This window comes from Melopsittacus undulatus, chromosome 5 (assembly GCF_012275295.1).
Source record: "Melopsittacus undulatus isolate bMelUnd1 chromosome 5, bMelUnd1.mat.Z, whole genome shotgun sequence".
NCBI classification, from domain to species: Eukaryota; Metazoa; Chordata; class Aves; order Psittaciformes; family Psittaculidae; genus Melopsittacus; species Melopsittacus undulatus.
In genome coordinates, this window is record NC_047531.1 from 52052059 (window position 1) to 52167342 (window position 115284).

The window sequence follows — 115284 nt, forward strand, 5'->3', positions numbered from 1 at the left end:
GCACAGGTAACAGGGAGCAGTACCTTGTGGAGAGACTGCAAACCCTCCAGCCAGAAGGAAAACAGGGCTACACTCAGCCCTGTCACACGTACAGGGCCCCTCTCTAGCCCATGTGTGGTATAGGCTGTGCTGGCAGCTGCCAGACAAGAGCCTTTGTGGGGCAGAGGAGTGGGAAAAGGTTTAGTTTATGGTGTCCTTATCAGAGCAGAGCATGTTCTGTGCTGGGGGAAGCTTGGACACAGTTTTTACCCCTGGTCTTAGAGGAGCATCTCCCGTTGTGCACACAAAGCCCTCAGAGGTGCTGCTTTGGGCCTGTGGTAAAGCACAAACACATTATTACATCTCATGGCTCAGAAGAGGTGAGGGAATGAACATCTGGCACTGGACTCCCTGAGCCCTCACCAGCTGCAGGAGAAGCTCAAGTGCAAATGCATAGCAGAAATGCACACTGAAAGGCCTAACAAGGAGGAGTCTTATTCCTATAACTGCCTCTATAGAGCTTGCTGTGGGGTGGCATTTGGTACCATGTCATCAACAAGGATGAGTGCAGCCATTGCCAGCTTTCCCAGAACCTGAAGGGTGGCATCAGCAACTAACCAAAACCACAACTCACATGCATGTTTTTTAAGGTAACATACCAGGCCACCTCCTGTTTTCAGTGAGAATCAGATTCTGGGAACAAGCATGTCAACAAAACCAGATCAACACGCTCACCGGGAAGGTTAAGTCAACACAAGGGCATATTTATTTAATTTTAATGTAAGTGCAGTCATAGAGATATCTGCGGGGAAGCACTTCTGCATGCCTCTGGGCCTGCCTCCCATAACAAGCAGGACTGTTGCCAACAACAGCTCAGGTCAACCACGGCTTCGCCTACCCAAGTCTTAAGACACCTCAAGGCCAGAGTCCCTGACCTCTCCAGGTAACCTGTTCCAGAAGCTTCTCCCCTGAATGTCCCAATCCACAGCTGATGGCTGTCACCCACAGCCATATCATCTACCACTCCTGAGACCCACCTCATGTCTACCTGCACAGATAACCTTGTACTTGTCTTTGGGGATGGCCCTTGCCACCCCTCCCTCTCCAGTAACTGGGGCTCCACCAGCCCCAAGGCTCATTTCACCGCAGGTTTCCCTGGAGAAAGTGGACCCAGCACAGCTGTGGGTTGTAATGCCTTAAGCACAGATAGCTACTGACAAGTGAAAGGCACCACATGGATATTCCCCTCGAACCTGAAGGCTCCAGCGTGTCTGTCATGGCCCCTCAGCCCCACACCCAAAGGATCTCCAGCTTCAGAAACTCAGGTTCGGGTTTGGTTTTTTGTTTTTTTTTTTTTGTTTGTTTGTTTTTTTTCCTTTCTCTCCCTTCCTCCTTTTCCCATCTTGAACTTGGAACATCCCTGTGGTCTCTTCTGGTCTGCGTGATTGCATCATGGCAGGTAAAGTCAGCACCAATGGAAGGAAATACAAACATCACTTCACACAGCATGCCGGCAGCTGGGAGAACCTGCAGCCAGCTGAGGTTACAGACCCCAGTCAGGTCTAATAAAGTCCTGCATCACTGGAGGGGCAGGAACTACAATTGTGATTATCCATGTTGAAATAGAGGTCACTGCATCTCCTGCTTCCAAGGCAAATCTGAGCGCTGCAGGGTGTCTCAGAGGGAGCTTTCCTTTGTGCCAGGGCAGCCCAGCAAGGGTCTGCTGCCATTTGCTCAAAAACACCATGTGTTTTTTTTCCTTGTCATTGTGGCTCAGCAGGGACACAGCACACACATGGAGAGAGAAAAGAAGGACCTGCCATTGCAGGGTGAGGCCGTAGCTATGTGAGACACTGGGATTTGAAGTCACTGTGGCCAGAACCAAGAAGCCACCATCCTGAGCATGAAATACCTGACCTCAGATCCCCTTCTGGGTGCTTTAAATGATGCCAGCCAGAATATCTCAAGCCCCCATCCTCTCCACACAGCCCTGTCCTGAGGGTATTTGCGGGGCAGGCACCAGCAATTCAAACCTATACTTGTTTCTGTCCCCAGACTTGCCACAAAGGACAAAGAAACCAAGGAGGCTGTGCAGAGCAAGTATCACCCACCCAGCAGAGACTGGAGGAGAAACTGGTTACCTGAGGAAGATCATCACTCCAGCAGGGGCTGCAGTACAGCAATGCTGGCTGGCTTCAAGGATTCTCTCCATGGAGGAAACAGTTTGTGAGAGGTGCCCCATGTGAGTGAGAACATTGCAAAACCCAGGACACATGTACAAATTCCAGATTGATGCAGCTGCTCGAATATAGTTATGAGAAATGTTAACAATTGAATTTGGAAGTCATTGTAAAACAGCTAAGGAGACAGAAAAGAAGCTAGCATGCTGTGCTCAATCTGTGTGTAACAGTCTGCACATGTCACTGGGACCAGCACGATCTGCACCAGCTGAGACACTGCTTCCAGACACGGAAAAACACTTCCAAAGGGAGCAACTGCACAGCCAAGGCTAAGCCTTGTTCCCTGTCACAGTGCTGGTGAACCCTGCAGGCCTCCCCTGTCATGCAAAGATGGGTTTTCCAGACACGAGGCCTCTGCCACATTCTGGGCTTCTGTGCTTGTCAAAGCTTGGGACTGAAGCATGGTCTGCTGGGATGAGTTAACTGGTTCTATGATCTTATGATTCCAAGAACTAGACATCAGGAATACTCCTCAGCTCTGTTCAGAACTGAAACTCTGTGCCACCACAAGCACTAGATCTCACCAGCACAAGCCAGCCAAGCTTACCACCCAGGCATGGTCCTTGCTTACAGCTTACCTGGCCCATCAGTGCTGAGCCCTGGAGAGGCACAGGGACAAACAAGGAGGGAGGTGATGGCCAGTGTTGCTCACTGGACTCACCCGTCATGACCAAGGCTGTCAAATACCCTCTCCTTTCCTGATGTCACTTTGGCTACCCCTTGCCAGGCATCCTACCACAAGTTTGGTGAAAAAATCTGGGAAAGTTTCCATTCCAGATCAAATAGAGTGTGCCATTCAGCTCCCAGCTGTGAGCTATCCACTGTGTGGTTGTGTAGATATGCAAAATGCATCTGGGCTCTTGCTGTACATCTATAAACCATATGCAGAAAGAAGATGAAACATATCATAGAATGGTTTGGGTTGGAAGGGAACTTAAAGCTCATCCAATTCCAACCTCCCTGCCACAGGCAGGGACACCTTCCACTGGACCAGGTTGCTCAAAACCCCCATCCAGCCTGGCCTTGAACACTGCCAGGGATGGGACAGCCACAGCTTCTCTGGGCAACCTGTGCCAATGCTTTACCACCCTCACAGTGAAGAACTTCTTCCTAATGTCTAATCTAAATCTCCCCTCTGTCAGTTTAAAGCCATTCCCACTTGTCCTGTCACTACCTGCCCTTGCAAGAAGCCCCTGTCCAGATTTCTTGTATCCCCCCATTTAGGTACTGGAAGCTGCTCTAAGGTCTCCCTGGAGCTTTCCCTTCTCCAGGCTGAACAAACTCAGCTCTCTCAGCCTATCTCCATAGGGGAGGTGCTCCAGCTGTCAGATCATCTTAGTGGCCTCTGAACTTGCTCGAGCTGCTGCACATCCCTCTTATGTTGGGTACCCCAGACCTGAACACAGGACTGCAGGTGGAGTGGAGCGACCTGCTGGACATGCTCCCTTTGATGCAGCCCAGGACACAGTTGGTTTTCTGGCTGCGAGAGCACACTGCAGGATCATGTTGAGCTTCTCATTGACCAATACCAAGTCCTTCTCCACAGGAATCCTCTGGATCGAGTCTCTGCCCAGCCTGTATTTGTGCTTGGGATTGCCCCGATGCAGATGCAGGACTTTGCATACTGATATCCTGTATATCAACAGAGAAGACAATAGAAGCAGTGTTAAGAGTTTATCCCAGATGTATTTAACTGGTTCTACTTAACATGTGGCTGCTCACCAGCAGGTAGAGGACAGCAGACCACTGCATTCAGGCAGTTCCTGTAACTATCCCTCCTCAGCCAACTACTGCTGTTTTAGACGAAAGGGTTGTTATGGGATCTTTCCCCACACACACACACACTCCTGCCTTATATTCTTTTTGTTTTACCTTAGGAAATCTAATTTTAAAAGGCACTAGGAGAACACCACAGGTGTGCTGCTGATGGAGAAGTAAGCAGCAATTTCAACCCCAAGACACAGAAGGAAGTCTTTTCCACAGGTTTTAGCAGGCTTCGGGTTAGACCTTCAGGGTAAGGAAGGAAAGAACAGCACAAAGCCTTGGACTTTGTTCGTGCTGTCAAGCAGAAAGCCCAGGATGCTCAAGCTGAAGGCTTTGGAGGCTGCCCATCCATGGGGAGCAGGACACCATGCAGCAGACAAGGCAAGGTGGTAGGCTCATCTGGCACTGGATGTTCCCACCCAAGCGGGATGCCTGGATGGTTTTTCCAGGAGGGTTTGGAGGCATCTCGGGGATCTTGATGCTGAATCAGGCATTGTATGGCACAGGCAGAGGCCTCACCACTGGCACAGAGCCCTGCAGCTGCACGACCCATGGCACACGCCATTGTGGCCACCGAGACAACACAAACAAGCTTGGGAAGGTGCAGACTCACAGCAGCTGCTTTATTCCAGCTGATGGCATCACTGAAGGCTTGTGAACCCTCAGCGGGAAAAGCTGACAAATAGGCACCAGAGACAAACCACAGGAAACACGTCCCTATCTGGGGGGGAAAGGACTTGCTGTACAGCACATGCTAAAGACATCGGAGTACAGAGGGAGGGCACAAAAAACTATGTCCCTGCCATACCACGTCACTGGCCTTCTTAGGCATAAGTATTTAGGTTATTAGTATAAGGGTAGATGTCCCACAGTACGTAATTGTCAAGCTTTTCCAGGAGCTCTTCAAATGCAATATGCCTCAGTCCTTTCTCCCAGACAGCTTCTGCCTGTAGGGAAAGATGGCCTTGTCACCAAGGCCTTTGGTTTTAGCTGCAACCAACTATTTCTCTCTGCAAAACAAGCAGACAGGGCCATTTTCTTCCTGCTTTGCTGTAGGTTTTTCAGAGCAAGAACCTATTGAGCATGCAGACAGCAGGGACCTTGACCAAGATCTGTGCATGGAACACCAGCACAAATACACATTCTTTGTTTATTTCTTTTTGATGTGTGTTGTCTTGCCCAGGTCTCAGGGCAAGCACAGACACAATGCACCCCCACCTCCCACCCCAGTTTTCATGTCACCTGGAAATTCAGAGGCACAGAAGCACTGTGGAAAGGGCAGGACCTGTGCAATCCTGTGTGAGCATTTTCATTGCAGTGTTTACAGGGCATCTCCTCTCTTCCAGCAACTGCAACACCATGGAAGTGTCTCACTCCAGCTGGCAAGGGCAGAAGAGGCAAAATTAAGAGCAGCAGCTCTGGAAAGGGAAATGAGAGGTACAAAGACCAGGGAATGAGAGATTAAAACATCAGCTTGAAAAGGAACAATAAATCCCTGGTGAGGAATATAACTTGGGGGGTAGAGAAGGAACAGATTGCAGCTCAGTAATGAGGCAGACGGTGTTTTCTTTGTGATCTGCAAATTCATTTGGGCTGACAGAAAAAGACCCCATGCTATCCAGAAATCTGCTTGATACATGACCTGCCTTCCTCTGCCTTCAGCAGCTATAGCTGCTGAAGCAGGCAGGTCTGGCAAAGCCTACCTGGCTTGGCAGCACAGGTTAAGGTCAGGAGAAGGCAGCAGAAAGCAGGCAGGACATCAATAGGGCCAGACCTTCTTTGTGCCTGCTGAAAGGCAACCTTCTGTGTTGCCCAGGCCTGCCAAAATGGTCAGGATGCTCTGCTTGGGCCACAAAGCAGAGGTGACAGCCAAGCTCAGTATCATAGGCAGACATGAAGTGCTGCCTAAGACCACTAAAGGATGGCTGAGGGCATATGGTAAAACACTGTCTTGCTATAAGGGATCCTGGAGTATTAAGAACATAGCTCCTCTGCCAGGCAGAAAGGCTCCAGCTGTGCAGTTTCAGTCAGTAAGGGCTGCAGAGAGCAGCTCAGAGCATTTCAGGATTCGACACACTTGGAGCGAGGATGTTGCTACCAGCCATCAGGACTGGTGTTCTGGCACTGCTGAGGCATTCTTGCAAAACTCTTCCAGGGAAAGAGAGGGAGGAAAGACAGCTAGCTGGAGATCCTCATATCTAGCTCTCACCCCTCAGTTCCCTGTATTTCATTAGGCAAATAACAGTTTAGGGTCAATAGCATCAGCCTCTTTCCTAGAAATGAAACAAACACAGCCAAATAACAGGTTGCCAAGCTAGGACCTGGGGATGCAGGCAGAGGGCCCTGCTCTGCAGTCAGCTGCTTTTGGAGTTTTTAGCACAGTCCTGAGACACTAGGCAATAGCACATCTCTCCTTTGCTTTGGTTTGGGCAACGCAAGTGTACGAGAGATGGGGCAAGAGCCACATCTTTCCACCTCATGCTTGGTTTTCTCATTGAGGCTTTTGCAGAAGTACTCAGGAATAAATGAGCAGAGGGGGCCCATTTGTTTTGTTTCCTATGTGATAATGACATTACAGTTCTCAGAGTTATCAGACTGATACTTGCCTTTAGTATCAAAGTCTCCCAAACAAAAGAACAAAGCCAAATTCAGCATAATCAGTAGCTCTGTGGGCAGTGTGCCTGATGGCCCAACACAGAGTTCAGCTCTATGAAGATACAATCATTGCTAATGTGCATGGGGAGATGTCCTCTCTCTTACCATTTGCAGGGAGGAAGAGCAGAGAGATGCAAAATGCCCCTTGCAATATTTGGTTAAAACAAGATGCAAAAGCTTGTTTTTCTTCCACCAAGTCACACACACACATACTTGCACCCAGAAGCTGGGGACTGCCAGGCCCCTGGCCCGTCTCTCTGCTTCGAGCTAATGTGTACTGCTACCCCTCGTGCAGCCAACAACAATCCCAGCCCTGGGACCTGCACAGAGAAGACAAGCTGATGAAAGGAGCCTGGCTAAAGAGGAATTCACCAAGTGACAGGTCAACCCTCTGAGTGCCAGCCTTCCCATCAGCTGCCATGGGCTCTCCTCTACATGCACACAAACTTAGGTCACAGCCAAAAAAGTCACCAGAGCCTACTTTTACTCTGGAAACAGAGCAAACAGCAAAGCACCAGCACATAGACCAGGTTACCACCAGCAGGCATCAGCCACCTGCAGGCAGAAGTCTAAAGACAAGGTACTCTGGCTCTTGATTTATAAAATATATCTGTTCTGATGTGGCACTACAATACACTGCTTGAAATGTTCTCCCTGCTATTGGAAAGAAAGTTTCTGTAAAGCACTTAACTAACAAATACCCCTATTTTTGTCCTTCTTACAGTCTAATTACTCAAATTTGCCAAGATTATCAGTATGACTTTTTCTGCTTTACATAGAAAATCTCTGTAACCAGCTCCAGTTGTTTTCCCCTGTCTTATTTACACCAGTAAGCACCTATGCACACTTACAGCTACACAGACCCAGCCTGTAGGTCAGAACCCAACACCCCACACCAATCCCGAATCAGTGAAAGTGTTTCACTGAAAGATTACCAATTGTTATGGGGCATTCTCAGCAGTAAATGACTTTAAATGAAGATGCCTCCTCAGGGGATTGCTATAGGCTCGTGTAACATGTAGGGGAACAGCTACAGGGCTTACCTAACAGCATTTTACAACATGCAACTCAAAACACGAGGCTACGCAGTCTTCCTTCTGACACAAAGAGTCAAGACCCTGCCATATAGAAGCATTGTAGACCAGTTTTCTGTTACCACTGTAGCTGCAAAAAGACAGGAATTCGGTTGCATCCTTCTTGTATCCATTCTGGTGTTATCACCAGTTTCTCAGGTGATAATATCATATTTAGTTCTTGTGTTTTCCTCTCCTATGAAAGTTTTGTCATACTTTGGACTCAAGCTCACTGACTCTTTACAAGCCACCTCTGGCCTTTTATTTCAGGGCATTTGCTTCCAGAGGGCAACACATTTCTTGCTGGTACTGACATTGCACATACTGTTAAAAAAAGCCTGACTTTAAGTCTGCAAAGTCAGGATATTTCTGAAGAGTAACAACAAAAAGGCAGACATCCTTTAAAATGGATCTCAGATCATCAGTCACTAAGGTACTCTGCTTTGTGTCTGGCATGATACTCAGTCCTTTGTATGCCTCATACTTTGTCAAAGCAATGCTCCTGCCTTGTATGAAGAGACATTTCAAAAGGCATCTTTGCCCCAGTTTACTTAAAGCAAACAAAAAAAACAAACTAAAAAAAAAAAACACAAACAAAAACAAACCTAAAGTTTTGTGTTCCAGCCATAGAAAAACCATGAAAATCCCTGGGTGCTGTTTTTTTCCAGGGAGGCTCCTTACACTGCTGATAGAAAGTCAATATTTAACAGAACCGATGCCACAGAGATACACCTCAGTTTCTGGAAATAAACACAAACGCAGTATTCAACATGCCCACACATATCCCCAACAAGGCATAAACTCCCTGCATGGCCCTAAGGATGGCTGAAGTCTGAATCTATCTGCTGACTGGTAAGGAGACAGAGGGGAGAACAACCTAACCACTTGCAGTCCTGAAAAGCAGTATTCATTCCAGATTTTATACAAATGTTCTTCCAAAAGACACTGCAAAGTCCAAGGGACAAGTATATCATCTTTCTCACCTTCTATTAGGAAAACAAGTTGCGGAGGAGAGGCTTTTCCTAAGTTGAATAGTAGATAAAGTAGCAATAAAGTGCCTTCAATGGCAACAACTCCTCAGAGCAACTGAAGAAGTGGCTTTCTAGAGTGGTTGAGGCATGATCATGTAGCTTCCATGTACATGTGTAGCTTCCACTGGATCCATCTCTTCACTTTCCTCCAGTCTCATCATTTTAATGGCAGACAGATTCCAAGTCGATCTGAATAAAGAGACATTTGAAGTTTTCCTTTGCTGTGCCACTGAAATAAAGCCTTTAACCAATAAGCACAGGCTCACACAAAGTATCACATTGGATTTTCACCTGTTCTCCCTCAGCGAGTGAATGCCTAAAACTCAATGGAGCTAAAACCCTTGTGAATGTTTACTGCATGCACAAACACGTACAGAGACAAGTGCACTTTCAGGCTATGGAAACTCTGGCATTAGGCAACTTACATCAAAGCAGGGAAGATCTAAGCAACAACAGAAAAGAGAAAGCTTACAAGATATTACACAAGGAAACCCAGCAGCAAGGTGCATTCGCTTTACCTTCCTGCCCGTGTTTCCTCCGGGGTATCTTCAACCACATACAGTAAGAGTCAGGACTACAATGTTGGTTTCCCAATAGGACTACTAAAAACCTCTAAGCCTTCCAAGTAACACAGAACCCTCACAAATCCAAGCCACAGAATCTGTCACAAGTTGATATTTCCACTTCCCTCCTTTCTCCCACAGCCTTCCCCCAAAACAGCTATTGAGTCACCCAAAAGACATTTTGGTTTTATTTTAAGGCACTGGCTGTTTTGTTATTTAAGTCCAAGTTACTTTGAAATAAAAAAAGAATTGTTTGCATTTCCCCCTCCTCCCTTTGAAGAAAAGCTGTATCAAAACCTAATCTCCTTTCACATGCAACCTAGGTACAAGGAATCTGCATTTCCCCCACAGAAGAATGCTGTGGGAAAGATATCCCATACACATCTCCTGGGTTCATGGGAATTGGAGGTAAACTTGAGGAGCAGCTGAGAGATGCAATAAAAAGATGGGCTTTATTCTATTGTAGCAATATCCCTTTGACTGTGAAACTGCCATTTTAGTCATGGTTTCTCTGGGGTACATCATGACTAACATCTCCCACTGTACATCCCTGACTGCAGAGGAAGTGCTGGCCTCCAAAGCCGTAACTGTGGTGAGTGCAGCCCTTTGTTTTCACCGGATATTTTCAGGGTAGTATAGAAAAAGCAATCGCATCTGCGACCACCTCAAGGGGCCATTGGCAAAAATCCAGAGGTTCCATAGAAGAAGCAGCAGATTGTCAATATTGATGCCTTGGGCAGGATGTCTGTCTGCACAATGGCTGGGGAAGGAAGGAATATAAAGGGAGATGATCTGATAAGAACATATCCATGATAAAAAGACTCTGTTTAGCATTAATCTGTTTTGGCAAAAAGAAAGGTGCCCACAGTCACAGGGCTACAGACATTAGTCCCTTTGCCTCAGTGAAATGGGAACTGGTTAATCTCAAAGCAATGTTGAATACTGCACTTTAAAGTGAGAACAAAAACCAGACAACAGAACAGATGTGACTGACAGTGGGTCCTTCTCACTCGTCCTGCACTTCTGCAGAAAGTGGTTAAAATCATTTCCTCTGCTATTTCACTGCCACTAGCTCTGTCTCACTTTGCCCTGAACAGAGGAAACAGCAGCTGCAAGGTGAAGACCTGTGCTTTCAGAAATGAAGCAGTTCTTCCGCAATAAGAACTACCAGCCTTTTACTTACAAATTTGTTCTACTGCCCTTGGATAGCCTGGGAACATTCACATTAGCGAGCAGAGCAGATTTACTGACCCGGCTACAAAGAGCTTTAAAAAAGCACTGTACCCTGTGAATGCTCCCCCCTTCTGGCTGCCAGCTGGTCTTTATGCCACCTCAGCTTACTTCTTTACCAAAGGAAAAAACAGAGATTTCAGAAGTGAAGTTTGAGGCTGTGATTCCCTGTGCACATGAGGGCATATGCAGCATGACAGATTATCATATCCTCTAACCTCGCAGCATCTGCCCATGGCACGTTGGGTTACTTTGCCGTGTCCAGCTGTAGTTTTACTGCGTGCACTCCTGTGTCAAATGGCAACACTGACAGCTTTAAAGGGATGGGTGCCCGCGCCGTGATTTGACCTGAAGTTTCTTCTCTCGTGACATGCAGACAAGCTTCGAGGCAGGACGCGAACGCTGCAGGCTGTGTCATGAGCTCCTCCTGGTGGTCATTAAGATTGTATTAACCTGTGTTCAGAGCTTCAAACCAAAAACGGGCTTTCGGACATCCCTCTCTTCTATTCTCTAGAAACACGTTTTGAAATTGGAACTGAAAACAAACCTTATATTCTGAGTGTGACGTAAAGGGTTTCATTCCCCACTGCTTGCAGATGTGACTAAAAGGAATGAGCACATCCTTACCCCTCACATTTTTTTACCATAATAATCTAAATTTTCGTGTTTTCTGTCTAGCAGAAGTTTGCTGCACTTACCACGCTTTTGTATGACCCACAGCCAAAGAAATACATCCTTGCTGACTCTTTGTGTCTGTTGAAGACTGCTTTCTCCATGCTGAGTCTGCAAGGCAGGAAGAGGGAAAAGAGGAATTCCCATTTTCTGAGACTGGGATGCAATGGACAGAACGGGAAATGCTATTCTGCTCAAATAGCATAGCTAAAAATATTACAGGAAGCTAAACTATATAAATAATCCTGACTTTAAAGCATTAACCAAATCAGCTTGTTGGGCACTGCACAAGCATCTAGCTGCTGTCCCACAGAGGTTACACTACAAAGAACAGGCAGTAACACCAAAGTGAAACAAAAGGTGGGAAACAGTACAACAGCTTTTGCAAATACTGTCACTAGCAGTGATCTCCACTCCCCTTTCAGCTGGCTACTAGCATTAGGTATCGGGGCATTGAAGGATATCTTCTGATCTCTTTATAACATGAATTTATTTGAATACCTGAATATGTAAATAAATGCATTCATTTATATGAATTTGCACTCTGTCAGCCAGGTGGTAGAAACAAAATTTTGATGTTGGATGTGTCCCTGTTCAAAGCCCTGCTGACAAAAACTGATTTGATGTACTTGGAAATTTTCAGAAGAGGGCAATTAGAAACTTCCTTCAGGGTGGGCTAGCAGAAGTCTTTGTTAATCCTGCCCATTTTCAGTACATTGCCAAAATGCCTCATGTCAGAACTATTAAACCCAGCATCTTCCATTAGAAAAGTTCATTCTGGAAATGTTTTGTCCATGATATCCTTCTGATGAGTTGGCATGGAATTGTATAAAAGCTGATCTACAGAACAGCAGAGGCTCCATTTTTCCCACTATTTTCAGCATCCCTTCCTTTTTTTCCTTTGCTGCTTCTATGTGACCACTGTCTCTTATTCAGCACAAGAAGTGCAGACCATGGGCTTACAAAACCTAGTCTGCTCAGGTACTGTCACACCAGAAGTCAGAGGTCTGTGTCAGATTACATTCTTGCGTAGACAGTACTTGCCTCAGCAGTCAATCCCCACTTGCGGGAAAAGCATGGATTAAATGAGCTGCATACGGATCCACACAAATCCCTGCCTTTTCTTCCACACACTTCTAAGATACCATACAAACTAATAGTAATGCAGGTTCCTATATCTGAAAGTGATCTGCATGTGCTTTACCATAACATCTCCAAGACAGAAAAACTTATTTTTCTAAATTTTACTGCTACACCTTTTAACTCCCCAGCTACTGATATTACTGATGATGAACTTGATGGTATTGATATGAAAGCCCTTTGGCTGTTGAATTTTATCAGCTATTCACAGGTATGGCAACCCTTGGGCTCATGCTGCATCATTAATTAGCACCTTAAGATATCAGTAGCATTTGAGGAGACAGGAAAATACAGCTAAGTAACAGCTACAGGCAAAAATGCCCTCACAGGTTTGGAGAACTTGAAGAATGTCAAAACGGAAGGCCAGAGATGTAATTCTCACACGTAAGCTAAGACACCAGTGAAAAGGACTAAATATGTCAATGCTGCAATGTTTGAAACAGAATGAAATGCTGCAAAGCATAGCCAAAAAATTAAGTGGAGAAAAAAACAGAAATCAATACAGCTCCCTAAAATTCCCAGTCAGATTTTGTAGCCTTCAGCTAAGAAAATCTAAAAATCTATAGCAATAATCCATTTCTGGTTTTTCAGGCTTGTTATTTTTTAACTTGCATCAAACTTGGCTGCCACAAAACACAAGCTTAAACACAAGTGTTGTGAAATGGACTAAAGTTATAATAAAAATAATAAAGAGTTGCTAAATATTCTCCAGCTCGGACTCTCTTCAAAACCAGCCAGAATCTGGCTCCGTTATAGTCTAATCTTCCTGGCAGCTGACAAAAAAGTTCAAACGGAGAGATCCAAAGATCTTAAATGATTCCCAAAGAAGCCACGTAGTCTTAGGTTTTTTTTCATAGAAAAGGAAGTGTGTCTGTTTAACCTCATTCTGTCCTGTTATTACAGTGACCAAAACACAGATGATCCAGTGCTGCAATGATAACATGGCTTTGCAGGCTTAGCTGCTGCATCATTAAGTGACTAAAATACTGAACAGCACTACATTCCACCCAATTCCATTCCAAGTAACAACTCAGGAACAACACATAGCAAAATGGCAACGGTTTAGAAAAATCTTTTCCAAAAGTGCAATATGGAGAGGTTCACTTTGTATTATGCCAGCAGTGCAAGTGAAAGACTGATTTGGGAAACTAAGATTTAAATACTACTTCCAAAATACTCAAACTGAACTTACAGGGGTTGGACTTTCTTACGGAAGTTCTCACCGTTCCAGGCATAAGCCTGGATATACCTCCATATTATTTTCTGTCCTGTTCTCACACAGATAGGCCATCAATCCAGGAAAACACAGAATAACCTTTCACCTAGAAGCAGTCTCCAATAGGCAGTGGCTGCATGTGGGAACCTTTCTTTATGAGGGTCAGATCTTAATTCTGGCTACTGCTTCTTCCCATACACAGGGAAGGCAGTGATGCCCATCTTTTAATGTTCCATCAACTGCCATGTTCTTCACCACACAGGCTGCCAGGGTTTGAATCCATGAAGAAAGAGATGAAAATAACAGTCCCACAGGAACTGGCACATGAATGAGTTGCTGACTGGAGAAATCTGTTCTGCCTGTTGCAGGTGCTTGGGTGATTGTCTGCAGACTGCTGCTTCAGTCTCCTAGAGGGCACATGTTCCTCTGCTGAGTGACCAGTTACTCTGACCTTTGCTGCTCCTTCCCTCAGCAGCACACCCAGAGGCCCTCATCACATTAGCAAAACAAAGGTTCAAGATATAGGAGCACAATCCAAAGCCTTCCTTTTCATTGAATTCCTGCCTGGGAGAAAGCAGCTCCCAGGCAGCAGAGGCTGACCCTGCCTCCTTCCTGCAGTAGGCTGGACTGGGAAGCACCAAGACTTTTTTCCAGGAGAACATTGGGAGTTCTGAATCATCAGGAGTCTTGACCAAGGGGCCCCCAAAAAGCAAAACCCCTTAGAAGCACAGCTATATATATAAAGGCACATCACTCCATCAGCTGAGGCATTTAGACACCATTAAAATCAGTATATGCACATTCAGCCACTAAGCTGGTTAGAAATTAAGGGTAGGATTGTTGCCAAGGTGTGCAATTCTAAGCAGATTCTTCCCTAGAAAAAGAAAACTGTGGTGCTTCTAACTGGATATCATCCCCATTTTAGCCCTATTATTTGCAGGTATTTCTATCTCCTGACAGTCTTTCAGGTACTAAACCCATTCAGCGTGTGCAGGTGAAACAGTGAAAAACCTAGCTTTCTGCAGCCAACAAAGAAAAATTACCTCATTTTGTACACTATTTCCCTTCTATTCTCTACCACTATGTATATTTTGATCTGATCAGTCAACACAGCATCTTGGAAGATCTCAAGTTATAACTTGTGCTTTAGTGCTTCAAGCTAATGACTGGAGATACAGGCTCTACAGAATGTTTAACAGATCAGGGATTTTTGTGTTGTTCCCAGTCTTTTAAAGTCATTTTCAAGGAACCAGAACAGTCTGGCACAAAATAGTACTCCTTTTTTTCCTTACATCCCTGAACTGTAAAAGACAGTGAGTTAGCATCAGTGCAGAAAATATTCAGAACTCTCCCAGTGTCCAAACCAAGTGGAAACAAATTTATAGTATTTTAAGAGTGTTGACAGCACTATTTTGTTGCCAATTAACATGTTTAGTAAAAGGATTAATGAGCACACTCCTTTAATCATAGTTGCAACAAACGTTCAGGGGTTTAGACTGGATATAAGGAAAAATTCTTTACTGTTAGGGTGGTGAGGTACTGGAATGGGTTGCCCAGGGAGGTAGTGAATGCTCCATCCCTGGCAGTGTTCAAGACCAGGTTGGATGAAGCCTTGGGTGATATGGTTTAGTGTGAGGTGTCCCTGCCCATGGCAGGGGGTTGGAACTAGATGATCTTGAGGTCCTTTCCAATCCTAACTATTCTATGATTCTATGATTACTGGAGTTTGGTAGCTGATATCTCCTCTTAGACACTATCTCTATTAGGGATTCAATCTACCCAAATGACATTTTTTTTCCTCAATTACTATAGTAAAGTGCTATTTAAAATGCACTTTAAAATAAGAAAGTTACTAATGGCAACATGACTGAAAACAGTTTGTAAGCTATCAGCTCAGAGCAGTGGCCCTGTATTGGGACTACAGAAGCAAAGCAAGGTTTGCATGGAGAGAAAATGTCTTTCATTTAACCCACAAGAGTTAAATATTACACTAATTTCTCACTCTCCAAATATGTCAGTTGGTATAATGCCTATCCCTTCTCCCTACAAACCTCACTCACAGGGTAACTCGGATATAGGACATGAAATCTCTGCTCTCCATACAAACTGAACTCTGCCTTCAAGTTAAATCCTATTAATATTGAAGAAAATGGATCAGCAGAACCAGTGCCTAGAATCATTTAATGTAACCACAAAAAATGTATGTTATAGAGCAGGTTTTCCCAAAGCATCTCACCAACACCTTTCCTCTGGGCTGCTGCAGATGCCGTGTCCCATTTAATGCTTGGTCTCCCACCCAAGACTACAGCAATTCAGCATCACTTGTGGTGCTTAGTTTTATGACAGGCACAGCTGTCCAACAATGTCCAGAATATGATCAACTCATCTTGCGGGAACGCTCTGCACAGCCCACAGACTTCTCTTCTCCTCGCTCCCAGTGGACTTGGGCTGAATATGGATGCACTTAGAAGAAAAAGGTTTCACACAATGCTAACCTCAATCTGAGCCACCCTGTTCCGGCACCACTTTTAGGGCAGTTGGCATGGCAAATACAGTCTCTGAATGCTCTCATTTTTTAAGAGGTGTAACTCGGTGGGAACATAGAGGTCAGCTGCCTCTTGAGGAAAAGCACTTTAACCACATGGGAAGAGCTCTTTTCAGTAACCATCACATGATGGAATTCAAAACAATTTCTATGAGTGCTGGTCAAGCAGAGGAAAATCCTTACTGGGCCATACCTGTAATGGTTCCATTCAAAGATCTTTTGTAAAAAAGCAAAGCCTCTGAAATTAGAAATTAACAAGAATAAAAAACACGATATAGTATCTTTTTCAAATAAATACTAGCCTGAAAGAAGCTGCCTATTTGAACCACATTTCCACAGCCCAGATCCTATTTCAGGAGACCAGAGTAGCAGTTCCTTAAGTTTTGTTGGCTTTTAGTTTTACCAGAACAGAAAGCCAGCTTGCACCTTTATGACTTACCACCAAAGTGTATGATTCACTGGCAAATGTTTCTTCCAAATAAACCCAAATGGAAACTTTACTCACACTCCTTGAAGCAAATAAAACTTTTCTTACAAGAAACAAGCTTTGGGGCAAAGTATCACAAACAAGCAGACTCTTTGCATACTGGTTTTTAGTTGACTTGTATGTTTCAAAGAAGAGTACTTTTTCCAAGACCAAAGCAAATACAGCAGGAGCAGTACAGATAAATAGATCTATTAAGCCAAACACAATTCTTCAAAACTTGCAGTACTTATTCTAAAGACTGAATATAATTGGCTTCAGAGAAATCAGACCTTAGTCTAGACAAAGCAAACTGTCCTATCAGCTGGCTGCTAGGTGGAATATTATGAGCTCTGGCAATAACAGACTTGTATTTATTGTCTTGATCATCAGCTATTTCTTTCACAGGTAAAGACTTTAGTCATTGACCTCTGCAGAAACAAAGGCATTTAAAATCCCTGGTTGTATCAGAGTAACAACAACATTCTGGTTTTACAGCTTCAGTTCTCATTAACTTTTGGCTTGAGACAACTGACATTACTTACCAGCAGTAAAAGTGTAAATTCAAGGGCTCCCAGGAGAAATACTTCTATACAATGAAAAAAATGTTCCTACAGAAACCAACACTCAACATGTTTGACTTTGTCATATTCATTCTACTACTCAGGTTTCCATCATCAATCCAAAGTTGTATCTAAACAAAGTAAACAAGAAAACGCTTGGCTGAACTTGTTAACTAATGAGCCACCACAACAGCTTTACAAATTAAGCAGATCATGACAAGCCCTATGGAGAAACAGCTGAACTTCACGAAATGTACACAAAACCAAGTTTGTAGGCACTTTACAAGGGGTACTCTACCTCAAACACAGTAGAATACTATCCATTAAAAAGAAAAGAAAACCAAAACCAGTGTTAAGTCTTCAGATACCACGAAGAGCATCTTGCACACTCCCTGACTTTGGAAATTTTTTTTTGCCATATTTGGTAGCCTTGAACCCTTTAAAATCCATCTATCCATTACAGAAGAATAACCCAGGTTAGTATTCCCCCACTCTACACAAACAGAAAAGCAAAAACTAGAAACTCTGACTTCTAAAGGAAATACAGCTCCAGGTGCTGAAGGCTACCCAGTAGCATTTAAAGCAGCACTTAGAGACATTTCACATATTTACCAGTGGATTATCCTACCTATTATCCACCACACAACAGTCACAGAGAAAAGCTGCAGATGTAGTTGGCAAAAACAAAAGGACAAATAGTAAAGGTGCTTACACAGGTCTTTATGTGGGTATGAAACTTGTATTTGTGGCCCAGTGAGGCACTCTCTTAAGTCTATCACTTTATTTTAAGACCAAAGCATTATTATGAGCAGTGAGTTCAGTGTATCAAATCCAGATGAGTGTCTGATGGAAATGCATAGGTTACTGCATTGCTCTCAATCAGTGATCAAGACTTTCACAAAATGGGTGGTTGCTCTGGCAGACAAACAGGTCTTTCAGATCTTTGGCAAATCTTTGGCTTACCAAATTCAAAATCAGTTTTAACACATTAATTGAAAAGATGCAAATGCATGTCAAAATACAGCAGGAACTCCTTTCTGGACATACAAATATTTAAACTTCACCCTCTGCACTTACATCATAATTTTTCCTCACAATTTCTTATTACACTCAAATGAAATTTCTTTTTGAAACAGCACAGAAGTTTCAGCCCCCAAAATCTACACCACCACTGTGTTTTAAACTTCAGGCCACAGAACTTACTAGTTTGTAGTTTGTAAGTTCTGTGGGTTTAGACTGTTGGGTGTTTTTAGACTATTTTAATCTTATGCTTAAGCAGTTTGATGAGGTCAGCATTCTTGTTCTTTGTATGTAAAGCACATGGCACAATGAAGTCCTGGTCCATGAAAAGATTTCCTAGTCATTACAGTCAACCACATATTCTATGTAAGCTAAGAGCCAGGCTAAGAAGTAAACCTGAGCAGCCACAAAGGATGCTCAAATCAAACATTTTCTGCTACCTGGTTCTTCCACTGCAATTGCTGCATTATTTATCTAAGGCTCTCATAAAATGAACAGCACTGGAATCTAAGCATCTGCCCATCACAACACTGAAGCAGTTGAGTAGCATGGAGCAGTCTGCAGAAGAAAATGCATTGCACAAAGTCGGAGTGCAACACAATCATGCTTCCATTACCCCCAAGTACAGTACCCACATGCAAACAGTACTGTGTGTTGGCCATATGCAGCCGAAACAGGGAGCACTGACAACTGTAAACTAGAAGATGACATGTGCTGGGAGATATCAGCAGACAAGTCACCCAAGATAAAAGCAAGTATGACAAAATACATAGAAGTGTGAAAGAGAAATCTCTTCTTCCAGAAACTGTACACATGTAAAGTAACTGCACACATCAAAAGATGAGTCAGTCATCAGTAGCTTGAGAAAAACCTGAACAAAAGCCAAGAGCAAGAACATGAGAATACAATTTAACACCCTTGTTACAGTTCTAGATCTTCTAATATGACAGATAACAAACACTTCCACCTCCTTTTTATATTAGGATTCAAGAAGAATATACACATCTTCACAAAACGCATTTAGTTGCCACATAATAAACTTGCATCGAAATGAGATTTGCACTTTGAAAAAATAATTTAAAAAAATCCAAACAACAGTATCAGAATATTCCCTCTCACATTTCTCCAGAAAACTTCTTCTTTAAAATGCGACAAATAAAGGGCACAGAGGTTGGATCTAGAAAAGCGTTCTTCTCTTCAAGATATTCTGTACAGTTTTCTGTATTTACACTGAAGCAAATAAGCAGAAGCCTGAAGAAATTAAACACTTTAGAGTGCTAAAATCAAAACATAAGCAATACAGGTTTTTTAATTTCAGTATTTTAAAGTACAGAAAGTGGAAACTATGAATATCAAATACAAATTTAAACAAAGCCACTTGTCCTCCTCTAGAATAATCAATGTGAACTACTTATAGAAACTTACAAATTTAAAGTAAAATCGAAACAAAATAAATACTGTACATACACTTTCCCTGCCTGCAGGCAAAAGAGGATGGGAAATACTGTTATGAATTGAAAAAAATGCTCTTAAAGCTGCAGCATCCCATTTCCCAGCCAAATACTTAACACAGTAGTGCGTTTCTGTAAAAAGGAAGACACACATACACCGACCCCTAGTGACAGACAAGCTAGTATTTTCAGAGACATTAGAAGGAAAGATAGAAATCAGGCTACAAGAGTAGAAAAAGGAGAGGAAAAGACAAACAGGCCAGCAAAACCTTACTACAAAACTAGTAATATAGCCAAGAACTAGCCCCTTTTTTTTTCTCTTTTTTTTTTAAATTCCATGGGTTTTTTTAAAAACAAACAAAAAAAGGATTCACCGAAGCATTGGCAGCAATAGACATTTCCCAGCAGAAGTGACAATACATATCAATATAATCTCTTAAAGTGATCCCTTTCATTCCCTTCCCACAGCATGAAACTCTTATGGCTTAATTTATATTAAAAGTAGAAAAAGTCTTTTTTTCCAAACAGAAATGCAGCCTATGAAGAACATGCATTTCCTTATCAGTGCTACTTATATTTCTCATCCACTGCATGATTTCTCACTCATACTCTCCCACAAAGAGGGTTACTAGGGTGTTTTTTGTTGGGGTATATTTTTTTCTTTTTGGAAAAATGGATGTTGCAGCTTTTAATCTTGTTTAACCACAAACAGTAAGGCCCTTGGTTCCATTTACATTTCTTCTGTAGAAGAATAGCCCTGGGCTTGCTCAACCTCAGAGCTACAAACAGCTTTTAATGGTCTGGAAGTATCACGTGAATGAAACTCTGGAAAGACATTAAGATTTAGGGATCATGGTTGGGATGTGAAGGGATAGGTGGGCCTGTGGAGCCTAAACAGGGCAACAGTTATAGGCTTGTAGTACCAGGTTGTTCTAGCTTCGATTCTCTTAGTTTCCACAATTACTAAAGCAAGGTTCACATCAGCTCCAACTCTGAAACCCTGCAAAAACCTTCAACATTTACAACTTTATGGCCTTGTGAATGAAGGTAGCTTATGCCATATAGCAAAGCCTAGGGAAAGCTGAAGCTTCTAAAATGTGATCATGACACTGTGCTCTCTTCCATGTCTACTAAAGGTAACACAAGTGCTTCAACTACCAAAAAAAGAAAGGCCCCAAATCTTCCATGTGATCAGAAAGCAATAATTTAAACTCTCAACATCTAACACTTGCAAAATTGTCTTTAAGAATGGATTCATGTGGAGTATTACAGGTTGCATAGGTAATCTACCTCAGAGGTCAACAAAGGCTACCTTGTAGCCAGGGTTTATTAGCAAGTATACTAGAAGAAAAGGGAAAGTTGCTGGAAGAGTCTTTGATACAGTTTTTTTTCTAGGTGGTCTTTCCATTTTCCTGGTTCTATTTTGTTTTTTTTCTCCGATTGCAGGAACTTGAGAACTTAAGAGAATGGGAAAACCTCTATGATATTTCATGTCCCACTGTTCTGTCTACAAAATAAAGATATTAAGTTTTATGCCAAATCCAAGTTCTCTGACTTTTCAAAAAAGATTATCCTTGCAAATGAGTTACCACAGCAGGCTTAATTATCTTGGTTGTCCAGTCAGTGTTCCCTACTCCCTCCCTCTTCCACCCCAAGTGAGACAGCAAGTTAAAAAATAGGGCTTTTTCTCTCCACTACAACAACACAGGGTTCAGTCCATCTACAGAAAGCTTGGTGCAGTAGTGTTTTCATCTAGAACACAATAAAAATATCCCTACATACAAGTACACAAAACGAGTGAGGTCACCACATCCTCTTCATGAGCTACCAGGAGACTTCCCCCTGTCTCCTCCCCCCATTTTTTTTTTCTTTTTATTCCTCCCCCTCCCCCCAACATTTTTTTTTATACTGCTTATCACAGCAATTTCTTTTAAATTAGTTGTTCTGAGGTGGGACATCAGAATTAACTTCTACTGGAAGCACTGATATCTGAAGAAAACGGGAATGAACCTCTGCCTGTTGACAGCCTGTGAAGAGGCTATTACATAAAACTGATGACAGTGGAGAGCCACTTTGGAAAAAAAAGAAAAAACAAAAAAAAAACCCACTCTAAAACACAAAAGGTAGAAAGTAAAGAAAGAATAAACCTAAGAAGAAATGATATATATGGGTCCAGCCACATCTATGTTCCAATAAGTAAGATACAGATAAATAATGTGGATGGTTAGAGAAGAGACATTGTATAAGCCAGTCACATGTACAAGAAAGCATACTCCATATTTTACAGTTCCTTGCTCCAGATTCTATTCTGGCATACTTCTATTTAAGCATTCTCAAAAATCTGCCTTGAAAGAGAGAAAGCTCATTCTTCATTCTGCTCTGAATCTGACTGCAGCCTTAAACTGCAATTTTCTATTCTGAAAAATTATACAGCCAGCAAGAACGAAACAGTTTGGTTCAATACGCTAAAGCTAAAACAGTTCCCAAAGCCTGGCAGGCATTAATCCATTTGCTCAAGCTTCAGCACAGAGGGTATATACACAGTTTATTTCTTTGACTTGCTTTGGTGAGAACATATTAGCAGATAGTTAAAATATTCTCTTTTATATATTTCCATCTGGAAAACAGCACCTGAGAACAGCAAGTACTTAACAGTCACTTTCAGCCCCTGTGGAGTACCTCTTAGCTTATCTTCTACTTTTTAGAAGTCCTTTGCTACCTCTGTTCCCCATAGGCTAAAGAAGGCTGAGAGCTTGCATTAAATTAAGAAAAAAAAAACCAACAAAACAATAACAACAACAAAAACCCAATCAAACCCAAACCTGAAAACATGCTTGTGTGAACCCATAATTTGCAAACAAAAGGTTAAAAAAAGGTCACCCATACCTACACACACAGAACTACAAAGTCAGAGCAATGCTCCAGAGGAAGTAAAGCCATGAAAGCTACCTGACTTATTTGCAGTTGCATTACGTTTTGATGTTTCTCAATTTAGAAACATAGTGCAGTGGCCCTGCAACAAAACCACCTGACATTAAAACTATTTCCATATATTTGTAAAAGCATTCATAATCTAGCCCAGATTAAAAGCTGCACAAATATTCAGGAAAGTCCAACTGAATTTGTTTTTAAATTACAAGAAGAGAAAACTATTCCAGCATAGAATATGGAGGAAGGAAAAACTGGTAAGAAAAGTTAATCAATTCAATTACTTTGATAGCTATGCCTGAGTACTTTTACTCTTGGCAAGCAAAAAAACTCCAACCAACAATATTGTTGCTCCTACCACATTAATCTTTACGTTTTGGCTGGACCCCACAAAATGCCCTATTTCCAGAATCAAGTAAAAGTTCCCCTTTCCGCTTTCACCCCCATCCCCCAAAAGTTAAATATTTAATTTTATATTACAGAAAAATACAAATTTAAAATCAAAATTATTTACAATAATTCAGAATTGGCATTTGCTATCAGCTCTGTATGAAGCCTGACACAAATGATCATTCTGATACCAGTAAGCTACTTAATGCTCATATATGCACCAGTTAAGACTTTCAACTGGCTGTCTCACCCAGCTTTGAAAGGAACACATTTCCTGCCTTCCTGTCTCTTCAGTAAAATGTGTTTAAAGTACAATACTTTAATGCTTCTTCCATGCTACATTAAGTAATACGCAAATCTTAAGACTGCACTGTGTATCTTATGAGTTATTTCAGAGTAATTGTTCTGAAGAAACATTTATCTTAACTGATACTCCCATTCCTCCAAAAAGATGCATTAATTTTTCCTCCTTTCTACCAACTCCTAAATAACCTGTACAAATACAGTTTCAGGGAGCCTTTTTGCAAAAGACCATCATCACAGACAGATCATCAGGAAGAGAAGTACGAACTCCAATTTGGAGAAAAGGGGTGCAGTTTAACACAAGTTAGCTACTGGACTAACAGAAGAAGATTCTTCTGTCATTAGGAGTCTCTTCTAGTCCGTCAAATAAATAAATCTGCATTTAAGAGGACAGGTATAATCAAGCTGGCAGAGAATATGCAACTTGCAAGTCAACAGAAGCCCAGCCAATAGCTCACAAAAAGCAGGAAAAAAAAAAAAGATTCCATATGCCTTAATTTAAAAATAATTAATAATGAATCTCATCCCTATTTAAGACTACAACCTGAATATCAAATTTAGGAGTCCAGACTAATCACAATTAATGTGGCTCTCCACTGCACCAAACATACATTATCAAAACAATTAAAAACTTTCACATTCTTAAATCTAAATTAACAACCCCACAAAAAAAAGTCTTCCAAATAAATAGTTTCTTAAATGAATTTAAAGTTGTCAAAAATCTATCAGAAATAAATTATTGATAAACCACCTTCATCATCTTCCCCTCATTAATAGATCAGAAACTACCAGCAACAAATGATATTCAAGCCCTGATGAGAGACTATTTCTCACAGTCCATGTCTCTCTGAAGATTTCCCCATTCCCATATGGTTATTGCTGAGCAGGTGTGGCACAGTGAAAATGCAGCATTGGGTTGGTTTTTTTTTTTGTGTGTGTGTTTTGCTTTTTTTTCCTTTCTTATTTTTGTTCATCAGGCAGTGTTTTATATGGTACATGCAAGTCTGCTTCAAGCAGAGGAATAACAGCAGCTCCAGGCTCTGTTGACCTCAATACTGGTCTGTGTAGGAAAGACAGCAGTAGTAGAAGTAGCAGCTACATTAGACAAAGAAGCGTGCATGGCCATTCCGGTTCAGCTTCAAGATCTTCCCAAGGCGCTGTTTAGCAGTTGCCATTCCTTTCTTTGGACGTTTGCCTGAAAAAGGAAATCAAGTACTTCAATCAGGAATTCAATCAGAGCAAATTTTTATCACCTTAGAACAAAGATTAAACCCAGCTTTCAAGCTGAAACAAAATTTTCAGGAGCAAACAAACAGGGATTCAGAAATGTAACAAAACAGGAACTGTCTTCCTTAAACTCTACCTAAAGTTACATTATCACAATGTGTTTATATTATTCATGAACATTTCCAGTCTAGGGAAGGGCAGTAGATGTGGTAGGGAAGAATCTAAACAAATCTTTCTGAGTTTTGCTGAAGTTATTTCCCTTAATTAAATTATTGTAATTAATCTAGAAACTAAAAACTAAATAGCAAGATCAGACTATTTTTTGAAGTGTCAGGTCTTTTAAACTTTGATAAACAAACCTGAGGCCAGTGTTTCAAAGTACAGTTGTGATTTTGTTCCCTGTAATAAACACATAACAGGTACACCTGCTGAGGGACAATGGCAGTTACGAAAGTTTTAACTGGCCACACACCCAGTCAGATCTCTCTTAATTCCGCCTTACACATTCTATACCAAAATTTGTGTCCACAGGATGCCCATTTTGTGTCCTTCCTCAAGGTCTAAACCTGTCTTTTTTTCTAACAGCTCTTTTTGAGATCTACAAGCTCCTTTCCCTAGTCTGTTTTTCAGTCTGGCAACAGGACAGAGATAAAAATTACCTTTTGTCGCCTGGTTGCTGATAGGGGGTGGGTTTGATGCTGGCCTCTTTGTTGGATGAAGCGGTACAGACAAGGATGTTTCACCATACAGCCTGTCAGGGCTAAGGCTGCCATCACTCAGACGACATTCTTGAATTAGACTGGAGTCTCGTGTATACTTCCCATGCTGAAAACTCAAGCTGTTGTTGTGGACTATACTTCTGTTTTCCTGAACCTTATGATTAGCTTCTGATGTACCCTCTTTCTTGATATATTTTTGAGTTTTATTTGTATCCTAGTATGGAAATGAGGAGAAGAAAAAAGTGGAAGTTAAAACCTTCTGGCTACAACTTTACTCTTTTTTCTAATTATACTACTGTATCTTTGAAAAAGGTATTTTAGTTATACCACTGTCTGACCACTTTATTATTCCATTATTTCTTCTATATAGCTTTTAGATACCTCCTAAAGATAGATACAATCTAGGGTATCTCTGTGCTTTTCCATATGCACTTATGAGCAATGCTATAGATTAATTACACATACTAGTATACTCAGATTCTCTACTTTCTGGTTTTGATTTGCGGTCATCAAAACAAATGCAATTGCTCTTGATTAAACTGGCCACTACAGCAAGCCATACCATAACCACTGACTATGCAAATAGGAAAGTTGTTTCCAATATTCAGCTGATGAGAGAAGAGAAGCTAAACTGGGAAACGGGAAACAGAAACCGTAAGGGTATCATGTAGTTTGATATTCTTACCAAAAAACACTTCAAAGCACACAGTTAAAAAACAACTGTTATGTAGCAGTGTTATTTTGCAACTTTAATTGTTCTATTTAATTGTTCTAATACATATAAGAACTTTTAAAATACTAAAAATGTTCAGGGTAAGACACACAAACTTTCATTTATGTATTTCTTGCTGCATTTCACCTGGACATCAGAAAGCAAAAATATTCCTACCTGCTGGCTGTTGAAAGATTGTGTAAGTTTGGCAGTACCAATTTCCTAAACAAGTACCTATACTATCAACAGGTTCCACTTGTTCTGATGCTCTGGTTGGGAGCAACAATGAATAAACAATACAGTGCTCCCCCAGTTAAACTGAAGGTAAATTCACACTTTTTTTTTTATCAAGGAGAGAGGCTTTTTTTGGTTTTGTTGTTTGGGGGTTTTTCTCAAAAATAGTGCCCTGAGCATCTTAATATGAGCCATTATGGCAGAACAGAGTTTGAAGGAGGAGGGAAAAAAGAAATATAAACTAAATATAAACAGCAACAATGAAAAAGGCATGACAAAAACAATACTTGGTTACGAGACCAGAAGTATCTTTTTTCAGATATGCAATAAAGACTGGTCCACAATTTTTCTGCACTTACAACTTCAGGATCTCCTTTACCTATAAAAAGTGGTTCAAAATGTTTAAAGTATTGCTTTACCTGAGGGGTAATCCTTGAAGTTTCATTCAGGTGTCTAGCCCATGCTGAAGTCCCCAAGTCTCCTTCCTCTTCCTTCACAGACCTACCTAAAAAGAAGTTCCAACAAGCTTAAATTTTAAAAATCAGTAACTAGGAATGCACAATTAACTATGTATTTGAATGACTTTACATTCAAAACAAGAAAGAAAGAAAATACAATGGAAAAGAGTTCCTAGATATAAAATAAGTTGTCAGAGCTGCTTGGTTCTACACCTTAAACTAAGAAAACAACCTTGCACAATAAATACACCTAATTAAAGATCCTTACAGCAACAGGAAGAAGGTCAGACAAATGTAATCATTCTAATTTAAAGTACTGATGTTGGATACAGCTTGCCCACTTTGTTACACGTTTTTCTGCATGAATTTGCATCACGAGTTCATGCAATGATGTACATTTAATTCTCAGGTATTACTGTGCTGTTTCTGATGTGCTTGCTATTCAGGTACAATATAGGAAAGATCTATGCTAACAGGCCTATAGAAGAAGTGTCCATGTTGAAAACTCATTTACAGTACAACTAACTTGTAAAATTAAACATACCCCAAGACACCAATTCAATCTGAATTTAGAGTCTGAAAGATTTTGCAAAACCTGCCAGCTAAGCAGCACAGTTTCATCTTTACACCCATGGTGTTTGACACATGTACTGGGCCTGTCTGGAAAGGAGTTCTTTTCCGAACAGTCCATATGGTGCTGTATTTGAGATTTGTGGGTAAAACAGTGTTGGTAACACACCAGAGTTTTGGCCGCTGTTGGAACAGTGCTTGCACAATGTCATAGCTTTTTCTTTTCCCACTCCACCTCCAGCAGTAAGCAGCCTAAGGACAGGCAAGAGATTAGGAAGGGACACTGCCAGGACAGCTGACCTGAACTGGGCAAAGGAATATTCCATACAATGTAAAGCCATGCCTGGCAATAAAAACTGGAGTAGAGAAAGAGGCTTGGGTGAAAGGCAATCTTTCAAGGTAGTCACTGTTCAGAGACTGACTGGGCATCCATCTGCTTGCAGGAGGTGGTAAGTGACAGCCTTTGCAACACTGTTTTCCTCCTTCCTTCACTTACTAAACTGTCTTTATGTCAATCCATGGATCCTCTCACTTCTGCTCTTTCTGTTCTCTCCATCACTGGGTGGTGGTGGGAGAACAAATGGCTGCATGGGTGCTTAGCTGCTGGCCTGAGTCAACCCACCACAATTTAGAAACCTGGATATTATGCTTTTCATAAAGTTACAAAGATGAAAGGACACTGTATGTGTTTGTTTGGGTTGCTTCTAAGTGGTGGTAGTTGTATTTATTTATTTGGTTGGTGGGTTTTAAGGACATACAGCCTCAATTACCAGAACACAGATCCTGACATCACATTAGGCTTTCCTGTTATCAAAACCCCATATAATATTAGTTCTTTGCATTAGCACCCTATTTGTTGGTGGGATTCTATTTGTTTTACATCAGCAAAGCTATAATCCTCTTCCATTTCCTTCTCCAGCAAAGAATTCTCAAACAGGCCTACTCTTTTCCTCTCTGTTCCAAGAAGTTATTTTGACTCTTCTGAGGGGATTAGCATTAATGTTCTGCTGTCTGTCATTCCCAAAATGCATTTAACAGATGTCCATTTTCCACAGACATCAAAAATGCCACTGTCAAAAAAATTACTACTGAATTCTCCTCTTCAACATTAGAGTCTCCTTTAATGTATTGCATTCATACCAGAATTTCAGGAGTAAAGCCAAATATGCCTTCCAAAAAGGCATGAAAAATCACCAGCAGATTCCTATGGATATCTAAGTAACACACATACCATGAAAGCTGCAACCATGAAGGCTGTGCCAATCTTTTCAGAAGGAATTACACTTTCAATAAGGAGACTACATTTTAAATTTAGTCATAACTTTGCCACTCTTGTACAGATGCCACAAAGCTTTTAGATAGCAAAATTTAGAAGACCTATTCTGATGACTGCTTAAGTTAAGTTAGTCCCAAGTTTTCAGAAGTAACATTTACTTTTTATTTAAAAGAAACGAGAAAAAAACCAAAACAAACCCAAGTGAAAATACCATTTATGTAAAAACTTCTCTACAGATCTAAAAAATGAAACTTTAAGTCCTTATTCTGATTCATTTCTCCAAGGTCAGAGAGCAGCAGTGTCATTAGTTCAGATACCTACCACATTCAATTGTTTTGTGGCTCTGAGATGGCTGTCTGTCTTTATGCCGACTCCTGGGGTAGCTTCTGTGTTCCTGAAGAGAGGTTCTTTTATCTGTGCAGTCTGTGCTTTGAGTATGACCTGGTAAACATGTAGTATAGTGCAATCCTGCCATAGAAAGCATGCCCTGAATAGCTTCTTCTTCTGTACTTGTCGAGGTAGGACATTCCCTAGAAAAATAAAGATGTATTAAGCAGTTAAAATTTCTCAGAAGGAATGATTTTTATACTGGTATGAAGCAGGACCATGAATGTGTGAAATGCTCTAACATTTTAAAAACAAATGCCCACAGTGTGCTTACTTTTTACTGGGAGTTTCATTTCTGGATGGCTTCTGGGTATTTTGATAGAGGTCTCTTGTGACCTTAGATTCCTCTTTGAAATTCGATGTTACTTCCTGTTTCTCTTCATCACCTGAGCTTTCTGACTCCTCTGTGGAGGAATCCTTCTGCTGAAACAAGAGGAAACAGTATCTAGAATGGTCCCATGCATGCTAAATAAAAACACTACCTTAATTTTTGCTAAGTAAAAAGTTCAAAAGCTTCCAGGTCCAACTTTTTTATATATACAGTATTCAGAATGAGTTAACTTGAATACAGCACTGAGGGACTGGACATCCCAATTTTGTAACACTGCTTGAGTACATGATCCAACAATATAAACACCACACACATTAAACCACACACAAATCACTGTATTCTCTTTAAAGATAGCATTGATTATTGTTATCTTTGATATTGAAAGTAGAGGGAAACATGTGGAATTATGGTTCCAAGCAGCAACCAGAACTGATGCCTATTACATATAATGGGATACATCCTTTCCCCACATAAATGTTTCTGACTCCTTCTCTCACAAAAATAATAACTTGCAGCAGCAGCATCTCTCTGATGAGTGACAGAAGCTCTCAGGTAAATCCAGAACACAGCAGGAACAGACACACAACAGCTGTTGCCTCTCTTACAGTGGCACAGCCTCTTTTCATGAATGAAAGGGCCTCTCAGCTCCTGCTGAGATTACAGATTGTATACGAAGGAGCTTCTCAAAAGTGGAATAACCATATGTGACTCAATATGCCTTTACATGAAGCAAGGGCTACGATGGATATGCTCAGTCTTGGTAATTCAGACTAATCTATTTTTAGCAAGGACAGAGAATGGCACAATTTTTTTATTTTTCATTTTTTCTCAAGCCAAGGAATATACATGACATTAAATCAAAGTGTTGAAAGTAGAAGATCAGAACACGGAGGAATCATAATCCTTCAAGAGGGACACCACTATCCCTATCACCAAAAATGGAACTAGAATGAATGAAGTGTCTCATATCACCAAGGGATGTTTGTATACAATAGCTTCATTTATAAGAGTAGCTTGTTAATCTTTGACACTCAGAAAGTGATACAAAGGGGCAATTAAATTATAACTATGACTCAATGTTAATAAAGCTATTATCTTGTTTTGTTAAGACCTTCTTTGGTGCAATACAAAAACATAAGGATTTACAGGAGCTACCAAGACAGTTAATTTTGGATATATCATTAGAAAAGACAAATTTAAACATGCTGAAAAATTATTCCATTAGATACTATTAGAAATTAAGAAGCAGAATAATATAAAAAGAACCAAGAGAGTAAATGGCATTAATATAAAACATTTAACTCTATGGTGACATCAACCAAAACTGGCTGCATTCCCCTGTGAAGATGAAATGTATCGATTTTGAACACTATTGATTCTGTGTGTTAAAAAAGGAAACCTGCTGACAACACAGTTTAGGAAACCAGAAGCCACACCATGAAGGTTCCTATCACTTATTCCAACATCTAGATAAGGTAATGATAGAAGACAACAAATACTAAAAATAAATTTTGACCACTGTGGAAACAGTATGAAGATTTCTTGTAATGTCTTGTAATAGGCAGATGATTGAAAGAAAGACCAAAGAATTCACTTTCCACAAGCACAGAACAAAAGTCTGAAGTAATCATTCCACACTATCAGCACTTTACTGTTAATAAAATTGAAAATATTAAGTCAGAGCACAATTTTGCAAGGGAAAAAATCATTAAAAAGTTCATATAGACACATAAGAAATCTCTAAATACTAAAAGTTGTAATAAAATGCATGGTGTAAATATATATACACATACATACATGTGTATTTATACTGCATTTACTTGTAAGGAAATCACTGGAATTTAGACCCTCAAATGGAGGATTCCGATTCATTTCAAGTATTCTAAAACAACCCAATAGGATTTACCACTTAAGCTTATTTAAGAAAACTGAAGGCCTATAGATTGTTTCCATTTAACCATGGTCTAAAATAAAACTATGTGGTAGTTACTCATAATTCTAATGATGAAATTTAGACTTGTTATGGAATAAATGAACAGAGCAACTAGGATCTTACTTTTTTCAGAGTTTACATGTTCCAGAGCATGGCTCATCCTCTGCCAGCCCTACTTTAATGCCAAAGATCACAAACTGTGACTCAAGACAGTATATCTTGTAATTTTTCTCAACATTAGAATAAATGAATATGGCAGAGCCGTGAGTCCGAGGTATTATCTTCAACCAGAATTAAATGCTTTGATGTTGCTGTTTTAAGATAAACTTTGACCAGATGAATTTGAAGTGAGTGAGCAAAATTATATTTAATTGCTTTGTTAATTTTTGTGACTTTTTCTAGCTGTACCTGTGTAGTGCAATCAGGCTCAGATTCTTCTGAATCAGAAATATCAGAGTACTCTGAGGATCCATTCCTGAGTTCTGATTTCACACTTTCAAAGAACACTGTGGGGAGAAAAATTGAAATGTAAGACCCAACATTTATTACATATAATATTTAACTGTTATTTTGGAAGTAAAGAACTAGAAACATATTTATAGTTTTTAACAGTCTGTAGACAAAAGGACTTCCAAACACTAATTCAGTTCACAAGCCAAGTTTGTTTAGAAGTCTAGTGACATCCTTACTTTTGACCAAAAAACTCCACAAGTTACTGACTGGATTATATTGCGTCCAGTTCTGGGCCCCCCAGTTCAAGAAGGACAGGGAATTGCTTGAAAGAGTCCAGCGCAGAGCCACAAAGATGATGAAGGGAGTGGAACACCTCCCTTACGAGGAGAGGCTGAGGGAGCTGGGTCTCTTTAGCTTGGAGGAGACTGAGGGGTGACCTCATCAGTGTTTACAAATATGTAAAGGGTGGGTGTCAGGATGATGGAGTGAGGATTTTTTCAGTGATATCCAGCGATAGGACAAGGGGCAATGGGTGTAAACTAGAGCATAGGAGGTTCCTCGTGAACATCAGGAAGAACTTCTTTACTGTAAGAGTGACAGAGCCCAGGGAGGTTGTGGAGTCTCCTACATTGGAGATATTCAAGGCCCGCCTGGACAATTTCCTGTGTGATGTACTCTAGGTTACCCTGCTCTTGCAGGGAGGTTGGACTAGATGATCTTTCGAGGTCCCTTCCAACCCTTGGAATTATGTGATTCTGGGATTCCTTAACTGGATGAAGCCAGAGGAAGAGAAATCAGGTGCGGCAGGAGCATGTATTTTTTCTCTCCCACAGAGTACATTCTCCATAGACGCTACCTTGTACAACTCTTGGATTTTTATCCAGGCTCGAGGCAGAGAAGTGGCTCTCGGAAAAAATTAATCAGAAGTAATCTCCAATATTACTTTGTTTTTGATCCTCTGAACCTGGAATTTCCTTGTTTAAAATAAAGGCAGTTCTACAGAAACACTAGAACATGGAAGTCAGAGGATATTAACTGATGTAAAGGTAAAAACTCATTTCATTACTTGCAGTTTTACTTTGCATTACAATTTACTGGCATATTCTGCCTGTTCTGTGCTACTACAGAGCTGCCAATCAGGGTTAAAATGCAGACCTCTTCAAAGATGAAAATATTACTGTGATAATACACAACATACTTGCATAAGTTTTTATCACAGAAACACCTGAAGAGGAGAAGAGGAAATACGAACCTTAGACATGCTTTTCGATAGCAGTAAGAAAAAGTACTACTCAGAGAATGAGGTGTCAAAATAGACATCAAGAACACTGGCATATGACAAAGCAATCAATCAAATCAATCACCTAGTCCACATGGTTTACTTTTTTAAGTGCTGAAAGAGCTCAAACATGAAGTAGCTGAGCCACTTAAAGAAGCATGTACTTTTAAAAGACAGCATATGTCCAAAACAACCACGAGTAGGAAACACATTTGTAAGCATTTGAAATCCAAGGCTCAAGATCAATGGCCTATATGTATACCTGTGTCAAGGCTGCTGTCAGAAAGCTTGATTAAGTACAAATCTGTGAAAGACTACAGCATGCAGTTTAACTAGGAAAAGATTTTTGGAGAAAAGCCAAGTAAAATAAATTTACGAATGTGGGTCAAGAAAGTAGTGGATAAAGAAGGCAACATAATTTTTTCATGTTTTTTTGAAGTAGTTATAGTTTCACATGAAGTTATGTTGAAAGCAAACCAACACAGATCAGACATTAGTTCTGGAATGAAGACCAGTAAGGTTAAAATGTTGGTTTGCTTTCAGCATAGTTTCATATGAAACAACATAAACAGAATGCAATTCTTCATCATGCACTAATTATGCAAGTATAAAAGATGTACCCGTAACTCTGTATATACACTGCAATTCTAGTAGGACTTTGTTCCTAATGTAGACTGTAGCAAAGCTCACAAATAGGCATCAAATACATTTCAAGGTGTATTATTAATTACTAAGAACTGCATAAGTGGTAATTATTTGTAGAGTCAGAAGTAAGCCAAGAATAAGACAGGTTCTCAGAAGGTGAATAAAATGAACAGTTGGGACCAAAATCTAACGAAGACTAATTAACCTTAAGATAGCATCAGAAAGAACTGTGAGGAACACGGTAAATTAGCAAGAGCACTGTATATGAAGTTAAGCTAAATAAAGCAATGCTCAACAGATGACAATGAAATTAATATTCTGAATTACTGTAGCTCAAAAAAAACCTTCAGGGTTTTCTGATGATCACTCAAGCCTTCAGCTCAGTTCAAAATGGCAAACAAGATTCTAAGATAAACAACAGCATGCATGATACAGAAAATACAGTTATATAGCTCTGATGAATTTTCCTTTGGATTACTGCCTCTTTCAGAAAAGTTATGACTCTGCATGCTTTCAGGGACTAGGAGAAATACTCCAGAAATGGGATGAATGAAAGCAGCTGTTATCTGCAAGATCAAGCTAAGCTACTGTGAATTCAAAATACACCTTTTCTTCATCCACACAAAGTATCTTGCTCTATTAAGCACAGCACTTATCTTTGTCTCTCTGATAACACTGGGTCACCATTGAGAACCAGGATATTGGCATGACATGCAAAGATACATAGAACTTAATCTGTTTAAAGGCATCTCTCTGTGGACTTTGCCTCTTGGCTTAAGTCCCAGTGAAAACAACGGAAGGTGGCAGCTGTTATAGAAACAGGTAGTTCCTTTTGTGGAATTCTTTGCTGAAGGGTATCTTCTCTTTCTTTTTTTCCTCTCTCTCATTCAGTATCAAATAAAAGCAACAAGAAAATCTACCATTTCTCTGTATGATTTAATCTTTAAGTGTAAAACTTACTTTAAAATTACTTTAGCTAAGTTTACTTAGTTTAATTTTGAAAGTTGAGAAACACCACATATTCCTAAGCCTTCAATCCACAAGCCATTTGCCTTGTTGGTTCATGAGCACACAAGAGACACCTCTTTCCCATGCAAATTTTTCATTACTGTCCTCTGTGACCTTTAGAACCAGTCAACAAAGATTAAAAATTGCTTTGTTAATGAAAATATTCAAATATTTTATCCAGGCTGACAATGGATTCAAATGTTGTTACACACTGTTGTATGGGAAAATAAGACAACTGTAAGTCTCTAGAGGAGTCTTATTATCTCCTAAGTGTTGAGCTGCTTCCTAATACATATTCTCCAAGCCCTTGTACACTCTACCATGAAAGGATGTGACTTTTATAATTAAACAGAGAGCTGAACAGCTATGTCAAGGACCAATTTGTCACTGTCCACGACAGTGCTATTGAAAATAGGCACTGAAAGCAGGCTTTCCATAGTGATACTTTGCTAATTCACTGCGTGATCAGTTTTGCTGAACATATGGCAAGATGGCTTGAGGCTACAGAAAGACCAAAAAAGATTAATTCTTAGTGAAAGAAAATTAAGAAGTATTGGAAAGTGGGGTTAAAGTATTTCACAGATAATCTAAATTCTTGCCCAACCTTCCAGACTACTGCAATGATTAAAAGTATAGGATTATAGTAATGATAATTTATGTTTGATCACCTGCATGGAATAAACCTATTTGCTAGCTAAACATACAAAATTGCATGACTAAGTATGTAATCACCAAATGGAGCAGAAAAGTTAAATATAAGATAGTTTTAAAAGTAGCTGCATCTTTTATTCTCCAGCGAATGATGTGATGAACTTTTCACACTGAAGTATATTTTGGTCAAGAAAAAACAGCATTCTTACATTATGAAACAGACCAAAAAGAAAAAATTATCATCCAGAACACCAATTAAACCTCCACTCTGAAAAATGATGTCCATAGTATTCAAGATGGAACTGACATAAAAAGGTGAGTTTTACTTTTCAGCTCTATCCTGTTACCTTCTTCAGTAGACATACAGTATTTGACAGATGTTTTGTTGTAACTTCTAACACCACTTCTCTGATCTATTAGTTAATCCCCTTCATACTTTGGTAAAATTCCAGTCAGATTTCCCAATAGTTCGACCCTCAAGATCATCAAAATGTTCAATTGATAGGACTTAGAGACAAGCTTACTGTTCAGTGGTTTCTGGGCATCTGCATTCCCTTCTCCCTCAAACCCTGAGGGCTGGTCTTCTACCTTAACAGTCGTCTTTTTTGATCTTGTCCTGTCATCTTCATCTTCACTATCTGCTGTGTAAAGACTTCGATCTGTAAATGGGCGTCTCTCATCTCTGTCTCACAAGAAAAAATCATGTTATTCTTACAAACCTGAAGAAATTGTTTTCCTTTCATTATTTACAACATGCTCTCAAGATACATGCTCATTTCCTCATTATGAATTGTACATACTCCTGTTTTACTCCCTGTACAACTGGCATTTCCATAAAGATGTGAAGCTTTGCAACAGAATATTGTTAATGAGAATCACCTTAATTAGATGGATACAAACGATTTCTACTTCGAAGCTCTCCCTCCAGTACAAACCCAACAGAGCTACTGAACGAAATGCTGTAACAAAGGAACATGCGTAGAATCTCCTACTCTTCACTTCATAACCCTGGCTCCACTAGGGGACAGCAGACACAACAGACAACAACACATTGCCTCTGTATTCCTAACACAAATCTTACCGGTAGAAAGGAATTTAGAGCTCTGCAAACAGAAACCTTATTAACAATAAGCATGCTCCAGACCAGAATAACTAGGAGGAAGTGATCCACAGTCAATCCTTTGTACCTTATTATTCTTCCGTTTGATAGCAGAAGGCGAAGATCATTGTCTTTTGTTCGCCATTCAGGTATTGTAGATGATGGCTGAAGTGGTTTGTTAAATCTCCCATTCAGTTTTGAGCTTGTGGTATCCTAAAGAAGTTAAAGTAGTGTTGCTTATTATTTTTTTCTACACTTTAAAAAAGTTTCAACTGCCATAAGCAGAACTTTGTTAGTTCAAAGCTATTACATTTGACATATACTCTGAAGCAATCAACAATACAATTAAATGCCAAACCAGGAACATGTAAATTTCCTTTTTTTAATTCTATACTGACATTGAAACATTGAACAATGTATTTCTATATTAAATGTAAATAACTAATATTCCTAAACATTTGGTTTTAGCAATGAACTGCACAGCTTAACTATTTATGATCAATTTTAGGTTCAGCTTCCCATCTTTGGGGTTAAATGAATGTCTCCTGCTCATGCCTTATGAAGATCAATATAAGGACCCAAGCCAGTATTTCTCCACTATGACGGTCCATCTTGTCCCAGCTAAATTTGCTGGGATTTCTTATTCTCAGGAATTTCCCAATTTCTATTTTCTCACTCCTTCCCCCATTTCTGTTGCTGTTTTTTGAAATAAGGTCATCAAACCTGAAAAAAAAAAGTATTTTTCCGAAAGACTACCTTTCATTCATTCACTACATGATACCTTTGTAATATGACTACAAAGTCCACAGCCCCACAGTGGAGACCAAAGGCAGCCTCAGGGTTATTGGCAGGGAAGCACAGCCATATAGGAAGTAGGAACATGACTGAAAAACAAGGCTAATCAAATTACAGTAGCTGAACTGTAAGAAGCAGCCATCTAAAAACACACAGATAAGCAGGCTGGCTCAGAGCCTCAAGGATTTACAAGCTCATTTTCTTCACATAACTGATTCAAAGTAGCACTTGATAGCTACAGCAGTCCTAATTCTCAGAGAAGCTGTGGCTGCCCCATTCCTGGCAGTGTCTCACCGTGTTGGACAGGGCTTTGAGCAGCCTGGTCTAATGGAAGGTGCCCCTGCCTGTGGCAGGGGGTTGAAACCAGATGATTTTTAAGACCCCTTCCAACCTCAACTATTATATGATTAAAAAACTATACTTGAAGTAGGTAGTGGATTCAGGGTACCTTCTGAACCAAAATGTTGAAGGAACCTCAAAACAAAACCAAACCACAAACCAAACACACCAACACAAACCAAGAAAACCATACTTATCAAGGAAGAAAGAGAAATCCCTATCAGGTAAACTCAAAGGAAGCCAAAACCAAATCTAACCATCTCTCATACGTATTCTTATGCATGTTAAAAGCTTTCCCCTTTCAAAAGAGGTTAAAAATGTACTCCAGTTTTGTTCTTCTTGCACCTACATTAATACTTGCCTCCTCCCATGGTGACATCTCCAGCCTTTTCAGTACCTCCCTAGTGTGGAGTTCCAGGATGTCCAGATTAGAAGGAGTTTTGGTAGCATGGTCTCTCAATTTCCTCACCCTTCGTCTGGAGTGGTGAGGGTAAGTTGTTTCATGCGAAGACCGTGAAGTTGGACATACACCAAGAATTCCCTGAGTTTTAACTAGTTTGCTGTTTTCCTCCTTTAATTAAAAACATGTATTTCACAATGGTTTCAGAGAAATCAATTCACATTTTTAAGTGATGCTTCTTATTCATCTACTTAAATGTAAATTATATAAATAAAATTGTTTGACCTTTTAAAGAAGTACTACATATTTCTTAAGGATCTGATGTACAAAGCTTTATATAATCTCACATAATAATAGTGCTTAACACCAAAAGTTACCACCAAAACATCAGGTTTTACTTGTGAAGGCAGCATATGTATTGTACCCAACAGATCACATTTCTCTTTAGTTCTCAGAACTGTTCTTTCCAAATGGAAATGTGAGAATATTTCAAGAATCAATATTCATTAAGGAATAAGGGAGCAAAACACCAGTATAAAGGAGAAATGTACTATGGAATTCCCTGATTCTAATTATTTTCTTGCTACAGGCTTATGTAAGGTTGCCTCTGTTCTTACCTCTACAGAACGAATCACTTTTGAGAGCTCTTTTATGAGATGCCCAGGCCTAATGTTGTCTGGAATTTCAAAGGCATGTTCTGTTACAAGCTGAATGCAAAAGGAGGAAGAAAAGATACTCAAATCATTTTTCAGATAAAAGCAGAAGTAATAAGAAATAAACAAATCTACAGGGGGAAAAAAAGGAAAAAGCCAGATTGATTTCTGATTAATTTCTGTAGTAATGACTGCAAACTGCCAGGCCAGATACACACATGCATACTGAAGCTTCTAGTCCAAGATTTAGAAAGCAGCAAACATTTAATATTTTGTAAGTACAGTTTAAGTGTGCCTCAAAACACTTTCAGTTAGAATTAAACAGACAAAACAGCACTCACACAGGATAACTGGCATGAATTCTGCTACTGCTTTAATCAACTATTTTAAATGGAAAAACATCACACAAACACTTTCAGCTACCCATGTTTCAAAAAATGAGATTCAGCAGCAGAATTATTGCTAGAAGCAATTTGATACTGTATGTGCATTTCATTGAACCTGGCTTCCTCTCAGTCATTAAAAGGAATGCTCTCTCCCCCATCCCCCAAAAGCCAGCATGGATATATAATCATGGTATAATGTTTCATTTCAGTGCCATTAATTTTACAGGAAAGATTAAATCAGCTGCTATTATTTACCACTGTTCATTCTTTGAATACACCACCTCTACACATTAACACTTGGGAACACAGCACCTCTGTCACTAAACTGTAATTTTCCCTGCAAGCTACTGGTTATTTTAGGACCATTCAGTACTTTCTACTTAAGAACTTCACGCTCCCAAAAGCCTTCCTGTCCATGAAGGCTTCAAGAGAAAGTGACTGATGCAATCCTCCAAAATACCAACTTCAAAGTTTCCTTGGTCTGAAAATACTGAAGCCATCCTAATGATAAAAACAGAGTTTTTATCAGAAGCACGGTGTTTTGCCAGTATGATTTATAGTAATACTTTGAACAAACCAAGCTTCACTGGCAAGCCCACTTGTTTGCTACTATAAAAGGTGTCTATTTCCATCAAACCTTTCAAGTTGTAGAGAGTCATTATAAATAAATAAATAAATCCATCCAAGCAACATAAATACGTGAACAAATTCAAATTTATATATAACTTAACAGTCTGACAGAAAGAAAGGATGGGCAGGAAATCAGGGATACCTACAAAGTCCATGTCTGAAAATATCGCTATTAAATAACTTGGTTTTAGGCTGTCTGTGTGTACTGGCTCTTGGAAAAGAAACAAGAAGGCTTTGGGACTGAGGAATTCTCTGGTACTACAGAGAACAGTAGCAACAAAAGGCCTAAGTATGGCAGATATAAACTGCAAGCGAAAAAAAAAATGGACGAAAGCTACAATTTAGTTCAAGAGCTTCAAGAAATTGTTCTGTCAATGTTGGACATACACAAAGGTAACAAACAAAAAAAAAACCCAAAAAACCAAACAAACAAAAACCCCAAACAAACAAAAAGAAAACATGTGCCTTAAATCAAGAGAAAAGACTTAAAAGTTCTGGTAGGCAAATGAAGCCACCCTTATTTGGAGACTATATCAGTACTCAAAAGCTCACACAAAAATAAAGATAAAATAAAATTAATCAAACCCACATCCCTCCCTCCTTACAAAAAAGGATAGTATTTCACAACAGCTATTAATATCTTTTTTAAAACACAGAAGAGTTGCCTAAAATAATCTTACTTGTACATGAATCAAACATCTGAAAAATTGCATCTGACGCTTCTTGCTTATGCAAGCTGGAGGGAAGCCAGAGCTAAAATCCAAGAGCTCAGATGACTGAGCAGGTCATCATCCTTACTGTGTACACTAAGACGCAGACCAATGACCTCCACCAGAGTAGTCAGAGGATACACATAGTGGTAAAAGCCTTATACAAACTGAATTCAAATGAAGTCATGAAAGCTAGAATAATTTTAGAAGCACTCAACCTCTATTATCAGCATCTTGTAATTTTTTGGCAGTTTTTAAATAAAGAAACCACTGCCCTGCTGAAGATGATTTTGAAATTCTCCAGTAAAAAATTTATTCATTAAAATAATTCACATATGTCTTGAAAAGATATACCCAATGATATAAATGTGAAACCTCGTGAGTAAGCTTCTCTTTTGAGGAGTATTTGTCACTTCTTTTTCAGAATTTGAAATCTCCAGCATGAGCAGATCATACAGCAGATCATACAAAGCTCCTGTCTGCAGCCGCACACAATCACAATCCTATCAGGCACATGACCTACTGCAAGGAAGACGTTAGCTCATTCATGAAGCAGCAGCTAGAAAACATGAATGCAAAGTACAAAACATGATAGCTGGTGGACAGCAGGCAACACTGCAATTCACCGCAGCTTCCTCACAGCTGAAGTGTCTGGTCAGAGACACTCACCCAGCAGCTTGGGAATACTCACATTAATAAGCATTTAGAATGCAGCATGTGCACTTATTTTTTTTCCACAGATAAGTAGGAAATACATCGCATTCTAGATGAAGTATTACTCAATCTACTCAATGAGCTACCAGACAGTACACAAATGCTACAATATTATCCTAACAGCAATCGAGAAAAGATGAATCGCGAGCCAATTTCAAATGAAAATAAGGATTTATAAAGGCTATGTTTGACCTCAATTATGAGCAGTCTGATTACTCAGCTTGCTTATTATCCATGCCATGGATGCAGAGATAGCTTGGATACACACATAGTTTAACAGCTTAGGCAAAACATCCTGTTTAGCTTACTAGCTAGCTTTGATCAAGAATGGGATATAGAAAGACACTGGAGAACCAACTCAGAAGTGTTACACAGGGCCAGCAAAGGTTCACCTGGAATCATTAACAAAACACAGGCTAAACCCTAGTGGATTACACACAGGGCAGCCACCTCTGCACTTGCACCTTATGTCCAGCTCCACACAGTTCATTACGTTGAATGCAGCATCGTGCAAATATCATACCTGTTGTATAAGGAGTTCTCTTACAAAGGAGAACTTGTGGACAGAAAGACCAAACAGATCTTCAAGAGCAGCTTCAATTCAGCATAGCCAGGAACAAACTAGAACTCATAAGCTCAGTCAAAACAAAACTGCCTGTCAGTGAACAGCACTTCTCGGAAGCACTGGCTCCAAGAGGGCGTATTAGCTCAGGCACATGAAAAACACATGGGGTTAGGCCAGATTCAGTGCTGTGTCAAAATAAATAAGATTTTCCAGAGAGCACAGCACCAGCAAAGCCACCAGAGAACATATTAATGACTTTATTAGAGTCAGCCAATGTTCACCAGAGTCAGTATTCAACTGAAGTCAAACTCATCTGAATCTAAACTGACCCTTCAGCAAAAGAGGTGTACCTGAAGTGTGCTCTCCAAAGCACTGACATGAATGGAAAATGTTAAATATCAGGGCATTCACTGCCTCTGACTAGGATGAATCAACTACATAAACAGATTTGTTAAAGAAAAAAACCACACTGTATCAGCTCATCGTCTAGCATTCTTATCCCATCCTGAGGTGAAGCAACCTTCTATCAGCTACAACACAAAAGTTTATTAACTAGCCTAAAAAAAAGACTTTGCTAGCATCACAGAATATAAAGTTATCATGATGATTCTTCCTCAGAGCAGCAGTACATGCTCTCCATAGAGTCCTTCATTACTCATTAACAGATAAAACCAATCCTCAACTTTAAAAGGGCACAGATCTTTGCTTACTTGTAAATCAAAAGACAGCTCACAGAATTAGCAAACAAAATCACTTATACTTACTTCTTTCTTCATCCACAATTTTAAAGCGGTAAGTAAAGCCTTCACTCCTTGCACTAAATAGCTTGGAGGCTGGAAACCATCTTCCCTCAGTTCTAAAAAGGATACAGATACCTATTTAGAAACACACTAACAGCAAGAACAATAGAATGATACCTACCCTTCAGCCAATGAAGTTCCCATTATACAACAGCATAAAAAAAAAGGAAATATGCAAGCAAAGCATCACATCCTGTATTTGTGTGCATACCGTAACAACAGCAACAAAAGACACCCAACCCTAAAGTGATTCTACATAAAAATCTTCCCTTTTTCATGAAAATTAAGGATAGTGTACAACACACTAATGGTCAATTAGAACAAATCGGATCTGAAAAACACAAGAGAACAACATATTTGAAGAAATCACTTCTATTTCATTCAGAAATATTTTAGTGAAAGGGGACCAGAAGGATGTGGGATGTATCTCCAAATTAGAATTCCTGTTGCTTATTTCCATACGTAGAGCAAATGGTTCACACTAGTACACTTCCACTCCCCATTTTTTGTCACCCTTCCAACTATCACAGTTCTCCCTCACACAGTTTACATCATTTTTCCTTCCAAAATCAAAGCGGGAGGGCTATGGTGGGGTGGAAACCATCCTGCTACAGAAGCTGCTCTTAAGAAAGCTGGTGGTCCCAAGTGATTACAATTCCTTCCCAATTTTCTCTTTTCCTTCAGGGGGGAAAAAGAAGGGAAAAGACCAATTCTCCATAAACAGTCAAAAGGAGGTTGCAACCTCTCTCCACGTTCCTAGCAAATATTTCAACAGCAAGTAGACTAACATTAGAACTACTGGGCTCATTTTATTCCCATAAAAGAATACACTAATAAAACACTACTCTGATGGATACTGTATTGGTCTGCTGGCAGAAAAAAAGGAAGTTCTGTTACTAAATGGCTGTTCTTCCCTCAGAGATGCCTCCAACTGGAGAAAGAACATCAGGCACTGAGCTGCAGTAGAAGTCTTCCTGCCCACTAGCTTACTCAGTTGACAGTTTTGAAGATACAATGCAGCACTGCAGACTGGATTTTTTTAGCTGCCATAGAAAAGACTGCATGACTTAAGAGTAAAGAAAATTACTGAGTATCAGACAGATGAAGTTATCTATTCAGAAGCCCCAAGAACTATGAAGAAAAATAGTTCGGGCAAAAGCTACCACATTTAAAATATAAAATACTTCTTGCCAATGAAAGACAAAATCACAACGTTTATGATCCTGTTATCATTTTATAAAAAGAATCAGAAAGATACATTGTACTGATTTTTCTTACTGGCCTGAATTTCACATAAGTACTGCTAACAACCACGCACTCAACATTTTACAAGTTGGTCACCACCACTACCTTCCACAACCAAGCGTGTATCATCCCTTTTTAATAAAACTATGGATTCTGACCAGCAAACATCTAATTCACATGAGTCTTGGTGCCAAACTCAACGTAATCTAGCCACGGAAACCTCTATCATTCTTTAAGGTAGTTTTATAGATCACAGCACTGTTCTGCAACAAAATGCTTTCTAATCCATATATTAAAAATAACTTGGGAATAAACTTCATCCCTAAAACACAAGTCACAAAAGGCTCCCAGTCTATGTACTCATGGAGTAATGGGATAAAAAGAGGAGGTGGAAGAAGAAGGGAGGGACACAGGACATGACTCATAACTAGCTGGATGATATAGAAACATATCCCACTGCTTTTCCAGCAGGAATACAGCTCCTATGTCTTCTGACAAGTTTGCAAATTTTAAATATATAGGAAACCAACCAAAGCAAAAAAAAAAACCTAATTTTTTTTAATTCTTTTTAAGTAAGAATTTTCTGCAAGTTTGTTCTATTTGGTAAGATTTCTAAGTTGCTTTAGGCTCATCCAGAAACTTCAAATGCCCATTTAGGAAACAAGGGTTGCTCAATGCCTTCATTTGCTGAAAGAAGAATAAATAATTTTCAGTAACTGTGACTATTATATTAAAAAAAAAGATTACATGAGATTCTGCTCTCTTCCAAAGCAGAAGCTGAATTTAGCAGGCTCTTCACCGAACTGATTTATCTCCTTTGAATTACATAATCTGGAATATGATGTTTATTAAGATTAACTAGAGAAGGCAGAGGGCAAGATATTTGACAAAAACAAGGTGGAATCAGACAGACACTCTCTCAAGCTGGATTATACACAGGTACAGATACAGGAATTACAGGACCAGAAAAGGAAGTTTGGAAGGACCATCAACTGTCAAGAACAAGAGGTTGTTGAGATGTCTATTGATAAACACTCATACCAATGATTTAACACAGCTTATAAGAACCAATTCATCTTTCCTACAAAAGCCCTAATAGATACCTTTCTCTTCCCTACAAAGGACAAGACAACAGGTAGTTTGACTGAAAAGGTCAAAGAAATTGTAGAAGTGCGAAAAAACGTCTTCATTCAGCTGCAAAGCCACCAAGAAGAAACCCACAAATATAAACTGGTCGGATCATTTAGAGAGTTCTTTGAAGAAAGGAGGCTATCAAAGGGGACTCAAAAATCTTAAAATATTACAGTAGCAGCCTGAGTGAAAAACTGATGTCATTGGAGTTTATCTTCTTTAACAAGGTCATTTCAAATAATGGCAAATTAATCCTGTTTGGCTGGTAGCATAACTGCACTGCGCCGGGACCTCAGATACTCAGTCTTGATAACCTAGAATATTTTCACTGATCAAATACATGATCAGCATTGGATGGCAAACACTAATAAAATAGTTCAAAGGTTCCGGCAGCATGCTACAAAGTGTTGGCTACACGCATCACCAAGCACACTAAGATTTCTGCACAGCGCAAGTTAGCCTAGAAACCTTTGATCACCAAAGTAGTTTTCAGAAAGATCATTAGCTAGAACCAAGAACTGCTGGATCTAAAGTAACCTGATTTTAAAAAAATAAATAATTTTAAAAAATAATAATCAAGTCTGGTTTTCCAGCTTAAAAAGTTTCAAAGTTTCCTCTGTTCACACAGCAGCAAGATGATCTTCTCCATTATCACCAAAGAGAAAGAGGAAAAAAAAAAAAGCAGATACATGTATATCTTTTGAAATAAAATAAGGATTACTTTACCTTTCAATGTTTCCAGCAAGTTTTTGGCCACAAACCAACAGATGGCTTCAAAGAAAGGAAATTTGAAAAGATCAGGGGTTTTTAGCCTCTTCTCCATTTCATAACACCTGAACAAGTAGAAATAGTACAAAACATTAACATTTTCTAGCTATCAAATTCATAATTCAATTATATAATCATTCAAAATGACGCAATGTCTAAAATAAAATAACCATGGCTGTGATAAATGAAAGAAGTCAAGTACCATATAGTTAAATCTCAACAAGACCACAGACAAGATTGAACTCTGGTCCCATCCAGGCTCTGACCTTATAAAGTTTGACTGCGGAACTCCTAAGAATAAAGTTGGACTTCATAAAGATAGGATACAAGCCCAATGTGTGATCTTTTAACAGATGGAATTTTATCAGGATTCCACTGTAATAAATAAAAATAATATGTTTAGAAGACAACTCCATATCTTGGATAAAATCTACATATACAGCTGCCCCCAGAGCAATGCTGACTTAAGTAGGCTCATTTCAACTCAATGTCACACATCTGGGCTTGCTCAGTTTTGTTTTACACTAGTTTCCAGAGTAGAGTTTTTTCTTTATTCTTTTATTTGCTTACATTCTTGCATACCCTTCATACTGATTTTGAAACAAACTTTGCAAAACTGAAAGAAGAGAATGTGCTTGATACATTCTAACTGAAAATGCCACTATTGTCTGTTTGAGAGCCTGTACCAATCTCATCCTGGTTAAAAGCATGAAGGAAAATATCTATTAAAAGAGTACCCTACTTATTGAGAAAAAGGTATAGAAGGAGCTGAGACTTACCTGAGCTGCATGCCAATGTTGAGGTTGTGCAAAAAGTTTCCTCCGAAAGCCATACAATCCTGAGACGTGAGCACAGCATGAATCCAGCCTGTAATGAGAGATTCTGAAACTTAATGCACACATATAAATTATTGTAAGATTGTCTTTAAATACATACATAAGTAAAAAACATTGTACCTGGGAACAAAAAGAAGGCAAACTTGTATTTCCTGCTATAAGTAAATTTTAATAGAATTTATATTCCAAGTTTCAGAAATCTAGTGGAACTGTGGTTTTCACAAAGTGTTAAGACATTTTTCACTGGAATGCAAGGCTGCCAGTGATTTTTTTAAAGTAAAAATTCCCCCCCAGTTTTACCTCCAATCAACAAAAATAAGCAAGTCAGGAGAGTTAAGTTATACTGAACAAAAGCTTCACTCACAAAATTATAAAATTATATTCCTTTAAATATTTACACATTGCTTACAGTAATGGAGCCGTTTGCTCAACATCAAGTAATCTAGCAGTACTGAAGTTCCTCAAACAGGAATTCAGACATGGTTCCATAAATTATTCTAAATACAGTCATCCTAATTCCAGTGATACTATGTTCAGTTTAAAACTCTGACTATATAAATTTGTCATGTAGTTGAAATACTGTCCCTATGAACGCTACAATTGAACATGGCAAAGTATGGCAAACATTACACTACCAATCTAGCTGATTACTACTGGATAATTTCAAGTATACAAAAGAACATACACAACGTTAGCTTCCTGGTTAAAAGTAGCTATTTCGAAAAACTATACTGTGCAGCTTTAAGGTAAATAAGCTAACGTTTATTCTTTCAAGATTTTTTCTGTTTTCTTATGCATACATAAGATCATTTGACAAAAGATGAGTTGGTCATACAATTGCAGATTACTTAATGGTCTGACTGAGTGTAGACAAGATGTACAAACACAGGAAGCTCCTCAACGTAAGTCAGTATCAGCACAAATCACAAGCAACTATATATTGCAAGCTACCATTAAATCCATGCCCCAATTCAGTTATGAACAACTAGTTCCAATTGTTGTGGCGTCATATGTAAAAATACCTGAAACCTAGCAACTACGCTGATTAAGCAACATGCTTACTATGAAGCCTGGGAAGGAAGTACATTACAGAACGGCATACGATAGAATGTAGAATACAATGATGGATGCAACCCAAGTTGGTTTTTTTTTATTAGTATTATACATTGTTCGGTTTTACTTATGTTCTTTGAGAAATGCAGTACAGTGAAGACTGCCTCGTATTACCAGCTGTATTTTGCATTTGTTAATATGGTTTCAATTTTCCACTCTTATCATCATCATTACAGTAGATTAATACCTCTGACTCTCCAAGGGAATATAGGTGTTTCAATCCTTTAAGCACACATCTCCCCAGACACTAATAAAACTGATAACAAAGTCTCATCACTGTTACATCAACACCAAGGATTTTATGGCATGCCTGTATCAACGAAATTATTTAATTTTTCTACATTCCTACTTTCTATTTTATGCTGTAGTTTGATCAAGTTCCATGTAACAATGCAAGAAAATTTGGTGTAGACCACACAGGGTATACTGAGTAATATTTAAATAACTCTCAAGAGCCTCACAGTAGGTGCTATGCATCTACATGCAAGACTGATTTTAAATCCGAAGACTGCTCCAAACACATTTCACTGATTATAAAATAATTATGACATCCACTAGCATAAGTGTGAGCAAGAACAGTAAAAGTGATTTTTCAGCAGACATCAGGGTGTTTTTTTTAAAGCCTTTCATCAGTCTTACAGAATATCCCACTTTTAAACACCTAAGCTTGAAACCTACGACAAGTCATTGGTTCTTATACTATACGCTATCATATGAATATGTATGTGTATATACACATACACGTGTGTCTACACACATTTACATTTAAAAGTACCATTTCATGTGTATACACACAAAAATTCAAGTATACATTAGAAATTATCATTTTGTGATACTTTCCTTTTTGGCCACATTATAGTGAGAGCTCAGATTCAGCTGATTACTTGGGAAACAGTAACTATTTTCAAAGACCTACACATCACAGTGAAGTTCTTCATTCTGTAATTTTGCATGTTTTGTTCACAGATGTATGACTTTACACTTAGATGAATGGAAAAATCAATGTAATCTCTTGTCAAAAACATATGGTTTTAAAACGACCTGGTGTTCACGAATGCGAAGTGCATATATAGCTTCTCACCATGTAGTACTTATTCTGCAGAAGCCATGAGCTAGAACAGTGAACACTAAACCTCACAGATAGAGAGCTGAGCTATGAGAAAAACGTCTGTCTAGGAAGTCCATGACAGTACTGAACATCATCTTCAAGGCTCATTACAGAAGTAGAAACATGCATCACTTTCCTTCTCCATATATTTAAAGCTTCCTCTCCTCAAAAAGTATGGTAGTACCCAGGATAAATCTTTAATAGTAAAATAATTAAAAGGTATTTATGTGGATGGACTGGATACATGAAAATATAAAAGCTTAGCTGGCACTCAGTTTGTTAGCAAAATATGGTTTGATTTACTAGACTTCTAAGTTCATGGTATTTGGGAGTTTGGGTGGGGTGGAAGTGGTGTGCTTTGTCTGGAGGATTGTTCTGTCAGGATTTTGTAAATAAAAAAGTTACATTGTTCTGGTATTTCTTTTTTCTTAAAAATGTCCTGTAATTTATTAGATACTATTAGGTGATGGCTATAAGAATTGGTAAATAAAATCCAAGACCATACCTATGCCTCATTTTTATAGAAATCTGCTGAAATAAATTTATGAACACTACACTTTCAAAAACTGTATTTACAAATATACCCTTTTATTTTCAACAAAAAGAATTAACACATGAATCCAATTATATATTTTTCAGTTTTATTTAGGGACACTTCCATTTTGATTCGGAGTCTTCACAGGCTCCACCACAGTTTAGATTCCCTGCTGACAGAAAAGAAAACCCCACCCATCTTTTAATTCTCTAGCCTACAGCATAAGTAGTTTATGTGATGTTTTAGTAATAATTTCACCTAGTAGTTCTTACAGTACTTAAAAGCTGTAAAAATAAAAATGTAACATAAAATTAAGGTAAGATTTTGGTCTGGATACCTATCAAATGGTGAACAATGTGTGCCCTATAGAATTGAAACTGTTTTCATGATATCAAACTTTGGCTTTCATTTGTTGTCTTATAAGTTGTTAATAAGCATCTTTTCTTTCCCTGACAACTGTTACTACTGTCAGGCAATCTAAAAAACTAATTACTTGTCTTGAAAATCTGAATTCCTGAATTTTTTATTATTCTCTTACCCAAAATTTTAGGGGAAAACAAATGTTGACAATACAATCATTTCAGGATACCCTCAATTCCTGGTGATTAAACATGCAAAGTCCTAGAAATAAGGGTAACATCTTACCTGTTGGAACAAATAAAGTGTGTCCTTGCTTCACAACACATTTGTAACATTTGTCAACCTTGTCTCCAAAATATACCTCACTCTGGGTGACAGAGGAACTCCAAGACTCATACAGAGCCAAATTTTCATCAGTGGGCTTAATCAAATAGAATATCTTCTCACCCTATTAACAGAAATGCCAAATAAATAAATGCATGTCCTCCTGGAGGCGTAACTACAACCTCTGTGTATTTCCTAATTAAGTAACAGATTGATCTAAATGATAGGTAAGCCATATTTCCACCACGGAACGCCAGGGTTTTCAAGGCGTTCAGGGTTTCAGAACTGTAACCCATCAAAAGCTGAGTCAATAAAATACTACCCCCAGTTGGTATCTTATGATGTAAAACCAGCAAACAAAACAAACAAAGCTTTTCATTGGCATATTAAAGATTCCAGCTTTTATAAACAGTTTATGGATCTGCGCACATATGTCAAATGACAAAATGTAAGATGAAACCACTTTTTCTCTTCTATGATGGTGGGGTGAAAGTTTGTGAGAAGAATAAACAGTTGAATATGGCAATAGTTTTTATTCAATTAATTTCTTCATACCAAAGCTCCACTATTCACCTACCAGTCTACTAAAATGATCAGCCAAACAGTTAACAGTCTAGAAGTCACCAGCAGCATAAAAATGCAACACCAACAATCAGTAATTCACTTTAAAGTTCCTCCCCTGGCTTTTTAAGCACAGGATTTCATACAGGAGATAATGCCATGGCAGAAGGCTTCACACTTAAAGCATGTTGTTTCACATAGTAATAAATCAAGAAGCCTTCATACCCAGAGAACATGGTACCAAACTGATGTTCCTCCAAAATCGATATGAAAATCAGTGTAGCTGTCCTGGACACCCATCAAGCAATACTTCTGAACAAAAGGCTTAGGGAAGACAGAGTCATCTGGCCAATAATTTTCCACCCATGAAAGCTTTCTGGCAATATCTGGTACTTCCACTAATTCAGACATCCTTTTAAAGAGAACAAAACAAAAACAAAAAAGAAACATAAATATAACTAAGAATAATCACACCTCTTTTAAAATGACAGCTTTAAATTCGTTTCCAATAAAATTATTACTTATAATTGTTTTATTCTCGCATTACATAATAATAGATATCTACATAAAACATGCAGCCTCCTATCTTTCCCACTACAGACATTATATTACTACACATACTGTTCAGCTTAGTGAAAACCACTTCCTGTGTTCAAGGAATTGAAGTCAATACTCACTTTGTGTCCGAGAATTCCAGGCTGATCACATTCAATACTTTTGGCCGGTCAGGATTTGTGAAATACTTAATATAATTATGGAGCTTCATTTTACTGTCTGCTTGTCTTGCTACATCTATTACATCTATCACTTTGTCACCACCTGTGAAAAATAGGATGACTTTCTTAAACCTATCACAGATAAACACAGCCAATTAAGGTGTTTAAGAGAAATTCAACGTTTTTTCCAGCCTTTTTCAAAACATTTCTGCACAAAACCTCCACTACCAGTATTCTCTTGGAAAAGGCAGATCAGTATAAACCAGCTCCTTATCAGGTCTAACTTTAATTGTTATAACACCAAGGACAGAACCAAAAACACTCTAAAAATAAGTCCTCTTTCCAGTGGCTAACAAAAAAGAAAGATCAGCACAGAATGACTACAACTGGTTTAAAAACAGGTTTGTGGCTGCACTGGAAAAACTAGTGTAGAGAAAGCTACCAAAGCAGAGCTATTTCGCACTCTTCCTATTAATCATCACCACAGCACTTGAATATTTAGCGCAAGGACTATTGAGAATTATTTACAATAATAAAATCCTTCTGTTCACGTTTGTAATTCTTAGCAAACTGAACTAAAGTTGTGCCATGGTTAATGTTATTAATGTTGAAAACTATGCAGGTACTCCTCTGCAGACATTCTACAACCCACCCCCACTATCCTTATACTGATGCCTAACTTGTAAGCACACAGTAATTTCACTAAGTAATTGCCATGACAGTGCTTCATTTTTGAAGACAAGTGCTGGTTTAAGTGCCATGTATTTTGAAGTGATACATCTGTAGAGCTAGACAAGCAAGAAGCCACTTTAGTCAAGAGAAAGCCAACAACATCATTATAGCAATTGTTTACAGCCATTTAGCTATACAACAGTCAAATTTGACAATTACTTTTGGAATCCTGGAATGTATCTAGATGTACATTATTAATAACTTTAAAATTGCAAGGTGATACTAACTCACTAAATTCCAGTTGGAATAACATTTATTCAGTTTTCTTATTTTTTATTTCAGTAACAGAAAGGTAAATCTGTGGCATTCCAACTTTTTTTCCCTAAACTGTAGAACCTAGCAGGTCAAAATATGAGAATAAAACTATCGAGTTTCTCTAAATCTGAAGAGGCAGTATTCCAAAGTATCAAAACTATAGAAACATTTTAAAGCAGAACATATAACTGTGTATAAGCATCATAAACATAAGAACTTCCCATATACTACACACTTTCTGTATTCTGGTGCCACTGTAAAATGTTGATAGACATGAAAACATGCTTTCAACTCACAAATTTAGATTATCACAAGAACACAGACAAGGCCATATACAAACTTCTCAACTGTACTTTATGTTACAGGAAATTACTGTCACCCTGCAGTTGGCTCAGTCTTTTTCTCTGTACTGCAGACTTACATGAGGTTGAAACAATTAGAGACTGTCAAGAGAGCTGATAAGGAAGAAATAGTCCTTGGGAAGCTCTAGCTCTCCTGCTAAGTGAAGCCAAGGTAGGAAGTTTTTTCCAGGAAGACAGATTTAATTCAGAAATGTCAATTTACTGAGCCCAAAACATTAAGTTTTGCAATATCCTAATCAATGATTGAACATTATTGATTATCACAAGAGTGGTTCATTCAACTCCCACAAAAAGAACAATCTTAAAAGTCACTATATTTTACAACATGAAGCAGAGAAGAAAACCATGTTTAGCTCGCATGAAAATTAACATGTTTGACAGCTGAAAAGATTTTACTCTCATCACATTTCTACCACACAAGAAAAAAGAAAACAAACAAGCAAACAAAGCAAAATTAACTCACATTTCATTTTAGTCTCTGATAGTCTTCAATTTAGATATATATTTGGCACCCTTATAATAAGTTCTTATAATCATGCAAATATTTATTTTAAATTTACAGATAGAATCATCTGTATATATTCCAGAGTGACTCTTACCTACATAGCGTTCCACATCTAAAACGGAGAAAGTTGGTGGAGGAAGTCTGAGCCCCAGACCATCTAATTTAGGAACCATAATGGGAACATCAAACCCATGTTTCTCCAAGTATCTTTGCGTCAGCTGGCTTCCATGCATTTTCAAAATTACTTCATCAGCACTGGTGGAAAGAAATAGTGAAACATTAGCAAAAAAAGCATCCTCCAAGCACTAATGAAAGAAATGAAAAAAAAATTAGTTTATATCATAATGGAATGGGTACATTTGAATCCAAGAGAAGTGGTCCTGTTATATTAAGCACATAACTGAAAGACAAAGAAAACTATGTAAACCAGCAAGGAAATGTTAACTGTCAAACATAGCCCGGGAACTCATGGTCTTTCTATATGACTGAGAACAGCAGTTTAAGAGGACACAGTAGTTTAAAAGGACAAGGAAAAGGAATTCTCAGAGAAGACATTATAGTATATTTTGGTAACAACAACAACAACCACCTCTTTTAAAGAGCTGTAAGTCACTGCGTTTCAGTGAGATAGCCAACCACAGCTCAGGATGAAAATACATCCATGAAGATACATCCCCACTTTCCTCCAAAGCAAGTGAGAACAGACAGACTACCAGTTCACATAAACATTCTATGTTTTTTGGAACAATAGTTGAGGAATAGACAGAAAATATTCTGACAGTTCAGGCACAAAAAAGAAAAGCAACCACTCATGCTACGACACTCACTCACCCACAAAAAAAAAAAAATCAAAACCCCCAAACCTCCAATCCTCTCAAACCACCATGCAGCAGTGCCAAAAGACAACATATCCAGGTGCAAAACAGGAAGCTACTGTATGAAAAGGCAAATGTATCCAGCTGAAACAGTGATGGGGGGGATGTTAAATTCTAAAGGAGGAGGAAGTCATCCTCAACCTTTCTTTTCTGAAGCAGAGAAAATGTCAGCTGTCTCCTCTAAAACACACTCAGCAACAACACATCTCTCTTTATTTTCACTGAAATATATAAGCAAGCTCTGGTACCTTGGGAAAGAGCGAGCCCGCAGCTGTTTAACGAAGGTCCGCGTTCCAGCCTGCACAGGCTTGGAACCATCATCCAACTCTGTGTAGTCATGTCTGTGCCAGTTCCTCCTCTTCTTCACTACAAATTTCAGAAGGATTAAACTTTTAATTAGTTAAATCAGATGGCTCAGCTTAGCAGTCATCCCATCAGTGAGCCTAACATGCCTCAATCATATTACTATGATTTTAGCAAACCTTATGGTTTATACAAGGGACACTACCTATCTGCAACACATTAAGTCTTCAGGACACCTGACAGTAAATATATAGAGATTTCCTTTATACATATATATATATATATATATATACACACACTTCTATGTCAGAACCTCAGTGCATGTTACACACAATTTAAGACTCCATATCCAGTGCAGCACAAGTAAACAGCAGCAGCCTGAAAGCTGTCCAAATCTAAAAGGTCATCAAGAAAACTAGGAAATTAAAGCTCTATTTCTAAACTTCAGACTTTTTTGTCTCTTCAAGATTCACAGACTTCATTTTATGCATTACCACAGAATTAACAGCACTTAACCCCATTGACCTATCTTACCATAGGAGCATATCCATGTCCAGTCTGATAGTGTTACTACTACTCAGTACCACATACTGTTTGAAACCAAACCACCTTCCTCATATCCACTGCTTGTGTCTCCATAAGAGTTTTGGGTGTAAAGGATTTTGGGCAGGTGTAATCTCCCCTGTGCAAGCACAATACATATAACACAAGCACTGCAACCCAAAGCACTCAACATCTAAGTGGTCTGACACTTTAATGCAGTGTTACAGCATATTAATAAAGAAAAATAAATTAATGTTCTATTATAATTTTGGGAGTCTAAACTGACAGTTCAATAGCAACTAAATTGCATTTTTAACAGCTCCTTACACTTAAAGGGCTGAGGAAAATAAACCAAAAAAAACCCAAACAAAAAACAAAACAACAACAACAAAAAAAAACAACCAAAAAAGACCCCTAGACATTCTCATAAAAGTCGTGTTGATTCCCCATGAGAAATGACAGATATGAAAATGAAGAAAACTAATATTGCGCATAGAATCACAGAACACTGCCAGGGATGAGGCAGCCACAGCTTCTCTGGGGAACCTGTTCCAGTGCCTCAACACCCTCATAGTGAAAAACTTCTAATAGCTAATCTAAATTTACCCTGTTTCAGTTTAAAAACCATTCCCCCTTGTCCTGTCACTACAGACCTTGGTAAGAAATTCCAGGTCATGTTTCAGTTTTCCCTAAAAAACCCAAAGAGTGCTACACAGTGTTAGATAGTTCCTACTGGAAGACTGTCCCAAGAACATTTACTGAGACAAGATCTATAACTTAACGACTAATATTAAACAAAAATTTAATAGAAGAAGGAAAAGCTACTGTTCCTTGTCAAAGCAAATGGTGTTCTACAGGCATATACAGTCTGCCGTGTAAATACAACACCCAGCTAAAGAAACTGTATTGACAGGAGTTGTAACTTTATGGAAGTGCTTATTCTTAAGTTTACCAAAATCACGATGCACCCATAATCTAAAAAACTACCAACAATACTGAAAACACAGCTAACAGTAACAGGAAGCTAAGGATTTCATGGAGAAAAGGTAGTTTCTAAACACAAAAATAAAATTCTGCTTCTCCAGAAAAAAAAAAGCAACAAAAACCTTCCAAAACCCCAAAAAAACCCAGTTCATTATATAGGAATAGCTGACATCTTATAGACATTAAACAGAAGAGGTAATTGTTCCTATTGATAAGCTGTTTCCTACAGACATGACAAAATGCACCATTTAGAAGACACTTAAGAGAATAAATTGACATTCATAGTTACTTGCTAACCTGCAAACCAGTGCTGAAGAGCCTGCTTAATGAGCCAACTACTCAAATACAGTAAAACATCATAAATAATGAAGCCAGGTTTATTAAGTTTTCAAAGCTATTTTCTCACTCATAAATAATGATACAAGAAATTAGTGGCTAACACTAGTTTGCAACAAAGTAGTTTCTCATAAATTCCCTGACATTGTAACACCTCATTAAAACTGTAAGATGATACAGCTGCTTCTGAGATTTTATAGCACAGATCCAACTTATAAAATCTACCTTTCTAATACTTAAAAAATATACATTAAAGTTATTCTTTTACTTAGTACTTGGCAACACACTTGCATAGAGTAAATCACAGAATACCACTTCTAAGGCCTGGTACATCATCTCAGATCGTCAGCTCAGACCAAACACTGGTCCAACAGTTGTAACACCCTGACAGTCAGTCTAGTCAACATTTACTGCACCTTGCGCTCCCTTAAAGCTCTGGATTCTAGAGTCTGGTGACAGACCTGATACCAAAATAGAATATGAATGCTCTAAATCAAATAAGCTAAGAAAATTCCACAGTGGATTACTATTTTTTTAAATTGCTCTTATTATTATAATTTAGGATTTTAGGATTAATTGCTTAGTATTTTATACACATAGCTGCTTACTAAAGGTCTTATAAAATTGTTGCTCTTCCGAATCAAGATGAGGATTTATTTTTGATTGAAATACAAGAAAAAATTGATTGGTTAATTTGACCTTTACACCTAACTATGCAATAGCTTTCTTTTCATTATTGGAACTTTTACATCATTAATTTTGTAGAATACTGAAAGTAACCATACACTTGATACTATGAAGTATGTGTTTCTTGTATACTTTTAGTAATTTTTTTGCACTATGTTGCTTGATTAGATGGGATTACATAGCTGATATCACAGGAATACTTGCCCTCCTAAATCAAACAGATGATCTTTTTCTCTTTCAAAACTCCTTTAGAAAAGGGATTTTAGAAGCTGTAAACAAAAATGTTTGGGTTTGGTTTTGGTTTTTTTTTTTTTTACTTACATAATTTCACACAATTTGAGCATTGTAGAGTGTTGCTGCAACAGTTGAAGTCATGAGACATCAGTCTCTCCAAACACTAGAGCAAGTAGAGCCCAAACCACAAACTCTCATAATTTGATTCTGACAGCTTAGCTAAGAACAGTTAATAAAACCCCAGGTGAAGACATATTTCAATATATCACCTCATGCTTGGGTTGTAAGTGACATGTCTGAACCACCAATGAAATCTAGATGATCTACTTAAGGCAATATGAAGTAATAAGGATAATTTTTACCACAGATTCTTGTCTTTTTAATAAGACTTCCAACACAAAAATCATTCTTATCTCACTGTCAAATTGCTGCAGGTGAGATACAGCTTACATTAGAGCTAGTAGCCTCTGCACTGTAAGAAAGGTTATTCACAGGCATCACAGTGAAAAATAATAGTTGTCCCAAATGAACAGAAAAACAGTTTTACATTTACTAGTTTATTAGCTTGCAAGTCTGATATGATCCCCCTTCTACTCCTCCTAGTCCCTCTATTCCATAGGGAACAATAGGAAGAAAGGTGAGGAAAGAAATGGTTGTTACTTGTTATTCTGATTTACAGGAGTGCCATGAAGATTTTTAACTGAAAATGACACTGGAATACTAAACACTACAAGCACATAAAACAATTACCTTACCTTTAGCCCCTAACCTGAAAACACCTAATCCTGAAGTCACGTGCTGTGTAAGATACGTATCATGCAACATACATCAATTCCATCAAAAAGTGATGCTTTATCACTTTGTTCATACTCCACAAAACTACTGCTGAGGGTACAATGGTTTTAAACTGATTTCTAAATGGTAAATTCAGCTTTGAAAAGATACTAGATCTTAAGTCATTGTTGACTATAAATCATTACATGGTCTTCAAAGGAAAACAAAACAACACTTTTTTAAAACAGTGATACCCTAATTTTCATTCTTTTTCTCTCTGCCAAGTACAGATTGTTTTCTTCTAGCTCTGTGCACTTTGCTTTCTCTAATCTATAGCAGTGGTTTATATTTTAGTTTATCTGCTTCTCCAGATCAAGGAACCTTTCAGGATGGTTTGTCTGTTTTGTGGAGGTTTTTTTTATCAGCTCAGAGTTAGTCATGTAGAACAAGTAACTTCTAAACAATCAAACCCATCTTGATCGTTCTTTTGAACAGTCTTTTTTTAATTGTACATGGATAAAGAACAGACTGAAAGTGTATAATAAAATCCGAATAACCCATACTTACTTAGAGAAGGTCCATGGAGAATTGCACAGTTGGGACAATGGTACAGATCAATGTCAACAGCATGGTGCTCCTCTACCCCAACACAGCTGGAATAGTATTTTTAAAATGTTAATGACTATACATGCAAGAGTTTATATATATATATCTTGGAAAACATTAAAGTTCTTATCAAAATACATTTAGTCTATAAAATCATAATGATACCAAATTATCTCAACTACTGAGTTGCCACATAAATTTTGAGTAATAATTTGTTTATTGCTGAATAAAAAATGCTATTAAAAAAAAGGAAACAAGAATCAGATTTCCTTAAAAATGAGTACACAGTATATACCATTACTCTCAACCCGCAAAAAAACTTTGATCCTAATTACAGGAAACAGTTTATGCAAAATCATTTGGGTGATTTTCCTTACGAAAGATATGATTTAAAAAAAAAATATGAAGTCTGTGCTGTCAATTTATAGAAGTGACCATGGATTTTTTTTCCTTGTTTTTGCCTCTTATCCCCTCTGCAAAAAAAAAAACAAAAAGGCACATAACTCCTAACCCCAAATCAATGAAGAATACTTTCATATTCTTCCTGTATTCTTTACACTACTTGTACTAGCTATGTAAGCTACAAAAGTAACCACACAAATCACTCTGTAGAAATGTTTTTGTTTTAAACAGCAACAAGTATTTCAAAGAGCACTTGAGAGATGTAGTGTTTTCCCAATGCACATTTTTTCCCGTATAAAACTATCAAAGTGGGATTGAAGTTGAAAATCTTTGTAACAGTCATGACAAAGCATCTACACAGCTGTACTATCTAAACAACATAAATTTAAAGTCAAAATTAAGTCCATTTTCTTAGAAGTTAAAACACTAGAGGTTAATTGGATAAGATGTGCTTTTGCACAAAGTCCTCAAGGGAAAAAAAAAGTAATCTCTACTTGGCTGGTAGGATTGAATTCTGGCAGACTTGTTTCTCTCAAAAGGTCATTGACACTTAAGAAATTGCTGACTTTATAATACAGAACCAAGAATACAACACTCAATATTTACACCAAAATTAGGTATTTTTATTCAATGCATTCCAGGAACATAAAAATTTGAACAGTGCTCTATTCACGCAACCCGTTTCATATCAGAAGTGTAATGACTGCTTAAACACTGAAGCTTTGAAATGATCCAGCTACATGAAGTCTTTTCCCTAGCAGTCTAGTGCCAAAACTGCTGACATGCTCCAGTCAAGTGTCAGGACATGCTGCCAAAACAATACACTAAACAGTCTAGCATTCAAAGAGCACCAAGGAGCAATTCAAATCTGAAACCGAAGAGCATCTTCCATGTAACTATCAATGAGAAGTTCACCATTCTGAATTCCCTGTCAACAGCTGGTTCTTCTACTTTTCCATTCACTACACAGCACATCAAATTTCAAAATTATACAGCTTCTTTATATACATGCTATTTTAAAATCTAAATTCAAAACTCAGCTGCCACAGTTCATCACAATTCTTGCAATATTTAGTATCTGTTTTAAGACCACAACTACAGGAATTGTTATTTCATGAAAATTCATTTGACATATAAACAAAAAGAAAGGCAGAAACAGTCTTCAAAAATGCATGTCGCATTTCCTTCTGCTTGTGTTCCCTCTCTTTTTATAGAATAGATGAGCAACTCAATCCTATGCATTGTAAGAAAAGCGTTTTAAAATATACACTCTAGAAGCCCTGCATGAGAAGGCTCAGTTTATACATCCTTCAGAATCCCAATATTTTAGCTGCATTTCTATTTTTGAACAGCTAAAGATATTTATGTTGGACTGTATCTTGATCAAGTTTGTGTAATTATTTAATGAAACAGTGGGAAAATTTCACTTACTCTCTTTCCTTCTTCTTGGTTTTTATCTATCTGATATATTCATCATCACCTCTATCAGATTACCTTGCTGACTAACATTAAGAACTTTGCATCAAAGTCCAGTAAAAATTCTTTGACAACTGTTGGTCACATTCTGTTTAAGAATGTTATTTTTATTGTCTCTTATAGAATGGTACAGAATCTGCTGAAAACAAACCAGAAATTCTATCAAGTACTAAACACTTTCTCTGACTTTATTAATTCCATAACCTTTCATGAAAGCACCTGGGGTTTTGTGGACAGAGACAGCAGATGATGCTGGAATAGTATTAGAACAGCTGGAATAGCCATTCAATAGAGAAAGCAAACATTTCCAGTCTACTAATTATGCTCTAAACTCAGAATTAGCTGGGAAAGCAAACTACTAACTGGGAGGTACTGGAAGTGAATCTAGTAGCAAACAACTGACTGCTTAGGGTAAATGAGGTACCAGCAGCACCTGCAAGAACAAGCATTACCAGGGATGTCACAAAGCACATCAATCACAATCAGCACATTACAAGTCGCTTTTCGAGTCCCCTTCTCCAACATACGCAGATGAATCTGACATTAATCATTTTGGCTACTAGCAAGCAATCAATTACTGTGGTAAGTGCAACTTCAGACCTCAAGCATCAAAGCAAGGTCACAAAGAGGGAGCAGAGAGCCTGGAAAGCATTAACACACTCAAACACAGTAACACTCCCAATCCACTCCTGTTTTCCTGAATGAAGTATCATTATTAACCTTCACCTCACCATCCATTTGGGTTGAAATGTCTTTATTATATATTACCTAGTTTCTGAATTGCTCATCTCCTGCAGGAAGGCTGTAGACTAATTGTCAGGCATGGTGAAACGTTTACAGTATTAATAAAAAAAAAAACCCACACAACAACAAAAAAAAACAGTAAGAGGAATTAAAAAAAACAAAAACACTGAAGGTGCCTGTGCAAAAATACATCTAACTTTGTGAAGATGGAAGGCCTGAACAGGCCCAGTTTTACTTGAAATGCTTCTAGAAGCAGTAGCAAGGTAAAAAAAAAGTAGTAAAAAATAAGAGTCAGACTTTCATAACTTCCCTAAGGTACCCAGTATCAAGGCATGGTCAGCAACAGGTACTAGAAGAATCAGGGAAGTGCTCCAGTTTTTTCACATACAAGAATATGCCCGTCCCTGGCAAGTGAAGAAAGCCCTTGCTACTCAAAGTTCAAGGAACCAATTCTCCAGACTTAAGTCTCACTAGAAGGTGAATGTTTTTGATTTAGTTTCAACTTGTCAGTTTTATTGTTTTTGTAGCTATGTAAAAGGAACCAGTTCCTTATGTAAAATGTGCAAGTGTAAATAAAAAAAACAATCAGAAAAGGACTAACATCTGATAGACCAATGGACCTCTGCTTTTCTGTAAAGGGGAAATAAGGTCTTTTTGAGGGGTCTGGGAGAGGTTATCCTGCAGAGGCTGTTCTCTACTGCAGTAGTACTGTTAATGTACAACTTAAGAGACAAATACACATAATTCAGTATGACGGGCTCAACAGCTTTTTCACAATTATGCTGGAACGTCTGTACAAGAAGCAGAAGTCCAAAACATTTACAGAAAGCATTATCCTGAAGACTGCGCAGTTCTACATAGTAAACCGCCCAAGGCACCTGACCCCTCTCCTACAACAGCATGACGTTGTGAACAAGTACTGGATCCTTGCCAGTCCCCACACAGGCTGCTGTACCTTCCAAATTTAATGCCTGCTTGCTCTTGATCCAGTCTGGCTTTTTTCCTCCCTACTTCTGATGTTAACAAGCACCACCACAACATTTTAGAGACTGCTTAACTGCTTCTGTTGGTATGACTGAAGGAATCCTGGTTTAAGAAAAAAATCCAAAGCGTTCTTGATTCAAGGCTCTATTTTCAGTGTCTTTAAAAGGACACTGCTACTTACAAAGCTATTTTATCTTATTAAAACAAGTAGTCTAAGTACCATTATATAAAATTCCAAGTATAAGAATGATTACACACAAATGCACTACAGAAGTCAAGATATGAGTAAAGTTTGGATGCCCATTTTCCAAATGGTCACAACTGAAAAGACTAACAGGCCAGATTATCAACTGGCAGCAAGATATTTCTGCTGGGAATTTTTTGAGAATTCCTATACAGAAGGCATACTGAAAACATACATCTTGAAAACAAAGAGAGGTAAGTGATTCTCAATGATCTAATAGAAAGACTGCCAAAAATAAACGGATCATCCTCAACGTGGAAAAATGAGTTAATTTGTCAGGAAGCTAGATTGTACACAGGACACCATTGTCTTGTAATCCATCTTCTGTTCCTTTCCCCCATATTCTCCATGAAGAAACATTATGGGTAATCTTCTCCTTTCTTTATGATCCTATTTCTGAAAAAGAACACGGCACATCCTCTTCTTCAAGTCCACCCTTGCATCAGCACCCACAACCTTTCTTGCTATGCTTCAGAGAGCACTGCAGGCTTTACCCGTAAAAGGAGAAAAAACACACGTCTTAACATCCAGTAGGGAAGAAAAAAAGAAATCAACAAAAAGCCTGGAACAGTGGAAAAATACTAGGAGCACTGAGCTACAGCATGTTACTAGGAATGCAGGGCTATAGACAGTTACTAGTGGTATAGAGATGTTTCCTATTACCTGACAAAGCAGATCCCCAAAAGGCTTTTTCAATTTCCAATTATTCACAGAACAGATGAGAAGATATATAGGTGGTGAGTCTCTACTGCATGTCAACAGGGATGAGGAAAGGAATAAATCAATTCTAGAGGCAGCAAAGATCCATTAGTAACAGAACAGCCTCAGTTGTCCAAACACTGAAGTGGCTACAACAAGTACAGTTTCATACAACATTAAGCTGAGTGTAGCTGTTGGTGGTGAAAAAGGTGCCACTCTCCTCCCTCCAACTGCCTTACCATGGACATCTATTGTTCCTCTCACAAGATCTAAACCAGCAGGGAGTCACACATGCCAAATCAGTTCTACAAGCTGATCCGAGGCAAAAAATTAGCCACTACTCAACTCACTTCTTCAGATAGTCTTTAGAAACCCTGACAATAGGATTCCTATAAATGAAAAATAAATAAAATGATATTACAGTTACATGCTGTTATCTACCAAGTAGATGCCATGTCTTGAAAACAACACTGTTATTTGAAAATATTCTATTATTTCATCTCTATACTATTTTGTCTTTCTAACAATGACTACTGAACCATGGGAAAGAGATGTCTGTTCAGCAACCTTATGTTGCCAATATACCATACAAAAAAAAAAGAGACTGACACTTGCCTTTTTACTGTCAGCCTTATTACCAAAGTTCACATAATCAGGGATGACAGATACTTCTGTTGATAAAGTGAGCAAGTAACTCCTTAAGTGGTAGGCAAGTATCATAGCAAACTTTTCAGTTTACCTTTAACAAGGTCTACAGTTGCTCCTTTCAGTTCTAATCTGTTTGAGCATAACAAATCCCAAAATACTACTGCATTTATTATTAAAAAAGAAAAATTTAGCAAGCTTGCAAGTTATGCAAAGAACATCTCCTACTCCATCTCAAAAATGCCAGGCAAAGCATGGGGAAGTTCTTTTAGCAAATTTTAAGGAATTCTTGTTAGTCATTTAATTCAAGCCTATTGTTTCCAAGTGGGAAAAGGATGACAAGTAGGCAACATTTACAGGTTAAAACAATGGAAGTACTAAAGATGTCACTGCCACAACCACATAGCCACATCTGCCACTCATTCAGGGACAATATTAAAGTACTTAATCAGGAATAGAAAGACAAAGTCATAGTGTGACAATACTGCAGGACAGACTACATAACCACTCCATAACATTAAACCAGCTAGAAAAAAAAAAAAAAGAACTGCATTTGAGGGAGAGTCTAAAACTTAAATCTAGTGAGCTTTAAAACCCTCACCCTCTAGTACCAGCTAGATAATTTTTTTCTTCCCCTCTCTTCAGGATGCATGCAGTTACACCAAAATAATAAAACTGATCAAAAAGCACATAGTAGCTAGGGAAAGTGCATGAAGCTGTCAGCTATCTCATAAGCCTTACTGTGCTAAGCATGGTAATGATTCTGGACTGACAATGCTAGTAATTTTAAGTTTACAAGGATTTACTTTGGCAGTTAAATAATTTTAAAGAAGTGACAAAATTCTATACACCCTACATAGATCCATACTGCCTTAAAATAAATTACCTGACAAGAAAACATTAGATCTTTTGGTTTTGCCACTTTCCAAAACAAAATACCAACTGGTATAAACACAACTCCTATAGCACGCATAAATACACTTTTCAAAACTAAGTTAAAAAACAGAAAATCAGATTATCTGCCCTCTCAAAACTACAGATTTTCCCCAGGGAAAAAAATAAAAATCTAATTTGTATAGAACATATGTGCACTGGCCCAAAAGCATACATGGTTTTAATACATATTCACTCACACACGGAAAAAGGACATAAAAATTACATGCAAAACCAACTTTCAAAATACACTAGCTTATTCAATATTGCATCATCCTACAACACACATTAGAACCCCCAGCATAGCAATGCACACACATAAAACTCTGACCTTTGATTGCTTAGAGGCATCTGTTCTGACACTTCCAAAGTCCTTAGAGATCTTAGTCTACTTTAGATTAGCCATCACACTGCACACTAAAAATGTAAATGTTCATTACATAGGTTTAGACTTCCCTAATGTAGTTGAACCCTATTGCTTCTAAATCATGTAATATTTATTTGAAATGATGTATTGCACTAAAACAAACATGCAGATAGATCTATTTTGATTTCCAAAGGCTCAGGCTTCCTGGACCTCCACTAGCTCTACCAGCACTGTTCTTTCAGAAGACACTTTCAATGGCAGTACTCATGCACATTCTTCTATTGAGAAAGAAAAATCAGCATGCATAATTCCTCTCAAGTAACAGCACTTTTCACTCCCTCAAAGCACAGAGGCTAAAATAATCAGCACATGACATCTTGTCAAAGAAAGCTCAGCTCCACATACTGGATTCTGAAAAGCAGAAACCTAATAGGAAAATTACGATCAATGGAACAAAGCTATCAAGTTACATAATATATAGGTTCAGTTACAGATACAACAAAGCCTTCTACCTACATTTAGGGCGTACCCATGTATTCAATCAACATAATCACCATGGTATCTAAAATCTCAGGGAAACAACAGTGGCACACATTATTTGTACACTGATTCTTCCATTCCATAATTCCAATACAGTCTGAAAATTAGTTGATAAGGGTTTGAAACTGAACACATGCTTTTTTCCAGAATTTGGATTTTTAAGTGCAATTATTTCACTCTATTGAAATTGCTAGAATGAAGCTGAGAGAAAAGGGCAACTACTTTTACAAAATACTTTGACAACTGAGTATTTGGTATACTCAGCATAATCTTCTTTTTAATCATCTACACCGATGAAAAGATTGTGTTGAGAGCTGATTTTCTATACAATGATTTCATGTAAGCAAAATTGAATTTAAGCAAATAAAAGTAAAGTGACTGTTCACACTACAGTCAAAAGAAGTACATGCTCAGGAAATCCAAAAAGCTTTACATGCAAAAATACACAATGAAGCCAACATTCTCATTACAGTGTAAGACTGTTAGGAAGAGACAGCCTGATTCATAATAGCATTAGCCATCATGGATTACATGTAGCAGTTTTATGAGAAGTACTTTTCCTAATGACAGTTTCATGGCAAGGCCAAGTTAACATTACCAAAGTACTCCTGATGTATTATTTCTGTTTAGTATCATCTGTTAAGCACGTACCAAATTTCTCCCCTCTTCCTATGCCAACTGAGATTTCTATTTAGTCTTTCCAACCAGCCTGATTGCATTAAGCTGCTTTAGAAGACTATTTACAATTAATTTTTGTCCCTGTCCTTTTAAAAAATCATTGTTTTACAGAAATGAAGGTCTGAAAGAGCCTGGATCTTTTGGTGTACATTTTAGCGAAATATGCATCTCAAGATCAGAAAAAAATATTAAGAAAACTACAGCAGACCTCAAAACTAAACAGAATATCAGTAAGAGCAAAGAAAAAAAAGAGTTTAAAAGCTGCAGTGACTGTTGATGGCTTTATTTCAGTGTGATACCAATGAGAAACTAGTACCATACCAGCAAAAGAATAAAAACATAAGATTTATAGGAAAGAAAGAAAAGTATCTGAACTGAAAAAAATTTCTTTTAGCACTTTAAAACCAGCACCAGTGTAACCCTTCACAGATGAACTAACACATTCTACTCGGGAATTCAGAAAGATTCTCTGTAGCGGTTCAGACTCCCATCTTTCTCCATTCATTTTCTCAGTGTTGCCAGACTGACACAGCAAAGGAGAAACAATAGCCCAATCTTACTTCAGGCACTATGTATTAGAGGAGTTGCAACTGCTAGACGCATGTTGAAATAAATGAGAACATCCTGCCCTTCCCACATGTAAAGCAGGAAAAAAGTATTAACATTGTATTTCAAGTAATTCTAGGGATACTAGAGTCATAATTTAGCTGACCACAGGCAACAAATTTTAGATCTGGTCATCATGCATGTAACACCTTTGTCTTCCTATTAGGTAGCATGGGCCTTACATGCACAGAAGAATACGCATACTAGTTATTTGGTTCAAAGAGAGGGCACTGGAAATAAGAACAGAAATTAACTGTCTTCCTAGACACTGATGACAAAATTTTTCCATGATGTATTTCTACCTCCTCCTCAAGACTCCAAGCCAATGGAAGCTTACCTCCTCTCCTCTAAGATACTCCAGAAGCAGCCCCTGACAAATAACTGCATCTTATTTACATCATTTGCCTTATTTCTCTTAGCAGACAGGGTTATTCTGTTCTAATTTTGCTTAGAGCTAAGGAATAAACTAACAAAAAACCCCACCTTACAATCAACCAAAAAAGGTACTTAAAAATAATACCTCCAAACCAGAAAGGTTTTAAAGGCAGAACTGACACACTGTCCTGATTCTATGAAAAATAAAACAACCAGCACTACAAAATCTTCAACCCATTCAAAAGAGCTGCCATAGCTATCTTGAAGGAGGCAGCTGAGTGACAGTGTATGGTTGTATTCTAACTGAGAACAAACTACCACCCAAAATTGCTACCATTATTCCTCCATCAGAAAAACAGGAAGAAATAGGCTGAGCTCTACTGCAGAGGTAACAAGATGGGAAAGGGAAGTCAGTATACAAGTTAATTAAACCTTCAATCATTCAGGAATAAAGCAACTATGACAACTGTAATACAGCAAATGAAGGCCACCTCTTTTCCTGACTGAAAATATAAAAAAATAAACGTTGAATAAGCTTTTAGGTGTATGTATTATCTACACACATTTGCTCGCTTCAACTCTTACATTCTTAGTTTGTTGTCTAAATCTTTTCCAGCGCCAGCTTGCACACAGACTCCTGATAATTATCACTCTGTCCCCAGCCATCTTAATGAAGCATTGTTTATGGTGTGGTTCAAGAATTACTGTCACACCAAGTCCTTTGACCACAATCAACATGAACTTCTGTTCCAGTTCCAGTGCACAATTTCCTGTTAGGTAGCAAGGGCCTTTTGTAGATGGAACAGACATACTAGTTACCTATTTCTAAGAGAGGAGGTATGGGAAGGGGAGGAAAGAAAAGAGGAATAACTGAATCACAAACTCACAAACAGCCTATAAAAAGAAACCCAAAATGACAAACACATCTTAGGAAGCAATGACATGATATAGCTTGCCTTGATCTAACAGCTTGCTGCCACTGGAAGAGGTAGGTTACTCATTCCCTTCCAAGCAAGCACACCCATTTCCCTTCCCTGCAACAGCCCTGGTACTTGCCCGGTTACAAAACAACCAGTTTTCACGCACTCATCTAACAGAAACTAACCTAGCTAGTTTTTCTCCCCTTTACCAAGTTAGCTTACAGCACAGTTGGACAGCTGTCAGAGCCAACGCATGAGAGGGACTGGGACTGTGTAACCTGGAGAAAGGCACATGAGAAGTAGGACTGCCCCTTTGGCCATAGAAGTCAGTATACCTAGGCAGGCATAGTGTCGAACTTCACCTACATTATTCACTAATACTCAGTACTGCTCCAACCTATCAGGCAATTCCAAGTAGTTTACCAATTAGATTGCAGGGAACATCCCTTCCTGCATCTGAAAAACTTCGTAGAATTTAACCATATACTCTGCACAACACAGAAGAAGACATTACCAAGTCCAAGAGATACATATACTGGCACTAGATGTTGTAAGTGATATAAGGTTTTTCAGATACCCCAGTATGTAAGATGGTCTTAATCTGGCTGCCTTTAGATATCCCAATTCTTCTCTGCTGTAGTGTTTAGTTTATCCTGAGACCTTGAGACCTGTTATCTGTAGCTCCAGCTACAAAAGTAGCTGAAGAAAGTACCAGACAAATGGATGACTTTTGTCTGGTACTATGTTATTTGCCTACAAAACACTCTTTCCCGTAATCCACTGAAGTACATTAGAAACCACAACAGATCAGAAAACCAAACAAGTAACCCAAACAGTTTGAAAGTTAAATTTCTAAACCACATCAAAGAGCTTTTCATAAAGGACGACAAGATCAGGACAAATTTTCAGCTAGAGTGCCACCTCCTAGTTTAAGAGAAACATGATGACCATTCTGAAAGGTGAAAATACCTACCCACTCTTAATAAAAGAAATACCACTTTTTGCCAGCTTTTAGGGAAACAAGGAGACTTAATGTTTGCAGGATTTTGGGGAGGTTAAGAAATTAAATAGAGAAAACTCACTGATGCTTGTTGCAGTTTCTGAACTCCAGAATTACCTACACCAAAGTCTCACAAAAGATTTATTATACTAGTCTTATGTAACATGCAACTCCTTTATCAGATATTAGGCCAACCACTTCTTTTAGGCCATCTGCACTGTATATTAAAAGCAGTTTTTAATTCATTTAGAATTTTTTGGTACATCTTCCACAGTTCCTTTTTCTTCTCAACAGCTTGAAGTGTTGACTGTTCCTCATCAACAAAGGGCATGGACTGCAGCCTCCTCCTACAGAGAGAGTACTAGCTGGTTATTCCGGTTGCCTAATAAAGATGAGCTCTTTAGAAAGATCAGGTTGCCTAATAAAGATGAGCTGTTTGAAAAGATCATGAAGTATGACAAGTACTATCAGTACTGTGTTATTTTATGCAATGTAGTCTGTAAAGCTTTCGACATCCTGAGTAATACTGTCAGTAAGCACCATCAGATCTGTCTTGTTCTCAAGCACAGTGATAAAAAAAGGTTTGGAGGTGAACAGTAACAAACCCAGGATGGCTTCTTAGCCCGAGGGGATTGCTTAGAAAGCTAATAATTGTTTTTAAACTGTGCCCCTTCCTTGGAAAATTATGTCAGGCATGATTTGAAAAATATGACTTTCTGCTAACAACATTAGGCAATACCCTTTTCTGTCTCCCACATCCTAGCACCAGTAACCAATATTAGCACAACCTTAAGACTCCATTGCTGCAAATCCCTTACTCCTGGTTTACTGTATGGCTGATTTGCTGCTTTTACAGACTGCAGCAATAGCAAACTTGGCTTCAGCCTGCTTTGCACACCTTTTAACTGGCTCCTTACACCAAATACAATTTATCACCTAACTGGTTTAAAAATTTCTGAACCAGAGTGGCTTTAAAGACCTCCTGGAGCCTCCGACTAAGTAGCCTTAACACTCACAGTAGCACTCAGAGTTTCTGCAGCTGTACCTGAATTGAGCCTTGTACCGCCTTCAAAACCAACTCACTAAATAGCTCTCCTTTAAGGAAAAAAAAAAAATCATCTGTTTCTCAACTGTGTAATTCCTCTTCCAGCCTACAACATTCTTCAGACATTGCTAAGAACTTTTAAGCAAGCTGAGTAATTTCTGCATCTTCTAGCCACGACATAAAACAAGACATGATGGCTCCTATAGCTTTAACATACCTTACTTTTATAAGGCAAATAGACTTGCAGTCAATAGCAAGTAGAGACAGATGCTTCATTTTGAAGAAATCTGAGAGTAAACTGGCTCAATCCTGTCTAGCTCACTATCCTCATTTCAAACGCAGATGGAGGAGCTGATTACATTAGCTCCTATTTAAGCTATGATACAAGCAAACTGTTTCAGATACACAGATAATGAGTTTAAATATCAGATGTTACATTGGCTGGCTGGCAGAGCAGTAAGCAGAATAAGCTCCTTCAATCAAATAGATAATGCCCATAATTTAGGTATCTTTATTGGATTGTCAGCTGCTCATAGGGATCCAGAGGGGCATAGGGGCCAAAACGGTATCCATGCAGGCCTTAACATACCAGCAAGTTACTTTTACACATTAGTCCTCCTACAGAAACCTTAACTGTTCAATCCTCTTCAGATGGAATTAATGAAGCATAGTCATTTTCAGACCACGTGGAAACTTCACATACTGCAGAACAAAGCTGAATAGCTTTGGGGGCTGAGTTACACCACAACCAAGACTGAATTTTACCTGCATCACATTTTTACTCTGGACACAACCAGACATACTGATTTTAATCTAAAACTCTAAACTCATCCAAGGTTACCCAAAGCCAGTTTTGCTTTATAAGCTCTCTAGAGTCACTGAAATTTTGCAAAAGCACAAATCTTCATCTTCTATTCCAGATTTTACACACAAACTTTTAGAAGCAAACTTCAGTCTGTGCTACCCAGCTCTGCAGCTTTCAGACTGGGGGGAAAAGATTTTGCCTGTTTATCACTCTAGTGTACGCAGAGATAGTTCTGACGCTACCCTCTTCATAGTGGTAGAATACTAATCACATTCAAACAAAAATACCCAAAGAAATGCACAAGAAAAGTAAGAAGCTGGAAGCAGAGGACCTACTGCAAAAGGTCCCTGGAAATGAGTACAGACATTTACCATTCCTGTAGAGAATGGTAAAACAGAGACATTAAGGTTCACTTACGGTGAAAAACACAAAATTAATTCTTTGTGAAAAAATTCTGACTCAAACTCTGCTTAATTGTTTCTGTCAGAGAAGACAGTAAGTCTGCAAAGAGCAGCACATCCAAGTGTTTTATTTTGGGTATCAACATTACAGGAAGTGATTATATGAAAATGTTTTGATATAAGCTAAGTAAATTATGCCTTTGCAATTCAAGAGTGAAAGTACACATTATTACAGGTCTTGGGAAATGCCTGCAAGTGTAACCTGAACCACCACGAACTGGAGGCCAACTGGCTGGAATGCAGCTCTGCAAGAGAAGGATCTTGTAGTCCTGGTGGACAACTGATACACGGGTAACCAATGTACAGGGGGGTAATACAGAGAAATTGTACAAGGGAGTTAAAGGAATTCCTCTGCTTAAACAAAAGTATTGTCTGTCCTAAGTACCTGCCACTGCCATCATGCCAAGGCATTGATTACTGCTGGAGGGGGAGAAGCAGATGCTAGTTCTACTGACAAAAGCAGATGATTGGTCCTGCTGATGAGCCGGGGAGAGGCAGACTGGGCGACCAAGCCATAAGACCATGACAAAAGCACAGGTGTTTGGTCCTACTGAGAATTGGGGGAGAAGCAGACTGGGCACAGACCAAACCCTTAGGCCATGTCTGAAGGTTAAAAGGTGTAAAGTTTAAGAAGAGGAAGACTCATTTACTTCATCTTGAAGACCCCTACCCACAAGAGGAAGACTCATTTACTTCATCCTGAGACCCCTGCCCATGACCAGAAGGGGCACTGCACAGGTGCAAAGGACCTTCCAGCTCATAATAGAAAGCGGGGATAGATAATAAATATGTATAGGCGGATTGAGCAACCTCATGTCTATGTATACCTTAAAAGAATAAATGTAAAGGGAGAACAACTCTGAGGTGTGCATGCTTTGGAGGAGCGATCCCCATGCACCTCAGCGCTGAATAAAAGCATACCTACTTTACAACTTTAACGAGTTGTGGAGTCTATCCGCGCATCACAACAAGCTGATCATTACCCAGCAATGCAACCTCACAGCAAAGGCAGCCAAACACCTCCTGGGCTGCCTCAGGGGAAGTGCTGCCAAAAGGTGAATGGAGGTGATCTTTCCCCTCTACTCAGCACTACTGAGGCCACACCTTGAGTTCCAAGTCCAGCTCCAGGATCCCCAGTAAAACAGATGGACATACTGGAACAAGTCCAGCTAAGTGCCATGAAGATGACTTAGGAACTAAAACCTCCTTCAGATGAGGAGAGGCTGAAAGCACTGCAACCATTCAGCCTGGAGAAGGGTAAGTGCAGAAGAATTTTATCAATGCAGAAAATATTTATTTATTTGTTTATTTATTTATTTATTTATTAGCTGCTATTGTGAGCAAACATTGGAAGAGGCTGCCCAGAGAGGATATCTGTGGAGACATTCAGAATCCAAATGGACATGGCTCTGAGCAGCCTGCTCTACCTGATCCAGCTTGAGTGGGGTTGGGAGGATGAACTAGATGATCTTAAGAGATCCCTTCCAACCTCAGCAGTTCTGTGAGTCTATGAAAGTTACTTAGTAAATCAAAGTTTTCTAGGTTATTTTGGGTCTATCACTACATGGTTATATATCTAGTTTAAACCAAAACTAAGACTGCCAGAGGTCCTCTGCTCCACATCAGCTAATACTAAGAACACTAGGATGCAGCCTTGGAATGAACAGTTGTAAGGAATACTTACTTTCAAATTCCAAGTAAAGAAGAATGAAGGAGGGGGTGTGGTGTGGAAATACATCTACATAAGGACATTAGGGCAATATCCAAATACGGATGCTGGCCTCTAAAGCCTAAATTCAGAAGACAGACAGCTAACCACTAAGGTACCTATACTCACCTAGTACCTCACCACTTGACCTGAAAATTCCAAGAGCACCATTTATTCTGCTCACCCTGCAAACCCAGCCAGCATGCACCCTGTTCCCTAGCGTCTAAGCCAGAATGCAAGCACAGAGGCCATGCTTTCAAAACATCAGGCACTACAAAAATAGTTATGGAGGAAGAAGTGATTTTGTTTTGCCAAGTGATATGGCAGCAGCACTGCTTATTCAGGTTGTGGGAGTTCAAGCCCACACATCTCAAGGGAATGTTCCCCCCAGGTTACTTTTTATTTAAAGATACCCTTTTATCTCCCCCACTTACAGCCTCTTACTCTGCAGAAAAAAACCAAGAATCATGGGCTCAGAACAGAATGTAACATGACCCAAACATAATCTTCTGGTTAGGGCACTCAGATATTGACAAGATTATTCTGAGTCCCGGTCCCTGCTCTTGAAATTAGTGAACAAATACACATGGTGAACATTCACAACCTTCCGCAGGTCTTAATACATACTTTTCATAGTCTTCTGATTTAGTAGTGTTTTCTACAGGAACATAACATGCTATCCTCAAACTATGAAAGCACCTGTATTTATTTAGAATAAAGCAGAACTGTCCATTACTCTACATATTTCAGGACCTAGTGAGAACTTTAAATCTGTCTAAAACCCGATTCATACCTACCAGACTTTTCCAAGTACAAGTAACAATTAACAATTGCTGCTTTTCTGGTTTGAAAAGGGATAATGTTTTGCTTTCCTTTACAATCTCTACCAACATAATCTGAAAGCTCCAAAAGGATTTTTCTTTAATAATTATCCAAAAAGTAGCAAATACTTCACATAAGAACAATCCTTTTCCACAAGTGTTTCCTAGATAATAGTTTAAAGGCCAATAGTCTCTAAAGTGCCTTTAATGAGTTCTGCAATTCACTGAATGTTAAGTATTAATCTATTTTCTTACCATTCAATTACAGCAGAAAAGTTTATTTTTTTTTTGTTTGCATTACATAGCACTGGCTGTGAAACTAAGTAAAACTAAAAACACTAAGAAAAATCATCAATATACTTGAAGAGTGAGAATTCCCCAACCTTGCAATATAACTTGTAGTACATCAGTTTAAACACATCCAGTGTAAGCTTTGTTTTTTGGACAGTTTTTACATTTATCAATTCAAACCATAAAGCTACGTAAGACAACGTCAAACTGTGTACTTACCTTCAGGAAATGCAAGAAATCAGTCTCCTCTTTATTATGCTGCTTACTCCCTTTGTAGACACCCCCTATGAAGAAAAAACTGTCCTAACCTCAGTCCTGATTTTTCAGACACCTGAAAACCAGAAGACCCGTTCAGTCACCTAGTGTCTGGTACAGAGTTTTAAAAAGGAAGTATCTGCTCTGCTCCCAGTGTATTAGCATATAGTCAGGAAGTTTCCAATATAGTCAATAAATTTCCAACAACAAGCATTCAGAGATTCACAGGTTTTCTTCCAAACACATATGAGGGTACACAGAGTGCTGGAAAGCTTATTAGAGGATAGAGAACATTTCCTAACAAACAAAAACTTTGTTCCATAGTATCATGGTGCACAAGCTTCACAGAAAGCTGATTAATTACTTAAATAGCTCAGAGCAATGCAGACATTTACACTGGAAAGAGAACTGTGTAGCTTCCTCAGATTGGCATTGTAAGAAAGAATTTTATTACATTGTGTTAACCAAGAATCCAGTACACAGAGCACATTTACCTGCTACCTCACAACAAAAGAAATATACTATTCAGAACATTTACTAATGTGTTATAAAAAGCTTATTATGTTCTACTGGTGTTGCCTTGGAACACTGTAAAAAAATGCACAGAGGGTTTCCTGCTTCAAGCTGCAATACAGTCCACAAGCAGCTCCTTGGGATTTTCCATGTAGTCTGCATAGGAAACTGACACTGTATACAGCAGAAATGCATCCACTTCCATATTCACCACACATGCACCAAGAACAGCAAGTAACACATTGCAATTCACTCTTAATTACATAATGTAGATGTACCAGTACCTGTTTCATGTAACTGTAGTCCAGACAAACAAGGTGTTTGCTCAGAATCATTTCACTGATCATCCAACCATACTTAAAAGACTGAAGCTTCTGAATGGAGTTTCACAATGCTTCAAGCACAAGCTACAGCCAAGGCATTTGCTTTCACTCAAAAACAACACTTTTCAGCAAGGACCCTAGTCTAACCGCTCAGTACTTTAGCTATCCCATTCACTGTCAGCAAGAGTAAGAACTGCATTCTAAACTACTTTTCCTATATTCATTGATATCAGAGCAGCACATTTTACTGCAGTTAAGAAAACCCAACTGATGCCCCCAAATGGCCCAGCAATTCATACAGGAGGGTATGGCATCAGAGGCATCGAGTTGATGCTCATCTTTTCATGACACTGATGTGTCCGCTGGGCAGATAAATACTATAGTCAGAACTTGAGATCTAAGGGAATACAAGTGTACACCATTTTTGTTAACATGCTTTTGGTCTTATCTGACCTAAGAAATACCTAGGACAGCACAGCTTGGGCTTGAGGCTTTGGGGTGTCCATACAGCACACCATCATGAAATAAAAAGGAAAAACAGTATACTGAGAGGCAGACTGGCAACATTTGCCTGGGCACAATGTCACGTTAGCAAAGCTATCTTGCTTTTTGGAACTGTTCCTAGATGGCTCCATAACAGCACTTCACAGCTCACTGGTCTGCCCATTCATACCCATGAAGGCCGTTTGTTACCTCACAGGGCCTCATTTCACTTCCACTGGTTCTTGACACTGAATTTCACCAGTCAGCCTTAACAGCATAATGTAATCCTTTAGTGAAAAGATCCAAATATTTTTGTTATTGAAACAAAACTAAAAGTGTGTATCTCAGGCAAGCCAACCACAAGTTTTACAAGTACTATTGGGTAATAAGACACTGCAATGTCTCTGACTGCTCTTCGTTTACCCAATTTGGCCTTTGTTTACTGGCCCTCAAACATCAATATCCCGAAAGGAGCATGTCAGTCTGTTCAAAAAATACTGCCTGATAAGTGGTAAGAATGACAGATCAGATCAATTCTACACCCTCAATATCAAAGATTTCATTTCTCAGAAAGTCACCTTTGCTTGCACTCATTTTCATGAACTACTACTTTAAGAGCTTTTAAGTGAATAAAGCATTAATGTAAATGGAATAAACACAATTAAATTTATTAAATTAGTTTCCCAGGCTAGTTGCAATGTCAGCTCACAGTTTCAAATGAAAATAAATAGACTTCATACCTCAATATATTAAAAAACTAGAACAGTCATCCTCATCCAGTTGGCTTTTAAGGCAGAATGATGTGGGAGGGATTTTTAAAAAAAAGCTTTCTTGCTTTTGTGGCAAACATCAGCGTTTATGCTTGCCTGAGCAACAATGAACTCAATATTTTCAAAAAGAAAGACCAGTTTTAAAGTCTACTTTAGTTAATGCTGAAGTAATGGAGAAAACAGTATTAAATATTAATTCCATTCAAAAGCAGAATTGACCTGAGGAGATGTAACTAGGCACATAAATCCACATTACCACCATATAGCAGACATCTCAACACTATTCATATTCCATAGATTGTTAGTTCTGTGTATTCATGAGCTAATGTTACAATACATTAGAAAGGACTGACATATGAAAAATAGCTTAGCTATTTTAAAAGCTGTATATTTCACTAAAAACTCTCTCATACATTGCCAATAAAGCAACAGCAAAGCTGTTAATTGAATTCTCATACTTCAGTAGTGAGACAAGTGTAAAACCCGAGCACGTTTCTGGTTTTAAGCATGCACATTGTACCTATGAAAGTCTTTACTGATTTACTCAAGAGTTGCTTTGAGACAACAGTATTTTATTTTAGAATGCTGCAGGGGAAGTAAAAACATCTACATGAAGAATACGAGTTCATCTTCAACTTGTGAAAACTGCCTTGCAAACAGAATGCAGACACTGTATAGGACAATTTTTCTAAAGATGATACATGAAGTGCACACAAAACTGCACTGAGCATAAGAAACCTCCTAATGAGTATGTGGACAGTACACATATATACACAAAAAAAATGTGAGAAACCACAAATGAAGAATTAAAATTAATGTGATTTAATTCACTGGCAGTTAACAAAGTGATACTCCACTGTAAGGCTTAATCTATTTTATTAATCCATTTTATTGCCATTGTGTTGCCATAAGAGAACGCAGCATTATAAAGCAGTTAAGATAAGTTTAAAATAAAAGGAATATATTTCACACTCTGCACTGTAGCACCTTGTAGATATATACAGAAATTAGGTGTACCAAGCAGCAGCCCCCCGCCCCTACATCTCCTACCTCTGTACTTTGTAGATACAGAAGTCACAAACCAGAGACTTTCAAAAACATTTTAATGCTATTTAAGCAGTAACAAATGACATTTTGGACTATAAAATAACCATAAATGAACTAGCTAACAAAAATAAAATCCACTATTGAATATTTAAATTACACAAAGACTTACAGCGCCTTTGCATGGTCAAGAACCAGCAACAAAAAAAAAAATCAAAAATATTGATTGAGATAAGCTATAACACTGCAAAAAAATTAAAGGTAGTGTTTAAGTGACTAATGCTGTACTGTTGTATCTTTTAACTACCACTGAACAGGCAATAATTGATTTGTACTTTAGAAGTTAGAACTATTAGTATTTAATAGTTGTTTCAAAACTCACCAGAATCTTGTTGCAATTCTAATTTTAAAAGCTAAATTATGTACACTTCAGTTCTCTTACAGATCTTTACTGGACAGTATTTTTTTCCTTGCCCTAGTTAGTATGTCAGCATGCATATTCTAAAACATCTACTGTGTTTTATTCCAAAACATCAAATGAAAGAAAAAAATTACCAAATTACAGATCTGAGGGAAGCAAGTGTTAGCTTTCTAAGTACACATACTTCAAACAAAGCCAGTTTTTCAAGAAAATGGTAAAGAAAAAAAGAACGATGTACATATAATTCTACACATTACTACACAGTTTCAAACACTGAAGAAATTTGAATACAGCACTCATTATGGCAGAATGCATCTACTTTAATATATATTAATAAGTCTTCCCACTTCACAGATGGGAACTGAGAGGGGAAAAAATGGTTTGCTCAAATGAAGAATATAGAGGATTGGAAACAGACACCCAATTACACAAGTGTTAGTCTGGCATCCTTATTACTATTAGTTTCTTCTCAGTTTAACCAAAACAGTTACAACTTTTGTATTGTTAGAAGAGCTGAAGTCACTTAATTCTTTGGCAGAGGACTCATAGTTCATTGGATTATAAACTGAGGCTTTCATTTTACCTCTGAAGAAACAAGTATAAACCAAAGAAAAGTAAGGTTAACAAACACATTAACTTTCCCTTGAGGTCTAAAACACTTTACTAACATGCACCCAGTTGGTACAGGAAGGATTTATGACTTATACATTATAAAAGCAGAAAGTCAGCTCAAGACCCTCTGATGCCAGACCAAAAGCTCTAGTGACAAGACAATGATTTGTTGATTCAGTTCAGGCCCCTAAACATTTACAATTACAAGGCCTTAATTTTCTGTAAACAGGTCTGCATCAGCAGGCATTCCCAAGAGTCTCTCTTTGCAGTCTCTATGTTTCTTGACATGAGCATCACCATATCTTGTCCTCTAAGTCCCTTTAAGACAGACACAGGCATTGCTCCCATCTCTGGAAACAGGTGATGCTTTGGGGTTGCAATACTGCACCTGCACTGGAAATGCCTTGCTTGCTATGGACCCCACCAGATGAGTAGATAGAATCATAGAATCATGGAATAGTTAAGAGTTGGAAAGGACCTTAAGATCATCCAGTTCCAACCCCCCTGCCACAGGCAGGGACACCTCACACTAAACCGTATCACCCAAGGCTTCATCCAACCTGGCCTTGAACACTGCCAGGGATGGAGCATTCACAACCTCCCTGGGCAACCCATTCCAGTACCTCACCACCCTAACAGTAAAGAATTTCTTCCTTATATCCAATCTAAACCTCTGCTGTTTAAGTTTCAACCCGTTACCCCTTGTCCTATCACTACAATCCCTCATGAATAGTCCCTCACTAGCAACCCTGTAGGCCCCATAGGTTTGGGACGAGGCCATTAGATCCAAATCAGAATCACATATGGTGACTCGGACACAAAAAACAAAGTTCCACAAAACTTTGCGTGAGGCACTGATCCCAGAAAAAAACAGTGAGGAAAAAAACCTGGGTAACTCCTCTGTCTTTTCCCACCATCATCTCCTCCAGCAATACAGTCTTCACCAGTGTTTTGCAACAGTCTGGGACTCATCCTAGCCCTTGCTGAGCCTATTCGCTCAGTAACCCAACAAAACCCTAACCCAGCAAAAGAATGGGTTTTGTCCGTTTCCTGAGCAGAGCTGATTTACTGAACAATCAGAGAAGCACTGGACCAGCAAAAGAGAAATTACAGCAGCATGCAGCCAGGAAAGGGACAGTCTATTTCAGCAGCAAATAGCAGGCGAGCCCATCGTGCAGAATCTCATGTATAAAACTCTAAAACAAAGAACCAACTCAGGCAAAGTAGTCACTATAGCATGTGCGTTTTTGTCATTTCTCAAGGAGAAAGCCTGCCTTCAGAGTACAAACCAGTGCATTAAGAGGACCTGTGCTGTGTAACCTAACAGAGGTACAAGAGGGAACCTTGATTATGAAACTGAGATGAGATTAAGGAGTGGTTGAGAAACTTCATGTTTCTTCAGAGACCAAACGAAGACATGCTCAGATCTATACAACATCAGAAAAACTATGTTCTACATGAACTTAGCTCAGATGTGATTCTGGCACTGTTTGGGGTTTGAGTTTTTTTTCCATTTGGAAAAAAAAAAAAAAAGCCTCGAGGCATCTGCAATTTAAATAATCATCTTCAAAAGGTACACAAAATGCCTTTCTTTTCAAATGATGTTACTAAATGGTTTTTAATAATGACAAAGTTGTAAAAAGCATCAAACACTTCATGGCAAAGTTCTACATACCATCAATGAACTACTCTAGGAAAGGGGGAAGGAAAAAGCAAATTCTTTTAAGGAAGCTGCTCAGAATACAGAATTAATACTGAGAGCAAGAGCTATCAATTTAAAAATAATTCTGTATAAAATTAATCAATTTGATTTTGCTCTGCAACTTAAGTATATAAATATATCCACTACATACAGATTTGTCCTCTATTTCCTTTATTGCCCTCTAACCTGCTCAAATGAAATGCTGATTTCTGTAAGCATCAAAGTATATAAAAGAAAAGGGATTTAGGGCTTCAAGTTTGTTTACACAACACATCAAAGACACAAACTGAGCAAAGCTGGATGGACTGTCTTACTTCTTCCTGAGGGGGAGACACCAAAGCTAACACTGTCATAAAATTTCAGGAAAAATTACCAATTTTGAACAAAATAGGATGTTTCCCCTTCTATTACCAACTTCCGTGGCTTTGAAGAATAAAGCATGTCCTTTGTTTAAAAAAAAAAAAAAACTTTTTTAAATGTTAAAAAATACATTTAAAAGGTTATAGGCATTTTAAAAGGCAAAGACCATTACTGTAATTGACATTCACCCATTTGATAACTTCTTACCTCTTTGTCTTTGGGACATGCTAGAAGTTCACTGTATGTTCACTGACAAAACAAAAAAACATCTCTTGCAAAAGTGCTACACAGAAAACTTCATAAGGGCACCTGCATTTTTAATTCTTAGTTTGCCTGACTGACTTGACTTCTCCATCGTCCTTTACAGCCAGTACAGCACCAGTGCAGCTTTACAAAGCAAACAGCCTTAAAAACCTAACTCTACAGACATTTACTCCTGAAGCATTGAAGACAACTTTATGTTGTGCTGACAAAAGCTAAATTATATGCTTAAACTTAAAAGTTTGTTCCGACCTGTTTGAAATCTAGTCTACAAGAATAAGTGATGTCTATGCAATGCACATTAGCCTAGTTGAGTACAGGTATCATGGACGGAATAAAAAAAAAGGACAAAAATTTCAAAGCTGACTCCACAAACATACTCCAAGAACAGAGCTGACTGCAAGATCAGTTTAAAAAAAGACACCCTGTGGTTACATATATCACAGTGAAAAACACTAGGGAGGAAAGACGACAGTATGTAGTTAACCTAGAAACTGAGCTAGAGCATCAAAAAACAAAGGGAGACAGAGACACAACGAGAATTATCATGCTGTGATACATGTCATTTGAAGATGAAGCCAAGAATTTAAATGGGTGTCAAGAGTTACTGAACAGATTCAAGAAAAAGTTGAACACTTAGAGCAGCATGAAGGAGTGTTCTAGCTGGGGTATATCCTAGACAAGCCATAAAGGGGGAAGCAGCTTAATGTGACATTCTCATTTAAAGAAGATAAAAAGACCAGGAAAATACAAACACTACCTAAAGTACAAATGGATTTGCCCATCTGAAAGATTTGACAGTTTGTCAGACCCAAGTCTCTGTACTCTCTCCACTCCTGCAAGCAATTCAAGAAAGTGATGAAGCCTACAACACCACACAAACACACTTTATGCTCTTTTGTTCAGCAAGAGCTAATTACACAAGATTGTGGCGGAATGTTAGGCCCATTTGTAGAGTAACTAAAACCCAGAATGTAAGCTCACAACCTTGCAAGGTACATCAAAATATTTGCTTTTACACAAGTATTTGCAGGAGCAATAACATGCATATTTGATAATATTGAAGTATTGATAACAGTAAATAAAACACAGACATTTGAAGACACAGAGTGCAAGAACACCCAGGGGGTGGGGATAAAACAAAAAAAAAATTTAAAGGGACTAGTACCAATGTGTCAGACCAGACTTCGTGCTGCCTCCAGCGTACTGCTAAGGCACTCTCCGAACTATACACAGGAAGGCAGCCAAGAGTCTGTAATCCAATAATACGTGCTAGGTATCATGCTAGTGTACCACAGTCTAAAAAGTAAGCATGGGTTTACACGTTTTTGAATATGAAGTCACACCAGTCCCACTCCACAAGCTGGAAAAAAATAAAATGAAATTTAAAAAATAATAATAATCAAGAGAGCATGAAACCACGAAGTTCACAAAAAACATGAAGATCTGAGAGCACATGTTTTCATTCACATGCTATGTAACAGTCTTCAGATACTCTTAGAGCAAGGGGAAAGGCACTCCCAGAGCAGACCACAGCTGGGAGAGGACAACAGGTCTCCCACAGTCCTGTCCTTTGGTCACCAAACTGGGTGAGGGTGCAACTAAATCCCCAAGCAATGTGGCTGTTGCCAGCTTCTGCTGGCGGGCTTGCTTGCTTACTTCCCACACTTTTAGTGCTAGCACAGTTTTTCTTGCAACTGCACAACAGGGCACAGGAGCCACTGTGGACCTCAATGGGGATCCAGTTTTAAGAAGGCTACAGAGGTCCACATCACCTTTGTATCAGTCAGTCAACACTTTCCTCCTCGTCACAATTGCAGAAATTAGTTCATTTGTACCCTGATAATATTAGCACACAAGACTGGCATTTAAAATAAGCCTGAATGTAAGCTGAGCAATTGCCTAGACAGACTGGAAGAGCAGCACGCAAATGCATAAAACTACTTGTAAGAGAGAGAACCTGTAACTGTACAAAGACTTTCAGACAACGTCTGCACCTTTACTACAGGCAGTGACCAAGTTTTGATAAACCTGCTACTATAATCCAAAGCAGCAGTTGTGTGTCTAGCTACAAACAACAGTACTAGCAAGGGGAATAATAGTCTAGTTACAAATATTTATATGGGATTGTTTTTTTAAGGTACAACTATTGTGCTTTGGCAGTTTTTAGAGTTTACAAAGCCTTTTTCATAGGTTCTATTATACTGTGGTTTGAGTCAAGGGAAACCCATGTACAAAGAACAAATCATCTCAACGCATGTACAAGTCAACATCTGAAACACTGAAAGCCTTCCTTTCATCCGAAAACGTGGCAAGAAAACACCCATGTGTAACAATTACTGTTAAGTAACACCTAGATTCGCAACTTACTTTTAGACAGCGTTTTTCTCTTGCCAGTGAGAGGGAAGAAAGGAAAAACAACAAACACTACACACACACCCCCCAACCATCGTTTCTCTGCTGCAAGCGCTGAGGGCAAGAGATGAAAGGCAAACGCGGTCGGACCGACACTTCTTCCCAACGGGGAGTCTTCTCCAGCGCACCGCTTTGTTCCGCGGCCGCAAAACCCCGGTGCGGTCCCGACTTTATGGGTAACTTCGGGAGACGAGGGGGCCGCCGGACAGGGGGCTCAAGCAGCGGCAGGCTCCGCTCGACCCGGCTGCACTCGGCCGGGCCGTGCCGCCCCGCACCGGCAGAGGGCGAGTCGGCTGTCTCGCCGGGAGCCTGTTTTTGTTACACGGGGGGTATTTAAATGTCCTGCTGTCAATCACGAGGCACTTCCTACACGGCCGCCAGCTCTCCGGCCAGCACGCCGGGGCTGCCTCACATAATGGGGGCGGCAGCTCAGAGCCCCGCAGCCCCGGCCCGGCCGAGCCGCTCGGGCCGCGGAGCCCCCAACTTGCTCCTTTGTTTAACTGTCCGTGAATCCCTGCCGGCTCCCCCTGCTCACAACCGGGAGGCTGCCGCCGGGCCTGTATTATCCACACGCTCGTCTCGCAAAACACACGCGAGTCGGCAGCGGCCGTTCGGGACCGGGCTGGAAACGTCAAAGCGGTGAGAGGTGCACGGCGACCCTCTTTCATCTCCCGCCCCAGACAAAACACCCGGTAAACCGGGAGATCCAGCCCGGCTGGGGTACAGCCCCGGCACCCCTCGCGGTGCCCGTTCCACGCTTCTCAGTCAAGAGACCGCCCTGTCCCGGGAGAGACACCGTGTGGAAGCGGGGCGAGGGGGGGACACGACGCCTCCCCAAAGCCGGCTCAACTTCAGGGTGGCGCTAGCCCCGCATCTGTTGCTCTTTCATAACCGCCTCCCCCCTCAGCCGCCTCGCTCGGCCCGGACGCCCCCTCGCAAGCGAGGACGCGTGTGTCCAGAGACGACAGTCGTCGCCGGCACCGGCCGCTGCCACCGCCGCGGGGGGGAGCCGGAGCGAACAGCGACCCGGTCTCTCTGTGCCGCCGCCGCGTTGCCATTGTCCCCCCGACCGTTACCGGCGGGGGAACGGGACACTGCCACCGCCTGTACCCGGTGGCCGACTCGGCGGCTCGCTCGTCCCCCCACCCGGCGCCACCCGGCTCCCGGAGCCTACCTGCCGTGGAACCAGTCTTTGCAGATGTCGCACTCGATCATGAAGCGGCTCACGTCGTAGGGCTCCCTGCACACGCAGTACACGGGGGTCGCGGCGGCCGCCGCCGCTCCGGCCATCTTTAAAGAACTCACTGACTGAGGCGCCCGCCTGCTCCCCCTCCTCCTCCTCCCTGCGCCGCGGCCGGCGGCACCAATAACAACAGCGCGCGTGCCAGCCCCACACGCCGCGCGCGCCCCGCCGCCGCCGGCAAGGCACGCACGCACGCACCGGCGGGCGCGAGCGGACAACAGCGCGCGGGGGCGCGCGCACGTGCGTCACCCGGCCCCCGCGGAGGCGGGAGGAGGAGGAGGAGGAAAGGGATTGGGAGGAGAGGGGGGGAGGGAGGAACGGGACCGCCCCACCCCCTCCCTCCTTCCCTCCCTCCGCACCCTGCCCGTCCCAGCCGCGCCTGCGCCCCGCGCCCCACCGGTCTCACTGAGCGTGCGCGGGGGGGTGCTGCGGGGGGGTGGGGGAGGGGGGCAAATTCTAGGGGCGGGGGGGGGGGGAATCGGTCTTCCATTGGGGTGCGGAGAGGGGAGGGCACACGTGCCGCCCCCCTCCGGAGGGGGCGGGGCGCGGGGAGGCACGCGCTGGCCCTGCCCCTCCCTCCCTCCCTTCCCGGGTGGTGGTCACGCGGGGAAGGGGGAGGGGCAGGGTGCCGCGAGGTCACGGGCGAGGAGGGGGCGGGCCGCGGCGCGCGCGCGCCGCCTGCCCCTTATGTAACCACGGTGGCGGAAGCGGCCCGAGCAGAGCGGGGGTGATGGAAGGAGCGTGTGGGAGCTCGGGCCTCCTGGTGCCCTTTGTGAGGCCACGGCCGTCCCTCATGGCCGGCTCCCGCTGCCCCCTCCCAGCGCTGTGTCACGGGCGCCTGTAGGACGGGGCTGTCCGCCGGGCAGGTGCCCCGTCCGGCCTCCTCACCGTGAGGCCCCTCCTGAGCAAGGACCTGCCGCAGGCGGCACCAGCCTTGGCGAGGGACCGCCGGCAGGGAGGCCCACACCGGTGTCTGCCAGGGACCCGTACGTGGTTGGCAGCGCTGGCAAACAGGAGCAGGTGCTGTAGAACTCCAGTGCTGGCAGCTCCAGCCTGAGCCGGGCCTGCTCGAGGACGTGTCCTCTTTCGGTCTTAACTGAGCTCTTCTCGTGATTACAGTAAAAGTAGCTGAAGACCCAAACAAGGATCACACACAGTCAACCACATGACATTAACTCACTGCGTTTCGTGAGGAATGCTTTTCCTCAGCGCATCGGTGTGCAGACTGAGCTCCATACATTGAATGGTACAACTGGCATGTGGTGGTGCTTTTTTCCTGTAGGAACAGACCATGTGGCAGAGGTACATTGGGTTTTACAACATCTATACAGGCCGGGGTTTCATCTGGGGTTTGTGGCTGGTTTATCTGTTGGCCAGTTCTCTGCATACGTTTGCATCCCTGTTCCATTCCATGCCATCTTTCGGGACACAAAAGTGACGCATTTGTCATGTATCATCAAGGTTAGAAAAGTAGAGTTTAAATGGAGATTTTTTTCACTTGCCTTCCTGCTGGCAGGCAGAATTTCTAGATGGAGATCATATTGTATAAAGGAACAGGGAGTCATGTCCTCCATGCTCAATGTTCCAACTTTAAAGCGAAACACTAAACGTGTTGAAGGGGGTGTTACAATGAACATAACTGTTACATACTGCATTAGGATTTTACATCCAGTGTCCTTAATTACCAGTAGCCACCAAAAAACCCCATATGCTGTAGATTGGTTTGGCAGGGGGAAGCTCAGTAGATGTTTCCTTTCTAGGCTGTTATTGTGAAGCTAGCTAATGCTAATGTTAACATTTATATAAGACAGCAACACGAGATGGTGATTTGGCAGCAAATTGGACAGCAAGGAAATGTAAAACAAATAAATCCAGCACGCAGGCTGTGTGACTGGAGAATGGAGAAATACAGCAAATGTGAAGGATATCTTCAAGAAATCCCAGCTTCTCAGACCAAATCCTGACTCGTTTAGAAAGTGCACACAATTCTGACCTGCAGGATGTTGTAAGTGGAGGTTTTGGTCTTCTTCTGTTTTCAAACACATCCTGCTATTTCAGCAGCTCAGACTGTGGCCACAGACACATCAGTCCTCTAAAAAAAACTGATGTTAAGCTTAATAGCTGTAAAAAACACTGGTAAGTTAACAAACGGTGATTTCAGGGTTTCTGGAAATAAGGTATATCAAGAGGCTTTCTCATGAAACAAAGTTTTTCTTTGTTAATCTGATTCAGAAGCACAGCTAGGTAGGGCCTGGCTCTTGCAGAAACAATTACAGGTAATACAACAACTACTAAGAGACAACTGTTGAAGTTGTCATTCTGTGTTTGTGCAACAGAACAGCAGCATATGGAGCCACACTGGAGTCTGAGAGTGAACAGTTCCTTGCTCCTTAGCTTGCTGTTCCTTAGGTTGTCACGTGGTGAGTTTTATCTCAAAGTTGCAGTTACCAGCTGCAGCGTAACTTTATCCAAAGTGGCCGTAAAAGTACACACATGCTGTATTTCAGGAGGTGTCTGCAAACAACAAAACCCTTAATCACCTCAGTAAAGCACACGGCTGGGCATTCCTGCAAGGGATCTAACGTGTGTTACGTGGGGAGGAGATCTTGTTCTGCTCAAGGTGAGTACAGTGTTACTGGACCGGAGAAGGAAGTTTTCACTTGACATTGAAGAAAGTTGCCCAACAGTGTGCGAAGAATGAGGAAGCAGGCTGGTCTCAGCACTCTATGGACCTTTCCTTCACCAGCCTTGATTACTGCAACAAACTTGGGTTTTCTGGAAAAGAAAGAAGTTGCAACCTTAAGCATGCACAGCAAAGCTCACCTTTTAATAAGCACTTTGTCTACTGCCACAGACAACATCCTTTTGCTGTTGTGATTTATTTCAGTACAAGGTCTGAAGTGATGCAGTCTGCTGTGGACACTCCTTAGGCAGGTGGGAAATACTGGCTTCCTCTGTTGAAAACAAAACCAAACTCAAACATTAACCATCTCCCTCTCAGTCTGATCTGCTCTCTGTCAGCTTTTCTCTTTTCAAGCTTGCTTTCCACCTGTGCTAAACTATCCTTGAAAGTAATACAGCAAAAGTTCAGAAAAGCCAAGGACCACACACTGCAAGAATTACAAAACCCTTTATAATGAGTATTCTTACCAGAAACTTGGAGAGCTTCTATGTGACAATCTCTTATTAAATGCAGTTTATAAATCAAAAAAATTAATACCAACTTTGAATGTAAATAACTAAAGGAAGAAAGTGTAAAGCTCAATCCCCCCAAAACTTGAGAAGCAAGATGACTATTCACAGCAGCACCTTGTCACCTGAAGAGACCTGCAGCCATAGCACTCTCTGTCCTTGGCTCCCAACCAGCAAGACAAGCTAACATGAAATACGGTTAGAGTACCTTGTAATAAGGTTCATATGCTTGGCCCCCAGATGAGCTCTGACTGCCAAAAGCAGGTAAGGCAACAGTGCCACAGGGCTGGGGAGGGCTGAAGAACCAGCTCTAGAGGAGCAAGTAGTTCTAGAGATCGAGAGGCAGGAGGACAAGGGGTGCAGGCAGTGATGAAGCAACTGTGGAAGGGCATCAAGAAGTAAGCAGGCAGGAGCAATGAGGATTGTTTCAAGAAAGGAGAGGAGTCAGTGGAACACATCAGGCATACTCAAGCCTTTCTAATTACCCCTGACCCACTGCTTCTCTGTGATCCTGTGCCTCCATGCTTTCTCACTGACATACAGACACTGTCATGTTCCCCATTGCCCCACGCTTTAGGCTGCACCCAGACTTACCATCCTCTCAGCAGCCACAGCAAAACAGTTGATCCTTCAAGCCATGCCCAAACAAAATCTTCCCATGCGACACTTCAAAACAAAGACAACTTCCAGCCTTTATATCCAGCAAGCCCCACTGCCTGCTCCAGCCCTATGCCTGTGCTCCAGCAAAGACATTATTAGAGACACAGCCATGGAGGCTGTGACTGGCAGGGATGAACAGCTTGGGCACTCAGAGGTATGGCCCTGTACATAAAGAGCATTGAGTCTGTAGACACTGAAGTCAGGGTTAGGGATAGGGATATCAAGAGCTAAAGAGCACCCTCTCCTTTGATCCTCAGGGCAATCCTGAGTGCTGATACTCAGCAATGCAGGAGGCTTTCAGTTTATGTTTAGAGGAGTATTGGCTGCTACTTTATGATTAAGGCTGGAATGAGGCTTTGGGGTAAAAAGGGTTGAAAGTGTAGGATTATTCCTGAATAATGTGAGGATTGAGAGATGATATGGTAAGATCTGGTACCCAGTCCGTGTCATTTTGGGACAGGGCTGCAAAGACACTTGAGCTAACCAAATCAAGTGGCTTCCTGTGAGGTCTGGAGGGATAATGCATGTACTCAGCCCTAAGTTTGAAGTGAATTGTTGCCATGGGTGGGCAGTGGAGGCTAGAAAAAATGTCAAGAATAGGGAGTAGAGCTTAGGACTGAGGAACTAGAATGACTGGAAGATGATACAGCCCCCAACAATACAATACATGCTTGAGCATATGGCTTATAATTAGCTATATTGGTGTTCTCACTGTTGTATGGTCCAGTATAGAGTCAGGAAAGTAGTGGTGTTTGGATCACAGTGCTACGTACAGGTCACATTAGCTAAAGTCATTGTTAGGGGTTGAGAGTGAATTTTTCTGTGGTTAAACTCTGTTAGAGATCAAAAAAAGCAGGGTGTATGGAGTTCACCCTACATACCCTACAATATACGCCTATAGATACATCATCTTCTGATCACCCAAAAGACTGCCTTTCCCGTACAACATCCTTCGCCCACAAGTCTGTTATTGTCTAGTGCTTCCCAGATCTTCAGCAAGCCTACCAAGGTTCATGGTAGCCTGAAGGTTGGTATCAGCAGGGAAAAAATGTTTATCAGTGGTTCCAGGACACTGGGCTATGAGTCTTAGCAAGCAACCCATTCTTATCAAGGACATGACTACCAGCACTCTGCTCAGCAGCAGAGAAAGGGGGATGGGAGAAGAGAGCACTCATCATTGCACAATAGAAGCATCCACAGCCCATGTCTGGCCTTGCGCATCTCCCAGAGCACATGCCATACCTTGTATCAGGCATAAAGAGAGGATAAAGAAGGGGGAGTAGGACAGGGAGGTTGTCAAAGGGAAAAAGGAAAATTTTCTGGAACTTCTATGTCTCTTTTGGGTACTGGCTGAACTACATACATATACCCACAAATATGCCTCCTTGTCTCTGTAGCGGAGAGGGAGAATTCACAGCCATCAGTCAGAGGACAGTGGCTCTCACCCAGCAGGGCATGGCTGGTTAAAACAAATACCAGAGATGATGCTCAGCAGACAAAGGGATGGCCCAGCAGCAATCTGGACTAGGGAGAATCAGGAAGAAAAATCAGATATTAATGGACATCTCCAGAATAACATGAAAATACATATATAAATTATTGGGAAAACACGGGGATAGAGGTAATTTCTGCATGTTCAGCCATTTCTTCAGTGTATTTTGTACATTTTGGGAAAGCACTGATTTTTTTAATTAATTATTTATTTTCACATCAAAAGGCTTAAGGCTGCCAAAAAGTAAAGCTCAGGGCTGAAAAAGCATTCTGGTTTCTCTGCATGAAACAGCCTGAAGTATACCCAGAATTGGCAATATGATCTTCGCATCTGCAGAGAAAATACTGAGTCATGTCCTCAGCCCACACACATCTAACAAAAATAAAAGCAGCCCAATGATTCAAGATTCACCCACTCAACTATTAAAGAAAACACAAGTCATTCAGTCATGCCTCATGCTTCAGAAACCTTTAGAAAACACCCAGCACCAGGAACATTCACCCACGTCATGCCCACGCTCCGTTTCAAACCAGTGACATCATTTGCAACTCATTCACTCGCAGGTCTGGAGATGGTGTTTGGCTCAGCGTGCTTGGAGGAAGTCGCTGAGACTTAAAGTTTTCTGCTGAAAACATGGTAACTGCAGCTTCAGCCCTTCCGTTTGCAATGCTGAAATGGTGTAACAGTGTACATGGCTTGAATCCCTGGAGGAGGCAGGAAAGTGCCTGTGCTTTATTGCATAAAAGATTTGGCAAACTTAAGCCATAGTTTGTATAAATTGCTACTGTATTCTTCCTTCGAGGGTTAATCCTGTACTGAAACATTAGCTCTCCCCATGCTGGGCTTCCCGGTCACTCAGCACACATTAGACTGGGAGCTGTTTGCACAAACATCAAGATTTAGGGATTTACCCGGGAAGAAGCAAGTTCCCACATTTCACCCAGCTGCTGGCAACCTCTCTTCCTCCTTCAGTGCTAAAAGCTTCTTAACAGCTGAACCTGGATGTGCAAGCAGCCAGTCCAGCTCATGACAGAGCGGGAGACGTCAGTGCACCAAGATGTGGAGTTACACAACCTCTGTGGTGCTGAAAGCAGTGCTGGAAACTTGTCAGGAACCCAAAGGCCAGAGCTAATTTGTATTTTCTTTTACACAGCATGACTTCAATCAGAGCAAAAAGAGCCCAGTTGTGTTTTATGTACAGAATGTTATGAGTAGAGACAAGTTAACAGAGAACTAGGGGCAGGAGACAGTGCAGGAAGGAAAATCAGATGGGGAAAAAGAACAGCAGGCAAGTCTCCTACACCCAATTTATTATCATTTACTTGATTCTTCAGGAAGTCTATGTGCTATGAAGTAAGAGGCTAAGAGCAACTTCATCAAGATGCTGTGATTGACCAATTGTCTTTGTAAGAAGGAAGAAGATTTAAAAAAAAAAAAAAAAGAAAAGAAAAAGAAAAAAGAGACCTGCAAAAAAATCTTGTTGACAAGCCTATTTGAAGAAGCTCTTCCCATAGATTCTGGATGTGTCACCACATAAAAGAAGGCATTGAGGAAATCTGCCTCTCTTGCAGCTGATACTTGACAACAGTAGAATCCAGGTAACCTCTAACATAAGCTGCTCTGGCTTCAGCTGCAAACAGGTGTGTGCCAGTTCCTCTTTACAGCCAATTTTCTGCCTCACTGAGAGCAGACATTGCAAAAGGCTGGCACAGCCCCCAACCACTGCTGTAACCAACCCAGGTTTCCCTGCAGCAGCCTCTTTCCACACTGAGACAGAGAGCAGGAGTTGGAAGCCAGGTCAGTCACCTCACCCCAGCCAGGCTCGCAGCCATGCCTCATCCCAGGACACCAGAACACAGCATCAGGGTTCATCCTTGTATGCCACTGACACGTGCCAGTGCAGGGTATCAGGTTAATACACCTTGACATTTCTTGATCTGTTTGGTTTGCAGTCCCAAGAGGTCCACTGGAAACTCCAAGGTGGGGTTTGCTGCCTGGGGAGTGCTATCGCTGAGGAAAATCCTTCATTTCAGCCTTCCTCTCTTTACCCACTGGGAATAAATGCTCCTTTCCCCCTCAATTTAGCTTTATTCCTTGACAGCTGAGAGAAGAAAGAAAAAATAACATAAAACCTGGGACCTTTGCTCTGGAGCATGATTTAGATGTGTTGTTCGATGTCTAGTTCAGGACAGGATGAGCTGCATGTCAGGGATATAAAAGGAAAGCTGTCAGACAAGCTCATCTGTAGCTTCCTACATTCAGTCTGATAAACCCTACCCTGGAGCTTTATCCCACCAGCTAGCTCCTTTCTATTGTAGCCCCTGACAGCAGCACCCTCTGCAATCATCCCTCCTCCATGTGCTCTTTTGCCCCCCTCCCCCATACACATTTGTCCCCCTGACTCAAACAGCTCCCCAAGGAGCTCAGCCACCACTGATGCTCGGGGACAGGGAAAGGGAAGATAGTCGGCTGAATATGCAAACAATCCTATTTGCACCCCAGCATGTACGATCTGGGTCTTTGTCAGCATGATGGAGTACACTCCATCCTGTTTGTTTTACTTTCCCGGTATTACCATACACACCCTTTCTATATGAATATTATTAAGTGCTGTACCTGAATCGGCCTTTTCCAGGCAGAAGCTCACTGCTGCCTGGCCAGTATCAGTCCACCAGCTGCATATTTTATTTTATTCAGAATTATAGCCCATCATAAAACCTAGTGCAAAATCTACAGATGCCATTAGAAAAAAAAAAAGCATCAGAAAGCTTTTCCATGTTTGATTTCTGATGCCACTAAGGCATTGAAACGAAGTCTTTTCACTTGCACAAGCAGTCCTGCTTGGACGCAGCCCATTGCGACTGGAGCGCAATTGCTTTTCGAGGCGGTGTTTGGGAAGCTGCCTGCCTGCCTTCAGCCCTGTGCAGCTTCATGCCACAGGGACATGCACAGAGCACGGATGTCAGCCGGTCCCACCTCGCTGGGTAGACCCTGGACAGACAAATAGGAAGGACGTCGGGGCAAAGGTGCAAAGTGCTTTTGTGGCTCGGGGCGGCGGTGGCAGCCGCCGGCGCAGCCACCGGCAAGGCCCCAGGCCTGGCAGACAATAGCTCTCTCCCTGCTCTCCCTCCCGTCCGCATCCGTCGTCCCCAAGACGGAGGATTCTCATGAATCAAGTCAAACACCCAGCGACAGGCTGGAGAAATCCATTAATATGCACCCGCCGCAGCACGTCGCCAGCTCCCTGCCTCGAGCGCCGCTCACCTGCCTGTCTCACCCCTGGCAGGCAGTGCGGGAACAAAGGAGCAGGGGAGGATGGACGGCAGCGACTGCCCCCGAAACAGAGGGAGGCAGCGGCTGGAGACAAAGCTCATTCGCTGGCCGCCATGGGTGTGAGGAATGCTCTCACTCGCCCTATTGTCTGGGGTCCTTTGTGCTCCACCACCCCCCCGGGTCCCCAACCGCACAGGCAGAAATATTGGGAGCAGGACAGAAACGGCTTTGTTGAAGGAAGCCTTCGCCTGCAGAAAGCCTCCTACCCTCACCCTGCCGTACGTGCCCGTCTGGCACACAGGCCCGTGCTCCTTCTGCCCCACAGGGCAGGTAGGGAGCAGGGGGCTGCAGAGCAACGCAAATGGATGGACTCAGGGGAGCTGTTTTTCTGCACGCCTCCTACTCCCTCCAGGGATTTGGCCCTTTGGGAGGTGGGAATGGTCTGGGAAGAGCTCGGGAGGGGAGCAGGAGGAGTCCCCTCCCCACACTGCTTATGCAGGGTCAGCAAGCCCTGTTAGGCTGCATCAGGGAGCAGACCTGGCAGCAAGGGCTTCGGTATACACTGAGCTCCCACCATGCCCCCACATCCCTCCCAGCCCTGAGAGAAGCACAGACGCCTCTACCAAACCTCTGCTGCTTTGTCAAGTGGCGGCCGTGGCCCCCCTTGTGTGAGCCACATCTGCAGCTGCAGCATTATAACCCCCCAAGTACTGCAGAGCTGGTGGCAGAACCCAGATTCCCTTGTCTCAGGGCAGAGCCATAATTGCCAAGCCCTCCCAAGGGGTCAGTCCCCAGCTGCAGCACACTGCTCAGCTCTCCCCCACTGTCACCACTGTCATGGCACACTGGTATTGCAGGGACCAGAATGCAGAGAAGGGGAAAGCCAAGTCCTGCCACTGCAGGAGGCAGGGTGACCCCACAGTGCTTGTGCCACTGCTCAAGGGCCTACAGGGAACTCAAGGGACTGGTGTCACTTCCCACAGTGGATGCAGCATGTGGAGCAGCCCCCACAGAGAGGTACCATTCATCTGGACACAGCGCATGGGCTCATGCAATCTCTGCCCTGGCCACCCTCAGCTGTCTGCTGCCTGGCACCTCCCCACTGGCACTGCTCCACAAGCAGTCTTAGTCACACACAGAAACAACCGCAGCATGGGTCACATTTGGACAATATAGCCAACAGGACTTAAGGAAAACATACAAGGTCCAAACCCAAGGGAAAAGCTTGCTCTTGAGGGGTGGCATCTGGAGCCACAAAGGCACACCAGCATGTGCCTGCTCCACTGCCAGGTGCAGAGAACAACAGGGTTTGGGAATGAGCACCAGGAGACTTACTGTACAGAGGCTGCTGATGGAGCCTGAAGGGGTCTATTATAAAGGACAGGGACAGTAAGGAGGCAGCTGTATACATAAAACTAAAGAGCCTATTTCTCCATTTTGTGCTGGGGAAAGAGTTTCTGATCCTTTCTGGTACATTGAAGAGGCAGGCTCTGTCCAAGCTTCAGTTTCTCTTCTTATTCCGTGTTATATTGGGTGCATTTAAAATAAATTCTACGCAGTTGCATAAAAAAAACCTCTTATGGCCATCAACAAGGAGGCCTCCAAACAAGCTTTGTTCAAAATGAAACTTTTGCTGAAGAAAACTGTAAAATTCCTACTTAAAAAAAGGGGGAGAAGTAGAAGCCACAATATCTAAACAGCATAATTTTCTTTGAGTTTTGCACTTCACAGTGAAGCTTCAGCTCTCGTAAATTACACTCATACTTTATAAGCAGGAATCATACTGAGCTCAGTGGATACGAGATTCCCAGTGACACCTCAGTTGTAGAAGCAAGGGAGTTGTTCCCAAAGCTGCCAGCTAACAGGATATTTTGTGAGGGTAGATAAAGCAAAAAGCCTTCATCTTGGACTAAAAAATCAGAGAAAAGGGAAGGACTGGGGCTGTGCATCAGGCTGGTGGCAGCGCTCCTGGCCTCTCTCCTCTGTGCCCCTTCCCTGACAACTCCTAGGCAAATGGGGACATGGCAGCTCTCCTCCGCCTGCATTGAGCCAGTATTCCTGCACAGCCAGGTTTCAGCAGCTGGAAGGCAAGCTGCATCAGCCCAGAGCTGAACTAACACGACTACATTTGTTCATTTGTGTTAGCCCTTTTGGCATCCAAGCTGGAGAGGCTGCCTGAGTTAATGAAGCTGATGGGGAAGGGGATAGGGTGTAACAAGGTGCCTCTTACTGCAAAGAAGGGAGCTTCCCCCAGGCTGCCTTCAGCTCCAGCAGAGCGCTGGGGTCAGTTTGTAACTTATTAACTCCAACACTCCCACAATCAAAGTTCAGCCCATGTTTAGCTGCTCTTCTGGAACAGCAGACTTGAAAAGCACATATTGCAGGTTTCCTAGGCATAAAAGAGACATCTAGAGAAAGCATCCCCTGCCCCATCTGCCCACAGACCTCCACTGCACTGCTGCGCATTTGAGTTGTGACACGGTGTTCACTCACCAGCCTGCTCTGCTCAGGCTGCTGCACTCGTCTCCATCAGGCCATGGCTCCTGCATCCTCTCACAACAAAACAGCTTTGCACCCCAGTGAAGCCTGAAAGGATCCCTGGGTTTAGGAGGAAATTCTCCACTAAGGAGACAGATTTATTCGCTTTCTGGTGAGATGAGTGGGTCTGTCAGCACACATAAAACCTAGTGCAAAATCTACAGATGCCATTAGAAAAAAAACCTCTATGTTTTAAGTGTCTCCCCTGCAGCTGGAACTTAACCCTAATCTAGGTTATGACTCCAGTGCCTTAATTTAAAGAAGTGTTCAATAGACTGTGTTTACCACTGGACAAGTGGGAATGGGTAATGGAGTCAGCATTGCACCTCTGCATCAGATTGGACCAGGGGGGCTGCTTCTCCCAGAAGCAGGAGTTATGTGGCAAGGGGACTGCTCCAGTTCCTCCAGCCGGTCTCTTGTAAGGCCACTAAGCTCACACAAGCCAGGTCACCTCCAAAAGAAACCTAGAGATCCCAGGGATGACTCTGCTGATTGCTGTGCTTACCGCTGCTCCCCAGAAGCCATTCCTTCAGATGCAGAGAGAGCAGCCCTAGAGCATGGTTACCCCACCGGTGGGCAGAAAACCTATCCCAGTGGAGGCAGCAAGGGTACACACAGAGGAGCTGCAAGAAAGGCACAGAGGAATGGAGATTCTTAAGAACTGAAGCAGACAGGACTGTGAGAGCCATTACTGATCAAACCCCACAGTGAAGCGCTGATGGATGAAGCTGTGAATGCAGTCTTTCAAAGGTATCACTGGGCAGGACAACAGCAGAAAGAAAATCAAAGCAAAGAAGTCCCTGAGCAGGTGGCATGCTTTCAATCCTGGCTGGCCTGGGATCAGCACTACAATCAGTGCCAAACCCAGGCCATACGCCTGCTGCAGCGATCAAGTTACCCAGTGAGAAGGGGTTACACAGTAATTATAACTGCCTCTCCACCAGCAAACCATCCAAGCATCCCCTGCTACACACAGCTTCCCTGCAGGCTCACAAGCAAAAGAGCCAAACAAGTTTCATTCACTTTGCCTCTGCTGCCCAAACCAGCATAGGTAACAGCAGTGGACCTGATACCTAGGAGACAAGCCTCACTGGCTTAAAGGACAATGCACAAGTGTGCCTTGCTTGCCTGCGGATGTCCAGAGAACATACAGTTCTGCTATTTAAAGTGTTTTTATTTACATGCTTTATAATGGACAGTATCTCTGTGTTATTCTTTGTAAGTATCTGCACTCCCTGAAGGTCAGGAGAGTAAAGTTACTTCCAAATAAAGTTACTGGAAGAGCTCCTCATTTTTGAGCATTTTATTGGAGTGATCAGTGATTTATCAACCACTTCTGGCACCAGTTGCAACTACAGCTTACTCTGACCTACACAGGGGCCACTATTTTTGCCCTATTAGAAGCGAAACGTTCATTGCTATTCAAATGGTACCAGTGTCTATTGCCAGACCTGCAAGGACACATCACCTGCAGCCTTTTAATCAAAGGTCTGGTCTGTGGGGAATGAAGTTCAGAGCTGTTTTCTTTCTGTTCTTTCTGTAAAAGGCATCACTAAAAATTCACCACACACTGGTGGGAGAAAGCATCCCTTCTCCCTCATGTTTGCAGAAGCAAATAAAATTGTAGAAAGGGAAAAAGTTCCACCCTTGCAGCCACTATCAGAAGAATGATGCATTTTGGCCATCAGAGTCCTTTGTTCTCCCTGCAAAGACACTCTAACAAGGTCTTTGCTTCTCAGTGACTGAGGAGGAGGGAAAGAGAAACCTTGACCACAAAGAGGAACCCAGTCTCTGGGAAACAGGCAGAGAGGATGCTGTTAAACATTTCAGGAAACATTAAGGGAAAGATGGGGGCAGCCAGAAGCTCTGAAAGTTTTGATTTCTCCAAGATAATGAACTGCTTCTTCTAACTAGAGGAGAAATAGTCCACAAGCCCTCTCTTCCAAAGAGGCTTCTACTTTAAAGCCTAATTTAAAGGGCTGTAGAGGAGGGAGCGCTCTTGACTGGATTAATTTACAAGGCAAAAGTTATTTTTTTCCCCAGGAAGAATTAAACTAGACTGATGAAAAGCTTTTGAGACTGTTCTCCTTGCATGAGGAGGGCAAGAGCATATCCTGCTCAGAAGCACAGGAGCTGCCATGCCCAGGACCACCCCAGCAACTGGGAATTGCCCAAGTGGTGTCTTTGTTGGAGAAGTTAAATACTTTAGATTCTCTCTTCAACCAGGCTACTTAAGCTTTCGATCTCTTTTTGTTAAAGCCTTCCTATTTTAATTAAGAAAGTCCTTGTTGAAATGCAGTACCCTGCCCCTTCGATTGCCGTTAACGTGTGTCTGCTGAGATTGCCAGCAAGCCTTCAAGATGGAACAAAGCTGAACTCAGTAGTTCTCAAGGAGCAATGACACCCCTTTAAATGTAGCATGGGAAAAAGATCATACTTTCAGCAAACTGAGGATCCAAAACAAACCTGAGAAATTCAAGTTTTGGGCCAACAGCAAGCTCATGATACACAGGGAGGGAAGTATAAAGCTCTGCCCTGGGGAGGAATAATACCAGGCATCAGTACAGGCTGGGAACAGACTGTCTGAGTAGTCACCTGGCTGAAAAGGGCCTGGGAGTTACAAGCATGCCAAGCTGTGTATGAGTTAGTGGCACGCTCTCATTGCAAACACCACGAACTGCATAGTGCGCAACATCAGGGGCAGTGTGACCAGCAGGCCAAGGGCAGGAGATAATTCAACACTGCTAAGGCTGCACCTGGAACAGAGCTGGAATGGTGAACTTCATGAATATTATGAGTCCCAGAGGAAAGTTAGGGTTTCCTGCAAAATCTGGTCATTCCAATTATTGTGGGAGAGACAAAAAGAAAGAAGGAAAAAAACACAGAAATTACAATTTCATTCCAGTTCCCATGTCTTTATAAATTACCCTACATCACCACATTTAGGATGTACATCTGAGAAAGTAAGATGCTCTTTGAAAGAGAAGTTTCTTGTAGGAAGGAGACTTGGAAAAGGGAACCAAGCTCTGTGCTGTTCAGAGCACAAGGCAGAGCTGCTGGCAGCCTCACTGCCAGTGAACATAAGGAAAGGGAAATAAAATCAAACTGCTGACAACCTTCCTGCCCTTCTGCAACCCTAGAGTGTCATATCAAGATTCATTTGAAGTGACAGTGGACTAACATATGGTTTTGACAGCGTAAGGGGGAGAAGATCAGATAGGAGAATATATGGCTGCACGGAACCAGCTATGAAATCCTTGATCTTCTTTGGAGAAATGCATTGCTTTTAGCTGCCAGGTGCCAGTCAACAGCGCAAGCCCAGGAGGTAAATAGGCACAGGCAGTGTTTGCAGCAGGAAGCTTAACCAGAAGGGAATTTTATCCTCCTAGAGCAGGCACCTGCCTGGGGCAGCCAGGAGACCTCTGCAGCAATCAAACACCAACACCTCTTAAAGTCTAACCTGGTCACGTACCTACTCCGTTATTGCTCTTACAGGTGCTGTGATAGCTGGTGGCTGGTTTTGACTGGTGGAAACAAAGACACCCATCCACATTGACCAAAAAAACAGTGTTCAGCAACAGTTCTGAAAGGCAGCTGCTGCACAAGCAGCACCAACAAGTGTTTGCCTGGCCAGACTGGCAATATTACTATTAATACAGTTAAAGTGCGCAAGAACCCCTGCTTAGTCCAAGAGGAACAGCCCTCAACTCAACAATTTGGGCACTTCCACACAGCCTATAAATCTCAGTTTGTGACTGCTGCTCGTGGATTTTTATCCTTCCCTCTCTTCTTGCCCCCCATCCCTCCCTGAACCCACTGTCCTTTCAGCAGAGAACAAGGGTTTTTTTCAGGAGAAGAGCAGCACTTCTTCACAAGACCTCCCAGGCACCGGAGGGGATGGGCAGCAAAATAGCCAAGCCTAATCCCCACATGCTATGCATTGAGGTTTTTTTATCCCATTCCCTTCCTTTTACAGCTTAAGTGGGACAGACTCAGGCCAGATCTCAGCCTCCATCTGCAGCCTGGGATTATGATCTGAAGCATAATATTTCTTTATGAGGAAATTATCACCGAGACTTCAATGAGTTGTTGGCCTTTTAAAAAACTAAGTGTTTAGTATTTTTATTTCTTTCTGCTTTGCAGTTTATGGCTCCCATAAATCAGATGACAGGCTGTGGCACAGGGGGCTGATCTGATCTGTGGGAATGAGGAAAGAGGCAAGAGAAGGGAGCACTGAGTCATTAACCACGGGACCTCTGCTCCCTGCTGTGAGCATCCCCAAGGGGGAGGCAGGATGCTGCCCACCCCAGGCAATGCTAAGGCTATGCAAACACTTTTCTCTCTGACTTTGAGTTAAAAACTTGCCTTTTTTATGCCACACCATCTATTTACATAATGTGAAAAAACACTTCTCACAGGAGCAAGAGCAGTAATAAATCCATTAACATTCAGAAACTGCCCAATCGGTACAGAAATCAGCTACAGGGGGGATAGACACAAGCAAAGTACTGACCCACTACACTGGTAAACCAAACCACGCATTTAAAACAATCAAATCTGACCCAACACATTACTGGTCTAGAAGTCTTGCCTTGTAGCAAATGAAGGATACTGCCATGGTTAAACCATGTGATTAAATATCCTTGAACATTTAGTCTTTGATTTCCAAGACTTGGGAATTCAGCACCAAGTTTCTGACTCTGAATCACTCAGAGATGCACCAAAGGCCATGCTATGAAGCATCCCAGCAGGCAACTTGTTAGGGAAACCTCTTCTCCACACCTCCATGCTTCCAAATACTACTAAAAAACCCAACTATCCTGTAGTCAGCCTACTCCCTGCCAGGGAAATGGGATTCATCTTGCCTGCCCCTTGTCACTTGTCTTGTGCATTTGGACTCTACTCCAGGGCAGATGCTTTCCTACATGCACATATGTGCATGCTTAACACCCTGCCACGCAGTCCACCATCTTCACAAAGTTCTCAAAGCTCAAAAGACATATAGTATATAATATTGCAAGGACTTAGTTGGGTTGGGGCTTGCAGAGTTACTCACTGATGGTGGTTTTATTGCTAGCTGCTCAGTGATAAGAACTGGTCTTTCTCCCTATGTGTTCAAGGCTGATTTGCTAGGAGAGATACCAGCACAAGTACTTTATCCTCCACTGCTAGGATGACAGCAGCACAGGCAACGTACTGCTGCTTCAATTGAAGGTCTGTGCAGAACAGGGTGAGAGGATTTCTTCAAGGACAAGACCTGACGTGCCTTCCACTGGTTCATTTAAATCCAGGAGGTGACATAACTCCATGTGGCAACCCTCCCTTGAATGTCCCCATAATCCCAATCCTTCATTCGGCATTTCCAAAGCACTTGAAACCACCACCAGGGATTTGATGCCCTGCAGACACCTACCAAGGCAACAAGGGATGCCAACAATTGCCCTACTTTTGAGCAGCTGCCTACAGCCCAGCCTCCACCACTGGTCCTGCACTCAAACAGGAACGTTTCACCTGCTACAAAAGGTTCATTCAAAGGCAGGTGTTGTTGCCATCCTCAGCAATCACCCACCTTCTCAGTGGGTACTGACAGCTCTGGGCTGTGCACCCAGACTGATGTGGAAGCTGTAAGAGTGCTACTGACCGGGTAGCCAGTGCCAGCAAGTGCAAAGGCATGGGGGGGATTCCATTTTATACATGTTTTTCCAACATTTAAATACATGAGAGTCCCAGCACATCCTGTAATCTGCACACAGGAGTGTTTGAAAGGTAAAGGAAGCAAATTGAGCATGAATAAATTTACCTAATAACGGAGCTGGCAAGAGACTGGTGGTGGCCTTGGCCAGAGTCTGAGACTTGTGCCCCAGCCTGCCATTGAACACCTGATCCTGCTGTCCAGTTTAATCCCACTCTGCAGTGGGGGAAACACTGTGGCTTCCACTTCATGCTGAGGAAATGGAGGGGAATGCCATCCAAAGTGCAACCCCCATGGCCTTAGAAAGTGCCAGGGAACCTCTAATCCACTTGAGGAGCATGCCGGACTTGGGGAGGATGGGGACAACAACAATTTCAGTTTCTTCCAACAGTTCACACAGTTACCTGCAGAGCAACTAAGAAAGGGAAGGATGGGAGGCAGGCTCGGGGGGATCCCAAAGAGCACAGCTCCTTCCTGGGGCTCTAGCCCAGCATCCTCAGGAAGGACACAGTCTCCTTTTCTGTTGCTTGTCAATGGTTGAAAGCAGGACATTCAGATGCCTTTGGGAAGGCCAATGCCTAGACCCCTCCGCAAGCAGCAATGGGCCCCTGAGCCAGGTGTCTGCCTTGAACTCCCACCCTGGTGATAGCCAGTGGGGGAACCCCCCTGGACAAGTTGCCCCACATAAAACAATGTAAACAAGCAGCTAACCACACTGAGGTAGCAGAGGTCTGACTGTTGACATTAAACTGCACAAGTTGTGACAATAAAACTGAGATTAGATGATAAGCAGCAAGCAGTAACAGCAGGAGGACATCCATCCATCCATCTATCCATCCATCCATCCGTCCAATCATCTAACCATCCATCCATCCATCCATAGTCATTGGTACAGGACTCAGCGTGACAACTACAGCAGCTCACCCCCATGGCTGGGGCTGTCACTGGAAGTAACAGGATTAGCAGAGAAAAGAGTAAGCTTCCAGGCTGGCAAGGACCAGACAAAGTGTGTAAGAAGTTCAGGCCATGCTTTTAAGTGAGTTTTGTGCATGAGAGAATCTCTTCAACAATAACAATAACCCATTATTTAAAACCAAAAGATGGGGGGAAAAAAAGAGTGGGAAGAACCCACCTTCTTCCCCAGGAAAATGCGTGCTGCAGAGGGCAGTTCCGAAACACAGACACCAGTCTCATCCTCCTGAAACCCGGCTGTAAAGCTAACAACTGTCGCACTGTTAGTGTCACATGAGCCAAGCAAAAGCACCAGAGAGACTCCTGGAGCCTCAATACACTCTAGAATCACTTGGACACATCAGGTGTTGCTCTGAAGCTATTAAGGAGACCAGAGGTAAACATTATCAGGAGTTCTCTGCCCCGCTCCAGGAACTGCAGCTGATCTGCTTGGGCAGGAGGACAGGCAGGAAACGATGACACCATTTCAGAAAGCCGCCTACTCTCTCCTGCAAAAGGCTTCAGGGAAATGCAAAATTCACTCCGTTCCTCCTGACGTCTGCAACCACTTTCAGTGCTGAAAACGTGCATCTTGTTTCCAGTGCAAAGTTTTCCCTGTTTTGCTCTCCAGTCACCATGCTGGGCTGTGGCTGCTCCTCACAGCAGGAGAGCTGCTTACTGCTGAATGTGTTGGAGCCCTCACCACCCAAAACCACCTCTCCCTGCCACTGAGTGGAGGGGCACATTAGGATGGGGTGGGGGGGAAAGTGAACTAAAGCCAATTAAAAGCACAAGGAAAATGCAGGGAGGCAGGATGTCGTTACCAGAGCTGGAATTTGGCCTGGGTGCCATGGAGATGAACCACAGCAGATGGTTAAGGTGTACACGGGAAGCACGCGTGCAGCACCTGACTATAGACTTAAGGCCAATTAATACAACAAAAGAGAAAACTTGACTAGGAAGCTGGAGACCTACAAAATGAATAAGTGAACCATGAAAAGGGGAGGCTCTCTCATCAAAAAAAGGACCAAAACAACAAAACCCAGGCAGCAGAGTGTACAATACCTACAGAGCCGTGAATAAACTGAAGTTGGAACAGATGGAGACAGAAACAAACCACCGTGTGTATTAGTTGGCTAACAAGTAAAAGAGCTGGCGTGGGGAAAGAGCTTCCCTGCAATTCAGGGCAAGAACAATAGGCTCGGGTACTGCAGCACCCCCTGCACGGGGTGCTCGATGTCTTTCCTACAGCTTAATTTAAGGCTCACAAGCTGCAGCACTCTCATGCACCAGATCCTAACAAATGACTGGGAAAGCATATTCTTCTAAATAATAAACCATGTGTCTCTAATTAAAAGAGCCCAGGCACCACACAGCAGAGACAGGAGTCTTCCCCAACAGCCCATTATGTGGGAAAAGCCCCCAACTGTATGGCCCTACCTTGGATGTGATCCAAACAGGATCAAGGGGTGGCAAACAAGGGCTTTCCAGTGGATGGCAACTGCCCTGAAGTGGTCACAAGCACAAACTGCTGAGTGAACACTTGGTAAACCCCAGTGCTACCTTGGAGGTACATAAGTGGGTGACCTTTATCTTTTCAGGTGAGAGCACTTCCACTGAATTTTACCTAAGTGCCTGTGAACTGAAGCCCTGGCCAGGCCAGAGATGAGAAAACAAGCAAGGAGATGAGCCAACACTATGGGAACAGGAGCAGGGAGAGGTTAGTGTGGTACAAATCACACTGATGAAGAAGAATCACAGACTGGTTTTGGTTGGAAGGGACCTTAAAGTCATCCAGTTCCAGCCCCCCTGCCATGGGCAGGGACACCTTCCACTAGATCAAGGTTGCTCAAAGCCTGTCCAACCTGAGGACAAGAGTTGGCACCTGGTGCTGGCCTCCCAAGAGCCACCCAAAGGAGGTCAAGGGGAGAGGCTGAGCCCAGGTATCAGCAGCACCCAGAGACCACAGCAGCAGCCCCCTCCTCAGTCTGGGCTGGCAGGAGGTCAGCTTTCCCTTGGAGTCTGCAAACACAAGGCTGTCCTGCCACTGTATCTGCAATGTAAATCCCAAAGATAAACAAGTCCAGCTCTGCAGACAACATTTATCACCCGCTTTAAAGGCAGGCGGCTTGGGGCTAAGCCCCCTGAGAGGCACCCTCCACCTTCAGCAAGCTCAGCCCGGAAGCAACAAGCTTTTCATGGCATTAAGTCCTGCCTTGAAGCTGACCAGCCCAGACTTTACTGACTTCAAAGCAAGAGGGGTTTTGCAGGGCCATGTGCTCCCTGAAAACCCTGTCCCCAAAACCTCTTCCTTTTGTCCATGCTCCGGACAACCCCCAGAGCACCAACTGGCTTGCACAGCAGCAGCCGTGCTCTGCTCCTTACAGCCCTAAGGAGACATCAGCACATTCCTCCGCCACCAGGACTGAGTTCAGAAACCAACACTGGCTGACAAGCAGCACCTGCAGTGAACCCAAGCACAGGCACAAGCTATAAAGATCCTTCCCCCCCCCCCCCAATCCCCATCAACTGTACCCCCACCTGATTCCCTCTGTGGCTTTAAGCAAATCACATAACTTTTCCTCTTTAGTTGCTGCACCTGGGCTAGAGTAATATTTACCTACCCCAGAAGGGTGTTGAGAGGATTAGTTAATGTTTGCCCGGCATTTTAAAAGGATAGAATATTCTTCATTAATTCCTAGCTGCTGAAAAGACTGATATGTACCACTCTCAGCAGCTCCAATGGAAGAGTTTGCTCCAGTTGGGCTTTGCTGCTTCACAAAACGAGAAGCAAGATGATGTGATATTAACATTTCAAAAAGTGCCTGCAGCATGTGCTGTAAAACCCCTTCTCTTTTGACTCCTGCCTGTGCACCTGCCCCTGTTAAACATTAAAGCAGTCCAGACTCAGGTCTCTGGGGCAGTGCCAGCAGCATGGGCAATCCCCTTAGAGGAGGCCCGTGTGCAGGCCCCCATAGCAGGGAGCTGGCCCCACCTTTTAGTTGTCCTCTGATGGATTAAAAGCAGTCATTGCACTGTGATTGCCCTTCTGCTCAGATTTATCATACAATCACAGAATGGTTTGGGGTGGAAGGTACCTTAAAAAGCTCATCCAGTTCCAACCCCCTGCCATGGGCAGGGACACCTTCCACTGGACCAGGTTGCTCAAAATCCTGTCCAGCCTGGCCTTGAACACTGCCAGGGATGGGGCAGCCACAGCTTCTCTGGGCATGACTTCTCTTATCAGCATCACCTTTAGTTTGTAAGGCAGGAGCCAATATGGGTTTTCTTCCCACAGCAGCAGAGAGCTGTTGGTGGATGTGCCAAGGGGACACACCAGGCAGGTGGGCACCCGCTGGGCTCTGCTATGCCACTGCCTGGGTGCTCCCCTCTCCTGGACAGCAAGTGGAAATGCCAGCAACCCCTGTGGGCCCCCAGGACAGAACAAGCAAAAGAAAGGACCTGGCTTTAGCCCATGGTGTCTTGCAGCTCACTGGGGTAAGGAGGCTGCATGGGGCACGGCTCCAGGTATGGCACCCAGCAAGCTCCCACCTCCAGGAACCCCTGCTGCTGTTGTGGATGCATCTCTGTACGCCCATTCCCAAAAGCAGCGTGGCAGGGCTGAACCCCACAGCAATGAGGAGGAGGACAGGGGCTCACAGAGCCTGCCAGAAAGGGATTGGGTTTTAACTGCTGGTTTACTACTGCTGGCTGAAGTACACGGCTCTACAATAAGGCAAAGTCTGGAGGAAGGTGTTTGAAAATCAGGCTAACCGACCCCAGACTCATGAAAGAAACACACCAGCAGAGCAGCCCCCCCGGCCCCACAGTTCTGGGGAGAGGAAGCTGGTTTGAAGTCAGAGAACAATGGGGCTACTTTTTGGCTTCTTTCTTCTGGCAAAGGACAGAAGACCCTGCAGAGGTGTCCACGTCAGGGAAGCCACTGAATGAGAACCCCTCCTCAGGCCAATAAAGCATCCCTTTGTGCCTTCAAACACCATGTCTGATGGGCTTCACAACCTCCATCCTCCTGCCTGCTGGAGAATCTCAGCCCTCAGCAGCAGGTCACCATGCAAATCCCTGCATAGACCAGAGGCTATGGCACAGCCACGCTGGTACAGCAGGCTCCCTGCCAGGACTGGACCGTGTACTCCCTGAGTGTGGTGGGGCAGCTCGGAGAGCTCAGTTTTCCTTTCTGGAGGAGCATTTGTACTCCCATCGCTCCCTGCTTCTCCAGTCTCGCCAAGCTTCCAGGGCAGCAAGCAGAAGCCGAGGCGCTGCAGGCGGCTCCTGGGCAAAATCAGAAGCCCAGACGGAAACATGACTAATTTCTAACACATCACAGCCTGCAAGTCATTTTGTTTGTGAGCCTAAATGACTCTCTGCTGCTTTCATACCGGCTTGTGCCGAGGGTGAGTAAGCAGGCAGTGGCAGACATGACTTTTGTTATTCCCAGAGCTTTGAAGTTGTACCATTTCTCTGTGGTTAGCTGACTGCAGCACCCGGGTGCAGTGCCACATTTCGAAGAACTCAGCAATGATGCATAGGCAGCCAGACCGAGCCGAGCCAGAGCTCAGCCGATCCCATTGATGGCGTTTTGTGGTGACTCATTATTAGTTGCCCACCCTCTGTTATTCATTGGTTTTATCCCATCATTTTATTTCAACATTCCTGACAATTTCCAAGGCGGCCTTTTCACAGACAAAGGTCAATGAAAACAGCTCCAAGCTGTCATTGAAGCCCCTTCCTGTTAAATGAGCAGTGCATGAGTTAAAGGGGATTTTGTGATGAACCTTCTTGCAGACTCAACGCCCCCTCTTGAAGAGGAAGAATATGGAAAAACTGTTTGAGCTACAACAATATGAGCATTCCATGTATTTATACATGTGTATACACTCATACATATGCAAAAAGGTAAACACAGAAACACACATCTCAGATCAGAAAGTGAAACTTCCTACAGTTTTTAATGACTCATCTAAAACAACTTATTATTTATATATATATATATATATATATATACTTAAAAATACAGCACTTGCCCACATTTTTGAGAGAGAATGGTATGTTTTATTTCTATCCTAGGCTAGACTGCTATGGCACATGTTTTCCTGCTCCTCTGGACTTCCATGTTTCTCATATTTCTACATTTAACCACATCTAGTTTGAATGGATGAAGATCAAGAGGACTCTCTATGGCATGAAGCAGCACAATTTGAAAGCATGTCACATTTTTAGCTACAACAGCTTTGTCAACTCTGGTACAAATATAGACCTTTAGTCAATTGGAGGCATCCCTTCCCCAGGCGAAGGTGGCACCACAAACACCACAGTCCAAGCAAAGGCACTGGATTGTAATTGTGGGGTTATTTACACAGACTGGTTCAAATTCTACTTTCAGTTCCAGTGCCAGAAGCTTAAGGCTCAGATGAATCATTCTTTCCCATTGAGAAAGGCTGACTGCATTTATCGCTTGTTTCAGAGTCCAAGGGCCCATGCCCAGGTGAAAGGCCAGGGCAGACCAGGGCAATGCCCCACATCCTGTGCCGTGGAGGGTGAGGGCTCTGGCAGTGGGAAGAGGAACTGCCAGATTTGGTTCCCAGCAGCGCCCAGCCCTCTTGGGTAACCTCGGATGTGTAATTTTGCCTCCCTCTGACTCAGTTCCTCATTGGTACCGTGGAAATAACACCACTTCTTTATTTCGTAGGAGGTTTGGGCAGATAGGTATCTTTGCATTCAGATCGGAATCCACTTGAGAAGCGTAACTAAAAGAGAGATCAGTTACGATCAGAGGAAATGAGACAATTGAGGGCTGGGAGGAAGGAACAAACACGAGTGAGGTACAAATGTGGGGAGCTCTCCGAATTGAGCTGATTTCTTGTATCACCTCAGGATACATTCAGAGCGAAAGCTCTGGCTCCTCATAGAGCACAGAAAATTCAGGTACTGTCCTGTTTCCCCTAAGACTTACGGCTCTCTTTTTCAACACAGTTTCCCTTCTTTCCCTGTCATGTTCAAAAGGGTTTGCCACAAGCTGAAGCACAGGAGAGATGTAGATCCTGGGTCAGGATCCCAGCTGGGCTCCCTTTGGAGGCTCCACAGTGCCTGTGCCTCCTGGCCGTGAAGGACCTGTTCCTACATCCCTGCCAGGGATGATGAAGTCACCTGGGAAGGTGGTGGGGAGGATGCTCAGTCACCTGGGGAGATGAAACAAGGCATGCCTCCCCAGGAATCTGGTGCACCTCTGCCTTTCTGCAGCCCCCAAGGGCAGGGGACCTTGTCTGAGCCCCTGTGGACGGGCATGTGAACCCTTGGGCCATGCCAGCCTTTTGAAACAATGACATGTTTTGACACGTCAGATGTCTACACGACCCGGATTCTTCTACCTAGCTGTGAAGTGGGTGCAAGGGCAGGTTCCTGCCCTGTTACTCTGGCAAGGTGAGACAGCTCCGTGCCTGGCACCCAGCACCAGGGGAGCAGGGCTATCAAGGCCTGTGTGCCTCACTGCTCTGTGCTCTGCATTGTAACCTGGTTATTGTAACCACCACAGAGGGACGTGCATGGCCAGATGAGATGTTAAGACAAGCAACCTCGTGGCCCTGTCTGTGGCACGAACAAAGGTTGGCTTCAAGCTGACCACAGCCTCCCCCCCCTTGTCCCGTTTTGGTGGGTGAGCCAGGGGAGGTAACAATACTTCTCTCTTTGCACAGAAGACAAAGCTGCGGAAGACACCGATTCCCATGGCAACAAAGGCAGCGAAGAAGTGTCCCAAGATGTGATTTGCTGTCACCATACCTACCTCACGTCAGATACGGACAAGCAATAGCTCTGAAAGGAACTGTTTCCATGGGACCCTTCCCAGCGAGCCCACATGATGACAGCCCAGCCGTCAGCCACAGCTTTTGGTGTCAAACAGGTCTGACTGGTAGAAAGCAAGCCGTTTCTCATAGCAAACGCTGCCTGCACCTCATCCTCCTGGGAGGAACAGTGCGCTCCTCACTCCCCCCTGAGCCTGCCTAACCCTGAGCAAGTCACGCTGCTGCTCACTAATCCACTTACCCAGGCAATTACACTGGGATAGCAGCCCGCAGAGAGCCACGCTCAACTTCTCAGCTAAACATCACCCAGGGTTTTTTTTATTCCATGGAATGCTACCTTACACTACACTGGAAGCTTCTCACAGAGCACACGTTTGTGCTTTGGTAGTGCGTGCTATGTGAATGCGTTTCCTTCCAGCACTTCCATTTATCATACTTCTCCCCTGCCAACCCTGCCCCTTCAGTTCCCCGGGGAAAGTAAGTGAATTTATGGAGGAACAAAGTCACCTTGAGCTTTAAATCCACACCCTAGCAGAAGGAGTACGTCTGTCGGCAATCATATCCACCCACTCTGCAACTGCATTACAATGCTCACTTTGTCAGCACAGAAAATACTGGCTCCTTTTCTAGTCCTGGAGACAGGCTACCACAAAGGCTGCAGCAAAGAAAACGGACTGGGGACAGAAGAGTGAGAAGTGTGGCCAGCAAGCTGAGGGAGGTTATCTTCCCCCTCTACTCAACCCTGGTGAGGCCATGCCTGAAGTACTGTGTCCAGTTCTGGGCTCCTCAGTACAGGAAAGACAAGGAGCTACCGGAGAGAGTCCATTGAAGGCCACAAGGATGATCAGGGGTCCAGAGCATTTCTGCTGTCAGGAGAGACTGAAGGAGCTGAGCCTGTTTAACCTAGAGAAGAGGAGACCGAGAGGGGATCTCATTAATGAATATCAGCATCTCAAAGGCAGATGCCAGGAGGGTGGTGCCAGACTATTTTCAGTGGTGCCCAGCGACAGAATGAGGAGCAGTGGCCATAAACTAAAACACAAGAAGTTTCACCTCAATGTGAGGAAGAACTTCTTTACTTTGAGCATGGCAGAGCACTGGAACTGCTGCCCAGGGGGGTGTGGAGTCTCCTTCTCCAGAGACATTCAAAACCCACCTGGATGTGTTCCTGTGTAACCCACTCTGAGGGGCCCTGCCATGGTGGGGGGTTGGAACCAGGCAGTGTTTAATGTCCCTTCCAATCCAAACCATTCTATGACTCCCTCAGGCAAACCAGCCCTGCCACTGCCTGAGCACACAGGGCCAAGACAGTGCTTAAAACAGGCCTGGGAACTCCAGTAGCTCCAAACAGCATTGCAGATGTGCACAGAAATGAAGCTAAGCAGCAAAAAGCCACCTCCAGCAGAAACTCTACAAGCCCTGCACATGTGCTCACCTGGTGTTTCAGAGGCGTGCGCTAATTCAGAAGTCACTTGTGCTGGCACAAGGCTAAGGCATGACTGCTATTGCAATGGGGCTCCCATTTTGTGTCTCTCCTCACGTAACAGTTCCTCTGCATTCAACAGCAGGCACAACAGCTGCCTTTTGCCATTTGTCCTACTTGTTGCCATGCCTGGATAAACAGTCCTGGGATGAACCTGCATCTGACTGGAAGAAATGAAACATTAATATTCCCAGAAGGATGCAAGAGTTACAGCAGAGGGCAAGGATGCTGAGGAAGAGGTGAATGGGTAGCTGAGCCAGTCCCAGTGAAACTGCCTCTTGGATACTCCCACCCTTCTGGCTGAATGGCACAGTCAGCTATTACCCAACTGCTTCATCATCTTTGGCACTCGCTGCAGGCAAGTGCCAGCTTTTGTCAGCCCAACAATGATTTTCTCTGCCACACGCTCCAGAGCAGAGGAGTGAGTTTCGAGAAACTGGTCCCAACCTGACAAATGGGAAGAAGAGTGAGGATGTCGGACTCCAGGTTCTCTGAGCTGGTGTTGGAATCCAGGAGCCCGGAGAAATCAACCCATCCTGAATCCCCAATACTTCACTTACCACGTTACAAGGACAGAGGATTTAAATAGCACATCTAGGTAATCTCATCCTTATCTGATTTCATTCTGCTGGCACACTCTGGGTTATATCGTTACTTATGCAGCCCACAAGGACGAGAGATGGAGGAAGAATTACTTGTCCTTCACAACTGAGCAGGAACACCAGTGGACAAAGACCTCACCGATTCACCTAATGGTCCATTGACTGCCACCTGCTGCTTCAACAGCTATTCCGAAACAAGATGATAGATTGTCCTCAAATAGTTCACCTGGGCTTCCGTGATCTCAGCAGAAGTCTTCCTTCTCCTATCAGTAACCTTAGACCTAACAAGAGGTCCACAAAGCTTGCTACCTGCTCCAGTGCTCCAGGAGTACATTCTGATTTGCCCACTGCATTTGTTTCCACAGACCCCTGCACACTGTTGCAGAGGTGGTCAAAGGAGACATTCCAGGAGAACCTTCTGGGATCAAGATGTACACAGACATCAGCAAAAACACAGGAGAAACAAAGGGAACATCCACAGCAATCACCTGAATTCTTCATTTTACCATACATATTCATCTAAATGACTCTCATTCAGGAAAGGCTTTAATAGAACCAAGATGTCTTCATGGGCCTGTACAAAACACACACACACCCCAATCCAGCTGCACAAAATGGTCTAAAAGCTTGTATTTACAGCCTTTGGAGAACAGTAGGCTGTTTAAAAAAGGATTAGATAAGGTTTCACAAAGATGGAGTAAGGTGGGCATGCTGTGCCATAGAAAACTCTTGCAATACAAGAAGCCAAAACATCCCTGTAGGAACTTTCAGTTAGAAAAGAACTTTAAAAAGAAGGGGGGAGCAACTGCAAACAGGTTTGGCAAAGCACATTGGTGACAGATGGAGAAGGGACAAGATTACATGAGACTGACCAAACAGCGGTGTGTCTGAGACACCCCTGAACAGATAGTGCTTTTACTGGTGAGATCTGTGGGACTATCTCAAAATAGATAGCTTTTCCTTTTGTCTCAGGACAACACTTGGAGCAGCAGCCCAATTCTTCCCCTTCTGAGAGCACTGAGACACTGCCACCAGGCAGACTTCCATACCATTGCATTACAGACATCCAAGAAAACCAGGACACAGTAGCATTGCTTGAAGGGTATCTATTGCAAGTACCTTCCTCAACGGAAAAGCATTGTAGGGCACACCTTTGCTTTCATAACCAATTTGGTCAGACAATTTGCCAGTCACATCCTGGGCAAGAAACAAACACCCAGAGATCAGTTCTTAAACACTTCCTTTGCACTCTGAAGTTGAGTAATTCCTACACTTCCACCTGCCTGTACTGAGCCCTGGAGGTCACAGTCACAGCAGTGGTGATGGCGGCTGCCCCATCAGCATTTTCAAACAGGTACTCAAGGAAAGCTCCGCTCCTTAGGATACATCCAGAGTACCTGTGAAGTTCTTCATGAGTAGAGAGGAAGCAGCAGAAAACGTGTAAAAAAATCGAAGTCATAGAAAGATTGGGTTGGAAGGGACCTTAAAAAGCTCATCCAGTTCCAACCCCCCTGCCACAGGCAGGGACACCTTCCACTAGACCAGGGTGCTCAAAGCCCCGTCCAGCCTGGCCTTGAACACTGCCAGGGATGGGGCAGCTACAGCTTCTCTGGGCACCCTGTGCCCGTGTCTCACCACCCTCTCAGGGAATAACTTATAGGTAATGTTTAATCTAAACTTACCCTTTTTCAGTTTAAAACCCTTCCCCCTTGTCCTGTCACTACATGCCCTTGCTTTTCTTGAGAAACAGCATCATAGCACTGCCAAACTACTTGGAATTGAAGGACCAGAACATGCAGGCATGGGGCCTTCTCCAGCAACCCGGTATTGTGCTCAACTCTGAATTTACAGCAACCTATAAAACACAAACACAATTACCAAGTTCCCCACTGTGCCCATTTAAACACAGCTAAACCTAGGTGTGGATTTACATTTAAAGAAACAACCCACAGGAGTGAAGGCTCAGCAGGGCCAGCAGCCACATGGCACATTTAATTCCAAGGGAAGAACACCTGACTGCTACATGCAGATTGACAAATAAATAAACCCAAGTATATGCTCTGCCTTCTCTATTTAAGACTGTTAATTACACCGTTTTGGGCAACTCTGTTAGGGGAGTCTTCACAAAGCTTCTCGGGAAGAGAACCAAACTGCCTTGTGTGGGAACACTTTTAGGTTGGGATGAGGGTTTGGTTTCAGCATGAGTCAGGGCTCAGGTCTTCACAGCAGCTGAGCGAGAAGCAGCTGTCAGAGCTAGGCCTATAATGAGAAGAGAAGCACGCTCAGAAGAAACACATTGAGAAGAGCGGAATAAAGCACACGGGAGAATTAACCCAGATCAAGTCAGAGTAAGTTTATTCATGTGAGATCAGTTCGAACATGGTCAGATTGAAAACCCCGTCTCATCTGAGCACCTTGAGGAAATACACAGAACCAAAAACCCAGGACAACAGCAGCAACAACAACAAAAACCTGCAGTCACAGGCATGCCTCCGTAATTGAGGGTGGCCTCAAAGCAGAGCTGCTGGGCAGCCTGTGCTTGCAGCCTCACAACACATCTGACACTTCTCAAGAGGGGACAGAACTGTTTACAGGAAACCATTTGTTACAGGGGCCTGCCTCTCCTCCCCCCCGACCCCGGCAACATCCCTTTCCCACCCCACCTTTCATCAGAAGCTTATCTCATGCCCAGACGGCAGGCAAAGAGCACATCCAGGTTGGAATTCGAAACCACGGATTCTCAGACGCTGTGGCTGGGGGAAACGGTGCCGCCATCAATTTTAGAACTAAGTTTCAGGGAGTTCTGATTCTATTTGTACAGGGGCTAATGAGTAGCTTGGGATGTGAACACTAACCCCAGGGCATAATTCTGAGAACAGGATGATAGATTCTCAGTCTCCTGCTCTAATTATACAGGCAAAAATTGGAATGGGAATGAGAAGAGACAAGAACAGGATTCAGGTCCCTCATCAGCTTAATGGCATAGTTTTCCCAAGCACTGATTTTTTTGGAGGGCTAGCAAAAAAATGCAGGAATCACCTCCACCAAGAAAGAAAGAAAGAAAGAGACTCTCAAAATAAAAGTATAAAATGAGGCAACTGAGTTTCACAGTAAGCAAAGCTGTGCACAGAGCCCTCACTGCAAAAGCAGAAGTCACTAAGCAACTGTTCAATACATTAAAACCTTAAGGCACTAATAATGTTCCACTCGTTACAATCAACACGTGATTAAAGATTGACATTCATTACTTTAAAAGACAATAAAATAAAATCACTGCACATTTTGAAAAGGCATCTTTTCCCATTTGAAAAGTTTCAGCTCCAAGATTGTTCCTGCCCTCTGCCCCATCCAGGCATTATTGACTAGTTACATTGAGTGTCTGACCTGGGTTCTGCTGGGTAACGCATGTCTATTCCAATGAAGCATCCCAAGGCAGAAGCAGAAAACAATCTGTTGAGAGATTGCTCAATGCTCCCATCAACATCACCAGCAAATGTCAAAGGTGTCGGTGGTCACCCTGCTTACTGCAGTACTGCGTAATACTCAGATACCACCATACTGACTGCAGTCAGACAGTTTTAGTGCTGACTTGCATCTAACCTTTCTCTTCAAGATACAACTGAAGCTTTAAAACCCTAGGCAGAGGGGCATGAGGGAAAGATAGCAGCACTTGCTCACTATTACCATTCTCAGTTCTTATCTGGAAGCCCTTGTCTGAGAGCAGCCAGGTCCCTTAAATTCCTTTAATTCCCTTCTGGTTCTCCTTTGCTGTAGGTGAGCAATTGCCCAATGAGTATGAAATCAGTGACACCAGCTTCCTTCAGAGGGTCCCATTTTGGTCAGTATTGATTAGAGTTCAAATAACAAAGCAGTAGTGAAAGTATTTGTGTCCCATTACTGATCCCCAAAGCCATTCAAGGATCCTTTAGACACAAAGGATCTATTAAGGCTTTTTGTCAGAGATCATAGTAAAGTATTGCACACTATTTGTCTGCTTAAACAGTTAAAAACTGAAATCTCATTTCCCAGAGATTAGTAATATCATTACTATTGTTAAAAAATGCTAAAAACCAACATGGAGGTTAACTTTTCCATGTCAATCTACTGGAACATGTGACAGTAGCTAGGGATAGCAGAGGTCTGTCTGTGCAGAGATTTAGCAACAGCACGTTTTATACAACTGGACAGCGCCGATTGCAGATCATTATTTTTGACCTTTCTAAAAGCTAAAGTGATCATAAATTTAGACTACCCATGAAATGCACTGTATGATTTCACCAGCACAACAGAGCATCAAAATTCATTGCAAGACCACCTCTCCACTGTCAGTCTTAAACAGCTGAC

At 41.6% G+C, this 115284-nt stretch overlaps 1 protein-coding gene across 1 annotated transcript; it reads right to left on the reverse strand.

Annotated features, from left to right (window-relative positions):
• Positions 1–16690: 16690 nt before the first annotated feature.
• KDM7A (lysine demethylase 7A) lies at positions 16691–84286 on the reverse strand. The gene is made up of 20 exons (XM_034062854.1): positions 84171–84286; positions 58055–58140; positions 53875–53992; positions 52846–53006; positions 50859–51000; positions 50407–50593; positions 49582–49744; positions 46124–46211; positions 45303–45409; positions 42165–42256; positions 38360–38449; positions 37704–37913; positions 36297–36421; positions 35634–35791; positions 31482–31579; positions 29084–29232; positions 28744–28952; positions 26538–26623; positions 25113–25386; positions 16691–24421 (listed from the first exon to the last, which is right to left on the reverse strand). The coding sequence occupies exons 1-20, from the start codon at positions 84284–84286 to the stop codon at positions 24327–24329; spliced, it is 2754 nt and encodes a 917-aa protein (XP_033918745.1). The 3' UTR covers positions 16691–24326.
• Positions 84287–115284: the final 30998 nt, after the last annotated feature.

Coding starts and splice junctions, on each gene's coding strand:
- KDM7A (XM_034062854.1), bottom strand. CDS start 84,286: ATGGCCGGAGCGGCGGCGGCCGCCGCGACCCCCGTGTACTGCGTGTGC. Junction 49,745..50,406: donor TTTGGTACCATGTTCTCTGG/GTATGAAGGCTT, acceptor TTCTGTTAATAG/GGTGAGAAGATATTCTATTT. Junction 42,257..45,302: donor CTTGCTGGAAACATTGAAAG/GTAAAGTAATCC, acceptor TATCCTTTTTAG/AACTGAGGGAAGATGGTTTC.